This window comes from Perognathus longimembris, chromosome 9, assembly GCF_023159225.1.
Source record: "Perognathus longimembris pacificus isolate PPM17 chromosome 9, ASM2315922v1, whole genome shotgun sequence".
Taxonomy (NCBI): Eukaryota; Metazoa; Chordata; class Mammalia; order Rodentia; family Heteromyidae; genus Perognathus; species Perognathus longimembris.
Genome location: NC_063169.1, coordinates 24,267,013 through 24,411,191, shown reverse-complemented (window position 1 = coordinate 24,411,191; position 144,179 = coordinate 24,267,013).

The following is a 144,179-nucleotide window of genomic DNA, read 5'->3' as shown; positions in this document are numbered from 1 at the left end:
AATTTAATGGAAGTACATGACTTTTGTTTTCCTTTTTGATCCCCTCCCATGTGTTATGGTATCAGGTAATAAAATTGTATAAACTGTGGTCAGGGGACCATATTTAAAATAGTAAATAAACTTATCCAACAAGTTATTTCAAATAAGTGTATGTTGCAGATATCTATGTTTACACAGCAGCTACCAACTGTGAGAATTCCATTGTTTATTGTAGCCCCTCATGTTACTATAGGGATACCATTTGTGAATGAAGAAATTGATAAGACTCCTTAGGTGATGGGACACTGAATTATCTGGCTCACAGATGACACTGAACATAGGAAGGCTTCGGGACCATTAGAACTTACACCACAGACATAGTCTCTACCTTTTATTATCAACTTTATATTTCCCCCAAACTCCACCTCCCATCCACACTATTAATACCCCTCCCCCCCAAAAAAAAACACACTCATGCCAATATATCACTAACACTTCAGATTTGGCTCTTCAAGAAGCTTGTCCCTTCCCTGCTAAACAGCTTCATGCAAATGCTCCTATTCCTTCTTGAGATCCTATGAAGTCTAAGCTCAATCCCTTTATCATTACTCCTGAACTTAAGAGGAACAAATGGTAGGGACCCTCTTCTTCCTGGGACACTAGGGTAAATGTTAAGCATTGTTAGAACTTTAAAACATGGTTACAGGACCATTACAGATAAGATTTTGTTAAAAGGAGCATTTTCCCATTTATTTTTGAAAACAAGATTTCACTCCACATTTCATAGCTGCTATATTCTTCCCTCTCCTGGGTGCCTTGAATGAAGGACTTTCTGCTAAGTAGCTAGACTGCCCTCATGCCAGCACTGATGACTTCGAAAACAAAGTACAACCTTGGCTTCAGAAGGCACAGTCCGGAAAACAGACTATACCCAAACTAAAAGAGGGGCATTCCCTTCCTCTGGTAGCTCATAAGAAGTTCTGTGACTTTGTCAGGGACTGTGGCATTATTGGCACAAACAAATTCCTTAATTTTTCTAAAAGTACTGCTAAAATCAGGGAACACTTCCTTGTTATACCCTCCTAGTGGGTGGATAAACAGGATACCCAAGTCACTTGGTAGGTATCTGGGAGACATTGTCCTGCCTGCTCCCTGCTCCTGATGTCCAAGAGTGGTCTTGCTTTGTCCACCTTTGAGTGATGGTGTTGATAAAGATGAAGAAAAGAAGAAACAACAGATAAAGCAGCTGTGGCTCAATGCTAAGAACAGCAGCAGGTCCCACAGTGGTTCCTGTGCTAGTGGGAGCCATCAGCAAGCATGGTACCCACCCTACTAGTGCCTCACAAGGAAAGAACATCAGTGGGAATCAGGGCTCTGAACAGCAGCAGGAGCAGGGCTAGCTGTGGTGACCAACCAGGGCAGGCACTGTAGCAGTGGAAGTGAAGCTGGGTAAAAATGTTTCAGGAATGAAACTGAATTCTGTGGTCCTTGGGGCAAGTAGCAGTGATAGTGAAAGGGAGATTGACTTCACAGGGAGTGTGAAAGCTGTAATATAACTCGTATAGCACATCCTTTGCCCTTCCTCAGGCCAACCTGTTGACAGATCCTGGGCTCTGCAGTCCTAAAGTCCTAAAACCCAAGAACAGCAACATTTGAAGGCCTAGAGCAGAATCCCTAAGGCGTGTAAGTGTATACTGCCAGCTAGAGGGCAAATCTTGCTACTGTCCACTGCTATCCACCGTTTTTTTTTTTTTTTTTTTTTTTTTTCTCTCTTACAAAGCAACAAGGAACTCCTCTCCACCTACCCATGACTTGTACTAAAGGACAACAGAATTACCCCAGCCAGCTTTGCAACATAAGGAGCCATTCTGGGTTGCCTATATTATAGGTGTTATCCTTCTAACAAGTTGCTAATTTGAGTTATATCATTACAGAAAATAAATCGACACAAGTCAATTTAAATATACAAAATGTGTGATAAATTAATACAAGAATGTATGTAGTCAGTTATACTATAAGATTGTAGATTATGAATTTATGGTGAATTGAAAAGGTCTACACACTAGTTTTCTGATTCTTTTATGGGCATGCAATATTAGTAGTATGTCCAAGGGCTGTTACCCGAATAATAGTTCCACCTCTATCTTTGGATTTTTAACTTTTGAATGTGCTAAACGATACATACACAAACAAATTTTATATTGCTTTTTAAAGTCTTTTATCCCCAGTAGGGGTAAGGATAAGGGTAAAATCGGGATTCCCTGGTTGGAAGTTGTGCCCATTGCATGATCAAGCATGAGACAGTGGCAAGACATAAAATGGAAGGCGGTTATATACTATTCTCAGAAAGAATGCAGAGCTCATGTAGGGAGAGCTTTTTCAATACTAATCTCCAACAGGAGAAACAACAGAGTACTTTTCTTTTTCTCAGAAACAGTAGTCATCATTTCACTTGAAGAGAGTGGGCAGTTATCAGATTCATTTGCCTAGCCCTTTACTCCATGCCAACCAATGGAATTCAAAAAGGGATTAGCTCGTCAAAGCTACATTTCTCACTCATAAAGGCTTCAGGCATCACTTATTCATTTAAGAGAACTTATAGAATCAGTTACATCAAATAGTTTAAGATTCTGAATTAAACACACACCCACCAAAAAGGAGTTTACCAGGAAAATGTGCACATTGTTTGGGACAATCCACAAATACTACTGACTATTCAATAGTGAAAGAAATAATTTATGCTCTGGTTATTCCTTTAATGGCTTAAGGATTTGTAAATTATTTTTAATAAACATTCCTACTGGCTTTTCCAGGTACTTAAAAGATGGCAATTTGTCACAACAGGAAAATGATATTCTATGAATGTGATTTTAGCCTTCTACTAATGTCAAGATGTGATTCAAAACAATTTCTTAGGTGTTGCTTTATTATTACCACAAGGGAGAGTAGAACCATATTAGCAGAGGAAAAAGTGAGAACAGGAGACAGTAAACCTCTGCTGGTTCTGTGTCTTGTGACCACACTGTGTTTGAATTTCTTGTCTTTTCTGGCTGAGAAGACAATTCAGAAGAATAAGAGTCCTTCTAGTTGGGGTTCTGGGCATGATTACAGGACCTATTATTTATTCTAATAGAAATGACTGAAAGAAGAATACTTATTTGGATGTGTTATTATAGTATTCTGATAATTTTTTTCATTGTATTTTAACAACCGATAGTAAATCATTGAAATTGGCTTACAAACAACAGAACTGATACCGGTAAGAATTGCAAAACACTGTGTCAAATTTTCAGTATTTGTATATAGAGATAAATACTTGATTTTTAAGAACATTAGACTGGTAGATTCAAAATACAACAGGAAATGGGGTGCACATATTTGGCAAAGTGACAGATTTCAAAGGCATTTCACTCACTACGAGGGCCTGGTGCTGCAGCTTAGCAGTACCCTGGTTTAGAAGGAAGATATGCGAGCAGATGCTGATACCTGGTCTTCGTGAGATGTATATTACCTAACATCCAGTTCTCCATCCAACTACCCTTTAAAAAATCTTAATGACCCACATTTCATCTTACAACATACACAATCCTTCACTAGTTGTCAAATAATATATGAGGAGATGAGTTTGAGACAAGAGCCGTGTGCCTAATAGTTCTGTGTAACAGTCCCATTAATTTTTGATTTTCAATAATTGAAATCTTTGTAATTGTCCTTGTTTGGGTCATACCCTCAATGAAAATGTCACGAGTCCTCATGATGTCTCCTAATATTTGAAGTACATGTGCATGTGTTTTAAGTCTGTGTCTGAGTTCAATCATTCTAGAACATAAGAAAATCCACCAGAAAAAAAAATGTAATGGGGTGACTTACACAAAATATTCAGACATACTGGTCCCAATCTTTCTAGTTTTAAAGTCACTATCAGAGACTAAAAGAATCCAGCAAAGAATAAATGTGATACCAATTTTTAGTTTCAAGCTTATATGAAATAATTTATAAATTACAATTTTCAGCAAACCATATTAAGTGAATTTGCAATTTTAATTGGTTAATCATGATTGGAGACTCTACATGCATCATAAGATTCAATGAGTGCTGACTTACAGGTGCTAGCTATTATTTGTGACCAATTAAGAGTACTCCAACACACTAGTGAATGAGGTGATTGAATTTAAAAATGAAATACCCTTTATCTTTTCCTTGGGAACATGGGTAGATGATTAGAATGTATGACATTTGTTCAATTTTCCACTGAAAAATTTACTTTGTAAAGTGTATACTTACACACAGGTTTAGTAATTTAAGTAGCTATGAAAAAGAAAAGGAAAATTTTCATTTGTATGCTTGATTTTTGACAAAGAAACAAGTTTATAAAGTGTCATGCCTAATCAACAAAAGATGCAACCATTTCATAAGCCTAGTTAATAGCAATAGAAATGTAAAATTCATATTAATTTTTGGACTTGGCATTACCAATCCTTTTTTATATATGATTCTTTTAAATTATCTTTAGGGGCTGGGAATGTGACCTAGTGGCAAGAGTGCTTGCCTCATATACATGAAGCCCTAGGTTCGATTCCTCAGCACCATATATATGTATACATATATATGTATATATGTGTACATATATGTATATATATATATGTGTGTGTATATATATATATAATAGCCAGAAGTGGCACTGTGGCTGAAGAGGCAGAGTGCAAGCCTTGAGCAAAAAGAAGCCAGGGACAGTGCTCAGGCCCTGAGTCCAAGCCCCAGGACTGGCAAAATAAATAAATAAATAAATAATCTTTAATTAGTGGCACAGAGGACTTTCAATCCAATATGTCAGTTTATTTGTACAGTACGTCTTGACCATTGTCATCTTTCTATCATTCTCCTATCAACATTTTAAGTAGATATAGAGTTGAGATCCTTGTTTTGTAATTTTTGTGATTTCACTTTTTTGTCATCTGAATTTCTTAACTGTTGAAATGCAGATAATTTTTATGTCTACAAAGTTTTGTAAAGAACGTATCTGAGTTATTGGCAAAGCATTTAACATTATACATTGCTCTTGGAATTTAAATGTTGTTACATACACAGAAATGTTTATTACCACATAGTTTATTTATCTGCTTGTTGGATTAAGTTCTATTGCTATCTACTGGGAGCTATAGCAATAATCCTAGCATCAGACACTTTATTTCTAATAATAAAGTGATTGAGAGTAGCAATATAAATGGTGGTTCCCTATAAAAGGATTTCCCAACTTCCCTCAATTGTGATAAATGGGGATAGGAATATGCTACAGTGTAAAAGACACTAATACTATGGCCTTACTGGGTGCAGAGAGATCACTATTTTACACTTGTCAGCCAAAGTGGTAACTGAAACCTGTTGCTGTTGTTTTCTGCCTCTGTATTACTTATATGAAAGTGTTGTGCCCAACACCAGAAGACAACCAAGAAGACCACAGAGAGCCAGAGATTCCGAAATGCAAAAGCAAGGCTTTATTCAGGCGAGCTGCAGCCCGGACCTCGTCCTACACTCCACTCCAACGCAGCGGAGGTTAGGAGGAAGGCCATGAACAGAGTCTTACATGGGTATTTAAAGGAAAAAAACCACAAAGTTACATTAACCAGGTGTGCAAGCAGGGTTGGGGTGGGAGGACAAATCTGATTGGCTTGGGGCTAGGGGTTCTTTGGAAATTGATCAAAGGACATTCCAGATATCTAAAATTGGTCTGGGGACATTCCAGGATGGTCAACACGACCGGAATGCTCCCAAACCCGTTAGGCCATCTGGGAAATGGGTTTTCATGGTCGGTTGGTTTCAGCACAAACATCCACACAAACACCTTTGTTCCTGGAGTCTGTACAATTTCTGGCTCGTTTCACCATAAACAAGCCATTTCCCGGGTTTTATGTATGTGCTGGGTTATTCTTAGCTTAACACAAACAACAAGATGGTTGTAGCCTCAAGATGGAGTCATCCTAGTTCTTTAAAAGGTTATATTAAAGTTGGACCCTGGTAGTGTAGGCAGTATAAGTCACACTGGTGAGTGTCATCCTGGCCACTTGAATTGGAAAAGGATTTTAGCTGCATCATCATTTCAACTTCAGGGTCTTGTCTGTGGGATTCCGGAGATAACTGAGTCTGAATGCTTGTCATTTGATATGGAAACTAAGGAACCTTTAGAGAGCTGTAATATGGCCAAACCTAGACAGCTTGGCTCTTGCTGAATTCATGCCAAGACCACTGAATCATCGCACAACCTGAACACAGGTCTTTTTCTGAAGGGGCTGGTTTAATGACTTTTCACTGAGCATTTTCTTTTTCTATTGGTAAACGCTCATTTTTTATTTTTATCACCAGTTGTGTATGGTAATTCACATGTAGGGTGGTAATACGTGTTCTTTTTCCCCTAAAATAAATGAAAGTTCATCTTCCAACAAATGAGCTCTTTCCTAAGATCTAGAAATAAATGTTTTATTTTTAATAAACTACTGTTAAGAGAGCCAAGTCGGCACTATGGCAGGCCTCAGATGAAACAAGGAGAGGTAGGTCTGAGTGTTGGTTTCCTGGAAACTGTGAAAGGGGGTTGAACAACCAGTCAGAAGGAAACACACATCCTGTCTGGATGCCCTGGTGACCTCATGTTGCTCAGTCTCCCGATTTACTTGCTATGTAGGATTTACCCTATCCCACAACCGCTAAGCTAGAAAGTCCCTGCACTCATGAGAGTACACCCCTAGCCGATGAGTCAGAGACAGAGCTTGCCCGGGAAGTACTGTCCCATCGTGCGCTAGCCCGCAAACTGCTGACCAGTCAAGTGTAAGCCCGCGAACCGCCACCCAATCGCAAAGCCAGTACTATGATTGTCCCTCCCCCCACCCCACCCTATTGTCAATAAAAATCCGGCAGAACAAAGGGACGGGGCTCACAATCTGGGACATGCAGCTCCAGGAAGGGTTGTGAGTTCAGCTGGAGCTGTAATAAAAGACTCATGTTCTTGCATCAGAATCGGCTCCTTGATGGTCTTTGGGGGGGTCAACGGCCTGGCACTTCACTGCCAGAACTTGTGTAATAAATTAAGTAGCTAATCAAAATGAATAAAAAAAAATAACAAACTTCTTAAGAGAGGAAAACTACGTTCTCTCATTCCTTGAACTAATTTGACTAACATACACACACACACACACACACACACACACACACACACACACAAATCAACAACAACAAGAAACAAAGCAAAATCAAACCCCTGTATCTTTCTTCTCAGGATTGAGATTAAGGCAAAAGCTAATATTGGTCACAGTGTGGTGGCTTTGGTATGACACTCTTCTAGGATTATGATAAAAACTAATTTGGGGATATCAATCGAGAGGAAATAATATTAAGGCAGCCAAAAACCAGTGAATAATATTTTTTAAATTTTGAACCAAAGAGAGCTCTGAAAAATCTTTTATGGGACTCACTATGGGGTTTAAGAAAAAAGCAAAGGAAGAGAAAGGGGAAATAGCACTGAGAGAACCAGTGAAGCCTTGCCCTACAATAGGGTGGGGGAGGGGAAAGTGAGACCAGGCCTGGAAAAGACTGCATTTTGAGGCTTGAAGACTGACACAGAAAATGACTTCTGTTGTCACTCTGGGTTACCAGTACCATGACTTTTCTACATTGATCCAGCTTAATCCCCAGAGCTGGCACTCCCTTTTCTTTTTGCTGTGAAAAGCAAAAAAAAAAAAAAAAAAAAAAAAAAAAAAGGGTGGGGTGGGGAAAGGGTTGTGGAATTTTTTTCTAGATTCCATTCTTAGATAAAAGTTAATCTTTAGCTGGATTGAAAAGGAAATTTCAATGTTTCAAATAATGTGCACTCCAAAGTCAGTTCAGAGATTATAGTGAAGATTTGCAGCTGAAACACTGATTAAAAATTCCTTTTGACTTATTTACTTTCTATTGATTTTAAAACTTCAACTAATGAAAAGCTTTAAGTATGCCATCTGTAGTAGGTCCTAAATCTTCCCTACTACAAAACAACAACAAAGCATTTGCCCTGTTTATTTCAAGGTTCTATAGTTTTAATCTCATAGAACTTACTTCTCCCTAACCATTAGGCTTGGTTCATGATGATACTCACAGCTGATTTATACAACTCATAAATAAATAAAAACAGCCAAAGCCTGGCAGCAGCATACATGTTTTCAGTAAAAACAGGCTGAAATTTCTACAATGCAAGTCTCAGTCTTTGGTAGGTATGAATTAAAAAGGAAGACAATCCAGATATTTTTACAAGAAAAAAATAAGTAAATGAAGATAACACAGAGTGGGTGTACAATGAAAACAGTATTAAAAATGAACAAAATCTTTTTGTTTTAGTAAGATGTTGAAAACTGATTGAAAATCTAGAGATTTAGACTCTCCTCTGTTGGGGTTCATTCACCCTTGGCCTTAAGGAGGGGAAGGGCGAGGAGAGGGCTCCCGAGACACCGCCCTTCCCCCAGCCCTGGGGCAGTGTGGAAGTGAGCCATACCTATCTCCTTCTGGGTCCAGAACCAGAAGGGGTAGCTTTGAGACCATCCCCCACCTTGTGCCAGCGAGCACACAGGGCGGTACTATGGGAAGTGACGTTAGCCCATGAGGGAGGTCCTTGGGAGCTGCTCTTGGATGGACAAGCTAGCCAGCCTATCGCAGCTCATGCTCAATCCTCGTCATCACTACTATATTACTGTGAGCCCCTCCCGGAATAAACCGGATTGCTCTCCGAAGCGTCTCTGAGATCCGTCTGCGCCTGGCTTCCTTGGTGGGTAAGGAGGGAGGAAAAAGGGATCTTGTTCAGCCATGTGCACCTTAGGCTAGCCTGTGTCCCTCACTCCACCTTGGCTGCCTGCTGGTCAGGTGCCCAGGGGAGAGGGTGAAAAGGGGAGCACTGATAAGGGAGTAAGCTTAGCATTCCCGCACCAGGGGAGGTAAATCTAGCCAGGCACTCCTCCTTCTCCATCTCCTCTTTTTCTTGCTACTCCTCTTTCTTTTTCTCCTTTAGGTGAGTCTAACTCTGTTCCCACCCACATAGAAAACATCCTCTGGGAAAGTCCCCTGTTAGGTTGTTTGGTTTTGCTCGTTTATAAGATGGTTTTCATTGATTTTTTTTTTCAAAACAAGATCTTCTGTTTGTTGCTCTAAAAGATAAATACCACAGTTGGGGTTATATACACTACTAAATGAATGATTCATGAATACAGATAACTCTATTTTGGTATTAATATTTTTAATTGTCATCCATGGACACTAAGATTTCCCATAGAATATATACAGCCAATATGTAATATCTGAGACAAAGGATAAAGCGCTAACCAATGCAAGAACAATGCAAGACAATGTGTTGGAAATTAACTGTACAACTTGAGGGAAGGATTGGGGGAAGAGAAGGTGGGAGAAAAATGGGGGGGGGGACATGGTTGACAAGAAATATATTCATGACCTTATGTATGTAACTTTAACCCCTCTATAGCACCGTGACAATAAAATTAAACTAAAAAATAAATTAAATAACCATTTCCATATTTAAAAATCTATGAAGTCATTATTTGAATGAATGTTATTCATTTTTGCAGCTGATTTGTTTACATTATAAATGCAGCAAGATTTGAGTCAGACAAAATATATAGACATCTACTTTACAGAATCATAAATGTACTTCCACTCACTGAAGCTGTGGAACAACTGGTGATTTAGTATGGAAAATGAGAGTAAGTGATTAAAACCTGTGTATGCATGTGTGAAATAATATATTCAACTCCCTTTGAACAGTTTACATATGCTATATACACATATGTATATATAATCATAGATAAGTAATTTTAATCAGATATTTATCAAGAATTATTAATTTAGGAGAAAAATATGACATCCTACATGTACAAAATGCACAAAGTGAAAGCCATGTGACTGTGTGAGTTCTGCATCACAGGGACCAGGCAGAGAGAGCAGGTCTAAGGCTAGGGACTTAGGCTTCAACATGCAGAGGAGCATAAAAGGAAGAGCTATGGCCAAGGTAGAGGTCCAGTGAGCTTTGAGGAAGATATTTACAATGGGCTTAGTATGCCAACAAATCAGTTCTTAAATGACAATCCTTCAAGTGGTGGTTAAGTGATAGAATAAATGATAATGTAAAACTCCAGTATTTCAGAAAAATGTGAGTCTAAGGTTCTAGTATATATTTACTGTGTAAACAAAGACAACTAGTTAAAACTCATTGAAAGTTGCTGAGTGATAGGGGTAGTGGGGAAAGGAGAAGAGAGAGACAGGGAATGTGATTAAATTACTGTATATGCATGTGTGAAATGTCAGGATGAAACACCTTTGAACAATTAGCATACCTTTAAAAAAGTGAAGGTAAGAATGCAAAACAGTATTGATCTAGAATTAACCTAATGAGATGGGGAAGGGTGAAAGAAGAGGATAATAAATGAGAAATATGGCTCAAATACAATAAAGCTTGCTGATACTAGTTTAAGAGAAGGAGTCGGAGTAAAATAGTGACAGACAGGGGGAGGCTGATCAAGGTACATTCTATTGCATATACGGTTATATTTCATTGAAATTCCCTTGTGTCAAAAAGGGATGATGATAAGAATGTGAAATTAAGTCAATGTTTATGTACTTAGCTGATTAAAGAACTTATCTCCCTCAATCATCTTAGAGGTCACAGTACCATCACTTCTTTCATTCTTTTTAAATATCAGGCAAGAAATTAGAGTACTCTGCTCTTCTTGGATACATAGCTACATTGCAAGAAGTCCTCTAGGCAATTTGGCATGATACAGTCTTTCTCCTTAAAGCGGATAAGACTGGAGTGATAGAGAAGGAGCAGGTCAAGATGAGGAAGGATTTGAGGAGTGGTGCTCAGACACCTGCACACCTGCCTGCATCCTACTCGGCTCTAGTGGAGAGTGTTATTAATCCTCCACTTTAATGAGCACCAAGCTTCCACAAAAGACTTAAAAATGAATCTCTTACCAGTTTCTCCTCTCAGGCTTTCTGCAATTTCATATATTGGAAAATGAGACATTGTACGGCTATTGGACACAGAAGCAGGACAAATTAGTTCATATGGAGTTTTCCATAATTTTAGCAGAAAATGAAATCATTTATGTGTGTTTGTGTTTATTTCATATTGTCACTAGATCTGTAAATCTACATAAAAATAAAATGTTCTAATGGCTTATTAAGAATATTAGTCTCTTATTATATGATCTTGGTTTTCCTGTTACTCAATCCAAATCAAATTCTCCAATTGTTTGCTCCTAACACATTCACCTGATCTCTAATCAGAGATTATAAATGCTAGAAGATATCATATTTCCAGACCTTTTTACTAAGTATGTGCAGAGTGAAATAAAAACATTCTAAGGAAACGCTCAGATATTTTGCTGTAGTTTCAAATACAGAGCATATATGAAAAAATATTCCTTTACATCACTGTGGTCAAATCATGACAAATATCTCAATAAAGAGATTGAATTCCAAATGAATGGTAAGATATTGCTATTGTGTCATCTATGACATTATTACTAGCAAGTATCTCCGAAGCAGAGAATTTATTCTCCGAAGTTCTTCAGGAAAGTGGCCTCTGTACCTGGCTGAAGATAGCAGGTACCTAGTCTCACTAGGCATGGACTTCTTTTACGAAGTAAAGATTATAGAACCAACATGTACACTGCAATATGCACCTTTTCTTTAGTCAATAGCCTTTCTTGGAAAAGCTGTAAAGAAATTTAAAAGCAGTATTTAAGCAATGGGAAAAATAATAGCAATCTTAACCCATATGTTGTAACTTCCAAAGAGTAAGACAAAGCTTTATGAGTTCATAACTATTATTATGCTCAGTTTCCATGTGTTCATTAGCTCATTCCACTGATGGGCTCTTCACGAAGGATCTGAAAGAAAAATTACAGAACTAAAATTACCCCCTCCTCCATATTTTCTACTTAATAAGAAGAGAAACACTCTCTGAACTGTTTGTCAAAGAGACTTGCTTTACAGCTGCTAGGAGTGGAGGCAATATGCATGAAACGGCAACTCATTCAAGAAGGGGAAAATGTGATTCACAGCTAAAACAACACAAACCCTGGTTTGGTTGTGTTTTCATGAATTTATCCACCTTGAATAATTAAATTCATTTTTATTTATTATTTTACTCTTTAGTATTTTAAAAAAAGGTTGCCATTTAACAAAGTAGTTTATAAATATAATATACCTTGATTATTCTCCCCTATCCCACCCTTACCCACTTCTTCCCTCACTCTTCTTAATTTTCTACCATATATGCTGGATTCTTGACTGCAATCATTCCTTCTTCTCTTAATTTTTCAAATGTTTCCCTCTGAATCTCACCCCACCTTTTTCAAGTATATACTTTTCAAAGTTTTATTTTGCTGAATAATTTAAACCTTATTATTGAAAACATAAAGTTACATATATTAATAGGGTAGCATATATGTTTTGTACATACAAATATATACAATATAATGTTCAAGTAGGATTAAAATGTGCATATCTTTAAATGTTTGTCATGATTTTATGGTGAAAATATTCAGTCCTTTCTTCTAGCTTTTTTAAAAAGCAGTACATTATGACTTCTACTTCCTATCTGTTGTATCTCAGTACACATTGAACAACCATTCCCATAGTGAACTCTACAATAATCTCCCCAGCTTGTTTTCTTATTATACTTTTACTATCTGTAAGTAGTTGTAAAAGGCGTTTTAATTCAACTGATTAGTTTGAGTACATGAATCTCAATCAAGTTTTTTGCTTTCATCCTTCTCCCCCATGTCTCCCAAATCCATCCGTCCCCTCAATCTTTCTAGGTTCATTTTTACATTTATACATGAAATATTATGACTGATTTATCCACCCACTTCCTCTGTTAATTCCTCTATCCTTCCTGCAGCTGATTTCACTGCCCCCAGAAACTTCAGTACCAGGTTCCGGTATTCATACTACTAAAGTAAAAGTGAGTTGTTCAAAGGAATTAAACTGTAGGGATTCTTTCCTGCTTATACCTTACTTTAGTTAATGTATTTGTGTACAGGAGCATATGATCCTGGATATGTATTTATAAATTACATCTAACTTCCACAGATGAGAGAAAACAGGTGTCCTTTGTCTCTCTGGGCCTGACCCCCTTCACTTAACATAATTTTATCCAGATCCATCCATTTCTTTGCAAATGATTTAATATTATTCTTCCTGTTGGATGAGTAAGATTTATATGTGCAAAATGTATTTACATATGTATATATAATATATGCATATTATATTTCCATGAAATATATGTGTATATACAATACACTATAATATATGTATACATATATTGTATTATAATGTTATATGTATATAAAATTATATATGCTATATTAAATATATGTATATAAAATATGCATATTATATAATATTTTATATTTTGACAAATATAAATAATATATATTTTATTATATAATTTGTAAGTATATTTTATACTTATATTATATATAAATTATATATTCTTACGCCTAACTTTAACTTCCAATAGTGAGTAGTTCAATAATGAACATCAGTGAACGTGGTTGTATAACCATCTTTGCTATATACTGATACATATTCATTTGGATAAATTCCCAAGAGTGATATTGTTGGATTATAGGAGTAGTTTTTTAGAGGAATCTCCAAACTACTTTTAGAGTGGTTGCATCAGTTTACATTCCCACCAGCAGTGGAGTAGGGTTCCTCACATCTCCACCAACATATGTTGTTTCTATTATTGATAGTGGCATTTCCAGCCTCTGCTAAGCATCATTCTCTTCTTATTTTCTATAAAATCAATTCTCTTTTTTGCTTTCATATGTAATAGAAGCCCAATCGACTGTTTCCTTCATTTAGTTCTACCTAAGGTAGTAGGCATGGGCTAGTTCATCTTTTATGACTTTGATGACTGAATCATACTCCATATCATATCATATTTTGAGGCACTTATTAGCCAGTGGACACTTAGAATGTTTCTGTTTCATAGATATTGTTAATAGTGCTGCACAGAACATGAAAGTAGAGGTATTTCTGACATACTTTTTCATATCATTTAGATAAATAATCAATCATCGAATTTATGGACAACATGGTAATTCTGTTTTAAATTTTTTTGCTTGAACTCGGGGCCTGAGCACTGTCTCTGGTTTCTTTTTGCACAAGGTTAGCACTCTACCCCTTGGGCCACAGTGCTACTTCCAAATTTTTCTGTTTATGTGGTGAGGAATTGAACCCAAGGCTTTGTACATGCTAGGCAAGCACACTACCACTAAGCCACATTCCCAGTCTTATTTTAACTTCTCAAGGAGTTTTCATACTGTTTTACATAATGGTTGTTAACGATTTATATTCTCACTATTAGGTTTTAGGAGGTCCAATCTCTTCCTGGTTTTCCTTTTTATTTTTGTTCAGGACCTGGGTCTTGAACTCAGGGCCTACCTGAGCCCTACCACTTGAGCCACAGCTTCACTTCTGGCTCTGTGTGTGTGTGTGTGTGTGTGTGTGTGTGTGTGTGTGTGTGTGTGTGTGATAAAAATCTTATGGACTTTCCTGCCCAGGCCGACTTTGAACCACAGTTCTCAGATCTCAGCTTCCTGAGTACTAGGATTAGTGGCATGAGCCAATGGTGCTGGCTCTTGTTTTTCTGTTATGATTCCCTCTACTTCTTGCCTTGGCCTTTTTGCTCTGGCTAGGAGTCCCAGTCCTCTATAGAATAATGTGATAATAGAGAGCATTCTTGTCCTATTCCAGATATTTCTCAAAACTTTGCTTTTCCCCTTTAAGTATAATGTTAGGTGTTGGCTTGTCTATTACATTATTTCTATCTGTTATGTTTGATGTTTTTCTCACACAGTTATGTTAAATTTTATCAATGCTAGTTTGCAGATGTTAAAAAAAAACTGTATCTCTGGCTTTCATCAAACCACTTATCACAGTAATGTTTAACATGAGACATTAGTTTCAGTTTGCCTGTATTTTGCAGAGATTTTATAATCTTTATTCATAAATGATATTGAGTTTTAGTTATCATGTTGTATTATGTCTTTGCATGGTTTTGGTGTCGGGGTAATGCAGGATTCATAGAATGTGTTTGGAAGAACTTTCCCTTGTTCATTTTGTTTGGAATAATTACATAATCATTTATGTCGCACCATTTTTCAAAATGTTAAGTAGATTTTAGCTATGAGTCCAATAGGTCCTGTATATGATATGTCAAGGAATTTGTCTTTCCATCAGTCACCTCAAATTCTAGGGAGAACAGGTTTGACTAATAAACATTTTGCTATAGAATTCAAATCTGCCTTAGAAAATGTGAGGATCATATCAAGCACTTCTGGATCATATCCAGCACTTTACCCTGAGATCACTTAGCACTGAAGTCATGCCCTACACTTCTATGATCTGCCAGTTTCTGAAGAGGATTTGTGACAGAAAGCTGCTATAACCATTCACTGATGATAGTGGCTGGAATACAAGTTGTTAAATTGGTGCTGTCTGTTACTGCTGGCAGAGGAGTTGATTCCTGTAGAACACAGACTGGGAAAGGACTGTCTGATTTTATGCAGTATGGTTTTTTTTCTTTTTCTTCTTTTTAAAGCACTGAGTTCCAAGGTAACGTCTTGTGTCTCAACCCCATCATGCTCTTGGTAAATGAGCTTTACTTCATATTGTGCTGCCCAAATATGGGACGGTGTTAGTTAAGGCAGCCTATTGGCCACTGAGGTTGGCACTAATTCATGTCATTTCTATGTCTCACTGCCACAGAACCCTACATAGATTCAAGAGGCATCGGGCCTGTGCCACAGCTGGCAAAAATTGCAGATAAAAATACCTGGTGACAATGACAGGTCTGTATTTTCCATCTGCAAGCTTCATTCACTGTATAAGGACTTTGGTTTTTGTGTGTTGTTGTATCTTATCATATTGATAAATACTCATCTCCAAGACAAAATCCTGAGTTAGCATTCTCCCTGTTTCCCTACAAGGAGACTTTGTGACTCTGGAGGAAATTTGTAGAGACAATCTTTTTACAACTTGCTTAATACACTTGCAGCAGATCAGTCCAGCAGTACTGGCCCGACAGGGAATCAGGTGAGTGTGTAGCACCTATCTTGTTTTTGACAGACTTTTCTCAAGGTTTCAAGTCTAAAGCTTAGACTTAGTTTCCTATCTTTCTCTTAAATAGATGATTCCCCTTTTAATAGTTTTTGGAATTATAGGAGGGATGGTGCAGGAAAGTAACTTTTTTCTTCCTACCACCTTCTATGTTTCTAGTGAAAGTATAATAAAAGAATTATACTAAGATGAGGTTCTGTGATAGCTTATTTGAGACTTTCATAGCACTTGTGATGGTAGGTTGATGAATAAATAGCTGTTTAAACTGGTATCGCTGTGAGGAGAGATTTGTTAGATTTTAAGTCACTCCCTTGTGTGGCCTCCTCATAGAATTTTCTTGATTTTGAAATTATTTGAGAGGAAACAAAAGGACAACAGGAAGATGTGAACAGCACTAAGTAGTTAACATAAACCTAAGGTACACGCTTAGACAGGGAGGTATTAGTTATTTTGAATCCTCTAATTTTAGTGGATTGAAGGATCATTAAAAAAAAGAATTAAATTTCAATTGAATTGATTGAAGAGTCAAATTTAAATGACCACTGAGAAAAGCAAGAATGTAATGACTAAAATAGTAGGCTAAATTTATGTTCTCTTTTGGTAGACCAAAATTATGTTTTATTCATCTTGATATCTATAAAGCTATTAATTGGGTCAAAACTAAAGAACCTTGTCTGCCAAGTTTTATTTAATGGAATGCCAAACAGTCTTTGTGCTTGATATTTTGTAAGGATGAGCACTTACATCCCTTAAATGGCATGGCCCTGTAACTACTAAACCTACTCCTGGCTCATCTTTCTTATCAGCATCATAACTAAAAACAGACAAAAACATCTTTTATGTGATTTCTCCCCTAAATCACCTTTGTAAACAGGAGCTGTTAACTGTTGCAGAACAGGATATCCAGAGCTCCACCTCTTTGCAATGGCAGGGGAAGGGAAGGGAGAGGAGCAGCTGGTGGTGATCAACAGGTCTTGTATGGTTCTGAATCTTTAAATTCATGTGAAGAATTTCTAGTTAGGAACTTAATAGAGCCCTCTTTCTATTTACTGTACATCATTGTCCTTAATTGAAATTTTTCTCTTGGTTTTGAATTCATGACATAACCTGCATGTGTATGAGCATGTAAGCTACTTGAGGTGATTCTCAACATAGATAGGGTTGTTAATTGCTATTCAGTTTCAGTTTGTTTCAGGTGATTTTGAATGAAAGGGGAAAGCAGAGCATATGAAAATTAGAATTTATTATGATGAGAGCAAATACATGCTTTCCCAAAATCATCCGGTGTTTTATTATTTGAAAATGAAAGCAAAGGTTAGTTTGAGAATTTGCATTTCAATGGACATAGTCTGAAACTCTGTGTTGCCCTTCTGTTTCGGGGATGTTGGATTTTATTTGTTTATATATAGTTTCCTTCATTTAAATAAGACATTTATGTGACATTAGAGCATTTGTGGTTTACTTTTTCATTCTTTGGTGTGTGTGTGTGTGTACGTGTGTGTGTACACCAGTACTTGGGCTTGAACTCAAAGATTGGGTGATTACTTTTAGCTCTATTGTTCAAGGCTGATGCTCTCTCACGTGAATCACATCTACACTTATGGGTTTTTGGTACACTGTAGGTATGAGTCTTATGGACTTTCCCATTTTGGCTGGTTTCAAATCTTTATTATTTTTATTTATTTATTTTTTCTGGTTTCAAATCTTGATCCCCAGATCTCAGCATCCTGAGTAGGGAGAATTACGGGTGTGAGCCACCAGCACCTGACTTCCTTTCTTTTTTCTTTTCCTAAAAACGGTACTGGGATTTGAATTCAGGACCCTGCACTTTCTAGGAAAGCACCCTAACACACTGAGCCATATGCTCAGTCATTTTTGTTCCAGTGTTGGTTTTTTTTCTCAGATAGAATCTGAAGTGTTCGGCCCCAATGACCTCAGATCATGATTCTTCCAGCAATGCTTCCTGTGTAACTAGCATTTGGAGAATGAGCCACATCACACTTGCCTTGTGTGTTGAGACATAGCTCTACTCCCTATTTGCCTGGGCAGGTTTCTAACATTGATCTTCCTGCCACCTACCACCTCCCCCACATATCTGGAGTTACAGGCATGAACCACCATGCTTGGTCTTAGTTATATGTTAAACATACACCCAAGTCCCTAGAGTGAAACATAGTAAACCAGTCAAATAAAGAGACAACTTACACTAATATTTGCTTCCATCCTTATTCTGTAGAAGGTATTAAGCTAATAAGTTTGTTCACACCCTTTTACTTGAGATTAATGACAATAATAATGTATTATGACATATATGCTCTACTTGGCTGGTAAAAGAACTAAGTCTAAGATACTAAGTCAACTGAAGAAATTCATATAGTATCCAAGCCCCTGGACTCTACTTGAGTCCAAGTTATTCAAATCAGAACCCCTCCATTCTTAACTACTGCATTATGCTTCCTAGGGTTTTAGGGCAGGATGAAGCAGCATAATTTACAGGTACAAATCCACAGGTTTTCACACTAAATCACAGCTTGTGGATAATGTTACAAGTTATTTTTTCTTTCACATTGGACATGTTTCAAGGGCAATTTACATAATGTGGGTCACAGTTAATGTGTAAATTGTAATGATAGTATGAAATTGGAAATATAATTACTCATTAGCCAAACCCGCTTGCCAGAATTAAGAGAATCCCTAGAGACAGAGCTCTAGTTGGATTGGATTTGTGATTTTCACATGAACTTTGGTAGTATCTGTTTTTAATCCTCTCTTTGTTTTTGTTGTGTGTGTGTGTATATGTACTGAAGTTCATGCTTTATTCAGATGTTCATAGTTTATTCATTTTTATTAATTTAAATTTTATTGTAATTGTGATATACAGAAGGCTTACAATCACATAAGTAAGGTAGTGATTACATTTCTTTTTAAACAGGGCTACCACTCCATTATTTCTCCCCCTTTTCCTTCCCAACCACCCTCCCGCCAAAGTTGTAAAGTTCATTTCCAACATCATGTCTAGTCAATACCATTGTTGAATTGGTTCAAACTTTGTCCCACTATTTCTGTGATTGCCCTTCCATTCCCCAGGCCAGATAAACTTATGTACAAGACAAAATGTACAGAAATATAAAAAATACAGTGACATCAAGGAACAAAGGGAAAGAAAGGAAAAGGAAGTAAATTCAAGAAGTACAATTAAAAACCAACTCTTGTTTCCATTTTTTGGAATGAACTCCATGTTATGGAAACAACTGTTATATCACTGTTGTAATCACTTTGAACATGCCATGTGAAACCGTAGCTTCTATTGTTGATGATCCTCTTGAATCCCTTTCCTGTGGTTGAACCTGAACTATCACTGTATCTCATCTGAGTATGCTGGATACTGTATATACTGAACTATACTGTATATATAGAACTAGGGAAGTGCAAGGGAATATCAAAATTGAGAGACAAAGGATAAAAAGACAAACGACTCCAAAAGCAATACTTGCAAAACTATTTGGTGTAAACCAACTGAACAACTCATGGGGGAAAAGGGAAAGGGAGAGGAGGGAGCGGGGAATGAGGGAGGAGGTAACAAACAGTACAAGAAATGTACCCAAGGCCTAATGTATGAAACTGTAACCTCTCTGTACATCACTTTGACAATTCATAAGAAAAAAAAAAGAAATGCACTTGCCTTGCATATGAAACTGTAACTCCTCTGTACTTCACTTTGATAAAAAAAATTTAAAAAGAGACTAATTGCTTCATGACATATCAGGTACTGTATTATAATAGCTATTTCTTGTCAGGATTTTACTAGGAACACATAGTTTGTGGTCTCTGAAATCCATATAATACTGTTTTATACAAGTTGTGATTGCTTAAATATAAACTCAGAAATACTCTTTGTGTCTTTGAAAGTTATCTTCTCATAGATTCAATTTTATTTGACTGCAAAGTGCCTTTGCCACATGGTAGCAATTTTAAAGCATTTTTCTCACTAAAAGTTGATACTGTGGTATCAAGTGATAATGTAGAAAATAATTAGTCCTTTTCAAATTTGTCTGCCTTTAAATGAAAAAAATTATACATGTTAGCTATGCCTATCAAAGAAGATGATGTTTCAATGCATGAAATTCACTGTGATTTTTAGAGACATTTTCTTAGCAAGCAGAACAGCCCATTAATCTAGAACCAATTGCTAAGAAAGGGTCTACATCTGTGGGATGAGGGAAGTAATAGCCTAAACATACTTCCAGAGATGAAAATGAAAAATGATCAATTTTATTCCTAGTAACTTGCATTATTTTCTTAAACTCCTCATATCTGTTATTCTGCCCATTGATCAAGTCTTGCCTACAGTGACAAAGTGGAAATAAAAGAGCACCAAGAAAAAATGAGAACAAAACAGTAAATGGTGCAACCTCTTCATCATTTCATCTAAGGCTGTAAGTATTGAGGAGTTATTCTTGTTGTCTGCTAATGTAAGCCCACTTCAATTCAAAATGTAGCTCCTGGGGAAAATCCATAGAGGAAGAGTGATATGATTCACAGCTCTGTATCAAAAGAAAAATCTCTATGAAACAGTTAATTGATCCATTTCACACACTTGTGCAATGCTGGAAGTAAATCTGCTCTTTGGGCAGTACCATCCACAAGTCAACTGAGCTCATTTTATTGAGTGCAACTCATTTGGTGCCCTTGTAGAATCTGTCATCTGTCAGATTTTTATCCAAACCATTAACTACACTGGTAGATAACAATTACATCCCATCAAACATCCTGTGTAACGTAGATGAAGTGCTAAAACTTGGCGCCATTCTTATAGTACAGACATAAATATGTACAGAACAACATTATTTTCCATCTGTGTTCCTCATGGATCAATGGTGTATGCATAAGTTCTTTTGCTGTTGAATATCATGCATAAAAGGCCTTAGTACTAGCAAGTTACCTTTTAAATTATCCCTGATTGAATCTTTGCTGTCTTTGTAGACTTCAGATGTATAAATTAAATAATCCAAAATCACACGTGCATCAGTCTCAGATGACATCTCATCTCATTTTCATATCTTCCAAGATTATATATGAGCCATAAAGGATGAGCTGGTAAGCTATCACCATTTGAGCTCTGAGGTAGAAACCAAAGGCTACATGAAGGAAGAAAGCTACCTATCAACTCATTGGTGGCTCATGCCTGTAATACTAGCTACTTAGGAAGCTGAGATTTGAGAATCCTTATTTGAAATAAGCCTAGGCAGAAAAGTCTCGGAGTTTTTTTTTTTTTTTTTTTTTTTTTTTTTTTTTTTTGGCCATTGGTGGAGCTTGAACTCTGGCCCTGGGCACTGTCCCTAACCTCTTCAGCTCAAGGATAGCATTCTATACTTGAGCTACAGTGCCACTTCCGGTTTACTGGTGGTTAATTTCAGGTAAGATTCTCAGGAATTCTCTTGCCTGGGCTGGCTTAGAACCACGATCCTCGGTTCTCAGTCTCACAAATAGCTAGGATTACAGTCATGGGCCACCTGTGCCTGGCATCCCTGAGTTCTTTGTCTCTAACCACCAGAACATTGGAAATAAAATTATGGTTCAAGTGGTAGAGTGCTCCCTTTAATCAAAAACATTAGGGACAGCACCCAGGCTCCCCAGTTGAAGACCTATTATTATCACCACACATATGCACAAAAGGCTGCCTGACAAGAACTGTGGACAGCTGGCATTTGTGGACAGGAGTAAAATAAATAAAAATTAAGGTCTGCAAAACCGTATGTATAATAATTTAATAGTTATAGATCAAATTAACAGAGAAAAATGTTGTATTATCCTACCACAACTGATATAGCTTTATTTTTTTTTCAAATTTTTATTATCAAACTGATGTACAGAGAGGTTACAGTTTCATACATTAGGCATTGGATACATTTCTTGTACTGTTTGTTACCTTGTCCCTTATACCCCCCTCCCCCTCCCCCTTACCCTTCCCCCTGTGAGGTGTTCAGTTCACTTACACCAAACTGATATAGCTTTAAATTAACTTAGAAAACAAGGTTCCTACTGAGAATATGCAAACACTGTGGAGTTTCTCACTGACACATTGCGGTATGTAATGACTATCCATTGCTCCTGGCCTGCAGCACCTGCTCTTCAAATCAAACCTCTCAGCTATGCAGCTCCACCTCCCAGTGACCTCCAGTGGGTACACTCCTGTGCATGGTACCCATCTGAGCTCTATCCTGATCAATACACTCCTGTGCATGGTACCCATCTGAGCTCCATCCTAATCATGCTGTCCAATTGTGCTGCCTAATTCACAACTTCATCATGCAAGCCAAGAAAGAGGGAGGACCATGTTTCAAGCAAGTATGATGCCATTCTAATAGGTGAAAAGCTAGCATTTATATTTTATCCTCCTTTTATTTATTTATTTATTGTAGAGATCTTGTTTCTCTCCCTGAGGTCAGGATGTGGGAGAAATTTAAACTTTCCTTGTCACTCACATAATTAAAATTCCTTCTAATTAGTTTTAGAGACAGATATTATCTTATTTCAGTATCAGTGGGGTTATTCAAGAGAAATAGAAGCAGCCCTAAACCACCTCAACTGACAAAATCAGACCCACCCAGATTATGAAATACAGTCTTTCCTTAAAATCAACTGATTGTATATTTTAATGACAAAGATGTCTAGATTATATTTTATTTACTGAGGATTATACTCTAGCCAATTTAGTACCATAGATCTCCGAATTATGTAAAGACCAAAAAATACATCAATGATGCACATGTATTATAAGACTCAGCCAGGAACAGAAACTTGTTGCCTACAGTTCCAAAAGGTGAAAATGAAATAATGAAGGTACCATCAGAATCTGCTTCTTGCTTCATCCCCATGTGGTGAAAAAGTGCTAGTTACCTCTCTGGCAATTCCTTTTTTAAGTTCAGTAACCTTATTGAGGATAGAGTTCTTAAGAACAAATCACTGTGTGTGTGTGTGTGTGTGTGTGTGTGTGTGTGTGTGTGTGTGTGTAAGAGAGAGAGAGGGAGACAGAGACAGAGACAGAGAAAGAGACAGAGACAGAGACAAAGACAAAGACAGATAAATAGAAAGATGATAGTGGGCATTGAACTTTTAGGGTCTGGGAGGTGTCCTTTAGTTTTATTGCTCAGACTGGCACTCTACCACTAGAGCCACAGCTCCACTTCTGGCTTCTTACTAGTTAATTAGAGATAAGATTCTCTTAGATTTTTGTGTCCAGGATTGCTTAGAACCATGATGTTCAGATCTACCCCTTGAGTAGCTAGGGTTGTAGGTATAAGACGTTAGTGCCTGGCTGTATAGGTATTTTTAGTGTAAAGTATGTCTTTCTCACTGGACTATGAGGAAGAGACAATGTGTGTCTTACTCATCTCTATCAATTTACTCCATGTAGAATGTAACAATAACCATTCCATAAATGCAGATGAGATAAATAAAGACATTCTTTAACAAATTTGTTGAGTTTATGGGTGAAAAAATACGAATATTGTAAAAAGTATTTAAATTATTTGAAAATCTTAGTGTATAAGCTTTGGTCAAATTTATCTTCCCATCATTAGTATGAGTCACCTCTACACTGTCCCCACTGACATTTTTGTCCATCCTAATATTTCTAAGCATATGAGACTGAGCATATTCTTCAAAGATGGAAACGTACCTGAAAAGGAAGTGTCAGTCATTGATAAAGGTAGGGACAGAAACTATCCAAAAACTCTAACTTGCACAGGATTAATGTGCAATCTGGTCACACAGCAGAATGTCTCTGAATCTGTAGCTTCTATGTTGTTTGTATGGCCTTGTTTAAATTTGCATACACACTATGCTTTTTGCTGCTCATATATCAAGGTATTCTATGACAATATTCACAATACCTTTTGTCTTTTTAAAAAATATTTATTTGTTGTTAAAGTGATGTACAGAGGGGTTACAGTTTCACACTTAAGGCAGTAGGTATATTTTTTGTATAACTTGTTATTTCTTCCCTCATTCCCCCTCCCCACTCCCCATTTCTCTCTCCGCCCATGAGTTGTTCAGGTGGTTTACACAAAACAGTTTTGTAAGAATTGCTTTTGGGGTCCTTCGTCTTTTTATCTTTTGTCTCTCGATTTTGATATTCCTTTTCCCTTCCCTAGTTCTAATACAAGTATATACAATATTCAGGGTACTCAGATGAGATACAGTGATAGTGGGGGCACAACCGCAGGAAGGGGATACAAGAGGAACAACAACAACAACAACAACAAAAGCTATGCTTTCACACGGCATGTTGAAAATTATTACAACAGTGATATAACAGTCGTTTCCAAAACATGGAGTTTTGTCTTCCACTAAGAATTTTTTCTCTTTTTCACCTTACAAATGTGTACCCCACTTACCCAAAAATGTAGTTTCACCCAGACATCTTTGTTTCATACCCGTCATCTTAGCTACTCAGGAGTCTGAGATATGAAGATCATGGTTCAAAGCCAGTCTGGAAAGGAAATTCCATGAGACTCTTATTTCCAATAAACAACTCAGAATAAGCTGGAAGTGATGCTGTGGCTAAAGTGTTACAGTGATAGCCTTGAGCACAAAGAAGACAACATGCAGGTCCTAAGTTCAAGACCTAGGAAGTGCAAAACCTTTAAAAAAAAAAGGCAGTATCATCTATATTTTAACTATGTGCCTTTTTTCATTTTGTTTGCATTGGAAATGATTGAGATATGTTGAGTCTTCTTATCATGCTTTATAACCATCTAAAGACTATATTCTATTTTGTCCATTTTCTGAAGAGACATAGCAGTTTAGTAGTCATTGCAATTGTTTTAATTTTGTGAAATATGTTACCATAAAAGACTAAAACAAATAAAACATTTGTTAGGTAATAATCCATTTAACATGAATAAGTTCACTTGGGTTATTTTATAAATCAAATCCCTGTATAGTGTTTGGGCTGTCTTATTGAAGCTGTACAGTACACTCCGGTGAGAGCTCAACAAATATGAAATAAACATCATAATAATATCACTGCGATCAAAGAGTCAAAGGAAGTAAACCATTGCAAAGACAGTACTTGACGCTGTGGTTTATACACACATCTATGCTCTACAAAAAACTGGAAACAAAACACCTGCTGGATTCAGCTTCCACAATCTAAGAGACAACAAAGATAATAAACCAGGTGTTTTCTTTTTTTTCCCCCTCTCATGAATCTGCAGTTTGGCTTTCCCCCACTAGTAAGAGGATGAGAGAGGCAGGTATTAACTTTCCACTGGAATAGTCAGAAAGTGGGACACACTTTTGTTTGGCATCTATATGAACAATCTGCTCTATTTCTGATAGAACAGAAATGTGTCATGTTAGTCAATCCAGTTCTATCACTTTAAGGGTTATTTTCATGGATGTACTCTTTTGAGACTGTGGCAATGTTTTTACTTTATCTTGTAAACCTGGCATTGTACTTTGTTCCTCTATTCTGATTTTTTTTTTTCAAAACGATTCAGTAGTACCTTTCTCCAAAATATATTGGGAACAAAGAGAAAAAAAATATTCCTAAAAGTTCTAAACATTTTGAGTTAAAGAGAACAATGGAAAGGAAAATCAATAAGTTGGTTTTCATTGTAATTGTGGTTGGTGATGCATCCCTTAGCATACAGTTTAACTTAAGATGTAGGATTTTGCCCCTACCTGACCTCAGGTACTTCTGAAGTGGCAGTGCTCTCTAAGCGGAAGGAAAGTAGGTAGCACCTGCTGCAATCACTCTTTATTTTATTTATTTATTTATTGCCGAGGTTTTCCCTCCAAAGCTCAAAGGCCCTGTCTTTGATGGTTTTGTGAGAGAAGCAGGCAGAGACCTCCTTTGCCTCTATTTTTTTTTTTTTTACCATGCCTTCTAGGCATTCTGTGTTTTGATCCGTATTTCCATCTGGGCTTCCTAATATACCAACTCTGGCATCTAATCCATCCAGTTTATTATCTATTGAAATACCTCCTGCCTGAAGTGAATTTATGTTGGCAGCAGTGACTTCTGATAGAGATGTATTTTGTGGGGTTTTTTTATTCCTGTTTTGGAAGCCAGGTGAGTCTAAAGATTCCAAACCCACTCCCTGATGATAATTTTTGGCTTTTTTTTTTTTTTTTTGGTGGCATACTTTGGAGAAAAGGAGAAAATAACTTCTGTGTAAATATTTGTTTTTATTTGTTATTGTTATTCTTTTCAAAAGCTAGAAGTTTCCGAGGCTAAATGTGTGGAAATAGAAAGATGCATAAAAATAAGTCAGGGTATCATAACACAGTAACTCCCTGGGCACATATTGCCTCTTTCTGAGACTTTTTCTTGGTATTAAGTCCATTTTAACATTTAGAATTTAATTTGTCATATATTACATCTATGGTATACTTTTCAAAAAGTCAGATTCAACAGTGTTTGCGTGTTTTGTATTTTGGTAGATACCTTTCCTTTATACTCACCTGAAGTAAGTATGTGCATATGGGACATATATATTTAATTGTGGAAAAGAAACATGCAAAAGACTAAAATGGCAACATTTATTTCAATATTTTCATAGTACATTTTTCTCCTTAAAACTTTCACTTCTCTGTGACTCAGGCCTGTAATCCTCTATACTCAGAAGAATGAGATCAGAGGATTACGGTTTGAAGACAGAATGGGCAGAAAAGTTCCCGTGATACTCATATTTCAAATTAATCACTCAAAAACTAGAAGTAGTGCTGTCATTCAAGTGGTAAAGTGCTAGCCTTCAGCACAAAGAAGATCAGGGATAGTGCTCAGTCCCTGAGTTCAAGCCCCACAACTGACAAACAACAACAACAACAAAAACAAAACACTACTGCCTTTTTGATTTCCATTACAAAAACACAACTGGGTGTTCTTGTAGTTGTTGTTGTTAAGGTGATGTACAAAGGGTTACAGTTACATATGTAAGGTAATGAGTACATTCCATTTTGAATAGTGTCACCCCCTCCCACATTTTCCCTCAGTTTTTCCCCTCCCAAAACCCATCTACCCCCAAATTCACAAAGAGCAACAAAAGGTGAAAAAAACAAAACAAAACAACAACAACAAAAGAAACAAGGTGTGTAGGGAGGGGAGAACTGCAAACAGTACAAAAACCCCCAAACCTCTTGTTTCCATTTCTTTTTTTTTTTCCTCAAATTTTTATTATCAAACTGATGTACAGAGAGGTTACAGTATTGTTTCCATTTCTTGGAGTTCATTTCAATAAGGGTCATTTTACATAATCATATGCACTTATCTATTGATCGCGTGTGACCCTCACCTAAGAATATCCTCTTGGTCTCACTGTATGGATGTTTAGAGTCCTGTTTACTTTATCATGTCCAAGCTTTGTGACACAACTCACACTTCTTACACTACCATTTTTCTAAACATCTGAACAATTTGTTTATCTTGTGACTGGCTGTTACTGAGCAGAAACAACATATCTTCTAGCCAGTTTTGCTCTGAATATATTTTCCCTTTGACTGTAAATTACACAATACTTTTAGGAAAAACTAGGTTAAACATTTTTCTTTCATATGACAAACTATAAAGGCCAATCCTTGATAATTAAAATTATTTTGTCACTTTTTGTAACATCTGCACATATATTTTAATGATAGGACAGTAATAAAGAATATGCTTTCTGTTGTTGCTGCTGTTGCATAGGTAAATAATATAGTGTCTATAGAAAATGCTTTGTAGTTATTTAAAGTACATTTCAACATTTCAGATATATATATATATATATATATATATACACACATACATATTTGATACAGCTTATCTATAGCACCCCATCATGTCCGACACGTTTCTGAAAGAATAGGGATAGGATATGTTATAGTAGAGTGCAATGCTTCCAATAAATGTATACTCAGCAGTCACCTTGAGATGCCCACTCAGGGCATTCAATATTCCTGGTGCTACCATTACATTGTTATATCTGAGATTAGGCTACTGCAGAACTTCATTCATTTTCACCAATTCTATTTAGATACCACTTAGGATGTACTAACATTCATTAATCTGTTATTCTATTATCATTCATCTATTGCATGTTTGATCCCAGATATAAAATAGAATAACCTGAATCTCCAGGGAGTTTAGCAACTCATGGAAGAGAGAAATTTTAGAATGGCACAATGAAAGAGAATGCTGAAAATGAAAGAGACTTTGCTGAATGGTCAGATATCCAATGTGACTGCTGTGTAGGTGAGAAAGATTGATGACAAGTAATATACAATAGGAAAATTACATATTAAAACTCTTCCCCCAGTACAATCAGGTTCATGGTTTTTATATCACAGATTCATGGCTTTTATATCACAGAAGAGTATACTCCAATGTGTACTGTGTGCATGAAACACAAAAGCAAGTCCACTCAAGGCTCTTTATCTTATGTTCTTCTAGAGCCAAATCATGAGAGAAGCATGTGGGCATAAAGCTTTGGGGTCTGTGCTCCTGGAAAATAATGGCAAGGAAGTTGATCCTGAGAAGGTGTAGAGAAGAAATTGCCGAAAGAATGTTTTCAGGATCAGGTTACTTCTACATGTGCAAATAGTGAAAATTTCACCTGGGAAAATCTGTCAGTCAGTGTTGATCAGACTTCAGAAAGATCAAAACAGAAGCAGCCATGGAGCTGATCATTATACATCAGTGCACCTCAGGAATGTTTAAGGATTTCTGTACTGACACTAATGTCATGGAATGTCTTGATCATGTGGCTGGAAGGCATACAGGTGGTAATGCACAGAGAAAGCTGCAGTAGAGTTGCAGGTGTGTATCATTTGAGATGTGGTGGCAGTGTGCATGAGAATCCTGCTGTCTTGATTTTACATTGGCAAGCTTTAATGATGAATTCTACGTAAGACATAGTCCAGTTCTAATGGCTTGTAATATGGGGTTAAGAAAAATAGGAACTTTCCCAGTGATACAATTAAATATTCTATGATATACATGCTTGCCATACAAATGAACAGGCATCATTAAGTAACTCAGTAGATATCTCACCACTGATTTGCAGTGTGATTTAGCTCATGCCCATGAGAGGAAGAAGTGTTGGATAGGTTTTATTCGATTTTTCATTACTCAGCATCCACACAAGAGGATAAGAGTTCTTTTGTGTGACTGAGATTACTTTGTAAGTCACAACAAAGACTGTAAGATGTACTACTTGAATAGAAAATATGAACACATATAGGAAGGACATGAATGCAAATAGAAAAGTATGACTCTCAATGATAATACACATGTAGCTTGATTTATAGTGAGTAGCACCAACTAACTCTGAAATAGTGTTGAAGAAAGTACTGTTTTGAGCACTGTATATATGATCAAAAACTGTTTGCCTTAAGAATTAGACAAAAATTAGTTGGTTGTGGAGGTATGTGCTTACAATCCTAACTGCTCAAAAGATGGACTCAGAAGATAGGAGGACTGCTGTCCAAGGCTAGCCCAAGCAAAAGTGTGAGAATCTGTCTGAAAAACAAACAAAAAAGAAAAAAAAATTAGGGGCCTAAATAGTGGAAGAACACTTGACACATAAATGCACGATATTGAGTTCAGTATCTAGTACTGCCAAAAAGATAAAAATTCAGATTGCTAAATGCAATATTTCTCATAACTAGCATCTGAAAAACTCTGTAAGTTGAATGAAAACTTGCCCCATACTTCCCAGGTAATATCAGTCTCAAATTTTCAACACTCGGAAATAAAAATGAAATAAAAATGAAATCTCATTGGCATTTCTGCTGAACTCAAAACCAGGATATAACAAAACCACCAGCATAACCATGTTCATTACATCATTATTCACCATAGCCAAGGTTTGCAACTGACCCAGATGTTTCTTCAGTGGAAGAATGGATTAAGAAAATTTGGTATATATACACAATTGAATATTGCTCATTGATAATGAATGATAATGAACTGTTTGTGAATAAATGGGAAGGCATATAAAATATTATGTTAAGTGAAGTATATCAGGCATATAGAGACAAAAGTTACATTTCTCTTCATATGTGAAAGCAAGAATTAGTGTATTAATAAATGTGTTGGGTGGTATGCAATCACATACAAATATATTTATTAAAATATGGTAGATTCAAGTAAGAACTCAAATAGTATAAGACCTTAATGAAGCAAAGTCAAGGGCTGGGAATGTGGCTTAGTGGTAGAGTGCTTGTCTCACGTGTATGAAGCCCTGGGTTCGATTACTCAACACCACATAAACAGAAAAAGCCAGAAGTGGCTCTGTGGCTCAAGAGGTAGAGTGCTAGCCTTGAGCATCAAGAAGCCAAGGACAGTGATCAGGCCTTGTGTCTAAGCCCCAGGACAGGCCAAAAAAACACCAAAAAAAAAACAAAACCCAGAAAACAAAAGAGAGAGAGAGAAGTGAAGTCAAAATTCAACAAAACAAACACCAGGAAATGCACACTCGAAAGGGTCTGGTCTGTGCGTAGTCTGGGACACGTTGAATCTTGACTGAATTCTTCCTCACCTGACGTAGAGCTCATCACAAGGGGACAAAGAAACTGGAGCACCCTCCCCCCCCTTCTAGGCCCCAAGGGAACAAAAGAGCCCCATATCTGTTGGATCAAGGACCCTACAGCGCCTGAGAGCACACAGGAGCTAGCAGTGGGTGGAACAGCCAACAAAGTGGCTGGGAGACACCTTAGGCTAGGGTCTCCCAAAGCCCAGCTGGGAAGCCTGCATCTGCCCTCACCAGCCCCCCAAGCAAGGACCTGGGGACTGGTACACATTTGACATCCACTTGAGGTGCCTTGGTCTGCGAAGACCTTTTGAACAACAGTCACAGGCTTGCTGGTATGCAATACCAGCCCAGCAGGGTCACATTGGCCCGAGCACACACCCCCAACCCACAGCAGAGGCACAGAGAGTTCATGGGCACCAAACCATGCCCAGACACTTGAACTTGCTGGGGACCATGCATACCACCCCCACAGTAGATTCGTGAGAGGGCACAAACACCCTCCAACAATCTGGGGCAGTGCACCCCCAAAAGAAGCACAAGAGCTCACGCACACACGCTCCCCCAGAGGACCCACGTGGGTCAGCGTTCTAACCCTACAGCAGGAGGGTCCCACACCCACTCCCCTGCGGGAGAACACAGGTGGGCAAGCTGCCCCTCAGTGGCAATGCCCGCTCTGACAAGCGCACTCCACACAGGTCTGTGGGCCACCCCTCAACAGCAATACCTGCTCTGACAGGAACACTCCGCACAGGTGGGTGAGCGGCCCCTCAGTGGCAATACTAAATCTGAGAATCAAGCTCTCTTGACTCACAGCAACTAGCAGGGAAAGAATCAAAGACGAGAAGTCTCCAAGTCACGCTGAATCACCAACCCATGAACCCCCAACAAGGGCCCCCATGGGTCAGCAGAGTAAAGCAGCAGAGCAAGCTCCCACAGAGAAAGCCACAGAACCTACCCACCTATAACTGCAGTGAGGGTAAATGCCTTGTCGGTCAACCTCACCCATAGGGCAGTAAGATTCAACAGCCAAATTCAAACCTGGAGCCAGGATACAAAAGAGTCCCCCCTGGTGGACCAGCAGGAACCATCACAAAGCCAATTTATGAAAGGTCAAGCCAACTCACCTGCTCCAAAAAGCAGTATGACCAAAGACGAGATGGAGAATAAAAAAAAAAAACAACTGAGGCTAAAATAACAGAAATGATTGAAAGCCTCAGGAATGAATTTAGAAAACAATTCCAGTAATTTAGAATGGAAGTCTCAAAGGACCTTCAGGAAGTCAAGAAAGAAATGGAAGCAAAAATAGATGCAGTCTACTCCTCCGTTAAAGAAGACCTTAACATTCTGAGAAACAAGATGCATGAAAAAAAATAGATTCAAAACACAACTCATTAAAAGAAGAAATTACCACAATGAGAGCTGATCTGGAAACCATAAACAGCTCACTCGCCTCAATGCAAACCAGACTCAAAGCTACATCACAAAGAATTGATCATCTTGAATCTTGAGTCTCTCTTTTGGATGATTAGTCAGCTGATAAGGATGAGAAGATTACTGCACTTCAAGAAACTGTCAAACTTCAGGTCAGACTAATCCAGGAGATAGTGGACAGAGAGAAGACATATAATCTGTGTATAATCGGAATAGATGAAGGGGACGAGTACCAGAGCAGAGGGATGCAACACATATTCAATAGAATAATTACAGAGAATTTCCCGAATCTAAAAAGGGGAAGCACAGTTCATTTATTTCATTAACAACTCATGGGGAGGGGGGAAGGAAAGAGGGAGGAGGAAAGGGGAATGAGGGATGAGGTAACAGACAGTACAAGAAATGTATCCAATGCCTAATGTATGAAACTGTAACCTCTCTGTAATTCAGTTTGATAATAAAAACTTTAAAAAAAAACCTGAAAAAAAAATAAAATAAAAAGGGAAAGCCTCACCTAAATAACAGAAGCATATAGAACACCTGGCAGACCGGACTCTAGAAAAATCACCCCCAGACAGATTATAATCAAGGCCTCAGATTTTAAAACTAAGGAACATATTCTGAATGCAGTCAAAACAAAGAAAGGACTATATTACAACGTAAAAAAAGATAAGAATCATGGCAGACCTCGCCACACAAAATTACAATGCATGAAGAGCCTGGAAGAACACAATCAGAGTCCTCCAGGCCAACAACTACCAATCCAGAATTAGATACAAAGCAAAATTAGAATTTATTTTCGAGGGGAAAAACAGATCTTTCCATAGCAAAGAGGAACTAAGGGAATATGTGAACAAAAAACCAGCATTACAGCAAATTATAAGAGGGGACCCCCACCAACAGAAAACATACTGGACCTGCAGACAGAACTAGAAAGAAACTACATTAGCCAGAGCCAACAAGAAGAGCAGCTCAATAAAGACAAGAAAGAAGGGAGAGGAAACACAGCCTAACAGGAAAATGGAAGGGAAAAATAACCACATCTATCCATGATCTCTTTGAATATAACTGGCATAAATTCTCCAATAAAGAGAAGACTGACAGAGTGGATACGTAAACAAAAAAATTGCTATCTGTTGTCATCAAGAGACCCATTTTTACAGCAAGCGACAACAACTGGCTCCAAATGAAAGGATGGAACAAGATCTTCCAAGCAAATGCACCTACCAAAATGGCAGGAGTAGCCATCCTGATCTCAGACAAGCTAGACTTCTCATTAAAATCAGTTCAAAAAGATAAAGAAGGGCACTACATTTTAATACAAGGAAAAATCCAGAATCAAGCTATCACGGTGATAAATTTATACTCACCAAACAAAAGAGGCCCTAAATATGTCAAACAAATTCTTTCAGAACTACAGAAAAAGATAGACACAAATACAATCATAGTGGGAGAGTTTAATACTCCAAATACTCCACTCTCTCCAAGAGACTGATCCAACACACAGAGGATTAGCAAGGGAGCCGAAGACTTAAGTAACACCATATACCACATGGATCTAACAGATTTGTACAGGGGTTTTCACCCTACGGAGACCCAATACATATTCTCAGCAGCCCATGGAACATACTCCAAAATAGATCATGTCATAGTCCACACAAAGAACCTCAGCAAATATAAGAGTGTTGACATTATCCCATGTATTCTATCTGACCACAGTGGAATCGAGGTAACCCTCAATAACAAAGGATACCAGAGAAACTACACAAATACTTGGAGGATAAAACCCTCACTGTTATCTAACACTAGGGTCACAGACCAAATTAAGGAGGAAATTAATGAATTCATAAGCCACAACAAAAATGAAAATACATCACAAAGAAACCCATGGGATACAGCAAAGGCAGTGCTGAGGGGCAAGATCATTGCCCTCAGAGCACACATTAAAAGAATGGAATCAGAACAGGTAAATAACCTCATGATGCAGCTAAAACAACTGGAGAAACAAGAAAACATTGAATCTAAAACAACTAGAAGGAGAAAGATCACAAAGATTAAAGAAGAGATAAATCTGGTTGAGAATAGAAAGACCATTCAGCAAATAAATAAAACTGAAAGCTGGTTCATTGAGAAAATAAATAAAATTGACAGACCCCTTGCAAGACTTACAAAAAAAAAGAAGAGAAGAGACTCATATCCATTAGATCAGGGACTCCACCAGAAAAATTGCAACAAATACACGGGATATTCAAACAATCATAAGGAACTATTTCCAGAACCTTTACGCACTAACGAACAAAAATTTTTTGGGGCTGGGGATATGGTCTAGTGGCAAGAGTGCTTGCCTTGTATACATGAGGCCCTGGGTTCAATTCCCCAGCACCACATATACAGAAAATGGCCAGAAGTGGTGCTGTGGCTCAAGTGGTAGAGTGCTAGCCTTCAGCAAAAAGAAGCCAGGACAGTGCTCAGGCCCTGAGTCCAAGCCCCAGGACTGGCCAAAAAAAAAAAAAAAAAAAAGAACGAAAATTTTACAGAAATCGATCAATTCTTAGAGAAGTATAAACTGCCCAAACTGAATCAAGAAGAAATAAATCGACTAAATAAACCAACAACTTACAGCGAGATATAGGAGGTAATCAAGAGCCCCCCAACAAAGAAAAACCCAGGTCTGGATGCATTCCCCAATGAATTCTATAAAACTTTCAGTGAGGAGCTAATACCAACACTCCTCAAACTCTTCCGCGAAATAGAAACAGAGGGAGAAATCCCAAACTCATTCTATGAAGCTAATATTATACTCATCCCCAAACCAGGCAAAGACCTCCTCAAAAAAATAGAATTACAGACCAATATCACTAATGAATGCAGATGCAAAGCTCCTCAACAAAGTATTAGCTAACAGGATCCAGAAACTAATCAAGAAAATTATAAATCATGATTAAGTAGGTTTCATCCCACAGAGACAAGGGTGGTTCAACTTCCGCAAATCGATAAACTTAATTCACCACATCAACAGAGCTAAGACCAAGAATCACATCATCATCTAAGCCGATGCCCCAAAAGCCTTTGACAAAATACAACACCCATACATGTTAAAAGCTGCAGAGAAAACAGGAATAGAGGGAACAGTCTTTAAAACAAGCCACATAAAACAGACCAACTGCTAATATCATATTAAATGGGCAGAAACTAAAGCCATTTCCCCTAAATTCAGGAACAAGACAAGGATGCCCACTTTCCCCGCTTCTATTCAACATAGTGCTGGAATCCCTAGCCATAGCAATAAGGCAAGAGGAGGACATCAAAGGGATCCACATTGGTAAAGAAGAAATCAAACTATCCCTATTCACAGATGACATGATCTTATATATGAAGGACCCAAAAAACTCAGTCCACAAACTCCTAGACCTAATAAACCATTTTGGCAAAGTAGCAGGATACAAAATCAACCCACAAAAATCAGCAGCTTTTCTGTACACCAGCAATGTACACACAGAAAAGGAAATTATGGAAATAATGCCATTTGCAAAAGCTAAAAAATGAATAAATTACATAGGGATTAACCTAACTAAAGATGTGAATGACCTATTTAATGAGAACTATAAAAATCTAAAAAGGGAAATCAAAGAGGACCCAAGGAGATGGAAAGACCCCCATGCTCATGGGTAGGCAGAATCAATATAGTGAAAATGGCTATATTGCCGAAAATGTTATACAAATTCAATGCAATTCCCACAAAGGTCCCAGCTACATTCTTCACTGAAATAGAGAAAACAACCCATAAATTCATATGGAACAGCAAAAGACCTAGAATAGCCAAAGCAATTCTAGGCAAAGTAGCAGCTCAGGAGGAATCACAATACCAGACTTCAAGCTCTATTATAGAGCCATCATAACAAAAACAGCCTGGTACTGACATAAAAACAGACCTGAAGACCAATGGAATACAATAGAAGACCCAGAAATAAAGCTGAATTCTTACAGTCAGCTGGTATTTGACAAAGGAGCTAAAGACATACAATGGAAAAAAACATAGCCTCTTCAACTACTCGTGCTGGGAAAACTGGGCAGCCACATGTAGAAAACTCAAAGTAGACCCTAGCCTATCACCATGCACCAAGATCAACTTAAAATGGATTAAGTACCTCGACATCAGACCTTAATCCTTGAAACTACTGAAGGACAGCATAGGAGAGATGCTAGAACTTATAGGCACAGGAAGGAATGTCTTGAATATAGTCTCAGGGCCACAACAGATAGGGGAGACTCTCGACAAATGGGACTACTACAAAATAAAAAGTTTCTGCACAGCTAAAGACATAGCCACCAAACTAGAAAGACAGCCAACCATATGGGAAAGGATCTTCACCAGCACAGCAACAAACAAAGGCCTAATATCCGTCATCTACAGAGAACTAAAAAAACTAAACCCCTCCAAGACCAGTAAACCAATTATTAAATGGGCAAAGGAGCTAAAGAGAGACTTCACAGGAGAAGAGATAAAAATGACAAAGAAACATATGAGGAAATGTTCAACATCTCTGGCAGTAAAGTAAATGCAAATAAAAACAAGCCTAAATACCACCTCATTCCAGTTACAATGGCCTATACTCTGAACTCAGCCAACAACAAATGCTGAAGGGGATTCTGGGAAAGAGAAACCTTCTCCACTGTTGGTGGGAGTGCAAATTAGTACAACCACTTTGGAGAACAGGTGGAGGTTCCTCAAAAAGCTCAGCATAGACATACCCTATGACCCAGCCATACCACTCCTTGGTATCTATCCTGAACAGGTCTCAGGATATCATAAAGACATCTGCATATCCATGTTTATTGCTGCACAATTCACAATAGCCAAAATATGGAAACAACCCAGATGCCCTTCTATAGATGAATGGATCAATACACAATGGAATACTACATAGCGATTAGGAATGATAAAATATTGGTATTCCCAGGGAAATGGTCAGAACTTGAACAAATAATGTTGAGTGAGACAAGCCTAAAACACAGAGAACAAAGGGGCATGGTCTCCTTGATATATGACTGTTAGGGTGGGGGGAATGGGACAGTAGAGACCAGGTCGGTGAACCATAAAACTACTTTTCAAGTGGTATTTTCACAGGTTTGCGTCAGCGACCTTACATTATGTATCTAAAATGAAACAACTACTAAACATAAAAAGGTCTAGAATAGACTTATAAGTGGATCACAATACCTCAATAGCCATGCACATATGATCATATAAGACGAGGATAAGCAAAAACAACTCCAAGAGAAGGACACAGGAGTATTCTATTGTTGACGTTACACTTAAAGTTCTAGGTGAATTTCCTTTGACGTATGCTCCGTGGTTACTGTATATGATTTTGGTACACTGGGTATATTGTACATATGCCTACCTGATCTAGGGAAGGGAAAGAAAAACGAGGGTGTAAGATATCACAAGGAATGTACTCACTTCCTTATTATGTAACTGTACCCCTTTTGCACAACACCTTGTCAAAAAATTTAATTAATAAAAAAAGAAATAACAAAAAAGAGTTCAATGTGTATCATACAAATTTCAGGCAAGTGAGGAGAGGGATGGGCTTGGAGGGAAGGGTGATTATGTTGAAAGGAGCGACATTGATCAAGCTATATTGTATTCATAAACTGGTTTCTTAAATGGAAACTCTTATGTATAAATAATCAGATAATAAACAGCAAAAAGTATGATACAGATTTTCTAACTTGGAAGAAGTATAAAGTAAAAAGTAAAACACAAAATGTACACATACATATACATTTTGTACACATATTTACATGTAAATTATATATACATAAATGCATATATACATATGTGTGCATGTATGTGTTTCATGAACTAATTTTGGAGTATGATCTATAATTTAAATTATTTTCCTTTATTTTCTTAACATTTACATTTTGTTTTTTTACTCACACTTGTTTAAAGTAATTGCTACATGTGACATCACATATGTCAATATTGATGACAAAAGTGATTCTGACTAAGGCACGTTGCATGTATACCGATGTTAACATCGTACCTTTAGTAAGGGATGTTGAAAAGTATACTTCTTGTTAATAACACCTCAGTTCACTTAGAACGGAGAGCTGGCATATGCATTTTCTCTCTTTTTTTTTTTGCCAGTCCTGGGCCTTGGACTCAGGGCCTGAGCACTGTCCCTGGCTTCTCTTTGCTCAAGTCTAACACTCTGCCACTTGAGCCAGCCACAGTGCCATTTCTGGCTGTTTTTTATATATGTGGTGCTAGGGAATCAAACCCAGGGCTTCATGTATATGAAGCAAGCACTCTTGCCACTAGGCCATATTCCCAGCCCTGGCATATGCATTCAAAGAGGTCAGCTTTCTCTTTTTCCTTGATTGATCTAACTGACTTGAGATGTGTAAATAAATGCACATGGAAGCAGCATTAGAACCAAGATAAATCAATGTGGCAAATGCTCATGAAGTTACCATGGGAAGTAGCCATACAATTTAAAATATATTAATCAGTTTCATGTTTTAATCTATCTGGAATACACAGGATACAAGAGATTTTTTGCTTCCAGAATTGAAATTTGCATGAATATTCTCATTTTATAAGCATTTCCTAGTATTTTTTTAAATCATCTATGAGACAGAGGCAAGATTTTTTTTTTAATGTTTGTGCCAAAATAAGGGTGGAACTCAGGGCCTGGGCACTGAAATTTTTGAGCTTTTGTGCTCAAAGCTAGTGTTCTACCACATGAACCAGAGATCCATTTCTGGCTTTTGGGTAGTTAATTGAAGATAAGTGTATCACACACTTCTTTCCAGGTTATGATCCTCATCTTTGAGCCTCCTTCGTAGCTAGGATTACCAGAGTGAGCCAATAGCACTCAGCCTGGCAAGTTAGGGTTTTTTCTCCTACTGTTTGTTTTATTTTATAACATTACACTTTGTCTTGTTTATTTTCTCTATTTCTTGCCAGATTGTCTTGTTTTCATATATTTCTGGTCATTTCATGATTCTGTGTGATCAGTAAGTTATCAAAATAAAGACCTGAAAAATAAAAATAAAAACAAAAATCAGCAACACATGTTAAAAGATGGCTAAGTAACATCATAAAAACAGTGTCTCAGTCCTGGGCAGTGTGCTCCTCCCAGGTGAGGCAAGAGGAACACACAGGCTTTTGAGAAAGAACAAGTGTTGTTTCCATTGATGTTCATAATAAATCATCATTCAAGAGATTCTGTCAATAACACACTGGCCCCAATAGCCTCATGCCTGCAGCATTACGCTCATGCTACTGCAACTAGATGAGCTATCAAAGCTTCATGCAGTCAAAGAAAGAAGTTTAAAGAGATACAATAACAGCCGATTTGCAAACAGCCCAAACCTTTAGCTTCTTTCCCCTTTCCAAAAGTGTGCAGTGAATTTACATTAACACCTGCTCCTGGAGATGAAAGAATGGATTTTGCACTGCAAGGAGAATGCCAAATCCTCCTTTAAGAGTTACTCATTCCCCTAAATTGCAGTACATTATGCTGAACTGGAGGCAACATTGTGGAAGCAGTATATTGGGTCAAAGTTGGATTTTTTTTCAAAAATAAAATTGTCAGTCTATAATTTAAAATATAGAACTCAGAGTTCTTTCTAAATATTTGTGACATAATCACCAGGTTAAATTCATTCTGTAAGCAGGTGATTTTTTATTGTCCAAGAATAATTTGTATCTATAGACGTTTTTACCATATACTCATTCAGATTACTATGACATCTATGATTTTTATGCTGTTAACTTCAAATTATTATGGAGCATAAGGACAATTAAGGGTAATAAGAGATGCCATGATATTACATCAAAGTGAACTACAGGAGAAAGAGGAGTACAACACTGGAAATTTGTTATCTATAAGCAAATTTTGAGTATTTTCCCCATGGTAAAGTGACAGATACTGTTTTTTAACCTGTCAAATATTTTATGGAGCATTTGGGTACTATGTAATGCAAATGAATTATTGATAGAATATTGGAAGGAATAAAACCATACCAGAACTTAAAACATGAAAATTCACAAGAAACATCCCCAAATCCATAAAAAAAAATCAATCACAATCTTGAAATACCTGCATACCTGGTTATATAAGACACACTTCATATATTTTTTTTCTCAATTTCTGTATTAGTTTTTTGTTCCTGAACAACAAATTACTAAATTTTTGCTAGTTTCAATAAAGCTCCATTTACAATTTAAAGTTTTCCCTACATCAGAAATCTGGGTATGCACTTGTTGGATTCTTTGAGTCAGGAGCTTTTATGTGGCTACCACTGAAGTGCCAGGCAGGGTTGAGGTTTCATCTGCAGCTATCAGTGAGGAAGTGTGTACTTCTAAGCTCACATGGGTATTGATGGAATTCCAGTCTTAAACGCTGCAGAATTGACATCCTAAATTCCTTAACTATCAAAACAAAGACAGAGATCATGTCATTATTAACATTTTAGGTCAGTTTTGGCTAGTTTTTTTTAATGACATTCCAAGTTGCGAAGATATCTTGGAGCATAAGGAATTAATTTACTCAAGGAAGTGTATCAGGCTAACTGATAATAGCTTACTTATTTTGTCCCTAAATTTGGAATCTTTAGAGTTGTACTGACTGGAACTGAGTTTTCTCCTACACACACAGGTATGATATTGTGAACTTGATGTTTAGACAAAAAAGTGCTAGCATGTATATTTTTTGAATGTCTTTTGTGGAATGTCAGAATAGCTTCCCTCTCGAGTGTCTGCACATACAACAGAACCCATCGACCAATTTTCTTTCTGAGCTTCATTTTTCTAAAGTTCTAAAATGATTCATTTTTATATTCAAGATCCTACTTTTCTTAATTAATTACATTGCAAGCATCTTATGGGTAAGATGTCTTAATTATATGAGATTCCTTAAATAGAAAATATTTGAAATATAATACACCATATTTATTATCTTTTACTATAACACATACATATAGAAAAAGTGTATGGAGGCATCTCAGCTCTTTGTATGGGAAGAGAGGGTAAAAAATAAAAAGATAACCTGTAGGGAACTTTTATAGTTCCCATAATGTTTTATTTCATTACATTAAATAATTAGTGAAAATTTTAGTATTTTTAGCATTAATTTTAGAATACAGAGTTCATATGTATTTTCTCTATAAAATTTAAGTTCCATAATATAGTAAGTCTAAGAAAACACATAAGTGTATACACAGTAGACCTGTTTGTAGGTGCCACCCCAGTTCTGCCCTGAACTCAGGCAGGGTATTAGTAAAGAGGAGAGAGCTGGAGTGGATCAGAAAGGTGTGGGGAGCATCTGGCACTGTGACTGAGCACTGCCTACTGCAGTCAATTCAGGGGTCTAAATTCAAGCTCCGTTCATCCCCCCTGTCAAATGTAGTTTTTCTAATTAAGGATACATCCTGAAAATAAAGTGGTGATCACAAAAAAGGGAGGCAAGGACTTTCAAAGAGACTTCTTATGGAGGCCACTTGAGAATCTACAAAGAATATAATAATGCTTTCCTAGAATGTGATGATCCACACATTATAGCTGGTGCTAAGATGCAAGCATAAAATCCAGAGGGAAAAATAAGGCAAGAATTTTGCTATGGATATTCCTATTTTTTGAGGAAATGTGATTGACAGTTAGGTTGAAGAACAATATCAAGGAGCTGAAGTTATGCACAAGGGCAAGTGAAGAGAGGGAAATATATACTTTAAAAGCAATGAAACAAAAAGGATATTACTGGTTTGGCATGCCAAGATTGATCACAAACTCATGATGAAAAGAATATGGCAATGAATTGAAATAAAAATAATATTATTCATTTTAAAATGAAGCAAAATAAGACTGCTAAGATAAACTTGAGGAAATGTCATTATATAATATACACAGCAACACAGAAAATGTATTATTATTATTATTATTATTATCAGCATCATTATGTCACTATTAAGAACAATGGTACATGCCTATAACCTCCACACTGTAGAAGTGAAGGTAATATGATGGTTAGTTATAATCTATCTTATGCTACACAGCAAGTGCAAGCTTATCCTGAACCATGTAGTGAGACCTTGTCTGAAAAACTCAATAGCTGGGGATGCAGCTCCATGGTGGAGAATTTGGCTAGCTTGTAGAAGGTCTTAGATTCCATTTGCATCAATGGGGGTTGCAGAAAGTAAAAAGACTATGGTCAGTCACCATTTTTCCTCTGGTTATTTGAATTTTTGTATTGTTTCAGGATGGATGGTATCTACTATAGTTAGAAGGTATTTGTGTCGCTTACACAGAAGCATGTGAGTGGAATATATCTGCCAGTCTCTCCCTGAAATATGTCCCAGGGCTTGGTGTGTGGGAATGAAGCCGGTTGGAGACCACCTTGTGGGGAGGCAAGGGAACAGTGGGCACGCCTGTTAATAGATTCCAGTCAGGAAATTAGTAGAGAAAAATGGAGTAAAGATGAATAAGGTGGGAGAAGGGCTTGTATCTGATTTTCAGGGCCTGGTGCACCTGGGAAAGAAAGCTGTCTGCGTGTGTTTAAGGAAGAACAAGCCATCTTTCTAGGGATCGCCATCCCTGTGCTTTCTGGGAGTCTCTCCAGTGGGTATGTTCCTCCAGTTCCTGGGGGGTGTAAGACTGGATAGGAGGCACTACCAGGAGTTGTCTCTGGACTGCTAGCTTTGCCTCCTGGTCTGCTTTTGGGTTACCAAATGTGATAGCATCCAGCCCTATCTGATGTCCGCGGCAGTGAACGACAGCTACCGGATAAGGGAGGGAAGCTGTTTCAAGGAGCTTAAGAGTAAGTGAAGCATGCATAATGGGGGTAGGGGGATGTCCTTTTTGTAGACAGGAAGCCACGCTCCTTCCAGATGCCTGCATGTGAATGGAGAAATGACAGACATATTTTGAGTCTGTATAAATATTAATCTTCTGACTCCTCACTAGAGTTAAGCCCCTAGTTAAGGCTATACCTTCTGTATTTTGTGAGATACTACAAGGGGAAGAGGGCTGCTTTCAGTAACGCTGCAGTTATTAATGATGGCATAGCCCGCGATTCAACTTCCTGAGGAGGAAGGTGTGGAAATGCCATCCGTGTACCAGGTGTCTTGTGGGTCAGGAAAAGGGGAGTCTGAGTTACCTGTAAAGAAGGGTGTGAATTCCTCAAAGTTCTCAGAAGCAGAGAAGTGGTGGCCTGCAATAGTAAAGTCAGGAAGTCTGGTGTGGAGTTCCTATTGCAGTTCGTCTGGGGGGGCGGACGGTAAAGGATGGTCAGATTGCTAATTAGCCTTCAGAAAAAGAAAAGCAGATGAAATTCTGCTGACTCAAATTCTGCTGAGTCATTCCTGACTCAAAGCGCCTCCTGGGTTTTCAGCGCCATTATGGAAGATTTAACCGATAAGAAACTAACTACCACGCAGTCTTCAGGTGCAAAAAGAAAAGTTTATTCCAAACTTCAGGCCCTCATGCAATGGAGATGGACACAGAAGCTCAAATAAAATCATAAAATGTGTATTTTCAACTTTTCACCCCATTTTTGCCTATAAATTGCTTCAAGACTAAGGAACCCTTGTCTAAGGAAGGCACTTTATCATAACTTATTAGACTCTCTGAGATATCCACATAGACTAGTGCTTGGAATAAGAGACTGTTGTTTGGGTTTCTCAGGTTTCACTAGTGGATCATGGAAAATGAAAGTAATATTAAGGCGTAGAAACATGGAAGGAGCATGGATGGCTTGACCATGTCTATCTAGTTATGTCTATATAGCTCTTCTTTGTATTATAGTAAACAAAATATTAAGAAAGCTCGTTGGACTTAGATTTTGTCAAACAGCTCATGACTACATTGTCTTATTATTTGTGTGCCAGGAGTATGAAAATTTCCAAAAGCAAGCCATTAAGTGGTAGATTAGAAAGGTAAAGAACTTTCAGAAGTGAGTGTTTCAGTTCATATTAGGGAATTCTAGTGATCATTTGTCAGAAAGTTTCTTCCAAGTTTGCCATTAAAGGGTTTACAATAGTTTTCAAAGTAAAAAGCAAAAGTGAAATAAATGATAATGTTTCTGAGCCATTAAGGAAAAAAAACTCAGGAAATTGAAAGTTGAAAAAAATGCACCAAAAAGGGGGCAATTGAAAGAAAATGATGGATTTTATTACCTGGTATATTTTTATCCCTATAGACTGCTGAAAGACTTTAAGTAGTTATTCAGTTGGGAAATATGCCTAGAAATACTTTGTCAAAGAAGAACTGCTTCTAGAAATACTAAATGATGGAAAATAGCAGCAGTCCTTAAGAAAAATCACTTTCTCAAGTTGCTAGCTTTACATAAAATATTGGAGCTTCGCATGACTTCAAGAGATAATGAAAGGACAGGAAGTTAGAAAAGATGGAAAGGAATTTTTGGAGAAAACAGGATTTGTTGATTTTCCATTGGAACATGACTTAGGAAAATAGCATGTGAAGCATAGGTCTCCTGGGTAAGAACTTGTCTGCCTCTACAACTGATAGAACAGAGAGTGGATCACTGGCTTTCAATCAATGCCTTTGAATATGGACAATGAAAATATTGTCACCTATAGTGTAATGTACAAACTGGATACAAGAGTGAATTTTCATTTTCACCAAAGGTAAAAATGGTAAGCACGGATGATCATCTGATACATGATTTAATAAATCATTCCATCCTGTCCTTTTAATTCCTCACAAAGCTTTAGCTTTTTATTTTCTTTTTAACAAACCACTTTTTCTTTCCCAGAGGGATATTTGAAAACAGTTATTAGAGAAAAATAAAATCTTGTCTTTAGGACATCACCTGGAAATTACCCCTAGTGTTTGTAGTCTGAAATACAAAGCTGGAGTCTTCAAGGAATAACTTAACTCACAACCACTTCAAAGCTGGATGCAGCTGAATAGATGCCACAACAATAGGTATTAACTGCTCTAATCAAGGTTGTTTCACAGGGCCAGCAAATACTGTTTTGTTTTCCCTGCCAATCATCAGAACAATGGAATTGCCAGTCATGTTAATTTAGACAATCTTTTCAAGGGGAATAAGTGGAGCAAATACAGGCAAACAATGTTATTAGCACCCTTTTTCACAAAACCACCAGAGACTGTAAAGATGCAATTAAGGAAACTATTAAAGTACCTTGGCCCTTCGAATTCCATCAGGTGGAAAATCTTCCAGGGCAGAGGCTAGGCATGGCTTCAGTTAAACTAAATCTGTGCTGTGCTAAGAAGGGTAATTTAGAAAGCACCCATGTTGTTATAGCTTTGGAAACTATATCAGTAAGAAGATAACCCTCTTTACCTTTTGTGGCAGGTTTTAACTCTGGTGTTCAATTTTGGTATTGTTAGTTTTAAATTCATTTTTTATTTAGTTAATTCCTCTTCTCTTTCTTTAGACAATATAGCTGGTATAACTAGACTCTATTTCAAGAGTGTAACTCATTTTTTTCACTCTCACAGGCATCTGTTTGCTCACCTTCAACTCTACCATGCTATCACATTAGCTCTTAGCAGACTCCACATTCTGGACTTGATCATGTTAGGAATCTCACAGGAATTATAAAGTTCAGTCCCCCAGAAAGTCCTAAGAGAGGGTAACATGTTAGCTTAAAGGCTTACCATTGCATTTCCCACCTGAGGAAGAAATACTGCTTTCCTTGATATCATAGGAATGCATGTCTAAGCATAAATGAGTGGGCCAAATTCTCAAAATGTTTGCCTTCTTGGCTAGAATGTGTTCTGGGATTTTTAGTGCACTGGTGCTACAGAATTTAAATGAAAATTGATCCCTCATAGGTATGTTCCTCCACACTTAGATTTGAGTCTATAAACCTTCTGCATTTTTTACCTCATTCAAAAGCACTTCCTTATAGGAAATGAGAATGGCCAAGAAATACATGAAGAAGTGCTCCACATCACTGGCCATAAAAAAATGCAAATCAAAACAACATTGAGATTCCTCCTCACTCCAGTAAGAATGTCCATTATCAAGAAAACTAATAACGACAAACACTCGAGGGGATGCAGCCAAAGGGGAACCCTACTACATTGTTGATAGGAATGAAAACTTCTTCAACCACTCTGGAAAGCAGTCTGGACTTCCTCAGAAGGCTAAACATAGAGCTCCCCCGTGACTCAGCAATCCACTTTGGGCATCTACCCAAAAGATTACCAGCAAGCCCACACCAAAACCACCACAACCATGTTCATGGCAGCACAATTTGTCATTGCTAAAATATGAAACCAACCCAGATGCCCCTCAGCATGAGTGGATCAAGAAAATGTGGTACATATACACAATGGAATTCTATGCCTCTATCAGAAATTCATTCTGATATTACCCCATTCATAAGGAAATGCAAGGACTTGGAAAAAATCAGTATATACTAAGTGAAGTGAGCCAGAAGCAAAGAAAATAAACTCTATGGTTTCCCTCATAGGGAACAATTAGTACATCTATAAGATAGATATAGCAGAAGAGCACAACAGCTCAATAGCTATGCCTGTATGAACACATAGATCATGCTAAGTGAATTGAACTCCATGTTTTGGAAATAAGTGGTATATCATTTCTGTAGTTAACTTCAACATACCATGTGAAATTGTACCTTTTGTTCTCTCATATTCGCTTCCTGTGGTTTTTACTCCTGCTTTTACTGTAACTGATCTTAATTCCACAGATATTGTAGAGACGTGTATTAGAACTAGGGAACGGAAAGGGAATACAAAAAATGAGAGACAAAGGATAAGAGGACAAACCATTGTAATAACAATACTTACAAGCCCAAATGGTGTAAACCAACCGTACAACACATGGGGGAGAGGGAACTGGGAAGAGGGGAGATGAGGGAAATGAGGGAGGAGGTCACAAGTTGGATAAGTAATGTACTGTAACCCTTCTGTACTTAATTTTGACAATAAAGAAGAAGAAAAAAAACACTTCCTTGTATTGTGATTTTATATAATTAGAGGCACTTAGTCATCGAGATAATTATTCAAGGGAGGAATAAAACCCTAAATTTTATACAGGGTCAGTTAAGAAATGGGTGCCATGGTTCACCTTTTCAAACCATTCTCTCCAGACACCTTCTGCTCAATTTAAACAAATTTTACTCTTTCTCACATATAATGCACATATTTTACTTCTCCTGCAGCAACAAACCTTGGATCTGATCTTTAATCAGCTGTGAAGCCCTCATTTATTGCAGACTTAGTTTTCATAGGACCATTAGCTTGTCAGTGAAAACCTTGGGGTATTTTCTAGTTAAGTATTTGTCACCAGTTTAAGAATAATTCTTATTTTATTTGTAAATTTAAATTCTTATTTTTATAAACAACACCATACTGATTGATGTGGGATAGTTCTTAGTATAGTTTTGAATTTTATTTCCTTGCTGGATAGATATATTAAACATCTTTGTCAAATAATTTTTGGCCATTTCCACTTCACCATTTGAAGTTTCTGTTCAGTTCAAATGTCCATTTATATATTGTTTTAGTTGTCTTTATTCTTGTTAAGTGAGATAAGACATTCCCACAAAGACAGGTATAACAGCATCTTTCTCATATGTGGAATCTGGCAGGTGTTGAAATGTGGCACATAACTGGAATCCCAACTACTTGGGACACAGAGATATGAGGATAACACATTTCAAGCCAATTTGATAGCATCAACATGCTACCAAAAGTAAAAATAAAGATTTAAATGCATAGCCCATGAGGTAGAACAATTTAGTGACATCTGCAATTCCCTGGGTTTGGTCTGATATTTGTCTTACAAAACAAAACATATGATGACATGAAAGTAAGAGAAGGACTATTAGAGTTGCAAAACAGAGAAAAGAGATAGGCACAGGACTAGAAAGAGTAAGGGAAGAGTGGACGAAATCAAAGTATAATATATGCAAATGATGAAAAGTCATAGTAAAACCCCTTATTTACACAATTAAAAAGCTCTAATAATGGGAGATAGTAATCATTTATAGCTTTACTGCTTTTATATTATGTTACTTCAGGGAAACACAAATTCACTAATATAAAAAGCTATGCTATTTTTTTTCAATTATGCTAGATTTGGGGGAGGGGGGCAGGAGGCTGGTGCCTACTTGGGTTGTGCAGAACCTCTTAGCCTTAAAGGTATTTTTAGTAGAGTATATGTTAGAACTTTCTTTACACAGTTAAAGTGATCATTCTGTGTCCCATTTCTTTAGGGTTTTTCTGTGGTGAAATATTTGGTATTTAAATATGTGCCCTCTTGAAAATTTAGTTAAATCTTTTCCTCTCCAAAGAAACTCATAAGCTTAATCCAAATTGAGTGGTCCTTCTAGGTGGTACAAAGACAATGCTTGCATTTGGAAATAAAATTCCTCTTAAGATATCCTATTACCAGTTTTTGGGCAATATACCATATAATTTTTAATTTATTAACTCAGAAAGAGATAGTTTTCTGGCTATCATTTATTATCCTTTACAAGGACTCATTTATACAAAACAAGCAAACAAATTAACATTCACACAACAAAAAAATAAAAAACACAAAAGCATATATATGCTCAACCAAATACCAGAGGGCCTGAAAATTCTGAATTCACTCATTTGTCGAAGTACCTATAGGAATTGTATGACCCATCTGATCTGGCTTACATGGTGACTGAGAGGGTTCCATGATCCCATAGTAATGAGAACTATCTTATTTAGCACTACACAGCCATTTTTTATTAGAAATTTGCTGAAATCCCTCCACCTCTAGGTACTCAGATCGTTAGCTATCATTTCAAGATTTTGTGCCTTGGATCTTGAATGATAACCACAGTGTTTCTACTATAATGATTATTAGTCAATGCCAATAGAACTTCATCACAGTCAAACAGAGCTCTCTTATGAATGAAATACCTATCTGTAGATCATATGGCTCTATAATATTAATTCTGAATGTTTAACCTTTGTCAGTTATCTTTGGTTAATTTTTCTCAATCTGTGTCATTTTTGTCAATCACTTATGAAAAAGTGAACTACAATTACAAAAGAATCTAAATGTTGTCTTTGGTTATGAATAGCTTCTCTGTGAGTAACAAAATTATTTACTATTAATTAGAATTCATTGTGCAAGGATTTGTTCATGAAGGGAAAAGAAACAAGTGCCTTTGGAGTGCTCAGTCTCTAGTATATGTCATTGCCCATTAGAACACTACCATACCTATTGCTGAAAAGGCCCCCAAAGGGAAGCCATTTTGAAAACAGATCCATGTAACCCTGCCATTGTGAGCTCTCTTATAGGCAGTTCCAAATTCCCACATCCTTAAGAAGCAAATAAAATTGTTTGTAAATGTCACAAACATTTCTCACATAACATTTACCATTGTACCACCAAACCTTAAATCTTTATCCTCATTCCTTCAGTAATCCCTCAGTACCCACCTTGAGTCAACTCTTGATCTAAGAGCTTTAAATGGAAATAATACACAAGATACAACTTCTTGCTCTAAATGAAAGTCATACCCAAACTTTATTCTACAAACAGGAACTAGAATTTGATAGCACATGATAATGTCTATGTGTTTCAAAAAATATGACTGACTATATAAACAAAAAACATTGCTATGATTAACTAGTTGAGTTATGGAGAAATTTTCACTCAGAGTAGAATAAAAGAGCCTTGTCAGGGGAAACAAAACCAGAAGTTATAATAACACTTATTGCAATACCTGCTAGTCAAGTTTAGCCTTAGATGTACTTAAGATTAAAAAGCCCTTGAAATACTTAAATTTGGAGTACAAGGAAATTCAGGCTAAACTGATAAGTCTGGTCTGATTAATTACTATGAAAGTAAACCCAGAAATCAATCATTTTGTTAAAAATAAATCAACTCCATTTAGAAAAGTTTTATTGGCAGTCTCAGCTACAAACCACTTTACTTTTAAGTGATGTTTACTGACAAATTACTTTCTTACCTAACTTTAAGCTTTTAAAAAGAGGAAAGACTCTATTACACCTCCATTCAGCGTGATTTAGGAGTCTGTGTTTCTTACTATAAGTAATCACTTCGTTTTTATTTTTTTTACTGGTTGGCTTTCTTTTCAGTATGAATTTAAATTCAAACGCTGCTTGTATTTATTATTATTCTATACTTGTTCACAGAAATCAGCCACAGAAGCACTTGTTATCCAGATGCGTGGAGAATGTGCAATGCTCTTGGGATTCCTAAACACTGCTTAGGTACAGCATTTGCTTCTGCCTGTGGGGAAGACTGCACTTTAGGTTACTTCCTAATACCGCATCAGGGTGACCATTAACCTGCATGGCGGATTCAAACCACATGGAGAGTTACCTTGGAGACGATAGTTCCTTCATGCATCCTATCATCCTGGGTTAATTCTTTTAATAGCTTGGAAGTTCTAATAAGCCTAAAATGCCTGTCATCAAGTGGGCTCAAACACAGCCTGACAATGACATTGGAATGCTCTCTAAGAAAGCCTCCTCAAAAAGGTGGGTCTGGTTTTCTTGTACAGTCATCTTTACACTCTTTTTAGCATGCAGCTTCTGTGGAATCACTGATCATGTCATTACAGATACTGCATCCTTATTGGTTCTTTGCATCACCTAAGAGCCAGCCACACAAAGCCAGCTTCTACTGCTTGTTTTCCTGCCATAAGGAATTCTCAACCATAGACCCAGACTGCCCCAGTTCACTGAGCACTTCTGTTTATTATTTTTATCTAGATGTATATATTCTTTGGAACATTTGACTGTAGCTAGCCATTACTTTCAACAACAAGTGTTTTGCTTAGCTATTTCAGCTCTGAATCCAGTGCTGTAAATACTCCTATAAATGAATCAAACATATCACCTAGAATATTTAAAAAGTCCATTTGAAATGCAGTAGCTGGATGCTGGTGTACAATCACAAGTGAGGTAGCTTTAGAAATGCAGTTTAATTTTTAAGGTATAGATTATAAATGAGATCTGTCTTCCAGTGTAGGTTCCAGTGTACTCATGACAGTGTCTTTTAAACACAGTTCAGAACAATACAGAACAAGAACAAGTATAGACACTCCTCTAAACATTATTCATGAGGACAGGTAGCTCAGATGGGAAAACACAAGTGAAAACCATAAAAGCAAAGTGAACATAACATCCGTAAAGTCTGACTTAGTACACAAACACACAAAAATTACACTATTCCATTCAGAGCTCCACACAGTACTACTTGTTAAAACATTTTCAAGTCATAGGCTTATACTATTGTCAGCATGAACCTAATACAACAATCAAATAAATCTATTATTTTATAAAGTCAATACAAAGGAAATATTAGTTTAGACTGGTAAAAGCAGCCTTAAGATAGAGACTGGGAGAACTAATGAAGAGAGTTCAAAAACAATAGAGCTGAATAATATACAACATGCCATTTATATGTGAGACTAAAACAAAAGAAATGAGCTTGGAGTTAACAAAGCGAGGATATTTCCCTTTGCCATGAAACAATTTAAATGTAAGATAGTGGTCCTAGAATTGTCCTTGGTTGTGGTTAATGGTCTTTACTGGTAATTTCATTTACAATTCTCATGTTTGGTAGATGTGAGGCAGAGCAAAGGACTGCCTAAAACTAAACAATGGTGAAAATGTTAACATTTGGCAATCTTTGTGCAACCAGACAAAGAAGGAAATAAATTCAATACGGAGAAGATCTGTTAAAAAATTGTCCCCAATTTTTCAGATTAAGATGAATGTGTAGAAAAATGGTGCATAGCTAAACTGCAGATTAGGTACTTCATGAAATGTATGATAAAGTAGCAGTGTGGTTTTAGCAGCCATGAACTCAGAACCTTTATAAGGAAATAACTTTGTCTCTATTATTAGTTATGATAACATTTATAATATTCTGTAGCATTGTACTTCAAATTCTTAGGAGGGGAAGAATGGGCTAAAATGACAAAAAGGTGATAGTGATCAAGATTCATTGTATTCAAATACTAATTTGTTGAATGACAGCTCCTTTGTACAACTACTTAAAGATAAAAAATATTTAAAAATTACAAAAATATTATTCATCTTTCTCTGCCTCAAAAAGGTATTTGGAACACTTGTTGTATTGGTGTGAATGTATCTGTAAATTGCTTATTAGTGCATGCACTACAGATTCAAGATTCCTTGTCTTTTGCAAAAGATAGCTCAATATTTGCAATTACTTTTCTGATGTCTATGACATGATATAGATACAATTAAAAATGGTAAAAAACAAAACACAATGAAACAAAAAAAAAACAGGCTACCGTCAAGGTAGTATACTCTATAAGCATTTTGTTGCCTGAATATATTTTTGTGTTTGATATTTCTGAGAAGTCTGATACCCTAGGAAGCCCTTTGCTCCCACAGACAATGGGATGTAGGTGAAAATAATAGCAACGGTGAAATGAACTCGGAGGCTGGGTTAATTTTGACACAACTCCATGGTATATTGGTATTTCAATAACAGAATTGCTGAGTTTACATTTTTCTCAGATGAATTCTGGTGTTGGGTTGTTACGATCAATTCTCCAAGAAGAGGGAAAAAAGTACTTTTATAGAGGTTTAATGCCAATTGACACATAGAACACAGAAATAGATCTTCACACAGTAACTCCAACTCTCTGAGTTGCTAAAACCAAGAAGTGAACATCTCCAGTTGCAAAAATAAAACAAAATGTAAATTCATCATCAGCACAGTAGTTTTATATACAAATCAAGCTGATTTTAAGCAACAACATCTGTGCAAACAAGATTCTAAAAGGTAATTTCAAGGTTACAAAGAGTGGAAATATGTTGATTGGATTTTAAAACAGATGTTTTAAAAGTGCACACCTAATGTGAGTTAGGTAACCTTATTTAAAAAGCTTATTTAACAAAGATTTACAGAAAAGTCTAACCAGAAAGAAAATATTTTTGTTGTGTTTTCTAATTCTGGTGTTAAAATACTTGACAAAAAAGAAGTAAAAATACATTATGAAAAGTCCCTTTTCAATGTTCATATGTTCTCAACAATCCACTGTATATATTAAACTGACTTAGAAAAGATATATTTTACCATCACCTGACTCTTGCCCCCTGGAATATAATAATCCAGTAAAGAGATATACAAATCACTTATTGTATTTGAGGAAAACAATTGTCATGGGATAAAGAAAAGGCACATCTAAATCATCTTATCCAACTCTGGAACTATCTTATACTCACATATCTGAGATGTTAAATTTTGAAAAATAAGTCAAATTCCATTATAGGAAGAAGACAGAGTAGCTCATTAGGATGAAGTTTGTGTAAAAAATGCACAGGTACAAACCAGTATAAATGTATGACAGAAAATACAAGTGGCTAGGCTATTCTACATACCCTTATTTCAAATGGTACACAGTGCTCAGAGTTAAAATATAAACTGAAATATAGGAAATGTGTGATCTATTCCAGGCAATAGTGATAGCTTATGGGAAAGCCCAAATGAAGATCAGGAAGCCAAAGGAGAAGGATGGCTAGAATATTAGGGAGATAGGAGGGAGAAAGTGGTGTTTCACAAAGAAAGTATAGATTAAAATTCTGCACAGATGAAGTGCTTCATAGGGTCACATGCTACCAAAGCCCAAGACAGGTAAGGCTATAAATCAATTTAATGCTAGAGATTAGTACTGGTCTTGAAAGAAGATGCCTCATGAAGTATTAATAGACAGTGTTGAAACTTGAGGATGCTAACAGTGAAGTAGAGGAAGGTTAGAGACATGAATTTGTGAGGTAATGGGTTAGGTCAGCAGCTGTTCTAGAAAGGAAGGATTTGGGCATGAATCAATGATGTGGAGAATTCTCAGGGAGAGAAAATCTTATAACACACAGCAGGATTGTAGTGTGATAAATTAAGACCAGTTTCTCATAGATAAAGAAACGGTTGTTAGGCAAAGTACAGTTGAAGGGTTAGTAATGGCTATGGAAAAGGTTCATTTCTTTTACTTTAATACTTGGGACAAGATGAATACTGAAATTAAAATATATGAACAGAAGAAATACTTGTTTTTCCAAACTAAATTCAGCATATAGAAGCAAACACATACAAACATATACACACAGGCATGCATCTATAAATAAATGATATATAACAAACCACAGATTATATTAGTTTCCTATTAATTCTTTTCATATGTGTGACTGTTTTCTCCCTTGAATAAATAAATGATACTAGCAGCAGGAGTTACTTGGAATTTGTATCTTCTAAACAAAAGTTCATTTTCATTTTGTCTTTGAAATTTTGATCTTTTGTTGGATGGCTCCTAGCTTTTCATGTTTTAATCTAGATTCATGTTTTCAACTGAAGAATTAGTATCTTACTCTTGACTGATTGAACAAAAAAGCACTCATTAAATTTTACCCTTTTTGTATGAAAATTAAATTCATACTAAATCTTCTAGGAATCTATATGCTATTTGAGTATCTGACCAGATACTCCACAATGCATCTGCTATCCTTGCTCTATCTTTGCTTACAGTTTTCATGGCTGGTTACTTTCTACAAGAGAGGATCAAAACATCTAAAATACACAGATGAATGTAACTCAACATTTATTTTAAATACATTTATATTTCATGTATATCCATAAACAGCTTTAGATTAAACCATTAATTTACAAAGTCTAGTACTGTATATACATCAATTTATAAAAGGATAGAAAATATATTTAAATACTAAGGAATCATTTTGAGTAGAATTAGCAAATTGACATTCATAGCGTACTATTACATTGAAAAAATTGAGAAATCAGAAGGAAAAATGGAGAAATCAGTTAGAAGAAAAGTATCCTAAGTGAAAAAGAGAAAGGCAAGATCATAAAAACTTAAAAATTACCAAATGTCACCATGGCGAACAGAAATAATAAACCATTTATTATATTTTTATGACGATTGAGGCCTACAAACGTAAAGAATTAAATATAGAAAGTACCCAAAGGACCAAACTTTGGTCTGGGGATATAGTTTTTTCTGATGATTGTGATGACAAAGAAATGAAGCAAACATTTAAAGGTCGCTACATGGGAATTCCCCCAATTCCTTAGATTCACGAATAACATAGCAAGAGATAGATTATCCCAGCTAGGCATGACTAGGGTTTTTCATTACTTATTCCTTCCAAACTTGAATAAGGACAAGAGATTTGCTTTGTTCAGTTGCTTCCCAAGGAAATGGGGGATAAAATCTAGATGTGTAGGTGAGTTATTTTCTTCAAAACAAATTTTGGCTGAAAGGAAATTCTTGCACATAAAATTGTTCCCTTCTTTCATCCAACCTTGTGTTTCAAGTCAAAGTTTGATGAACTTGTAAAGCTGGAGTCTATGTGTCTTTATTTGATGCAAACTTAATTTCTGTTCTCCTTGTATCATTCATAGAGATTGGATTTGCATTTTCTTATGAGACTTGCCTTGAGCTCTCTTTTCTGGGAACTCTTTTCTAAGACACAAAATACTAATCAAGTGTGACACCAAGAATTTTATATAAGAAATCACCCAATGTTTTATATTTTGCACTTCTATTTTTAGAATAATTATCTTGGGAAAAGAAATCATACCAAGACATTATTGGCAACACAAGTCAAAGGAAAAAAATCCCCCAAATTTGGGGCAGAATGAAAATAACTAAAAATATAAATAAATATGGGTTAGTTGTATTATTTGAGTACAGCATAGTTAAATTTTTGTAGAAAGGAAATTCCACAAAAATTCATCTAGAAGAAAGTATTTTGAAATAAATAAATACTATAACAATCTGTATGATTGTAGAAAAGAAAATAAAGGTAGGAGGCTGGGAAAATGGCCTAGTGGAAAGAGTCTTGCTTCTATTCATGAAGCCCTAGGTTTGATTCCCCAGCACCACATATGTATAAAACAGCCAGAAGTGGCGCTGTGGTGCAAGTGGCAGAGTGCTAGCCTTGAGCAAAAAGAAGCCAGGGACAGTGCTCAGGCCCTGAGTCCAAGGCCCAGGATTGGCCAAAAAAAATTTAAAAAAAAAAACAAAAAGAAAAGAAAGGTAGTTTAAAATTTGAAGCATAACAAAAATCTACACATGATTCCCCAAATCTGCAACATAACAATGCAATAATGGATGACTAATGGGTGGGGTACATTATACTATATGAGATGCGTGCATATACCAAAACATTACACAGAACCATGAAAGGGAAGATCTTTATATTTTTTATATCAACTAGGATAATTTAAGTAAGACACTAAAGAAAATATTGAACTTGATCTTCATTCTTTCAAGTAACAATTTTATGGCTATGTATTTCATCTGTATCCTTTCGTGTCCAAATATCACTTGACGTTGTATGGGTGGTGTGATATTATACCTTGTTTTTAAAAAAATGACGAGGGGCTGGGGATATGGCCTAGTGGCGAGAGAGCTTGCCTCGTATACATGAGGCCCTGGGTTCGATTCCCCAGCACCACATATACAGAAAACGGCCAGAAGTGGCGCTGTGGCTCAAGTGGCAGAGTGCTAGCCTTGAGCAAAAAGGAAGCCAGGGACAGTGCTCAGGCCCTGAGTCCAAGGCCCAGGACTGGCCAAAAAAAAAAAAAAAAAATTAAAAAAATGACGAGAAAATTCATAAGAACAAATGGTAGTCATAAAGAAGTCAAATGTAAAGATCTCTGAAATGTCAAAAATACTTAAAATTTACAATCATAAATACTTTAGTTTTCTTTACTATAAATTTTTCTAACGATTATTTTCAGAAAGTTTAGGGGACTAAAGAAACTAAGGCTGGAGCATGATTGTTGTTATGACCCCAGTGCAACTTTTATGCAGAGTTGCAAGTTTTTGTAACTATAATGAGCTTAAATAATTAGTAAGTTAAGATATATATATCTGATGTGCACTTTTAGAAGAATATGAAGTAGCATAATACAGCATAAAATTGAGGAACTCCAAGTGGGAAGACAAATTAAAAAGTAAAAATAAATTTTCACTTTTAGAAATGAAGAACAAAAATATTGTTTCTTGAAAAGATAAATTGATAAACAGAATATATTTTATTTAGGTTATAGTAATAATAATTAAGATACAGAACTGAAATTATTTAAAGAATTATTTCTGAATTGTATGTCTTGGAATAAAGAGGAAGGAGATTTAAACTCCCCAAAATATACTATTTTGCATTGTTTGAAGCTATTTTAGCTATATATACAGTACTTTCCTGAGAGTAATTTTATTTGAAAAAAATAAAAAATATTATCTCTGCATCCTATTGAGTATAGATTTGGGGAAAGTTTAGTGACAAAAGTTCTATTTTTATTGCAATGTTAAGTTTGGAAATGTTAAGAACCTGAAAGATGAAAGGGGTGATATTGATTAAGAGGCTTTATATTCACAAATTTACAGGGTGAATTCAAACTCCTTTGTGCAGTTACTTAAAGATAATAAAAATAAAAATTATTTACTAACTCCAGAAAAATGAGCCATCACTGTAGCCCAAATTGTCTGTACTCCCAGTTACTTTGAAGTCTGAGAAAGAAGGACCACTGGAATCTATGAGTTTGAGACCATTTCTGACCACATAATTGGACTCTACCTCAAGAATATAACTAATCCAAACATTCCAGTAAAAAATGGCTTCTTGATGATAGCAACAATGAAGAAGCAGTCCTGAGAATGGTGTGATGATGAGCTGTGCTATATCTGAAAATGAAGGGATTTTGAGATGGACTTTTTGGCTGAAAGCTCTAAAGATTGAAATCAAAATATATGCAAAAAAATTGTATCAGTATAAAGAATTTGGAGATACAAAGCAAATGCTTTCTTAAATACACTAAAATATTTTCAAGTACTAAACTGTCACAAATATTGTTGTAATTTGCAGAAATACACAAGTTTCCCAGTAGTCAAGCAATTGCCATTTGGAAACAGACATATTGAAACATCACAGTAGACATCTGTATTTTCCCTTTTAAAGTAGAATTTAAGAAAATTCCCAGAATTGATTGGAGGAAAATGATATGTCCCAAATTAATATCTTCTCAACTTCTCCAAAATTGTATACTTTAAGTGAACATTAATCATTTGAAATCACTTTCTACTTTTGCCCTGAAGTCAGTAGATTTGGGTTCAAGAAACAGTGACGTTACCATCATCTTACTGTATACTCTCAACAAAATTCAATATAGCCTTGCCAGTTTTTTTCTTTTATACCAAACATATTCTAGGAAAATTATACAAATACTCAAAATAAATGCATAGATTTTATGAACTCAAAGGAAATATCATATTCCAGCACACAATTTCTACATTTGTATGTCGTTTCTACATATCTCACATCCATTTGTAAAATGTGTGTTACATTCTAATAATCATTCTGGACCTTTCCCAGTCAGAGGAGTATAATATTAAAATTAAAAGTTATATTACAAATTACCACATGTACAGCCATAAAACTTTAATGTATTTTTTATTCAAGCTTGTAATGATTTGTCTTTTACCATTTATAATCACTATTGAGGAAATGGAGTGGAAGATTAAAAATATCAGATACATTCATACTGCTTAAACAACAAACAATTCATGGGATTCACAAGAAAATTATACCTGTCTCCTCAGTACCAGACTGTGGCCATGAATTATTCAGATGGTAGTTTGATGCTGTCATATAACAGCCAGAGCCTACATGCTAAGTTTTCACACAGATTCTTAGGAATTAAGGGTTCATATTGGATGAACATAGTTTTATTAACAATGTGACATCCATCCCTAAATTTCTTCCATTCCTTTACTCCTTGCTTTGACAAACAAATTAGCTGCACCTTCCTTTATTGGTTACGTTGTGAGAATTTCAGTCCCAAGGACAATTTTTCAAATGTTATCAGTGATTGAAAACAAGTGGTTATAATGAAAGTAGATTAGCAATCTCCATTCTAGGATTCACGGTGTTGAATGCTGTAATTATGAAACCATCCATGTGCGTGCTTTCATAACATATTATGACAGAAAATTGTATTCCAAGCAAAGACTATTCCCCCTGCATAATCGCTTAAAATATGACTTTTCTACATTTTTTCTCCCTAGTATTCAACTTAAAGTTTGCCTAAAATTTTTTTTTTTTTTTTTTTATTTTTTTTTCCTCAAATTTTTATTTTCAAACTGACGTACAGAGAGGTTATAGTATCATACGTTGGGCGTTGGATACATTTCTTGTACTGTTTGTTGCCTTGTCCCTCATGCCCCCCTCCCTCCCCCCCTTCCCTCCCCCCGCCCAGTTGTTCAGTTCACTTACACCAAACAGTTTTGCAAGTATTGCTTTTGTAGTTATTTCTCTTTTTTTACCCCGTGTCTCTCGAATTTGGTATTCCCTTTGAATTTCCTACTTCCAATACCAGTAAACACGGTTTCCAATATACTCAGATAAGATTACAGAGATAGTGTAGGTACAAACATAGGAAGGTGATACAAAACATCATCAATAATAGAAACTACACATTCACATAGGACGTTGAAAGTAGTTATAACTGTGATATATCACTTGTTTCCATATCATGGAGTTCATTTCACTTAGCATCATCTTATGTGTTCCTAAGGGTATAGCTATTGGGCCTTGTGATGCTCTGCTATGGCTTGCCTAAACCTGTACTAATTATTCCCAATAAGGGAGGCCATAGAGTCCATGTTTCTTTGGGTCTGGCTCACTTCACTTAGTATAACTTTTTCCAAGTCCTTCCATTTCCTTACAAATGGAACAATGTCATTCTTTCTGATAGAGGCATAAAATTCCATTGTGTAAATGTACCACATTTTCCTGATCCATTCATCTATGGAGGGGCATCTGGGTTGGTTCCAGCTTCTCGCTATGACAAATTGTGCTGCGATGAACATTGTTGTGCTGGTGGCATTACTGTGATTTTGTTTGTGGGCTTTTGGATAGATACCCAACAGTGGGGCTGCTGGGTCATAGGGGAGTTCTATATTGAGCCTTCTGAGGAATCTCCATACTGCTTGCCAGAGTGGCTGAACCAGTTTACATTCCCACCAACAATGAAGTAGGGTTCCCTTTTGGCCACATCCCCTCCAACAATTGTTATTATTAGTTTTCTTGATATATGACATTCTTGCTGGGGTGAGATGGAATCTCAATGTTGTTTTGATTTGCATTTCCTTTATGGCCAGTGATGTAGAGCATTTTTTCATATGTCTATTGGCCATTCTCATTTCCTCATCAGAGAAGTTTCTTTGTAAGTCTTTAGCCCACTTGATGAGGGGGCTGTTGGTTCTTTGCAGTTTTGTTTTGGAAGAAGGTAATTTTTTTAGTTCTGCATATATTTTAGAGATGAGGCCTTTGTCTGTTGAATGTCCGGTAAAGATTTTCTCCCAGTCTGTGGGCTTTCTGTTTATCTTGAGAGCTATGTCCTTTGCCGTGCAGAAGCTCTGGAGTTTGATGCAATCCCATTTGTCCAACCTTTCTTTGATTTGTAGCCTTTCAGGGTCTTTGTTAAGGAAGTTCTGTCCTGTGCCAAGGAGCCCAAGTGTTTCTCCTACTCCTTCCTTTAGTGTCTTCAGGGTGCCTGTTTTGATTTCAAGGTCTTTAATCCATTTGGAATTGATTTTGGTGCAGGGTGATATATAAGGATCTAGTTTTAGTTTGTTGCATGTGTTGAGCCAGTTTTGCCAGCACCATTTGTTAAAGAGGCTATCTTTCTTCCATACTATTGTTTTAGCTCCTTTATCAAAGATTAAGTAGGCATAGTTCTGTGGGTTTAATTCTGGGTCTTCAATTCTGTTCCATTGGTCTTCAGGCCTGTTCCGGTGCCAATACCAAGCTGTTTTTATTACTATAGCTTTATAATACAGCTTGAAGTTGGGTATTGTAATTCCTCCAGCACTGTTCTTTCTGCTTAGGAGTGTTTTTGCTATTCTAGGTCTTTTATTGTTCCATATGAATTTCTGGATTGCTTCCTCTATTTCATTAAATAATGGTGTTGGGATATTAATGGGTATTGCATTGAATTTGTAGATAGCCTTTGGCAATATTGCCATTTTGATTATATTAATCCTCCCAATCCAGGAGCATGGGAGGTTTTTCCATTTTCTTAGTTCTGACTTAATTTCATTTTTCAAGCTTTTAAAGTTCTCTTCAAAGAGGTCTTTCACTTCTTTGGTTAAGGTTATTCCTAGGTATTTTATGTTTTTGGGGGCTATTGCAAAAGGAGTTGCTTTCCTGATTTCAGCCTCGGTCTTCGGGTTGTTAGCATAGAGAAAGGCCGTTGATTTTTGAAGGTTTATTTTATATCCTGCGACTTTGCCAAAGTTTTGTATCAGCTCTAGTAGCTTGGGGGTAGAGTCTATGGGATTCTTTAGGTATAGGATCATGTCATCTGCGAAGAGAGAAAGTTTAACTTCATCTTTTCCTATTTGGATCCCCTTTATATTCTCTTCTTGCCTAATTGCTCTGGCTAGGAATTCTAGTACTATGTTGAAGAGCAGGGGAGAGAGTGGACATCCCTGCCTTGTTCCTGATTTTAAAGGGAATGGCTTTAGTTTTTCACCATTTAGAGTTATGCTTGCTGTTGGTTTGTCATAAACTGCCTTGAATATATTCAGGAATGTTCCCTGGAATCCCAGTTTTTCCAGGGCTTTTAGCATAAATGGGTGCTGGATTTTATCGAACGCTTTTTCCGCATCCAGCGATAAAACCATGTGGTTCTTTACCTTGCTCCGGTTGATGTGGTGGATTACATTAATTGACTTGCGTATATTAAACCAGCTTTGCATCCCTGGGATGAATCCAGTTTGATCGTGGTGTATGATTTTTTTGATGACTTGTTGAAGTCGATTGGCCAGAATTTTGTTGAGAATTTTTGCATCTATGTTCATCAGGGAGATTGGTCTGTAGTCCTCTTTCCGTGATGAGTCCCTGCCTGGTTTTGGGATGAGGGTTATACTGGCTTCATAAAATGAGTCTGGCAGTGAACGTTCTCTTTCAATTTCATTGAAGAGTTTGAGAAATATTGGAGTGAGTTCTGTTTTGAAGGCCTTGTAGAATTCTGCTGTGAATCCATCTGGACCTGGACTTTTCTTGGATGGGAGATCATTTATTGCTGTTTCTATTTCAATACTGGATATGGGTCTGTTTAGAAGGTTTAAGTCTTCATAGTTGAGTTTGGGGGTATCAATTTTTTCTAGGAAATCATCCATTTCTTCCAAGTTCTCGAATTTGTTGGCATAAAGGTTTGCAAAATAGTCCCTTATTATTTTCTGAATTTCGGTTATTTCTGTGGTGATGCTACCTGTTTCATCTCTTATCTTGTTTATTTGAGTGTGCTGCCTTCGTTCTTTGGTCAGGTTTGCCAGGGGTCTGTCTATCTTGTTGATTTTTTCAAAGAACCAACTCTTTGTTTTGTTGATTCTTTCGATGGTTTTTTTCGTCTCTAATTGATTTAATTCTGATTTGATTTTAATTATTTGCTTCCGTCTATTGACTTGGGGTTTGGCTTGCTGTTCTCTCTCCAGAAAATTAAGGTGCTTCCTTAAATTACTGAGTTGCTGTTTCTCCAGTTTGTTGATGTATGTACTCAGAGATATAAATTTTCCTCTAAGTACTGCCTTTGCTGTGTCCCAAAGGAGCTGGTACTTTGTGCCCTCAACTTGGTTGAAGTCCATAAACATTTGAATTTCTGTTCTAATTTCTTCAATGATCCACTGATGGTTCAACAGTGTGTTCTTTAGTCTCCATGAATTGTGGGATTTTCTGTGGTGGCTGAATGAGTTGAGCTCTAATTTTATTCCATTGTGGTCTGAAAGAATGCAGGGAATGATTTTGATACTTCTGAATTTGTACAGATTTTCTTTGTGCCCTAAGATGTGATCTATTTTGGAGAATGTTCCGTGTGCTGCCGAAAAGAATGTGTATTCTGTCCTTGCTGGGTGGAATATTCTGTAGATGTCGATTAAGTCTAGTTGGTCTATGCAATTGTTTAGTTCTGTGGTTTCTTTGTTCAGTTTTTGGCGTGTTGATCTGTCCAGAGGTGATAGTGGAGTGTTAAAGTCCCCCACTATCATTGTGTTTGGGTCTATGAATGTTTTTAGAGCCAGTAGTGTTTGTTTGATGAAGTTGGGTGCTCCTGCATTTGGCGTGTAGATATTTAGGATGGTTATTTCTTCCTGTTGGAGAGATCCTTTTACTAGTATGTAGTAACCTTCTTTGTCTCTTCTTACCTTTTTTAATTTGAAGTCAATTTTGTCTGATACTAGGATTGCAACTCCAGCCTGCTTATGGGGGCCATTTGCTTGATAGATTTGTTTCCAGCCTTTCACTTTTAGAAGATGTTTACTTTTGCTGGATAGATGTGTCTCTTGGAGGCAGCAGAAAGATGGATCTTGATTTTTGATCCAAGTTATGAGCCTATGTCGTTTGATTGGAGAATTAAGTCCATTAATGTTGACAGTTAGGATTGAGAGGTGATCGTTTGTTCCTTTCATTATCACTGTCTTGTTTGAAGCTGTGTCTTCCCATTTCTTGATCTAGTGTTTACTAATTAGGGTTCATTTCTCTGTCTGTGTTGGGATCCTGATTATTTTCCCTGTATAGTACATCTTTAAGGATTTTGTGTAAAGCTGGTTTGGTGGAGATATATTGTTTCAGTTTTTCCTTATTGTGGAAGACTTTTATTTGACCTTCGGCTATGAAGGAGAGTTTGGCGGGGTACAGAATTCTTGGTTGGTAGTTATTTTTATTTAGAGTTTGGTATACTTCATTCCAGGCTCTCCTTGCTTTCATGGTCTCTGCTGAGAAGTCTGGGGTAATTCTGATTGCTTTTCCTTTATATGTGATTGTTTTCTTTGCCCTAACAGCTTTGAGTATTTTTTCCTTGCACTCTGCAGAAGCTGTTTTGATCACAATGTGTCGATGGGAAGTCCTATTCTGGTCTGGTCGATTTGGGGTTCTAAATGCTTCTTGTATCTGTATAGGCCTTTCCTTCTGGATATTTGGGAAGTTCTCAGCTAATATTCTGTTAAATAGGTTGCCTATCCCATTAACCTCTTTCTCCAAGTTTTCCTCAATACCTATTATCCTTAAATTGGGCTTCCTGATTGTGTCTTGAATCTCCTGTAGCGATCTGTTTTGTTGCTTGGACTGGATTTGTATTGATTTTTGATCTTTCTCCATAGAATCTAAGGAATCTTCAGCTCCTGAGATTCGATCCTCTGCTTCAGTTAGTCGGGACTGTAGGCTAACTACTTGATTTCGAATCTCTTTTCCTTCTGACTGGTCTTTCCTGATGTTTTCCATGTCATTTCTTAGGTCCTGTATGGACTTCTTTACTTCATTAACTTCATTACTTTGGTTTTGAGTGTTGTCTCTCAAATCTTTAAGTTGGGTAGCTATCTTTTCATTTGACTCTTGAAGCTCACTTATCTTTCTATTTGTGGATGCCATGAAATTCTCCATTAATTTTTGCTTTGCCTCCTCACGCTCTAACATAATTGACTGAAGAGATTCAAACTTTTCATTTATCATGTTTATCAGTAAACTTTGTAGAGCATTTTGGGGGTTTTCTTCTATGTTTTTTATTGACTGCTCTGCTTCCTGCTTGTTTTGGGTGGGGGATAAGACTTCATTATTTGCCATCTTTCTTGTGTTTCTTCTGCCCATTTGAATTGGGAATGCCAACCTACCAGCACCTGTGAGCACTGTTTAAGACCCAAAGCAGCCCTTACCAAGCACTGTTGTGTTAATCTTACAATTTCACAATTATAAACAGATAACTTGTATACCTGTCTATAAAGTTAGATTTGGTGTTCTAAAGAATACAATTTCAATATAACATCTGATCCTGGGCCCTGTATTCAGTAGTTACTTATTTACTGTTACAACCTTATACGCAATTCTTGTTTTTATATTAAGTTCTTTTAGGACTGGCTTTCTCTGTGAACCCCTTTGATTCACTCGTATTAAGCTGTGATATCCTCTATCCAATAACCAGAAGTCAGTGGAACCTGGAGGTCCAGGCAGTAAGTCCGGAGGGTAAGTTGGAGGTAGTAAAGAGAATAGAGTAAACTGTATTGGGGGGGTGGTGGTGGTGATTTTGGTTTAGTTTCAGTGACGTGGAAATGTGGAGAAGAGTAGAATCAGTAGAAAGAACATTCATAAAATGACAGACACTGGAGAGTTAGCAGAAAAGGGTGTAGGTGTTATTTATAGGAAAGTAATTTTTATAGGAAGAGGACGCAATGAGAGAAATGAAGTAAAAATACTGGAAGACAGATACACAAAACAGAGAAAAATTATTTAACAAGGAAGTATAAGTAAATAAAAAGGAAAATAACCGAAAAGGAACAAACCTAGCAAATAAACAAACACACAAAAAAACTTGATACAACAAACCAGTAAAAATGGAAAACAAACAAACAAACCAAAAAAAAAAAAAAAACAAAAGAAAAAACAGCCAATGATGTTTCAGGTGTGAAAAAATTAAAAAGAAAATTTAAAAGAAAAGTTAAAAAAAAATGTTTGAAAAGAAAAAGAAACCAGTCTCTCGTTTCCCTGCAATGGACTGCAGTCTATTTTCCTGATTGGCTGATTTGACTTGATTTCAGTTGGCAAGGGGTGGTTCTGTTCTGACTTTCTCCCCTGTTGGTGCAATCGTGGGTCTCTGAGGTTCGCACAGCTTGCAGGCAGGCCTTGGGCGTCCTCTGTCGATGGGGACGTGGGCAGTCATAGGAACTGTGGCTCCTCTGTCTGCTGTTGGGCCGCTGCCTTTGATGCCTGGTCTTGACTAGACTGTGAACTCAGCAGAGCATGGCGCCTCTAGCCTGTTTTGCTCCACTAAGAGTTGCTTGCCTGAGGGAGGCGGCCTCCTTGGCATAGGTAGCTATGGAATGCAGCTCCGTTTTGGGCTGGGAATTAGTTTCCTCTGTGACGGGACCGTTTAGCTGTCCCCGGAACTGTTTGTTCCTCCTTCTGTTGTTTCCGTGCCCCTGGTAGCTGCTCCCAGCTTTTGCTTTAAGTTTAGAAGTTCCGGCGGGCAGGGCGGGGCTTCTCTGGCTAGGCCCCGGACTCGCCTCCCACCAGGGCAGGGGGCGTTCTTCTGGGCGGAGCTGGTTCTCACTGATTCCGCCCCTCCTGCCCTTTTCAAAGATGGCTTTTTTGACCTCGCTTTCCCCAGGCCCGCTTCAGTTTCAGTCTGGTCTGACCCTATGCCAGTGGCAAAGATGGCGCTTTGCTCTGGCGGTGGGGACAGGGATGCCTTCCAGAAGCTGGACTGTGGGCACAAGCGAAAATAATTTTTTTTTTTTTTTTGCGGGGTACTCACGCGGTCTCTGCGATGTCAGGTCCTCCGTGCTCGGCTGCCGTCTGGAGTATTTCTCGCTTTAGCTGCGTGGAGTGCTGGGGGCTGTGCCCGGCACTGTGCTGGAGCCGGCGCTGGCGCCGCGGCGGGATGCCGCCTGGAGCTCAAAACTGTGTTTTCAGACCAGCAAAGTCGATTTTTCCTTCCATATCAGAGGGAGCTCTGCAGGGCACAGCCGCTCCTCCGCCGTCTTCTCCTCGAAAGTGTGCCTAAAAATTTTTAAAAGAAGCTAATGATGGCTTTAAAAATTTCTCCATTCACTGAGAGTAGCCTTTTGCAAATATGTTGGTACTGATGTATTACTGCGCTTGGCTTTCTGTTCATAAAATGCTTTCTGTGGGGGTATTGTAGGGGTTATTGTACTAAGGTAATGGCTCAAATACATAAGCACATGCAGACAGTACATTTTTGTTTAGGGACAAGCTGAGGTTTGGGCCCCTTTATAGATACTAACACTTGAAACCATGACAATTTTCCTTCAAAAGTTTAATGTAGTAACAAGCACTGCAAAATGGAGTGACCTATGACTATCTTTAGCTTAATACAGAACTCTGATTTCTCTAAATGATGTCATGGAGAAAATGGTTGGGTGAATGTTGAACTTCTTTCCCATTAAATTTCCATAGGCACTGGGCACTGATGGTTCTTGCCTGTAATGCCAGCTACTCAGGAGGCCGAGATCTGAGAATCGTAATTTGAAGCCAGCCTGGGCAGGAAAACATAAAATACATAGGAATAACCTTAACCAAAGAAGTGAAAGACCTCTATGATGAAAACTTTAAAGAGATGAAAAAAGAAATTAAAGCAAAACTAAGGAAATGGAAAAAAAATCCTATGCTCCTGGAGAGGGAGGATTAACATCATGAAAACAGCAATACTACTGAAGGCTATCTACAAATTCAATTCTACGTCCATCAACATCCCAACACCTCTCTTTAATGAAATAGAGGAACCAATCCAAAAATTCACATGGAACAATAAAAGGCCATGAATGGCAAAAACAATCCTAAGCAGGAAAAACATTGCTGGAGGAATATCAATACCAAACTTCAAACTTTTTTACAAAACTATAAGAAAAACAGCTTGGTTTTGGCACAATAACAGGCATGAGGACCAATGGAATAGAAATGAAGACCCAGAAATAAACCCTCAGACCTATGACTACTTAATCTTTGATAAAGGAGTTAAAAAATAGGATTGAAGAAAAACAGCACTTCAACAAATGGTGCTGGCATAATTGGTTAAACACTTGTAACCAACTAAAGCTAGATCCTTATATTTCAACCCTGCACCAGAATCAATTCCAAATGGATCAAAGACCTTGAGGTAAAAGCAGATATCCTGAAAACTTTGCAGGAAGGAATAGGAAAAACACTTGGGCTCATTGGTACAGGTTGAAACTTTCTTAATAAAGTGTCAGAAACACAATATATCAAAGAAAGGTTGGACAAATGGGATTGCATCAAACTTCAGAGTTTCTGCATGGCAAAGGACATCGCTTGGAAGATAAATAGAAAACCCTCATACTGGGAGAAGATCTTCACTGGCCATACAACAGACAAAGACCCCGTATATAAAGTATATGTAGAACTCAAAACATTAACCCTCCCCCCAAAAAATCCTCAAAGAACCACCTGCCTCCTTAATAACTGGGCTAAAAACTAAAAAAGAGACTTCTCTGAAGAAGAAAGGAATGTTGACTTTTAAGGTTCTTCACATTTGTCTACAGTATTTTCACCTTGAGGATTTTCCAGTTTTGTTCCAGAAGATGGATGTGCAGTCCCTGTCTGTCTGCTTCTGTTTTGCAGTGGTTCGTTCTCCTTGCATTAGTAAACATTTTAATTGTTCTCTAACTCACATTAATAAATCCATGAACCATGTGATATAGTTAAAAGGACTCCAAAAGCCAAGAACGGAAATGCAAACAGGGGTTAGAATTCCATCTCTACCAATGGTAAAAAGCCATCTTCCACTAAGCACTCTCTCCTGCTTCTCTTCAGAGCTCTCTAACTTCTCTCTTTGCCCGACGTTCCTCTTAAGGTCATAACACGTGCGAGCCCAGCATCCTGAGTATCTCGGGTAGGCTGTGCCATCTGGTGTCATTAAGAACAAGGAAGCAGTGTTCATCCGGGAGTGCAATCAGACACTTTATGTTGCCGCAGCTGTCATCGCAGCACCATGGCTTCCTGCCATCATGGCTGCAGGGGCTAACTTTGGCTCAGAGAGGACTGGCACCCCTGGAAGAGGCCCGTGTTTCACACACATAGCAACCTCCTTCCCATTACTCCCACCTCTTGCTCTGGACAGCTGGCTTCAATACTTGCCAGATGGATATGGATCACAATGAAGTATAGGCAATCAGCACTGTTCCTCAATTTCAGGAACTACAAATCTTTAAGTTTGAATATTTTTAACCCCCCCTCCCAATAACCCGATTTTCTTTCTCCTACTGCAGCTCAGCCATTGGTAGATCGTGGAGCTCCCTAGGCTCACTCTGTGTCTTATCCATTCTCAAGTCAGAACTACAGGTTTCTTCCATCCTTCTAGATTTGGGCTCGTGCACTGAAGTGACCTTATTGTCTCTCTATATAAGGAGTGCTAACAATCTTGTTTCCAAGGTTTTCTCGGATGTGTAGAGAAAAACAAGAGCAAAAAGACATAAGGTGATGCTGAGAGAGAACTGAGTTAAACCTCTCATCACCCTGGCAGCCATAGATGTGCAAAACTGTATTTTTTTAAGTACAGAGTAAGAACTTCTACAGCCCACACTCTTAAGATCTAGTGGTGAAATGTGTAGACTATCAGAAAGTTGTTTTACCAAATCTATTTTCTACAATTAATACTTGCCCAGAAGATGTACAACTGTGACCATACTTGAAAAACACACACACAAATATCAAGCAAACAAAAAACCCATAACTTCACAGAGCCTTTGACTTACTCAAAATTTAAACTTTCCAGTTTCTTTGTGACTTCCCTTTAAAAATAATACACAAATTGTGAAAACATCAAATTCTCATGATCCCAAGGAGAAATAATACTTGTCTAAAGGTTCTCAAGTTTTAGATGACTAATGCATATAATCATTAAGTACTTTGATTTTTGTACATGAATTCAGCATCATTCTCCACTTCATGAACATAGCATCATCACAGACTCTCTGGGAAGATGTCATTGGAAATGAGGCCATGGAGTCAAATGGTATTAACCCAGAAGCACTGCAGGACTTTTCAGGGACTGTGCCCATGGTAGAACTAGAGATTAGTGCTAAGAAGAAGTGAGAATTGCTCCCTGAATCTGGGTACCTGTGTATAATAATGATGCCTTATGTTTTTTTAGTTTTTCATTACTAAATAGACTTGTCAGTAACATGTTGTCTGATTAGGGTAAAACTATGAAATGGATTTGTTTCTCAAATACAAGGCTTTAATCATTTAATATGTAATAAAGTAGATAATTTTCCTTCTAGAATCTACATAAATATTTTTCTATATGTTCAGGTAAAACTGCTCAATACATATTTAATCACTTAAAATTAAGAAGCACTTCTTATTCACATTTCTGGCTATGGAATCTATGGAGGTACCAAAAGAACTAAAAATGGAATTTAAAGTGTTTACTATAAATGCCAAGTACCTGTGGATTAGGCCTGTAATCCTTTGTATGCAGAAGACTAAAAATCAGAATTTGAGGTTACTCTGGGTAGAAAAGTCCTAGAGGCTCCATCTCCAATTAACCACCAAAGGCCAAACTGGAGAGTTTGCAAGTTGGAGAGTGTCAGCTGAGAAAGCAAGTTGTTCAATTTTGAGGCTAAAGGAATGGGCCTGCCCCTCACAAATTCCCCATTTCTTAAAAGCCAAATTCCCTTCTCTAGGTGGAGTTCCTTTGGACAGATAGAAGGCTAACTAAACCCTGATCAGATCCATCTGTCAGTTACACATGAACACACCAATTTTAGCGCACTTTTTTTTTTCCTGTATGAGTTGTACCATGGCAAGTGAAATCTAAAGAGATGGAAGGGATCTTCAGGTTAAAGCTCCTTTCTGTGAAACACATGGAGCCAAGAAAGGAAACTTTACTGCACTTACCATTTCACTATGGTGTGTCTTTAACTAAGACATCAGTCTCATTTGGGTTTAGTTTAGTTGATCTTTGATTAACACTGGTTTGTTTTATTGTTCTATAAAAAGACTTGTTTTGTAAAATGCCTCTTCTTAAAAGTGAAGTTAGCTTTCCTTAGTTCCTCCATCCTGATGTCTCAGGCTTTAAACTCCAGTGGTGTTAGGATCAGATTGGGAGTACAGAATGGAGCTCAAATGCAACTAGTAGGGTGTGGGGCAGATTAAAGCCATAGTTCCTGCTCAGTTTCAACCAAATACTGTCCTTAGAAAATGAAGGTGAGAGTGACCAAGATATTTATAAATTGATTTATTAAAATGAAAAGAAAATATAATAATGAAAAATAAAAACAAAATCAGATACTGAGGTGTGGAGGATACCTAATTCAAAGCCAGACCAGCCAGAAAAGATTCCAGACTCTAATTTCAATTAAGCAGCAAATACCTGGGCTAGAGGTGTGGCTCCAGTGGTTGAAGACTAGCTGAGCAAGCCAAGTGTGTGTGAAGCCTTAAGTTCAAGCCTAGTTCTAGTAAGAAATGATTGGTTCTTCAGGTCTATGCAGGTGATTAAATAATTGTTTTCTCTCACCTGTCTAACACTAACTCTGTCTTTATAGGGCTGTCTTTATAGAATTATGTTTTATCATACTAATCTGTTTTGACCAGTTTTGAAATTTATATAGCAAAAGTATATCGTATGTGTTAGTATAACTTTCCTTTTACTTAATGTTTGTTTTGGAGATTTACCATGATGGTATACATGGTTGAGTTATTAGGGAGACACAAACCGTCAGCTCCCACAAGATGGAGGGTATAGACAGGGAACTAAGGATGGAGAGAGATTATATAGGAAGAGAGTGGGTAGGTGGTATGGCAACAGTGGATGGGGAAGTGACCTCAGCATCTGGGAACCTCTCATGGTTCAAAGAGGGCATGACCTGGGCAGATTAGCACATGACCGTAGATGAAGAGGAAGTGACCTCAGAGCCTGGGGGACCTCCCATGTCCACCAGGTGCTCCAGTTACTTTGGTGCTTAGCAGGGACATCTACAGAAGGCCACGCGTGCATGAAGGGAGAACAAAGAGGAAAAGATCATTTTTCCCAGGTAGACTTACTTTCAAGCCTTTTGATAGTTATACAGGGGTGCTGATTCTCTCTGAGGGGTGTCCACATTAAGGATAGAAGGTGGAGTGTGTTGCCTGGTCAGGGAGAAGGCAGTGGTGAACATGATGAAGTCTTATGATGAGTAGGTGACTGACAAACCAAGTGAGAGTCATGAGAATCATTGCAAAGAGATCCTTGTTTATCTCCAATGGAAGCAACAAAGATACCAGTAGGAACAGTTTTTAAGCAGGGCTTCCTTGGAACTTGCTAAGAATAGAAGTTAAGTTTGACCAATAAATACTTGTAAGGGTTATTTATCCCTCTGTCATCTGACTAAATTCTGCAGAGGATAAAATCTGTAAGGGCAGAACTCAATAGCAGACATGATGTGTTTTGAAATAACAACTGTCCAAAAGATCTAGTTAATTTTTTAACTGAATATAAACTTCAGAATACTAATTAAAATCGGAACCACTGTCATCTCTGTATCCAAGGTGGTTTATATACTTGGGAAAGACATACACATTTGTTTGCACCAAAATCTGATGAGTTTCTCTTCAGGTAAAGTTCAAAACTTTTTTTTTTTTTTTTTTTTTTTTTTTGTCAGTGGAGCCAGTTAAGTCTTGATTACCTGAGAATTTCATGTGGTTTGAATTTAACACTGCCCCCCCCCCACCTTTTTTTTTTTCTTTTGGCCTATGGAGTAAGTTATGTCTTATTTACCAGAAAACCTTTAAAACAATTTTGGTAAAGAGACACATTAACAAACAAATTGAACTTTGAACATTTGCTAGAAAGGTGTGGGTCACATGAAAACCCACCACATGGCCAAGGTGGTGAGTTTTTGAACAGGTCAGCCTAGTAAGGAAACTTGGTGCAGCTTTATTAAGTAAGCAAGCAGACAATCAGACAAAAAGCAGACAAACAGATGGACAGAAAGAAAGGAATACCTAACCTTTAAGAGGAACCTAGAGGGGGGTCCCTGAGTCCCAGCCTACATCTCACTCTCAAGAGCACAAGCCAAAGGGCTGTTGGTTGGAATGGGGGTGATCTGATGACAAACAATCTCCCATCTGGAGGTGTTCAGTGAGAGAGAGAGAGAGAGAGAGAGAGAGAGAGAGAGAGAGAGAGAGAGAGAGACAGACAGACAGAGAGACAGAGAGACAGACAGACAGAGAGAGAGAGAGAGAAATTGAACTGCTAAAAGATAAGGAAAGTTATCTTTCTATAGAAGGTGTCTGAGAAACTTGTACCCAAGGGTCAGCCACACAGGCCTGGAAAGAAGGGAGGGGGGGGGTGAAGATGAACAGAAGAAAGAGACAGAGAGAAGGATGAGTGAGGAAAGCAAAGAAAGGCTGTACATATCCTCTGATCATTTACCATTGCATTGGCAGAAATTGTTGCAATAAATATAAGGCATTTTGTGTTTTTTGATTCCTTGAGTGAAAGGATGTTTAGAGAGAGTAGAAGACTCTAGGGACTCTGAAGAAAGTGTTCCAGCTTGGGAGGGACATATGTTACCCCAACTATAATAAGAAACATGAGGGTGGGAGTCTGGTGAGTGCATGGAAAGAGGCCAGGAGTAGAAGCCATCCTTATCCACCCGAAGTCTCTCCCTCTGAGAGTCAAATTCTCCATTCAGCCTACTGCAAAAAAGTGACTGGCCAAAAGGCATAAGGGGTCCCTCTGGTGTGCCAATACAGAGAGAGAGAGAGAGAGAGAGAGAGAGAGAGAGAGAGAGAGAGAGAGAGAGAGAGAGAGAGAGGAGGGAGGGAGGAAGGGAGGGAGGGAGGGAGGGAGGGAGGGAGAGAGGGAGAGAGGGAGGGAGAGAGGGAGAGAGGGAGAGAGAGAATAGAAAACCATTCACCAGACTTAGAAGGTGGAGGGAGTGGTGTGGTAAGAATGCAGTGCCAGCAATGGTAAAGGCAAGAAATCTAGTGTAGGGCTCCTTTGGCAGTTCAGGAGTGGGGGGAGGGGGGGATGATGCAGGAGGCATATTGACCTTCATGGGGGGTGGAGTGAGATGAGAGGGTTGAATCTATTCCCCCCACCACCAATTTTTTGCGCCATATGGGAGGATTGAGAATGGAGAACTCTACATGGTTGTTCAGGCAGAAGTGTTTATTAGGGAGAAGCAAACTGCTGGCACACACAAGATTCAGAGTGAACTAATCAGGGAGACTGATTACATAGGGAAAGAGGGGAGGTGGTGTGGCTACAGTGGATAAACAAGTGATCTCAGAGTCTGGGATCTGGGAGGATGAGAATGTGACCTTAGAGGAGGAGGAAGTGACCTCAGAGGAAGAGAAAGTGACATTGAAGCCTAGGGGTCTTCACACTGCCCCTAGTTGTCCCAATTGCCTGGGTTACAGGTGCTGGGTGGGGACTTATCGGGAAGAGTATCTGTGCACTGAAGGAGGACAAAGAGGCCATTTTTCCTGGGAAGACCTAACAACTAATGATTTGTATTTCCTGTGATTTTTGAAGCTTGTTCTCTTTTATGTTATGTATTTTTATTACGTTATGTGCAGCAAGCATTAATTTTGTTTATGTTGATCAATTTTTTGAACTTTCTGTATATAAATATATTGCCAAAATTTCTGAAATTTCCTTACCTGTTAATTTTTAAATCTTCTCACTATGGTTCATTTTTTAAAAAAATTAATCTATTCCTGCATTAAAATTTAGTAATCTATTAATCTGCTCCCATGTTTCCTAAGATCCATTTTACTAACGTTTTACATTTTATCTCTTCTCCTTTACAGTATGAGGAATTTCATTTTATCTGTGCTTTCATGAACTGGGTTATCTATTAGTTTGTGAATTCATTCTCTTTTAACTCCAATTTCAGTTAAAAATTTTTGAAGCTTTGATTTAGTTATTTTTCATTTTAGTTTGTTTTCAATCCATTTTATTTGATCCTAGCTCATGGTTTTCTCTTTCTTTCATTTTTCTTTTTTTTTTTTTTTTGGCCAGTCCTGGGCCTTGGACTCAGGGCCTGAGCACTGTCCCTGGCTTCTTCCCGCTCAAGGCTAGCACTCTGCCACGTGAGCCACAGCGCCGCTTCTGGCCGTTTTCTGTATATGTGGTGCTGGGGAATCGAACCTAGGGCCTCGTGTATCCGAGGCAGGCACTCTTGCCACTAGGCTATATCCCCAGCCCCATTTTTCTTTTTGATACTAATCCTGAATGCCATCCCTGAGCATTTTTCTTGCTTTTAATATATATTTTTTATTTCCTTAGGTAGTTGTGTAAAGGAGCAATTTATGACACAGTGCCTCTCGATCACTGTCACCCCTTTTAACATTCTCATCAACCCTCCCACCTCACTCCTTCCTTAACTTTTCTTAATTTGAGGTTATGTGTTGAAGCTTTTTCTATTTAACAAAGTAACTTGTGTACACACCTTGATCCATGTCATCCCATCAAACATCTTCACATACACTCCCTTCCCACTGCTGCCCTTATTTTTTCTTGGTTATGTGGCATATGCAATGGTTTCTTGCCAGCATGCTACTCATTTTGCAGGTTCATTATTTTTCTTTTTTTTTCTTTATTGTCAAAGTGAAGTACAGAGGGGTTACAGTTTCAAATGTAAGGCAGTGAGGACATTTCTTACCAATTTGTTACCACCTCCCTCATTTCCCCCCTCCTCCTTCCCCCGTTCCTCTCCCCCGCATGAGTTGTACACCAAATGGTTTTGTAAGTATTGCTTTTGGAATGGTTTGTCTTTTTATCCTTTGTCTCTGGATTCTGGTATTCCCTTTCCCTTCCCTAGTTTCAATACATGTACAGAAGTAATACATGTACAGGAGTAATAAAATCAGTTACAGTAATAGCAGGAGTAAAACAACAGGAAGGGTATATGAGAGAAAAGTAAAAAAAAAAAAAGTACGGTTTCACATGGCATGTTGGGATTAACTACAACAATGATAAGCCACTTATTTCCATAACATGGAGATCATTTTACTTAGCAATATCTTATGTGGTCATACATGCATAGCTATTGAGCTATTGTGATCTACTGCTATGTCTATCCTAGAGATGTACTAATTATTCCCTATGAGGGAATCCATAGAATCCATGTTTCTTTGGGTCTGACTCACTTCACTTAGTATAATTTTTTTCCAAGTCCTTGCATTTCCTTATGAATGGGGCTGAGTCGTTCTTTCTGATAGAGGTATAGAATTCCATTGTGTATATGTAGCATATTTTCCTGATCCACTCGTCTTCTGAGAGGCATCTGGGTTGTTTCCATATTTTAGCAATGACAAATTGTGCTGCGGTGAACATAGTTATAAAAGTGGCTTTAGTGTGGATTTGCTTGTAATCTTTTGGGTAGATGCCCAAACCCAGGTTCATTCTTGTACCCCTCTCTCCCTGACCCCCACCTCCTTTCAAGTTCCCATTTCGCAGTCCATATTTAGTTTGTTTTTGACTTAAGTTTTCTAAACAATTATATTATTTACATTCTCCTAGATTCTATTACACTAAAGTTAATTCATTTATAACCATTTGGGTGTCACCCAGTGTGCTTACTTCTAGATTTCTAGGCATATTCTAGTTCTCATTAATGAGGGAAACCATGCAACCTGTGTTTCTTTGGGTCTGTCTTACTTCACTTAATATAATTCTCTCTGTCCTTGAGCTATTTTACTCTAGGATAGGGCTCTACCAATTGAGCCACAGCATTACTTTCTGCTTGAGACAAGAGTCTCTGACTTTGGGCTGGGTTGGCTTCTTACTGTGGTCCTCAGTTCTCAGCATGCTGAGTACTTAGGATTACAGGGCTGAACTACAGGTGCCAGGGCAAGTTTTCAGATTTTTAAAAATTTAATTCAATCACATATATTTCTATTTCTGTTAATGGTAGTATCTGTAGAATGTAAGAGTCTGCATTTGTTGTTGTTGTTGTTGTTGTTGTTGTTGTTTTGCCAGTCCTGGGGCTTGAACTCAGAGCCTGAGTACTCTCCCTGGCTTCTTTTTGCTCAAGTCTAGCACTCTACCACTTGAGCCACAGCACCATGTCCAGCTTTTTTTTTTTCTATATATGTGATGCTGAGGAATCGAACACAGGGCTTCATGTATACGAGGCGAGCACTTTACCACTAGGCCATATTCCCAGCCCTTGTTGGTTAATTTAAATTTTCCAACTGTGATGAATTGTTGCCTTGCAATTTTTGTGATCTTTGGTTGAAAGTTGCTCATTTGTTTTCTTTGGAGATCTACAGTGATACTGAGCTTCACGAGAGAAGGTTTGAATTTGTTTATACAAACACTTATGAGCACTGCCTATCTGGGGACATTTTACATTCAAATGTAGGCTTGAAATCCTTCAGATTTCACAGTTGATGTGAATGTACCATGTAAATCCATATTTTATCATGCTTGCTATTCTCTAAGGGAATAGTTTTCCTGTAACAAACAACAAACTCAGGGCCAGAACAATAAGGTAAGACACTGCAGGTGAAGCATTTAAGAATACACAGAGGATTCTGAGGCTTGGAGCTCTTTAAGGGACCAGCACTTTGCTTGGCTAGTCCTAACTATAATCCCATTGGTGCAAACACCCTAATGTCCCTTACAAGTAACCTTAGGGGGATTTAGGATTTATCTTCCACTCCCTCTGCCCTCATGCACTAGCAAAACTAACTTCAGGTTACAGATTTATAGATTCTTTTCTTCATGACAATTTAGAATTTCTTGAAATACTATTTTAACCGGGCCTCTAGTTGTTCCACTTGGAATTTTCTTTAAGCCTACTATGTCATATGTGCAAAAATAAAGATCACATCTTTTTCTCTGTAAAATGTTTTTCTAAATATATAATTATGTTCCTGAAGTCATTCTTTAAGCATTGAAAACAAATATTACTATGTATTTGTCATATGAATAGAAAAATGTGAATTTCTTACAAGAGCAGAAAGACTCAGCACTTAATCTTTTTCAGAATAACCTAACAAAATCATAGTATATATGGATAGGACTTATTAACTGATTTCATAAAGGAGACTTAAAATTAATAGAGGAAATATATGAGACAAATCCTACAATTAACAAAATAGTTCTTCCATTTATTCCCAAAAGGAGCATTTAAATACATTTTAAATGTTTATGTTAACCCAAAATCAATATTTCCTTGGGATAAAAATATGTGGAGGGTTATTTATGAGTCTGGACCAACTCCAGATGCTCTACATTTGGAGGCTACAACATTTACATCATCATATTTGTTTTAATTTTGAATTGAACTCATCTTACTAAGTTGCCTGAATGCAACATTCATAAAGCAAATACTCTTCTCCATTATTTGTGTGCATCTTGTTACCAGTGAGAAGCTGGTGTACCAACAGAGTAACTATGCACTAACAAACCTTATTTGATAATACAGTCTTAAATTATTGATGTGGTGATATTTAAGAGAAGCTAACATTTCATACATGGAATAGTACTAACTTTGGCTGCTAATTCAAAAGATGTATAGTACACCAAACAATTGTTAATTTTACAGGATCACCACAATGACTGTACATTGGACTTAAGTTGTTTCCTAGAAACACAAAAGTATTGCTGTAGTTTCAGAAGTTTACTAAACCATCCTAAAACATTGACAGTAGGAAAGTATTTTAACATTAGTCTAAATACAAAAGATGTTAGCATTTTTGCTTGTAACTTCTTTCCACATAATTATGCTTCTGTGTGTGTATGTGTGTTTGTTTTTGAGTATATATTTGTTTAATTTACTTGGAAACAAACTTCTCTGACTCTTCTAAAGAAATAAGCATAAGCTTTAAGGTAATATATGAGGCAAAAATCTTGCAAAAGGCCTGTGATCTCCAGATTAGAAACCTACTTCCAAGGAAAAATCCACAACACCCATCCTTTTGCCTGTTTAAGTGGGGCACAAAAACAGGTGCAAGGCCCACATTTCTTACTGCTTGGTGCCTTGTTATTTTTTTATGAATAGTCATTGCATCAGGAACTCTACAGGGATCCACAGCTTTCCTTGAGCTCAATCAAAGGATTAGTGTGATTCAGACAGAGATTGAATCTTCTTGGAAAATTGTCCATGCTGAGTTCCATTAGAAGGTGCTGCTGAGTAGGATTGGTTACTAATCACAAAGCAAAATTAAAATATCTAGAAATGAGAAACCAGTAAACAAAACAATAAAAGCCACTTTAATTATTAAATGACAGTGTTATAAATTATATGCCATTCAACAGTGTCACAATGATAGACTGAAACAACAACAAAAAAATCATCCATATGGTCCATTTGCTATAACTTAATTTTGCATAATAGATTATTGTAATGATATTTGAAATATGACCAATTATCAAATTGCTAATTCCCTCAAGTCACCAGAATCTATCTTTTAACACATATATGCCATTTTATTAACTAATATTTTGTGGTGACTGAAAAAAAATCCTGAACAATCTGAAAGATTTTCTTTATACAATCCAAGCTCTCAGTGTCTAATGATGTTAAGTGATGAATTGCTCCTATTTTAATAGAACAATCAGAGCTTGGCATTTCCATTATTCTCCTCTGCACACTTTGCATCCATGCTATTGTTGTCCTGATTAGCCAGCTTTATTTGTGTAGACTTAGTAAATTGCAAGTCAGATATAACAGGTGATTCTTCCCTGTTATTTGAAAACCAAACATGTTGGATAATTCTTCAAGCTTGCAGAAACTGTGGAAATGTCAATATCATTTTGCTAAAAGAATGATGAGCTGCTTATATCTGTGAAATTGGATGCAAAAATCATGGCCTCTTTCTTAATATTTTTGAGAAAGAGCCACGCTATAGTTTTTCCTTATAGTTTTGGCCTTGTAATAACTCTTCAAGGTTAAGTTTGTGTTTGTAAAGTTCTATCTATCTATCTATCTACCTATCTATCTATCCATCTATCTATCTACTTATGTACCAATCACATTTATCACCTATTAGTCTTACTAAGCTCCTGAAATAAAACTTTTACCTTGTCTATTAGTTTTCAGGCAACAGAGTATAATGTTTAGTATAAATTTGTCTAATAATATTCAATACTTAATATCTTTCCCATGCATATAAGATGGTCATTATGTATGGAAGGGCTTAATAACTACTCAAAGCATTTTTTAAGATCAATATGACCTATTCTGTCAATTATCTAGCTAACATATGTTCACTGTGTACTCCATTGCATGTCATGCTCATTTCAACAGAAATAAAATAAACAGTAGCTACTCCAAGGTTTACTCCAAACATGTCTTTTTTTTTTTTTACTAGTGGATAATTCATTGTTTGAGACAAAATAATTTTGGTACCAAATTACTTGACATCATAGAGTTTAATTACATCATTTAGGAGATGTTTTTATTACCTTCCCATTGTAAAGAAGTTTAGGACAAAGATACAATAAATAGTGTCCAGTAGCAGCTCTTTATATAGTTAAACCCTAAAATATTACACAGCAGTGCCAATCAAAGACACCTACTCTTATTGGAAATACTGCTGATGCTATTTCTTAGTATTAACACAGGCTGACAAGTGTATTTTCCCCTTTGTGTTTCTGTATCTTAAAGGATATGTTATGTCATTATTTAGAATGTCCAAAGTTGTATCAAAAATATTAACATTATAAATTCACCAAATCAGATGTATCATATTTTCATTCACACAGAAGGGACAAACAATATAATCAAGAATAGCAGTGCTTAAAACAATATTTAAAGAAAATATACCCTTCCATGGAAAAAATATGATGCTAAACATTTAAATGGAAAGTAGGAAAGAGGAGGGAAGATGGCTATTGTACTTGTTATGAATTAAAATTTAGCACTAAAAATCTGTGATGCTGAGTAATAAGAACAGATATCTTAGTAAAACACTGGCCACGAAAATCTGACAATACCACAAAGTCTGGTTTTCATTAGACAGTAATAAGAAAATTCATAGATTGCTTTTATATTCACCTCAAACCTATTTATTTTTTACTTATATTTAAGTAGTTGTGCAAAGTGGGTACTACTCAATGTGTCAGTTTAGGTGTACCAGCGAATCTTGATCAATATCACCACTTACACACTTTCATCTTTTCCTTCTTACATAATACCTCATTGTTCCCCTCAGTTTTCCTTCTTTCATAGGATATGCATTGAATTGAAATGGTTCATATTTCTCTATGACTCTGTAACATTTTTTCCTTGGTTTTCTTTTGTTTATTGTGTGTCTTGAGCTCACTATGTGGACATTGTCCCTGAGCTCTTTGCTCAAGGCTAATGTTCCACCACTTTGAGCCATGGCTTCACTTCTAAGCTTTGAGTGGTTAACTGAAGGTAAGTGCTTCACAAGGACCTTTTTGCCTGGGCTGGATGCGATCCTCTCAGATTCCTGTGTAACTAGGATTACAGGAGTGATCCACTGGTGCCAAGCATGATTCTCTATCTTTTACAAAATTTATTTACATTCATTGTGTAACACCCCAAAAAGTAATTGATAGGCAATGTGCTATTATAATTTCTTTTTTTTTTTTTTTTTTTGGCCAGTCCTGGGCCTTGGACTCAGGGCCTGAGCACTGTCCCTGGCTTCTTCCCGCTCAAGGCTAACACTCTGCCACTTGAGCCACAGCGCCGCTTCTGGCCGTTTTCTGTATATGTGGTGCTGGGGAATTGAACCTAGGGCCTCGTGTATCCGAGGCAGGCACTCTTGCCACTAGGCTATATCCCCAGCCCCTTATAATTTCTTAAGCAACTTATAACACAACTAATCTTAGCCTACACTCAGGTGATCCTTGTTTTAAGCTACAAGACTCTGAGTAGTGGATATAATTTGCCTCCAAAAGTAATTTGTTTATATCTCCTAGTTCATAAACACTGAGATGCTAGAGAGTTGTCCAGGATCATGTTATAAATAACCAGGAGAACCTGAATTCTAATCAGAGAAATCTGCTTTCAAAGAAGGTATAGTGTTGTTGCTTTATTTTAAGTTAATTTAACAATCAAATGTATTGAAGAATAACTGGCACTTATTAACTGAACACATGGAAAAAATTCCATTTGAGAAATTTCAGTGTTTCCAGTGTGACATTATCACAATCAGTAAAATAGAGGTGTTCAACTCTCCCATATGTCTAAGTACCTGACATTTTTGTTGATGTTTGTTCTGTTTTTGTTTCTCATAAAACTCCCCTCATCTTATGCCCAGGTAATCTCGTCTACTTGTGATATTTGTCTTTTAGGGATTTTTTATACTGATTTCGTGTGGGCACAATAGATTTCCCCCTAAGCATTTCATATTCCTTCATTCATTCATTCCTTTCTTCCTTTACTTCCTTCCTTCTTTGTATTCCCTTCTTCCTCTGTCTCTGTCTCTATCTCTATCCCCATCTCTGACTCTAACTCTCTTTCTCTCTTTCTGTCTCCACTTTAATTCTGTTTAGTACTTCTAGTAAGATGTTGAATAGAAATGCTGAGAGAAAACATGACTTTTATATTTCTTATTTTGGTAGTTTGAGGTATTCAGTCTTTCATCATTAAATGCATTTTTTCTTTTTATTATTTTCTTTAAGTAGTTGTGCACATGAGTTGTGATTTATATAGTTTCTGAATACACTGCAGCCTTTCCCTTCACACAGTACCTCTTAAATTTGTAGGCTATATATTGGATTTTCCACTGCATTCTTCCCTCTTCTCTTCATTTGTACATTCCTTTCTCCTTGACCCAACCCGCCCCTTTCTAGTACCTACTTCCACGTGTTTCATTTTGCTAAATTTTTATTTTGCCTTTCTAAGGAATTAAAATCTCTGCTATCTCCCTTGAATCTGCCATTTTTCAATTAACATATTTGTGAAATATACCATTAAATAGATTAACATAGATTTTCTTAGAATTGCTTTATCAGTTGCCCCAATTATCATCTTCTCATACTTTTCTGAGTATTTCTTATATAGAATGGGTTTAAGATTTTTGTCTACATGATTTTCCTCTATTGAAGTGATTAAAGAAATTTTGTCTTCCAAACTGGCCAATTACATTAATCGATTTTTCTAATTGTAAACAAATTTCACTATCTGGATAAGTATAAACTCAGATTATGCCCTGCCTAGTCCAAGGTTTCATTTCTTGAGCCACATTTCAAGCTCCCAATTTAAATTTGCACATTTTTATGTACAATTTCTACATCACGATCAAGAAATATATTGTAGAACAGAGGAAGATGGCAGAGGTACAGCTGGGACTGAATTGAGCTCTCACCAAGAAACCAGTTTTAATGGCCCCATGAAAAGCCTAGGGCTAGAGAGTCACACCAAGTGAGCCATAATAGTACAGAGCTTTTGGCCGAGGGAAAATTTAGGCTGCCTGCTTAAGAAGGCAGATGTGAGTACACACGGGAGGTAGCAGCAGTGGTGGCTGCCACCACAGCAGCAAACAAAACCGGCACTAAGGCACTGGAAACAGAGTGCCAAGTGGCTTATCACTCACCTCCAGCACGAATTGGATGAGTAAGAGCAGAAATCTTCATCTTGCTGGTCACAGACAGACATAGATCGATCCGGGATAGCCTGAAAAAAAAGGTGGAGGGGGGGAGGGTAAGTGTAGGTATCCCACAGAAGACATTCTTGCTCTTTCTTACAGAACAGTATTTGGAAGTTAGCCCTTCCCCCACCACCTGAGAAGAATGCCATTTTTGGTAGTGGCACCAACTCTGCCAGAATAGCTGGTAGATAACTTGGGACTGAGAAGCAGCAAATGCAGCACCGTTTTTCAATAGGGCAAAAGAATCTAACCAGTGGGAGACAGTTCCACCCAAAGGAAGGTTTCCCCACCCAGAAGAAGGTTGCTCCTCTCAGGGAGGCACAACTTTTTTCATCAGGTAAACACAGCCATAGATGGCCCCACCCCTCTGCAGCACTGCATCTTAGCCAGATACAGGAGTTAAAAATAAAAAATAAAAAGCTAGATAGGCTGTGAAAGCTGAGAGTGAACACAGATCCAAGCTGGGCCAAAAGACTGTCTCAGGAACTAGTCCCTCTAAGAAAAGCCACTGATTACACACAGGCCACAGCTTTACCCACACTCAATCTTCCAGGCAGTGACTTCAAGCTACAGAAAACAGTTCCATTCCTCTTGAATGACGAACAAAGCAGATCATCCTCCTACTAAACAATATGGGAGGATGGTAACAATGACCACACCTCTGTTAGGCAGAACTTTTTCCTACTGCTCAAACTGATTTGAGAAACCAACTAAGCCACAGGAAAACTGACCGCCACAAGGAAATCAGAAGCTCCATCAAGAGACCAGATAGAGAACACAAGGGAGACAAATGACACCCCAAATAACTTAAAGAATTATTTTTGCTAATTATATATACTTTTAATTTTTTCTAATTGTTTTGTTATTTTTATATTTTCCTTTTTTCCCTTTTCTCCTTTTTTCTTTCCTTTCTACCTCATTGCTGCTCTGTTCATTCCTAGATACATAGCTCACAGTGATTTTTAGGCCTCCTCCTTTATTATGTGCTTACTTAATTCAGACTTTGATGATTCAATACTAATTTTCTCAATCTCAGTACCTTTAATTTTATTATTATTTCTTTATACTTCTATATCTTTCATTTTTCAAGGAATCACAAATTTTATTTCAAAATGTAAATGTCACTAAGCATGCATACATGTTAAAACAATAAAATTTACTATTTCATTTTTTTTCTTTTTGCATAGAACATCATTGCAATATAGAATCTATGCCTTACAAAATACATACAGAGTTTTATCTGAGCAAGCCGAGGCCAGATTGGGACCTGTACAACGGTAATACTTCACTGTAGTGATCAGGCAGTGGACGACTGCCTTCAGAGGCATGGGGGTGCAGGGGAACTGGCGAACAAAAAGTTCCTACAGTAAAGGAAGACCGAGAACTCGAAGGAAATTGTCTTGGACCCTTACATTCTGCCATGATTTTTGTGGATTTTTTTTTTTGGCAAACAATTCCAACAAAGTTCCACAATGATTTAAGGGTGGGAAGGGGTCACCTGGAGCCCCACACGAGCAATTCCTGGTCAACCAAGGCGCTAGTGAGCTGGATCCCCCAATAATGCAGAGCTGCTGGGTACCCCAAACTTCTCAGGAGTTAGGCCAGCACCCTGACCTGGAGACAGACACAGGGGGTCATGACTGCCCACCAACCCTGGGTGCCTCTTCTCAGCTCTGTACCCTAGTGGGCAGGAAGAACTCACAGAAGACCCCTAAAGGCTGCTCGTGCACACACACACACACCCATCTCCCAGAATGTACAGAGCAGGGTAGGGGAGGTCTCGATCCCATCCTGTTGGTGTTTTATGTAGAAGTAGCAGTTTTAAAGCTGTAGAAGGGGAGGCTGGGCCCTGCAAGAGGGCTGCAGGGCAAGCTCAGCGGTGGGGAGAGCTCAACAGACAGCAAGCTGCCCCCCACCCTTTCCCTCTTGGACAAAGGGGCTCCCGCCTGCTTTCAGGCCCAGTCTTCTGGAGACTGGCAAGGGTGGGCCGGCCAACAGCAGGAAGAGCCACTTCGGTGAAGGTACCCCGGCTACCAGTAGTAAGCATCCCACCAACCAAGTTCGGGTACAGAACTCTCTGGAATGTGTCCAGGACAAACCTTCGAGCAGCTTCTGATTCAGAAAAATTACTCACAGGACCTGGGGGCCCTCCAGATGTCAAAACCGCTAGCCCACATCTGGAGTTTCATTTGGGAAGATAGGCTCACCAGGAAATGCACATGGAAACTTCGGAGAACAAAAGTGGGTGACCTACAAAGCATTTCCTACCAGTCATGTCGTGGCACACCAAGACTTCCAGCGCTGCTTTTCACTTCATGACCTTTCAGAAATAGGTTTGAAAGGAAAAAAAATCTGTGACGTGTCAGGTAGCTTTGTCATCCCTTGGACCAGCAAAGGCGCCATGGCCCATGCCGTCCACCGTAGCACCTGCTCCTGGCAAGAAGGGGGCGACGTCTTTCCAATGCACTGGGCTGGGAGGCAGACCACCCCAACAGAGACCCCCCCTTAGTTCTGCCACCCCCTAGGTGGGGACCACAGAAGGCCACGGTGCCTCTGCACCAGCCCCTCAACCCTCCTTCAAATCACCATTGCTGGCATGAACGGCTGCCCAGGGCATGGCAGGGCGGCGCAGCGCTCCGGGGTGAAGCTCGCACCTGTGCCCAGAGCTGGGTGGGGTAGAGGTGGGGTGGAAGGATGCCGGTGGGGCACTTCTGAGGCCACCCCCCCCCCCTCCAGCCAGGTCATGGCCTCCCAGCCCTGTATAGCACCTGCCACGAGAGGCCCCTCCCGAGGACCCTAGTGGCAAGGACTGTGTCTTGCTTTTCAGTATGGCTGTAGGATTCAGTAGACATCAGGGAGCAGAAGGCCATTCCCCTAATATGGCTGAGACGTGAACAGGTGCTTTCGGGTTTGGGCTGCGAGCTGAACACCAGCAGCCCCTGGCAGCTGAGTTCAGAGTCACTGAAGGAGGCTTTCCTTTCCACTGGAGATGGTGGACCCTGCTAGAGCTGGAGTTGGCACCCCGAAGGAGGCGTGACCTGTTACTACTTCTAGAAGTCCTCTGGGCCCTTGAGGTGCCCCGAAACCAGCACGCATGGCCTGGATTTATAAAAAGGAAAGGACTCAACATCTCCCCATACTGGGAAGACACTCCCTACCTCGGAAGGGGTCCCTCGCCACATGCTGAGGTGGAAACCTGCTGGTGACAATGCCTCCCCCCCCCCCATTCATGGATCCCACCCCCACCCACTTTGATGAGATGAACGTAAGCCCCCCTGCATGATTCGGGAAGGTCTGGCCCAGGGTGCACAGGCCCCGTTTCCCAGGCCAGGCCCAATGGCTTAGACAGCACCCGGCCATGAAAGGAAAACTGCTTCGGGAGTGAAGACAGGTTCCTTTGCCAGAAATAGCCAATGCCTGCATATTTCTGTTTTAAGGCAATGTTACCCTTCCATCTATCAGACGGAACAGCCCTGGGTCATTTAAGAGGAAAAATTAAATTAAGTGCTTTCTTTGGAAACAGCCTACGCTCACTTTCCCTCCCCCACCACACCCCCACCCCCACTCCAAAACAAACCAGCTCTTTCTTTTATTCCAAGATGACTGGGTTTAGAGTCCTTCTTTTCTCCTTTCCTGTGTGATAGGTGTGGAGTTAGCGCTGTGGGCAGGATCCCTCTCACGGGCCTGCCCAGCTCTCCTAAGGGAGACTTGCTGCTCCCTCTCTGCCTTCAAGACCATGCATGTGGTGCACCAAAGGACTTTGGAATAAAATTCCTGAACCTGGAATGTGAATTCCTGAGACACGAAATGTGTTCAGAGTGTGGCCTCTCCCCCCTCCCTGCCTCACCAAGAAGAACTTTGGGAAGATACCTCACTTTGGAACTGGGCATGAAGACTACCATGCCCCAAGCACCCAGGGCTCTCTTCTCCCTACCACATAAGTCATTCTCTCTCCAGGACTGGACGCAAGCACGAGGCTGGGACAATGGGGTCCAGAGGCCACAGGGCCATGGCCATCCCCACCCACGGCAGGAGCAACACTGCGACCTGACTCAGCACCTACCACATGCATTAGCCTCTCAAAACAGACAGTACCAGGAGGGAGCGCCCCAAGGGTGGCCGAGACGGCCCAGCACCACCTGAGCTGCTGCTGCAGGTGGGCCCCCATCTATTTTGTAGCCACGCGGCACAGCAGCCAAAGGCTGCAGACCCTTGCAGGGCCTGGTAGCGGGTTTCTCTGTGCCACATCCTCAGAAGGAAGCCTTAAATTGTGCCAGGCCATGGGAGCAGACCCTCTTAGGTTGGGGGGGAGTGGGGAGGGCTGTAAGAGAGCTGGATCTACCCTTCACAAGCCGGACCTCCCTGCCTACAGGAACACTGGAAGCTAAGATGCGAGCCCAGGGCAGGGGCGCTATTACATTACACAGACCTCCAAGGAGACCTCCTTGGGGACCCCTTGCTCTTATGCCATGTTGTCTGACAGGAAACTGGAGCCTGGGAATTCTGTTCTACAGTGATTTCAGCAAGTGATGTTGGTGCTGCGTGCAGTTCCAGAACTCTCCTGCCCAGGGAGGCTGGAGAGGTGCCTTGGTTTGCAGCAATGGACTGAGAGCCATCTTTTTTTTTTTTTTTTTTTTTTTTTTTTTGGCCAGTCCCGGGCCTTGGTCTCAGGGCCTGAGCACTGTCCCTGGCTTCTTCCCGCTCAAGGCTAGCACTCTGCCACTTGAGCCACAGCGCCGCTTCTGGCCGTTTTCTGTATATGTGGTGCTGGGGAATCGAACCTAGGGCCTCGTGTATACGAGGCAGGCACTCTTGCCACTAGGCTATATCCCCAGCCCAAGAGAGCCATCTTGGCGCGTGCAAGCGTGTGCACTCCTCACCAGAACGCGGTGACTCAGGACTTTGTCAGGAGTCATGCGGTGGATGGGACAGGACACTGGACATTCGGTTTCCTCTCCCAGGGGAGCACCAGACTGGACATTGTGGGAAATGCTTTTTTCAGACCTTCGTGTCCCCTCGGGTGCAGGCTTAGCCCCCACTTCTCCCTTTTTCCTTCTGCTTCTGCCTGGCCTGCCTGGGAGGCCACACTCGGCCTACAGTGCTCTGACACGAGCCTGGTAGGCCAGTGGGAGTCAAGTGGGCTGGTTCCCTCTGGTTTAGCGAGCTCCATTGCAGACCCAGGGTGTCCATCCCATCTTACGAAACCCAGACACCACCTCCCCTCCTTGGCAAGACGAGGGGTCTACAGATGCCGGGCTCCAGGACTGAGTATATCTTTCATTTTATATATTTTTCTATTTATTTATTTTTCTTTTTCAATTTCCTTTCTCTGAATTTAGATCTTAGCTATCATCCTTGTGTTTCTTTCTTTTCCTACATTCTGTTACTCTTATTTTCTCCTCCTACTTTTCCTTAATCTCTTAATTTAAGGTCATCTGCTCCTTTTATTTTCTGAGTCCAGTGATCCATAGTTATTTGTTGTTGAGACAGACTGTATCTGTACTCATTTTGATTCTGTGAAAGTCACTCCTCGAGTTATCCTTTCAGTCCAGATTGATTTAAACCTCATGACTGATTTGTTCACTGTTTACAACTATATATAATCTCAACTCCTGAAACACAATTCCCCTTTCCTAACAAGAAAAGTGGAAATAGATAGGGGAATATATAATTATGATTTTGATTCCATAAAATGGATGCATTTACATGACTCATTGTTAGTTTTCATCTTAAAGCTGTATTCTGTGGGGTTATTGGATCTGGTTTTATATCCAAAAAAGGAGAGAGTGAAAATACCTGGCTATGATTGTGAGCAGCTAACGTCTGTGCAACTACAAGAGTCTGGGCTGGTTTTGTCTGTGTCTCAAAATTGTGTTCTCATGTGCTATTGTATTTGCTTTCATTTCCAAATGGACAGAGTAAGCCACAGCACACAAGAAAAAAATGGAAAGTCAAGGAACCTCAACTGCCATTCCAAATAAAAAGGCAATGGAGCAGTCAATGAAAAAACTAGAGGATAGTTTTCAAATGCTCTACAAACACCACTGGTAAACAAGATGAATGAAGATTGAAAGCCTGCTTATGACTATATGTGAGCGTGATGAGGCTAACGAAAGATTACTAGAAGAAATTATGTAATCCACAAACAGAAAGGTGAATGAATTCCAACAGAAGAAAAAGTTGTCCAATTAAATTATAGACACTCCACTAAAGGATTTGTGAGAGAGCACTAAAAACAAATAAAGGAGGTAGAAATGTCCATACAAGTTCTAAAACAAAACTTAAATAGAGAGATGAGATGGGAGCCATGAAAAAAGACCAACTACAAAGAAAGGAGATAACAAAGTAGAAAGACTTGATAGAAGATTAAATGATTCAGAAGTGATTAAATGATTCAGAATCTCCAGAACTGAAGATAGTCCAGATTTTATGGAGAAATAACAGAAAAGTGTTCAAGACAAATCCAAAAAAATAAGACAGATTGCTTTATGAGCTCCAAGATGTAATCAGAAAGCCTAAATTAAGGATATGAGGATGACCTAGAAAAGGATGCTACTGGAATAGAAAATATATCTCACAGAATCCTAGCAGAGAACTTCCCAAATAGCTAGGCCCATCCAGATACAAGAAGTTTTTAGAACTCAAAACAGATAAACCCAGCACAGGACATCCCATTGACACATTATAATCTGTACAGGATCAATAAAGACTGAGGAGAGGATCCATCCGAGAATAGAACAGTCACCTATAAAGGTAAACCAATCAGAATAATTCACACATTACTCAGCAGGGACCAAGAAAACAAGGAGAGCCTGGAATAAGGTATGCCACACCCTAAAGACAAATAATAACTAATCAAGGATAATGTATCCAGATAAGCTCTCATTCATAGCCAAGGGACTTATAAAAACTTTCCACAGAGGGCTTGGGGATATGGCCTAGTGGCAAGAGTGCCTGCTTCATATACATGAGGCCCTGGGTTTGATTCCCCAGCACCACACATACAGAAAATGGCCAGAAGTGGCGCTGTGGCTCAAGTGGCAGAGTGCTAGCCTTGAGCAAAAAGAAGCCAGGGACAGTGCTCAGGCCCTGAGTCTAAGCCCCAGGACTGGCCAAAAAAAAAAAAAAAAAAACTTTCCACAGCAAGGAAAAATTGAAATAATATATCTCCACCCAACTAGCATTACAGAAAATTCTCAAAGATATTCTACACATTGAAAACCATCAAGAACACAATTCAGGCAGAGAAATGGCCCCTAATCTGAAAACCAGGCAATTATACCAAAAATTGATGAGGCACAGCTCCTAAAAGATAGATGAAATGACAAGAACTAATAAACATTTCTCAATCCTAACTCTAAATATTAATGGACTTAACTCTTCAATTAAACAACATAGACTGACAAATTAGATCAAAAAGCAAGACTCATCTTTCTGCTGCTGGAATTAAGAAACACATCTTGCCCACAATCACAAACATAACCTGAAAGTGAAAACCTGGAATAAAACCTACCAAGGAAACAGCCCCCATAAGGAGATTGGAGTTGCAATCAATATCAGATAAAATAGATGTCAAATTAAAATTAATGAGAAGAGACAAAGAAAGTTATTACATACTAATAAAGGAGTATCTCCTGCAGAAGGATATTACCAGCCTAAATACCTATATTCCAAATGCTGGAGCACCGAACTTTCTCAAACAAACACAACTAACACTAAAAACACATGTAGATTCAAACACCTTGATCATTGGTGACTTTAACGCACCACTGTCACCTCTGGATAGATCAACATGGTAAAATCTCAACAGAGAAACCTCAGAACTGAATAATTGCATAGACCTCCAAGATTTACCTGACATCTCTACAGAATATTCCACCCAACAACACCAGAATATACTTTCTTCTCACAGCACATGCAACTTTCTCCAAAATAGACCACATGCTGGGCACAATGCTAATCTGTGCAAATTCAGAAATATTATAATAATTTCCCACATTCTCTTAGACAACAATGGTATCAAATTATACCTTAACACCAAAAGCCACCATAGAAAATCCTGTAACTCATGGAGACTGAAAACCCCATTGTTGGATTACCAGTGGGTCATTGAAGAGATCAGAATGGAGAATTGAACCTTTATGGCATTTAACTTAAAGGAACACACAAAATATCATCCTATCAGGGACACAGAAAAGGCAGTACTGAGACTAAAATTTATAGCTCTCAGGGCCTACATCAACAAACTGGAGAATCTTAAAACAACAATTTAATGGTGTACCTTAAGCTATTTGAAAAAAGAGCAACAAACCAAACACTAATTCAGTAGATTAAAACAAATAATTAAAACTAAATTGGAATTAAATGAGTTATTGTCCAAAAAAAGAGAATCACAAAAACAAACAGTTGGTTCTTTGAAAAAAATAACAAAATTGATAGACCCTTAGCAAATATTAGCAAAAGCAAGGATAGCACATGCAAACAAATGAAACCAGAGATGAGGATGGAAACATCACATCAGAAACAACCAAGATTCAGATCATTACCAGGGAATACTTTTCAAACCTTTATGCTAACAAAAAGAAAAGCTCATGACTAGATGGATTCACAGTTGAATTCTATAAGGCCTTTAAAGTGTAAATAACACCAATATTCCTCTAACTCTTCAAAATAATTTAATGTGAAAGTTCACTACCAAGCTCATTCTACGAAGCCAGCATAAGCCTCATCCCAAAACCAGACAGGAACTCCTCAAAGAAAGAGAACTATAGACCCATTTCTTTGATGAATATCTATTCAAAACTTCTCAACAAAATTCTGGGCAATTGACTTCAACAACTCATCAAAAAATATATACACTATGATCAAACAGTCTTCATTCCAGGGATGCAAAGCTGGTTCAATATACATAAATCACTTAATGTAATTCATCACATAAATAGCAACATGGACAAGAACCATATGGTCATCTCAACAGATATGGAAAAAAAGCATATGACAAGGCCCAAGACCCATTTTTGATGAAAGCTCTAAAGAAACTAGGAATCCATGGAACACTCCTGAATATAAAAAAGGTGTATGACAAACCTACAGCTAGCATCATTCTTTTTTTTTTTTTTTTTGGCCAGTCCTGGGCCTTGGACTCAGGGCCTGAGCACTGTCCCTGGCTTCTTCCCGCTCAAGGCTAGCACTCTGCCACTTGAGCCACAGCGCCGCTTCTGGCCGTTTTCTGTGTATATGGTGCTGGGGAATCGAACCTAGGGCCTCGTGTATCCGAGGCAGGCACTCTTGCCACTAGGCTATATCCCCAGCCCTCTAGCATCATTCTTAATGGCAAAAAGTTAAGGCCATTTTCTCTATAATCAGGAACAAGACAAGGATGTCCACTATCTCCACTGATCTTCAATATAGTATTAGAATTCCTAGCTAGAACAATAAGGCAAAATGCAAACATAAAGGAGATCCAAAAAGGGACAGATGGAATAAAACTCTGTCTTTGCAGATGACATAATCCCATATTTAAAGAACACCATATACTCTACTCCCAAGTTACTTGTGCCTATCCAAAACATGGGCAAAAAAACAAAGTATAAAATTAACCCTCAAATTTTGATGGCTTTTCAGTATGCCAACAATGAGAAGTGGGAGGTTGCAAACAGGAAAGTAACTCCTTTTGTAAAAGTCTAAAAAAAATAGCTAGGAATTAACTTAACCAAAGAAATGAAGGACTTCTGTGATGAAAACTTTGAAAACTGGAGAAAGGAAATAAAAACCAGAGCTAAGGAAGTGAAAACCTCCCATGCTCCTGGATTGGGAGGATTAACATCATGAAAGTTACAATAGCAAAACAACAAGTAGCAAAAACAATCCTTTGTAGAAAGCACAATGCTGAAGGAATATCAATACCAAATTTCAAACTCTATTATAAAATTATAGTAATAAAAACCGCTTGGTATTGGCACAACAACAAGCCTGAGGACCAAGGGAATAGAATTGAAGACCAGAGATGAACTGCAGATCTATGGCCACCTAATATTTGATAAAGGAGCTAAAAGAAATAGGATGAAAAAACAACAGCCTATTCAACAAATGGTGCTGGAAAAATTGGTTAAATAGCTGTAGCATACTAAATTTCAATACTATATATCACCCTGAATCAGAATCAAATCCAAACGGACCAAAGACCTCGAGGTAAAAGCAGATAGCTTGAAAACATTACAGGAATCAATAGGAATATACTAGGGCTCCTTGGAACAGGTAGGAACTTTCTTAACAAAGGCCCAGAAATACAACAAATCAAAGAATGGTTGGATAAATGGGATTGCATTAAGCTGCAAATCTTCTGCATAACAAAGGACATAGCTAGCAATATAAATAAGAAGCCTATATTTTAAGAGAAGATCTTCACTAGCCACACAACAGCAAGGGCCTCATATTAAAAAAAAAATACTTAGAACTCAAAAACTTAAGTGCCCCCAAAAGTCCTCAAAGAAAAACTGCTTCATTTATAAGTGGGCTAAAGACTTATAGAGAGATTTCTCTGAAGAGGAAATAGTAACGGCCAATAGACATATGAAGAAATGCAAACCTAAACAACATCAAAATTCCACATCATTCCAGTTAGAATGTCCATTGTCAAGAAATCTAACAACAAATGCTGGCCTAGGGTGTGGCCAAAAGGGAACATTAGTACACTGTTGATTGGTGTTCAACCACTCTGGAAAGTAGTATGGAGGGTCCTCAAGAGAGTAAACATAGAGCTCCCCTATGACCCAGCAATCTCACTTCTGGGCATTTACCCAAATGACCACAAACAAGACCATACTAAAGCTATCAGCACAACCATGTTCATCACAGCATTATTTGCCATACCAAAAGTATGGAACCAACCCAGATGTCCCTCAGTGGATGAATGGATCAAGGAAATGTGGTACATACACACATACACAATGGAATTGTATGCCTCTATCAGAAAGAATGACATTGCCCCATAGTAAGGAAATGAAAAGACTTATGAATAATCATATTAAGTGAAGTAAGTCAGATCCAAAGAAACATAGATTTCATCATTTCCCTTATTTGTCATAATTAGTATATATCTAAGATTGTTCTAGCAGCAGATCACAATGGCTCAATAGCTATGTCGGTGTGACTATATGAGATGATGCTAAGCAAAATGAATTGAATGATAAGGAAACTAGGTTTTTCTTTATTGCTGTGGTTTTTAATGTACTATGTGAAGTTATTTCTTTTTTTCTTTAGTTTTACCTTTCCTATAGTTTATAATTTTGTCACTATATTTGGTTTTGGAACACTGAGTATTATATATATGCTTATCAGTATTAAAGAAGAGAAGGGGAACAACAACTGGTGAGACAAGGACAAAATGTGAACCAATCCAACAATGATACTCACAAGACAATATTTTGGGAATGGTCTGTACAACTTGCCGGTGGGGGGTGGCTCAGGGGAGGGGTGGTGGGAGAAAAATGAGGGAAGGGTAACATTTGACAAGAAATGTACTCACTACATTATGTATGTAATTGTAAACCCTCTGTACATCAATTTAGCAATAAAATTAAAATTAATAGAAGAGATATATTGTTCCTTTCTTATTCTCTCTGTTACCTTTGTTTTGGTAGCAGAATTTCTCACAATGTTGTCCTTTTCCTTTAGAAATAAGTATGTACATTTTATGAATGTTTTCTATTAGACATATATATATATATATACTATATGTTGATATTGTACATTAATATATTACTACTTAGCTCCAGATATAATATATGTATAATTATATTTTATATACTTATATACAGGTAGATACTAAGGGTATTTTATATATTATCAATAATATCTGTATACAGATATATGTTGATAGTCTATAGTATTTATTATCTCTATCTACCCATCAATCCATCCATCCACCTATCTACCTATCATCAATCTATCATCATCTTCTACTTTTCTGTTTTAGGAAATTTTAACCCAGGTTTTTATATGTGCTAGTCAGCTATGCTACCATTAAACTACATCCCAGCCCTTTAAAAATATGTATTTATTGGTTTTGTAACCAGAGAAAGCCTAGATAACTTGTCTAGCCTGCTTTTGATCACTTCCTAGGCAAGTAAGGCCTCAAAATTTGACATCTGTTTTCTTTAGCTTCCTCAGAAATTAAGTATTTTGTGATTTGTCTTTCTAGAAAATTGATGTTACATATTCATTAAATATTTGATATACTTCAGTTGCAAACTCACTTGAAATGAATGTTCTTAATAAAAACTATTTGTACTAATGGAATTCCTTTTGTAGATATGTGTTTATTTAGGCTATTGATTTCTTCTCAAATAATAATTCGTGTTTTCCAAATAATTGGGACCACTACATCTAAATTGTTAAAATTATTGAATTACCGCTTTTTATAATAATGTAAATATATAAAATTGTTATATCATCATACTATATATGCATATATATGAAAATATGCATAATATATGATGATATGGTCTTATTTCAGATATTGATTCTTCCTTTATTCTTGGTAAGTATAGCTAGAGTTTAATTGATAATTTTGATACTGTTAAGGATCTTTGTATTGAGTTCGCTGATTTTCTCTATTACATTACTGTTTTCTACTACTTTTCTTTATGCAATATTTCTTTTCTTTCTTTTATTTGGAGTTTAATTCTTAACGTTCCCCTAATTTCTTTAGGTATAAACTCCTCATAGATTTAAGAGCTGCTTTTTCCTTTTCTAATAGAGATGTCTAGTGGTACATATTTACTTCTAAGTTCTGTTTTCATAATACCCTACACATTTTAACATACTATGTTTTAACTTTCATTCAGTTCCAAATGATTTCTAATAAAGTTCTCTATTTTTTGTGTCCTATGTTTAGAGGTATGTTATTTTATTTCTTATTTTTCATACTTCCCAATACCCTCCAGTGATATCTTTCTAATTTAATTCTACTATGACCAGAGAATATATTTTTTATGACTTGAATTATTTTACAATTGCTTTGCATGTTTTATGCCTGAAAATATTAGTTATCTTGACAAATGCTACATGCAATTTTTAAAAGGACCTTCATTTTTCTAGTGTATACAGTTTTCTATAAATATAAATTAGCTTAAATTGGATGGTAGTGTTTTCAAATATCTTTTCTATTATTGCCTGGATTCTATTTTATTCTATCACACAAGGTATTAAAATCTTCAAATATGAATGTGAATCTAATTTTTAACTTAAATTCTATTATTTTTTTCATCACATGGTTTTGATGGTACTCTCTTTTAGGTCCATTCAATATCAGGATTTTATGTCCTCTCAAAAATTGATGATGTTTTCATTTTAATTAATTTTCAATTTTATCCCAAATGTCCTTAATTTTGACATCCATTGTTAATTTCAACACACTCATTCCATCATTTCTTTCATTAGCATTAATTGTAGCATATATCTTTCAATTTTTATCCTTTTAACTTGCTACTCACCTATTTTTATATGTAATTTTTTTTCTGAGCAGAGCAGATAGTACACCATTAGATCACTATCCAAACTAGCAATTTCTGTTATTTAAAAGATGTGCTTATATTTCTTTCATTTGCTGTGATGGTTCACTTTTTATCTGCATTCCTGTTTTTCATTTATCTTTTTCATTCATTCTTCCACATTTTTCCTAATCTGACTTCTTTTGAGTGAAGATGCTTAAATTATTCTTTCGTTGGTTCATTTGTTGTATATTTATGTCATTTCTCAGATTACTTTGTGGCTTTTATCACACGTACTTTGCTCACCAAATTCTTTTGTCCAGTAATCTAGCACTTTTCATATAGTATTGATTTTTACAGTTGGCTCTTTCTGTGTCTTCTATTAGTTTAGTCATATATATATTTTGATCAGAATTCTGTCCAATACTTAGGAGCACTATTTGCACATATCTGTGTCCTTTGTTCACTTCTTTTCTGTGGCATGTTCTCAGCTGAATACTCCAGACTCCCATTTCTCCCATTTCTTCCCAACTATATCTGTCACTACATTCCACCAGTGCCTCTTTCCTCAAGGCTGTAAGGTCAGGGATGCCCTGGTTGTTCAACTGATTTGTCTTTTCACTTTTCAGTTCTTGGCCAATGGAAGGGAAAAACACAGTCTCATTTTGTTGATCATGAGAGAGAAAATTATCTTTTAATTGGGAAAACATCAGCCTCCTGTTCTGTGCAGCCCTTCATGGCTGATTGAATGAGGCCCAACCAAAATGCAGAAAAAGGAAATTTAATCAGACTACTGAATTAAGTTTTACTTTCATTCAGAAGACCTCCACATATACACCCAGACTAAAATTTATCCAACTATCAGGGCATGCTATGACTCTGACAAGATGTCTCATAAAATTAACCATCAGAATCTCCTGGTATCAAAGCTGTCTTTTCCTTTTCTCATGAAAATGAAACTCCTGCTATGTGAGTAAGTGATAAAATAAAACAATTTTTGAGCTCCAACCAAGATGATCTGGATTTTAGTTTTATTGTATAATTGACTATTTCTTTGACTTTAGTAGAATTCAACATTAGCTCAAAGTCAAAGTTTTTATGCTTACTAAGGTGATAGCACACTTGGAAATCATCTTAGAATCAAAGAAAAGTTAGGTTTTAAAGTAAATTTCCTTTACTCACACTAAATAGTAAAATTTCAGTTTGTTATAAATAAGCACAACTGAGTAAGCATCACAAATAACAAAAATTCTATAAGTAATCAAAATATTAACACTCATTTTCATTTTATGAAACATAATACTCATTTTGGGAATTGAAAATAACATTTTATTGCCAAATCATATATTGACTACCAATATTTCTAAGTAACAAATGGGTACTGACATTACATGTTTAAAGAAATAAGTATGGAAATATGGGTAGAATCATTGAGAACATTTATGTATTAGCACGTGCTTGATCTTCTACATTTAAAAACTATGGCCTATAGATGAACTGCAGGTAGTCTGTCTTTGTCTAGCTCAGCCCCTTACACGGATTGTAATATATTCATTATCTTACCTGAATTGTGTGTTTTGTAACTGAAAACCCCATAGGATATGGATAATAAATATTCTTCATTTTTTCTTATGGACAGTCTTTCTGCAAAAATGAAATGCTAATTGAAGTATTTTTGAAGAGAACACTGATGAACTCAAGCTTTATAAGTGGTCAGTGGGAACTTTAATGCCTCTGTCTTTACAAATATAAACTCTTCTATTTACAGAGAGTCATATTATTGGCTATTGGTTCAAAACATTTAAGTACAGCTTTTAAAATTATATGAAATCATTTATATAGTCTTGAACCATCTCAAAATATTTTGATCTTTCCAATCTCTTTATTACCCATAATTCAAACTTCTTTTTACTACCAGACAGAAATCAAATAGAATGAAGGCATAAAAAATACAATTGATATATTTATTTTCCCTCTGATAGTCACTCAATGATGCGATGTGGTAATTCACAAGTAAAAAACTCTCATCATCCTATTAGTAAGAATTAGCTTTTTTTTTAACAGCACAGACATAGTAACCTCTTGAAGAATAAAGATTTTTTTCCCCGAAAGGCTTGCAGATATACATTGTCCTATTCCACTGTGTTTGATTGATTATAGGCTGGATCCACATGTGATAGTCCTTGGACTGTGTTCACTGAAACCCCAGCAGTTTCTCAGAATTCTCAGTCAGTTTATTCTTACAGTTCTGGGTATACTTGAATGCCTTCCTTTCTTGTGTATTGCTTCCTTCCTCCTTTCCTTCTTCCCATCTCTTCCTTGTTTCCTTTATCCCTCTCTCCCTTTTTTATTCTTCTCCTTCCTTCCTTCCTTCCTTCCTTCCTTCCTTCCTTCCTTCCTTCCTTCCTTCCTTCTTCCTTCTTTCCTTCCTTCCTTCCTTCCTTCCTTCCTTCCTTCCTTCCTTCCTTCCTTCCTTCCTTCCTTCCTTCTTCTCTTCCTTCTTTTTTTCCTTCTTATCTGAGGCAGGGAACCACTTTTCTGTGACGTATGGTCCCTACCACCTTATCTCAAGTTGCCCACCCACATCAATCTCTCAGTAGTGGACACTATAGGTACATAACACCAAATAGAACTATGAATTCTTTATTAAAGTTAACCCTAAAGTAAAAGCAAAGCTAGCACAGATCTCCTCATAGACTCTGCTTTCCCATGCAACACACACACGTTCACAAAACTCTTGCTATGATCCATGGTGCCCACATTGTTCTGCCCACCTATTATCTTTTTTAACTTGCATTTTGTCTTCCCAGGATTGATACTATCAAATTTTAACTGACTTGTTTTATTTTCTAAATAGGGTTCTTTAATTTAGAAACATCTCAGGTAGCATTATTAGAAAGGTAGTATTTAAATAACTTTTAGACCAGAAATTAAAATAACACAAATGAGGGTATGGCTCGATCGAACACATTCCTAAGGGAGAAATAAATGTGGAAACCTCTGCACTCAATTTCTTCCCACTGAGGATCTAAATTCACAGTGAGCAGGCTTGCTGGCCTTTTTCATTCCTAAATCATCCTTAAAGAAACCCACAAATGGAGTCATAGCATCTTCACAGAAGTCCAGCAGAGCCAGCATGCTGTCTGAAGTGATGTTCTCACCTCTAGAGGAGATAGTGGGCTTTTTGAAATTAGCAAGGATGGCTTTGATATATTCTCCTGCCTGCCATGAAAGACTTCACTTCATCTGGCTTGTGTTCTTCCTGTCGGCCTCTGATTGATTCCATGTAATCCTGATCTTTGTCGTTGCCTTTCATGAAGCCAATTTCCTGCAGGTGGTAGTTCATTGCTTTATCATAATACAATGATATCTTGTGCTATCTTTCTTCTCCAGTCAAGCTGAGGTATTATCTACAGAGATAATAAAAATATTTTCCCTTAGATAACATTTTAGATATGTCACCTCATTAAGCCACTCTAAGCTCTTTTGATAGGTTGCAAATGTAACCTGGTTCACTTAAAAATCTGGGAAATTGAGACTTTGCCATTTCTACCACTTACTTTTAAATTGCAGAAAATCTAACAGGGATTGAACTGTTATCCTGGGATCAAATTCCAACTTCATTTATCTTTCCACTAAATCTAGACCTGACACTTTTGTTCAGAAAATTAGTCATTTCTAGATGACGAAAGATGGTGGGTATCTAGCTGACAATTTTCCTTATCTTTTACTGATATGACAATATTACAAAATTGGGACAATCTACACAGCTTGATTCTAACCAAACTATGACACCAAGATTCCCTTTTACATAGCAGCTCACTTAGTACTCCTGTTTAGTGGAAATGCAGATCAGTCTGTGACTTGCTTATATTTACATAAGTTACCATTTACCTCACATGATCAGCATAGACTTCTAAGGCTAAATAAAAATAATACACTATCAAATTTCTTATCAGTCTAATGCATTTGAATATTTGTCTGATATGGAAATTCTTCCAGTGATAAGAAATTCTGTCTCTTGAAAAATCACCCCAAATCTCTACTTCAAGCTGGGAATATGGCCTAGTGGTGGAGAGTGTTTGTACTGTATACATGAAGCCCTGAGTTTGATTCCTCAGCACCAAATACACAGAAAAAGCCAGAAGGGGCGCTGTAGCTCAGTGGTAGAGTGCTAGCCTTGAGCAAAAAGAAGCCAAGGACAGTACTCAGGCCTTGAGTTCAAGCCCAAGGATTGGCAAAAAACAAAACAAACAAACAAACAAAAAACTCTACTTCTAAAAGAGGAGCACATGGAACATGTTAAACTAGCATAGTCTTTCTGGGAATGCTAATTTTACTTTGAGGTACACTATTAGAAATTTTTTCCTTTTTCTTCCTTATTCAATTGACCAAGGCAAGACTAAGAAAAGGAATACTTTATTATTTGCTTCAACAGTAGTTTATTTGTTCTGCTAACTGGAATTCCTAGTAATTAGTGATTTAATTTCAATTCATTTGGTTAATTTCCCATAGAGTTCTACATTTTGTAAATATAACACTATTAATTAAATAATAAACATTTGGAAGCAACTTGTAATTTTATCTAATCTTTGTGTTGTGGTGTGTGTGTGTGTGTGTGTGTGTGTGTGTGTGTGTGTGTGTGTTAACTGGAGATAAGAGTTTCATAGACTTTCAGCTGCCAGGGCTGGCCTTGAACCATGATCCAAAGATTTCAGCCTCCTGAGTAGCTAGGATTACAGGCATAAGTGACCAGTGTCAAGATAAATACTATTTTTAACATAAATATAAAGCATGAACTTTGTGGGTGACATATTTGGCTTGTTTCAATCTATGTAAAGCCTGAACTCATCCTCCAAGTTCTATTTCATGCACATCTTCAATGTTTTTAAATTATATTTTTAATTATCTTTACGTGCTTATACAAAATGGTTACAGTTCAACATGTCAGTTCATGTGTACAATGCATCTTGATTAATAATATCCTTTTCATCATTATTTTTCATTGTTTTCCAAACCCAACACTTTCCTCAATTTTCCCTGTTTCATAGAATGCACAGTGAATAATATGACTGCTTTGTCGCAACTTTCTCTCTTCATTCATTTCTTCCCTCTAATGCCTGTGAATATCTTTTCTCTTGTACTGTTCTGACATCTCATTTGTAAATCCCAATGCTCATTCTCCCTTTCTTTCTCCAGAATATATTTTTTCTTAGTTATAAAAAGATTTCTATTTTGTCAATTTGTATTATTTATTGGAAATTTTGGGGAAAATATCTAATCGGCCATCTTCTCTCTCTCCCTTCTGTGATGTAATCTTCATAACTAGTTAAAGGCTACAGAAATTATACAAGGCTATCCTCTTATTCTATATATTTCTTTGGTCTATTAGTTTCCATTGAGTAAATGAAAAACTCTTTAATTGTATATATATATATATATATATATATATATATATATATATATATATATACTAGTTTGAGGTGAAGGTTTTGCTATGTCCCCTAGTGTGGGTTTGAACTCAAACCCTGAACTCATCATCTTCACCAGGATCCGAAGCTGGGACTGCTGGTGAGCACCATGGGGCAAAACTCAATTATGTACATTCTAAAGAAAAATATTCAATTTTCATGCAAAATAAGTATTAATGGAAAATGAATGTAGCATGTTGTCTCCAAAACACATTACATATCAATAAGTGCAAAGAAAAAGCACATTAAAAGTGTTAATTATCTATTTTTATGTGCTCTGTATTTTCTGCTGGATTTTACTTTAACATTTTCTACAATTATGAATTCTTTTGCATATTCCCAAAGCCAGTTAAGCAATCAGACAATAAAATATCTCTTGATATACTAATGGCTTATAAAGGAAAAAACCAATTTCATTATGCATTTATGATATAATTTAAAAAATCTTATAAAGTTAATCATTTATAATTTCATGTTAAATTTTATTTAGTTTACTACATTTATTGTACTTTATTAAAATATATTTACTTATATATTTTTGGTTCCAGTCTGGGGGCTTGAACGCAGGGCCTGGGTGTCATTTCTGAGCCTTTTTGCTCAGTGATAGCTGTGTCCCTTGAGAAGGAAGATATAAGTTGAGCAAAAGTGTAGGCAGAGGAGCTGTCTCTTTCCAGGGAGAAGTAATTTATAAGGAGAAGCAGCAGCAATTAACAGAAAGGCCTGTGAGACTGAGACAGTCTGAAACAGATGTGTATTGCTGTTCTTGAATGAACAAAAGAATATCCAAGGTCTTTTAAGAATTAGGAACAAATGATTATCTTAACAAGAAAGAGAAAGAATTTCATTTCCCACATTTGGGATAACTTGAAGGAGAGAGAACAGAGGAGTGGATGGGGAACACAAGAGTTGAAAAGGTCAAAAAGAATAAATGAACTTTGCATTGCCATTAGTAATAACAATTATGACCTTGATTCTCTGTAGTTTGATTTTATAGTAGGGATGGGTGAAATGTCCATTGTTTACTTCAGGTGTCAAGATAATATGGGCTCTGACAAAAGAAATACTGGTAGAGAAAAAAATTAAGGTATTTCTGCTTTATTTGATTGAAATATTTATAACTTAATTGCTGCTCATAAAATCATCAGCTGATATCCATTTTTCAACATCCTTTCTGGTGTCTTCTAGGAAGTAGACCTGGAGATGAAGTGGAAGCAAGACAGCAGACAAGAAACATTCCAAGTGGATAACTCATCTCCATTTCTTCCAATCCAAGGTCTATAAATTTACAAACACAGGGATTGATTGCCCTTGATCTTCAGGCAATAAAATATCACATTGAATTTCAAAGTTTCGCAAAACATGCGGAGCCACACTATTCTCTTTCCTACTATTACAATGACTTATATTTTGAAGATGTATTATCAAACAAAAGCATGTCTTTAGATAAGCACAGGGAAAGGGGACCCAATTGACCAGGCAATTCCATGGTTTTCACTTTGATTGTGTCATGTGAGCTCCAAGCTTGGGGAAACTGCCATGATCTTTGAGACAACAATGTAAGGCATGCAGTTTCATTTATTTTCTATTCTCTTCTATGGAAGCTCAATAACTTGATGTTGTAAAAGGAAAATAAACAACCTAAAACTTCAGGTTTAAAATCTTTCATAGAAAATCTAAAATTTACAGATTTACAATGGTGTACTGTGTACTGAAATTTTGTTTTTGCATGAATATTTCAGTCAGTAGATATTCGTGTCAGGGGCTACATTTGTTCTTGCTCCTTGAGGAAGCAATAATTTGGAAAGAACAGGATTCAGAGCAACATCCAGGGCTGTACATCACTTAATCCATTGGGCCACCAACAGCTAAACATGAGTAGTAACTTCAAATTATCTCCAATATATTTGTTGTAGTAAGGACTCATTATAAACTCTTATAGTCTTATTTTTGATCTTCTCATATTTTTAAACTACACAACTTCTTGGAGAATTGAATTCTGTCACCTTTCTACAGAAAATTATTTTATTTTTATTATTCTTTAAATTGTTCCTTTCTCATCTAAGTTTTGTTGTTGCTGACTTTTTTTAGCTTTACATTTCTTTCTAGATTAAAGATACATAATAAAACTAAAAATTGAGATTGGGCAGCTATGGTGATATTTAGCTGTTCATTTCCATTCATATTTATGCGTAGCTATACAAAAGAGATTCAATTCAGCATACCCATATATGAGTACAATGCATCTTGATCATGTGATTTTATTCTTCTGCCAGAAAGAGAAATATTATGTTATTTGGCAGGAAATACTTAGTTACTTTACTCAACATAATAAATATTTACTTTTTGCTGTTTTTTATGGCATAGTGATTCAACAACATCCTAGTTTTGCCTTTGTTACCTGTCTGTCTATAATTATCCCTCAATCAACACAGTATTTTCTTTAACACTGTGCTTATTTTAATTTTTAGTATGATATTCTGAAGGAAAAATTGGGATACTTATACATGGAATTTCTCAGATATCAATTTTATGTATAAGGGTAGAATAATATAACATATCAATCCAAACATAACATCTAAAGAATGCAGAAGTGACTTACTGTGATTGGGAAATCCAATAGCAAGTGGACCTATCTACAGGGAGTCCTCTGGTTTAGCTGGCAGATTTGAAACACAAGAACTTGCCTATGCCTTTAAGAATCATTCCTTTAGTTCCAAGTTTCCTTTCTCACATCTTCACATGGCTCTTCATTTGCAATAAACATTTATTTTATTACATCCATATTTGCCTCAAAAAAATCACAGATGTTTTCAATACCATTATTGGATAAATTTTGGCTAAACACAGACAAAACATACCCTACCCCTGATCTCTTTCTGAACTTCTGGGCAAGGGTCATGGTACTCTGGGACTCTTTCTGGTGTAAGCTCATGATTCAGAAAATATTCCTGCCTTAGAGACACAGAAGACCATATGGCGTGCAGAGGGAATGCCCAAGGAGCCACACATAGCGAGTCATGTTTTTCAACCATGAGAAACATGTCTAGTTTTAGGAGTCACTAGGGGAAACTTAAAAGCATAGATTCATAGGTCTCCCTCAACTACCAAACCACTATCTCCAGGGGATGCATCCACAAATCTTTCTTGTTTAAAGCTCTTCAGCTTTTGATCAGGAATGCTCATGAAACATTGTACTATAAAAATGATAAATACTTCTGGGGAAAGTGTGCAGTTTATAAATACAACTTTTAAATCCTGTTACAGTTGATATATTTCAGATTTGAAGGATCCAAGAAAACTAATCTTACTAAAAACTTACCAGTGTGAAACTGAAATAAAGTCTGTATCACTATTTCCCTTATAGTACAGGTAAATACAATTGCTGAACCTTTACAGCAATCAGGTATAGGACCATCTTGTTTGCCATGACCAATAAGAGAGAATAATTACCCTGTTTTATAGGATACATAGAATATCTTTGGCAATTCCTTCCTATTATTGATAAAGTTAGTAACATTTAGAGGTGACTGAAGTTTTGTTTCCACTCCATATACATCAGCAATGTTTTTTAAATAAATAATGGAATCATATAGATTTCATTTGTGGTTAATGGCCATAGGTACTTTTGTGGAAGCCATTTAACTCTCAGGCAAAATATTTCTCCTTGGTAATCACTGTAATTATAAGTCAAATGTTAAAATATATACAGGTCTACTAGTATGTATATATATATACATATATATATGGCACTATCATAATTGGTGTGTGCATAGAGGATTTCTGAAAATTTGCTATTAACTCACTACCCATAAAATTGGTTGATTAGATTATCATTCTTTTCAATTCACATTATTATAATTAACTTGCAGTTGTAAGTACAATTGTAGTAATGTAAGAATATCAGAAGCCTCTTTCAATTATAAGCTTCATATTGTAGTTAAATAGGCTGGAAGTTTACCATTAAATTGAAAGCAGATCTTATTAGGAACATTTAATTCTGGGGAAGAAAATGGCAATGTGCCATATATGTCAGTTGTATGGAGGTCCAGATGTTACAGGAAAAAAAAAAGATGCCTGTTTTTGTTTTTGTTTTCAGATTTTTTTGTAAAACATTAATTACCATGCACCTCAGAGTCACTATCTTATTGTCTTATCTTGGACTTGCTTTAGATAATACAGCTTAGCAGGTGCTGAATCTTGAATTTTGTGTAAGCCTTAACAACGTTGCCTACTACTGTACTTCAAGCAAAATGAAGTCAGCAGAGATCCATACAAACTTTCCTTTTAAATTGCTCCAAAGGCTGAGCCAAGTGATTTCCTCATGTAAGATCTGCCATTCCATCCCACCAGAATAATCCACCATCCTTTTGTCTGTCTTTGTTTTTGTTACCTTATCTCTGGTAATAATGTGGTTTGGTTTGACATTAAAAGTATTGTTTTACTATAGGTACATTTGTACACACAATTATATTGAAAATTTATTTTACATGTTCTTTAGTGTTCATAGTGGTTTGTTTCAGTGTAATATCTTCTAAATGGAAAGGACTGATAAATAATTCTTGATTGATTGAGTAGTATGCATGATACCATAGTATGAGAGCTGCTGATTAACCAAAGAATAAATAGCATTAAGCATAAATATTTTAAAATGTGGACTGCAATAGTAACTTGTTCAGATTTTATTTGTACCCCAAATTCAAGAATCAGTACAATCATCTCTAATTTTTACTGGTGTACACAGAGGACAGATTAAGTTTGTTACAATAGAGATTTAAGATCAGAGGACCTCAGATAAAACCTTAATTATGCTCTTTTCTATCTATAGGGTCAAGAGAAAAATCATGAAATATTTTAATTTATTTCTTATACAAAATAAGATACTAATAATGTACTCTTATTTTGCAAATTTATAAGCAATGGAGTTTTACTATTAAAACAAATTTACCTCTATTAGTCTTAAAAAACAGAGGAGAAGGCTATAGAGTAAAATATTTCATGTCTGCTGAAGAGAAAAATACAAAGATCATTACATTTTTAAAGGTCACTTCTCAGGTGAACTTCAGAAGACACAGATCATTTTCTTTAGAGGCGATTTAGCATATGGCCAAACATCATTCTCAAGAATATATACAATTATAGAGTCCATGTTTCTTTGGGTCTGGCTCACTTCACTTAGTATAATTTTTTCCAAGTCCTTCCATTTCCTTACAAATGGGGCAATTTCATTCTTTTTGATAGAGGCATAAAATTCCATTGTGTATATGGACCACATTTTCCTGATCCATTCATCTACTGGGTTGGTTCCATATTTTAGCTATGGCAAGTTGTGCTGCAATGAACATTGTTGTGCTGGTGGCTTTAGTGTGTTCTTGTTTGGGGTCTTTTGGGTAGATGCCCAAAAGTGGAACTTTTGGGTCATATGGGAGCTCTATGTTTAGCCTTCTGAGGAATCTCCATACAGCTTGCCAGAGTAGCTGAACCAGTTTACATTCCCACCAACAATGAAGTAGGGTTCCTTTTTGGCCACATCCCCTCCAACATTTATTATTGTTAGTTTTCTTAATAAAGGACATTCTTACTGGGGTGAGGTGGCATCTCAATGTTGTTTTGATTTGCATTTCTTTTATGGCGAGTGATGTAGAGCACTTTTTCATATGTCTCTTGGCCATTCTCATTTCCTCATCAGAGAAGTGAATAATGAGCACAGGTTTAGGCTAGTCACAGCAGAGGATCACAAGAGGCTAATACCTATACCCTTATGAATGCATAAGATAATCCTAAGTGAAATGAACTCCATGTTTTGGAAGCAACTGTTATATTACTGTTGTAATTACTTTCAACATGCCATGTGAAACAGTAGCTTCTATTGTTGATAATTCTCTTGTATCCCTTTCCTGTGGTTTACCCGCATTATCACTGTATCTTATCTGAGTACACTGGAAACTGTATATAATGATATTAGAACTAGGAAAGTGAAAGGGAATATCAAAATCGAGAGACAAAGGATAAAAAGACAAACAACTACAAAGCAAAACTTGCAGAACCATTTGGTGTAAACCAACTGAACAACTCATAGGGTGAGAGGGAAAGGGGAAGCGGGGAGGAGGGAATGAGGGAGGAGGTAACAAACAGTACAAGAAATGTACCCAAGGCCTAAGGTATGAAACTGTAACCTCTCTGTACATCACTTTGACAATAAATAAGAAAACAACAACAACAAAAAAGAATATATACAGTTGAATAAATGCCTTTATTTCTAGTGACTTGTATAAAATCAATTAGTCCCTTTGTAACAAAAAGCCACAAAGTCACATAATTCCATTAATCAAAATACTTTCTGTGTATAGAGCTTCATTAAAAATTTGGGCAACACACTGATAGGTAACACATCAATGTTCTAACAGAGGCAATTAGGGATCTACAACATTCCATGAGGAAAAACTCCAGTCAATTTTTCTATTTCCCAGAATATTACCATCCTTTGGTATCTGAGGTATAATGTTGGTATTTCATAAAATAGTAGCCAGTTGAGGTTCTGGAGTAAAGTGCTAGTAGAGAAATGGATGCTTTTTATTGGATGCATTCATTACTACCAAGTACCATAATGGACACTAGAATGTTCAGATGTCATTAGCTTGAGACACTGATGTAGTGTTACCTCTCCCTTATATGTTTCCTTCCAATTGTCCATTTTGGCTACTTTTCTCCTTCTATTGACACCTACTTGGTCTTTATCAGTTCCCACACTTGTATGGAATATTCTCACTACTTAGGCATATATATATATATATATATATATATATATATATATATATATATATAGAGAGAGAAAATAACCATATATATATATATTATGTGAGGGAAAACAAGATGTTTCATCTACATTTCTCAGGCTGTTTGCTACACTTGGATCTTTCTTGGATTCTAGGTGGCTCCATTTGGAACAACCTAATAAGGTTCTGGACGTTCATTAAATGCTTTTCCAAAATTGGCAATAAATGATTAATTGCTTAATTTCTTCAAACATTTTCCCCTGTTTCTAGATCTACTACCCAGGAAGGTAACATATGGTGAAATAGGTTAAGGGGCTAGTAGAAACAAAATGGTCTGGGAAAGCCAGAGATGTGATGATAGAGTTGTATTGATTTTGTAGTTCTATAACCTGTTATTGACACAAGAGATTCTATTCATGACAGTCTACCTTTCTTCATTTGTGCCAAAATAAACACAAACTTAAGAGAATGAATCAAGTTACACCTCACTACAGGATATAAGAAACATTTAGTTCTTGATCATGTTCTCCATCTGATATTAGTAATAAAATTTTAAATGTTGTGTATAGTTATTATACATCATTTCCCCATGATTTCTTTATGGTGTACTTGCTTTAGGCCTATTCCCAAGTGATAATGACATTCAATAATGTGGCATGCTTCATAAATGTATGAAGGTTTTCTTACTTTGACTATAACAAATTTATATCAAACTAGTATATAACATTTTAACACTCTGGAAAATATTTAATGTAAAGTAATTGCCAGCTGTAATTCCTTTTTATCATTTTTGTCACTGTACTAATAAATCTTGATAAATGGATCAAGAAAATGTGGTATGTGTTCATAATGGAATTCTACACATCCATCAGAAAGAATGATACTCTATCATTGATGAGGAAATGGAAAGACTTGGAAAAAAAATCTATTTAGTGAAGTAAGATAGAACCAAAGAAACACAGGTTGCATGGTTTCCTTCATTTGTGGTAACTAGAATGTGCCTACAAATATAAAAGAATAGCTTGGAGCCAGTAGCTCATGCCTATAATCTCACCTACTCAGGAGGCTGAGATCTGAGGAACTTGGTTCCATGCTTCCTATGCAGAAAATCTCTCTGTTACTCTTATCTTCAATTGCCTTTGAAAAACCAGAACTGATTTTGTAGCTTAAGTGGTAGAGCCATACCTTTGAGTACAAAGAGGCTCAAGGACAGCTCCATGGCCCTGAGTGCAAACCACACAGCAGAATAAATAAATAAAAATATACAAGGAAACACACTGAATGGTAAACAAAGAAACACAAAACAATATATGTATATGGAATATATATATACATACATATATGTGGAATATATATGTGGAATATATATGTGGGATATGTATGTATATGTGGAATAAATATATATGGAATAAATATATGTGATATGTGTGTGTGTGTGTGTGTGTGTGTGTGTGTGTGCGCGCGCTTCTGTGTATTCACACTGAGACCAAAAGTGGCTATTTATTCTTAGGAGAGTATGACATAGTTATGTGCATCTTACCACATAAAATAATATTTATCAAAATGAACTCCAGGAAATGAGAACAAGTAGTTTAGTTTTCTCTTTGTTGCTCTTTTGTTTTTATTTCCGTTTGTCTTTTTGCTTATTTGGCTGTTTGGGGGAGGGTTAAAGGGGCACAGAAACTGTGGGGGAAAGTGAACAAATGCAGCAGTGATACTCACTAGACATTATGTTAAAAATGAACTATACAACTTGTGGATGGTGACCAGAAGGAAAATCTGGGAGAGAGTTAAGGAAGGTGTGACATTGTTCAAAAGAAATGTTTTCGTTATTTGACCTTTTAAACTGTAACCTCTTTATAGGTCAGCTTTACAGCAAACAGTAAATAAATTTAAAAAATAAATGAATGAATCTTGGATAATTGTATGCATTTACTTCTGATAATATGTTACAATGGCATTTCATATGGGTAAAATAATCACCATATGAGGCAAATTCATTATATTTATTTAAATAGTGAGTAAATTACTGAATTTTCCACAAAAATCATAAGGTTAAGATTCCACTTAAAATTTATGACTAGGCATATCACACACACACACACACACACACACACACACACACACACACACACACAAATCCATTCAACATTATTCACTTTATATTCACACAATCACCAAATAACCTACCAAAGATTTTACTTGAACCCAGAAGGAATTAATCCAAGTTTTTGGAAGCAAAGAAGCTTGTGATGAACTCTATTACAAAAGTCATATTATTCTGACATAAAATAGAACTTGACATTTGGCCTAATTATACTTTTCAAGTCTTTAATAATCTGCTTATCATTATGGATATTTAAATAACGAAAACTCTTCTGATACCTTTTGCCCTTTTTCAGATACATAGTCTTTTTAGTATTAAAAAGGAAATTAAAGTTTTAACTATAAGTTTTAATAGATAAATGAATATTATATGAAGTAGTAAAACTTTGTTTCTACTATTTTAAGGCAAAGCTATATTTTATGTACTAAAAGAAAAAATAACAACACCAAAATCCACTCATCTACTATATTCCCTCAACTTATCTCCTAAAGAGAGTAAGACAGAAATAAGTTATTAGGAGTCTATTCAACTTTGAACTTTGACTTACTCTATTTGTCATTTAGAAAAATGACAGGATTTTCTCCATCTTTTTGCTATATATGGTTGAATGTTACTTTAATGGACTTACACAAATCAAAGAGTAGAGTGTCATTCAATGATTCATCTCATTGTACTTGGTTAAGTGCACAGAGCTTTTTTGAATGTCAGAAAATCAGCTTGCTTTATCTGAGAGAACAGACGTACTTGCTTGTGTATTAGGTTAGGTAGACAGCTAATATGGATCAGTAATTCAGTCATTGTAGAATTCGACAATAATTTTAAATCCATATAATTTGTTTCAGAGTTTTTGAAATAAAATTTAGCTTTAATTCTTCTTTCTGAGAGTTCAGTTTCTAATTTTTAGAAGTGTGGCTTTATTAAATACCATGGCAGCATTCTATCATATTTTAATACACTGTAAAAATTAACAATTCATATGTACTAAGATTAATTGACTGTCTTAGGTAAATAAATCACAACAAGTAATTTTTAAGCACAAGGAAATTATTAAGGTATATGAAAAGTTGTTAAACATTGATTGGGTCAACTAAAGAACAAGAAGTAATTTTATTTTAGGAGCATAAACTAAATAAAATTATTTTGACTACAATCTCTATAATTAAACATTCATTAGCTTTAATAAAAAGACACAACAAATTAGATTTGGCTTTTTTTGTTTTGTTTTGCTTTAAGGTGAGAATTTGTTTTTGCCCTAGAAAACTTATCTATTCTCATGGTTTAATTATTTAATATCCTGTTTCATGTGGCAACAATAATGGTTAATTATTGGCTATATTTTGATAGCTTGCAATTTAGCCATTCTTATGAAACCAGAACATGAAATTCAACACATCCTAAATCATATTCACCATCCCTGCCTACATTTGAATCAATATCTCCTATTTTAGTATTTGTCCAATTAATCCTGGTGTGCCTCTCACTTACCTCTAAAAAGCAGATTTTCCAAATTTATTTCTTATTCATCTACTCAGTCATTTCCATTTCAGTGCTAATTCTTGTTTTAGCTTCATTTTCATTTTGCTTCCACAGTGGCATCCTAAATTTTTTTTCTGGCCAGTATCAATCTTTTATTCTTGTGTCAGATTATTACTGTAATTAGCAGATGCTTAATTCATTTTTATCTTTCTGAACACTCCTAAATTCACATATTTTCCCCCCATTATTGTCAAAGTAAAGTATAGAGGAGTTACAGTTTCACATGTAAGGCAGTGAGTAAATTTCTTTTCAACTTGTTACCTACTCCCTCATTTTCCCCAGCCCCTAGACTCTTTTCCCTCCCCCCATGAGTTGTACAGTTGATTTACACCAAATGATTTTGTAATTATTGCTTTATGAATCATTTGTTTTTTTTATCCTTTGTCCTTTGATTCTGATATTCCCTTTCACTTCCCTAGTTCTACTACACTTATATACAGCATCCAGGGTACTCAGATGAGATACAGTGATGGCGTGGGTACAACCACAGGAAGAGAATACTAGAGAAACAAACAGAAAAAGGTACATTTTCACATGGCATGTTGAAAATAATTGCAACAATGATATAACACTTGTTTCCATAATGTGGAATTCATTTCACTGAGCATCCTCTTATGTGTTCATAAGGGCATAGCTATTGGGCTATTGTGATCTTCTGCTATGACTAGCTTAAACATGTTTCTTTGGGTCTGGCTCACTTCACTTAGTATAATTTTTTCCAATTACTTCTATTTCCTTAGGAATGGGGCAATGCCATTCTTTCTGATAGAGGCATAGAATTCCATTGTGTATATGTACCACATTTTCCTGATCCACTCTTCTCCTGAGGGGCATCTAGGTTGGTTCCATATTTTAGCAATGACAAATTGTGCTGCAATGAACATAGTTATGTTGGTGGCTTTAGCATGGTCTTCCTTGTAACCTTTTGGGTGGATACTCAAAATTGAGGCTGCTGGGTCCTAGGGGAGCTCTATGTTTTGCCTTCGAGGAACTTCATATATCTTTATGACTCTTTTCTGACATTCACTGACCCTACACCGAGTAGGTTAGTCAAAAGATATGAATAAATTGATACATGAATGAAGGAATGATGGCATGTAATTTTTTTCTACCTTAAATATCTCTACCATATAATAGGTATGAATATATTACAGATTGCATGTACCAATAGCAACCCTATTCAATTCCTACTTTCTTAGGTTTTTGTCTTTTGTTATTTCAAACACTTATTAAATATTTCATATTCAGCAGAGCTTAGGTGAAATGTTACCTCTTTTTCAAGGCTTCTTGTTTCTGTAGGCAAACTAAAACTTGGTATTCTTTTGTTCCTTCCTTGTTATCACACTCTTCCTATATAATTGGAATGTTCTACTTATACTACATCAATATCTATTGATGCTGAAAATACATAATACACTATATGATTGTATGAAAATAAAGTAATATAATTCTTTAAAATTGAAAAATGGTAAGTAGTTAAGAAAGCATAATAGAGGAGGTGAATTTCATCAAAGCACATTATTTGCATACTATATACATATTTGAAATTCCTTGTGTACAGTTAACAGACACTTATTACAAAACAATAATTCCTAGATTCCTTTTTTCATAATCACCCAACTGTCATACAATTGGAAATTAACTGAAAAAGCACTCTTTTTTCAGCTCTATTTCTGTATGTTTCCACAGAAGTGTACCTCAGATTTCCTTAGACTAGCGCATTCCCATTGGCAGAAAATATTTTTGGTCATCATCCTCTTCTGTAGCTTCTATCAGCTTTCTGAAACTTGAAGAAGCCCCCCAGTCTAAGGTTACTTTGGAAAGGTTGCTAATTTTTGGTTATGGATGCCTGCATATCTTGAGGCTCTCATACTTCATGTCCTCAAGGAGCACCCTAATAGAAGACCTGGAGCAAAAGTAAATGAAAATTATAATTTCCGATTAGCTCTAATTCTTGTTTGCCCCTGATCTCTAGTGAACAATTCTGAACATGTAAAAACCCTTTAGAAAACAAATAAAAGAAAAACAACTGTTTCTTCTGTCTTTAACATACCCAAGCTAATAGAAGGCTAATACCATAAAAATGAGATCAGCTATGCTGATCACATGATTTATAACTTGTTACCAACATGCAGCATCCTTCAGAGAAGCCGAGTCTCCTGAAGTCTAATCTCTGAATTACAGAAATGTGGCTAGCCCCTATTTTCATTTCAGAAGTTAAGCCCTCATCATTTGCTTCCTCACTGTCAGTTTTCTTTAAGATAATTCTCAAATCTTATTTTCATTTAATTGAGGAGTTCTTAGTTTACTACTCTGCCTTTGTTTTTTGTTTACCTCAATGTTTGCTTGTTTTTAGTAAAAGCTGTGTGTTAATGCATGGCTAGGACTAATAAAAGTAATTTCATTTTTTACTTCCTTTACTTTCCGTCTGCCACTTCAACAAAGACCATTTGTCTATCATTATTCCCTAATATATAGCCTTTACCCAGAGTAATCTCCTTATTGCTCATTACTTCAGTGGTTCACATCTGACTCTCCTCTCACCAACTCTCCAGAACTTTTGTAAATACTTTCTCTAGCTATATAAACCTTGCCTACTTCCACTACCAACAGAATCTTAACTAGTCCGTGGTCTTCATTAAGTCCTGTATTCTCTTTGTTGACTTTGGGAAAAAATTCTAGATGACTGATTTATTCCATTCATAGCTATGATTTAAAAAAAAAAAAAAACTATGGCAAAGTTTACATCCCATGAATCTTTCTTTCTCCTTTTCCTTTCTTTCTTTCTTTCTTTCTTTCTTTCTTTCTTTCTTTCTTTCTTTCTTTCTTTCTTTCTTTCTTTCTTTCTTTCTTTCTTTCTTTCTTTTTTTTGCAGTTGTTGAGCTTCAGGAAAGGGCCTGCTCTGAACTGTGTGAGCCTCTAGTAATGCTGTAGATTGGGCCAGAATGCTATCTGCATGCATCTTTTATATTGGCCACAAGCAACAAAGTGGTAATAAATGTTCTTTAATTCAAATCTGCTCAACCCATCATAAACTGGCACATAAAGTAGGAACAAGCCAATTCCTAATCATTTTTAAATGCAACAAATCTATTTTCAAATAAAGTTTTATTCTGAGTTCTTAACAATTAGGATTTCAACATGCCTTCTTTTGAAGGACATAATTCAATTAATTACAAGTATTAAAAAATGAGAAAAACTTTCCTATATAATTCAGAGTTCTAAAGTGATTACCACTGGAGAAGTGTGTAAAATATAAAGTCCTTCCAGCAGCAAATATGAAGGCCATTCTCCTGCCAGAGACCATAGTCAGAATCTTGAGATGATTTAGAGTAAATATATTTCCTTTTTAAGGAGGTTTTAGAGGATAGGAATTCTGCTCTATACTAACTCCATGCTTTAGTAAATAACTATTAAATATTATTTCAAATTCTTTTTGAAAAATTTTCCAAATTCTTTCCATAGTATGCAAAATGAGAAAAGATAGTCAACCTGGAAAGTTTTCTACCAGAAATAACTTCATGAAAACTCTATAAGACACTATACAAGAGACTACTGTGGGGAGCATGCTAATACAGCCCTCCTGCAAAGAATAAATGAATAAAATCTATGCTGCTTTCATTCCTTTTGTTCCCTGTCACAAAGATAAAGTTAATTATTCAGAGATAGCAAAGAAGTCTGTTTATTGAATGTGACATACTAGATGCATTTCTGGATTGCAGAATATTGTAATATTAAAGATCAAGGAACTTTTAATTGGCATCAAATAAAATTTTTAATTGAGTCCATTTATTACACACGTGAGTTGTATTAGAAATTCTTTAAATCAAAAGCTCAGTAAACATCATAGCAATTAAAAAGGGAATCTAATAAGCTGATATTTCTTTTTTCACTTAGATTCTCATCAAGTAAGTTATGCTTTAAATCAAATAATTATAAATTATATTTGTTAAAGACAAAAAGTGGATTTGCTCACTATATGCCTTTTTCACATATTTAATCTCTTTCCTTTTGACCTCTAGCAGATTTCACATACACAGTCTTGACTATAAACCCTTTATTGATAAACTGTGTCTATATGGTACCGTGTGACATCTGAAGGAAAGATTTGAAATGTGCTATCCAGATGCGCCCCCTTCTTGAATCCATCTGGATATTTGGCCTTGCACTTGCAAGCCATCTGGGTCTGTTGCTATACTTTCCACTTTCCATCCAGATGTTTTGGCATTGTGTGGACAAGGCATGTGGAATTGTCTATAAAATGCAATTACATAAAAATAAATAGCACAGCAGAGGCAATTAAAAGAGCAACACTTTTCCTTCTACAGATCTCAATAATTTTTCTAGTTACACAGTCATAGCAGGATAGATCTTTACTAATACTCTAAAACTTCACATTTTATATTTTGACAACAATCAAAAAGTGTAATGTGTCCCATCAGTTTGAAAGGAAATCTCTAAATATTTAATTCTATTTTAAGAAAACTCTGCAATTTGTGATTCATTTTATCATAACATACGTACATAAATTGCAGTTTAAAATTAACAAATGTATTTTTAAATTAGCTGTTTATATAAAGAAAATTACCTTAAATAATATTCTCAACCAAACTATACTGTAAAATTAATGACATCCAGATATATATTTGTAATAATCATTAGCTCAGAACTAAAATTTAGATATTCATTTCCACAATTTTAGAACTTCTGTATTTGCATTGCTGATATCAGTTTTCTGCAGAAAAATAAAGCAGAAACCAAGATACTACTACTGATCACTATGAAGATTAATAGCTCTAAGCAGATTTGTTTTAAAATCCCATTAGTATTTATCATGTGTACATGATGTATGATAACAAAAAAATCCCAACATTTCCACTGAGAAGAAAAGAAAAATTGCATTTGGTCAAATGAGATAATTCTTCTCAGTTGGTCCTTCTTCCTTTTCAAATTCTATGTAAGATTAGTGACTGTAAAAAATGCTATGTGTCAGTTTTAGATTTTAGCCAAAACTTGTCAAATATCTTAGAGATTCTTTTTTTTTTTTTTGCCAGTCCTGGGGCTTGGACTCTGGGCCTGAGCACTGTCCCTGGCTTCTTTTTGCTCAAGGCTAGCACTCTGCCACTTGAGCCACAGCGCCACTTCTGCCATTTTCTGTATATGTGGTGCTGGGGAATCGAACCCAGGGCCTCATGTATATGAGGCAGGCACTCTTGCCACTAGGCCATATCCCCAGACCTCTTAGAGATTCTTGGACTGGCTCAGTTCCTTCTGGAAGAACAGACAGAATTCTGGGTCAAGAATTTAAGAACATACGTGTTATGAAACTGTAAAGGAATCATTGGTCAGATGGGAATTGCCTGGAAATACTAATATAGGAGCTATCCCTGAAAGAAGAAGCTGGACATGGGAAAGAAAACATTTTTAAGTTAAAGTGAAATTCGTTTTTAAAAGGAAAGGGAAAATAGTAAACTTTTTCAAGTACTTAAGTAGTTGGTATTAGAAGATAATTAATAATGATGTTTCTAAAGACAGAATTATAACTCAAAATACTTTACTTTCCTCCCATAAAAGAATTGTGTACTACATGATTACTACATGACTCATCAGTGAATTCCAGCATCAGCTTGGAGTTCAATTAAATGCTTTCTAGGTTTTTTAAAAAAGTATTTAATATCTTCAGTGTTCTGAACACTGCCACACACACGCATGCACACACACACAAACATACACACAGACACACACAGATTGTTGATGCCTACAATGATTCGTATAATTGCATTTTAGTTGTCATTCTCATCAGGGGTCTATGCATTCATCTTCAGTTATGTGCATCGTTCTCTCCCTGTGTTACATTGGACAAAATTTAAAATTTACCTTCTGGAATTCTACAGGTGGAACCTGTGAGAACCTAGTTACCTAACGAAGTTCAAGTGACATGATTTATGCCATGGGAGCATATTAAAAGAACTGTGTCAACTACAATTAAGGACATTCACCCTTGGCTAAGAAAATCTCCCAGATTAAAAATCAAAGCATGCCAGATCTAGTGGAGTACGCCTCTATTTACGGCATTTGGAAGACTAAGGCAAGAGAGCCATGAATTTGAGGTGAGCCTGGGCTCTATAGCAAGATTCTCTGTCTCTGAAAGTTCAATGAGAGAATTTCTCACTGACACAAGTTGATGTTGGTACGTAGTTTCTATTGAGCCAAACACTTTCCTTACATGTGAATTGCTATTTCTCTCTCCATTGGTCTCTGGAGCATATATAGCTCATTTTATACATGATAAAATTCAACTCAACTTGACTAACTTTCAAAAAATACAAATACCTCAGTTACCTCAACAGCTCCTCATCTCCCATAGTCCTATTACTGCCTGAAGTCTCCAGATTTTCACAGCAAAGATAGGATAGCCTTTTGTGTCAAATATTATTAGATCCTATTGAATCTTGATCCATCCCATAATCAAGGAGAAAAGCTCTCTAGTTCTCACTCATAGAAATTGACTTTTCCTAAGGATTATATTTCTAAAGACTCCCATTCAAATGTTCCTTCTCCATACAAACCTACACCATAGTTACATGAACCTACCTTACTATTATAGCAATAGGCCCATTCTGGAATGACATGCACAGGTGAGATTACCTATTTATTGCTAAGGTCCCATTCAATATGCTTCTTTTCCTTCTTTGCTTTCTTTTTCCTTTCTTTCTTTTTATATTCAACAGTCTCCAATCACTCATCAAAAAACCCTTTTCTGGAATAGCACTACTTCTATCTTACTCCATTGTATATTCCTCAGACCTGGTTGAGTACTTCATATGGCATCAATACATCAAAGAACAAAAGAGGGTGAGGAGTAAACTTGCAATGCACAAAAAAGGCAAAGATTTTAGTTCTTGAGAACTGCTTTCCAATTTCAAGCTATAAAATGTTGTGAGATGAAGAGAAATGTATTGGCCATTCCTATAAGAGAAAAGGCTGTGTGCCCAGGGGCATATGATCTTATTTCCAGAGTAATATAGTCAACTCACAAAGCAGAAGTACAATTTCTGCTGCATAGGTTTTCTCTTATAAAACAAGGAAGTAGACAGTAAAATACCTTGTTGTTTTCTGAGTGCTCAATTATGAAACATTAATCTTTTATTTGACTGGTATTTATGACATCTTTGCTATTTTTCAGGTAGCAAGCAAGCACTGAAAACACAAAAGTGAGTAAGACAGGTTTGGTCTTAATTTGAAACGAGCATGAATGCTTTCAAGACCTGATGGGATAAGTGCACTGGACCAGCAAACAAAAATCTACATCCTGCTTTAGCCACAGGATTCAATGCTTCAGGAAATACAACAGCTGTTGTTTTTAGCCAAGCACTTAACTTGACTGTATAGAACTCTCTAAAGAAATGGAGATAAGAGAACTTGAACCTATACTTATAGGTTTGAGTGTAGGCTCGAGTTATCTTATAAATATGGCTTCAAGTGGAAGATGTCATGCAAATTGTGCTTGAGTCCATAAAGCAACTGAATGCCACTGCTTCCCCAGCACATTCTGTTTGACTTTAACTCTCACATCCCAGTTTCTAACATATGTGAAGAGAATATTTACAAGTATTTTAAATCACTGTGTATTAATCCCAATTTCAACTGAAAATTGCTTGCTTTTTTGATTTAGGAATTAAAATGACTCTATCGATTCTATTACCTATGTAAAAGACAGACCAGTTAAAAGGGGGATGTTTAGTGGCTCATGCCTTAAGTCTTAGTTTCTTGGAAGACTGAGATCCAAGAATCACTATTTGAAGACAGTCAGGAAAAATATCCATAAGACTCATAAGACTCATTAATCATCAATAACTGAAACTTATAAACATAAAAGTAAATGTATTGCATGTACAAATGTATACAAATGTATTAAGTGAAATATGGTAGATTCAGGGGAGAACCCAAATAATGTAATTCCTTAGAAAGGCAAAGTCAAAGTTCAACAACATAAACCCAGGAAATGGGTGTTTGCTTTATTTTATTCTGAATGATATCAAGGAGAGAGGGCTAAGGGAAAAGTAGAGGGGGAAAAAGAATAATGAAGGGAGAGAGAATGCAGTCAAGGATTTAATGTATATCTTACAAATTAAGAAAAGTGATGGAAGGGCTGCATTGGGAGAGATGAGTGAGAATGTTAAAATGAGTGACATTGACAAGATGCATTATATTCATGAACTGTTTTGTTAAATGGCAATTTCTTTGCGCAACTATATAAAAAAGAGAGACTCAGTTTAGAAGTACAATCTATCATGACTGGTGTCATCCCTTTCAGTTTTCTAAATCTCAAAGCATACCCATTAAATATGATGACTGCATTCTCCCCCATTAATCTCTTCATTCCTTTACCCCCACCATTCACTTTGCCTCTCCCCCATACGTTTCAAATGACAGTTTTCCCATATTCATTTTGTGAATTAATTTTTCTATGGAATTTTCTCCTGCAAATACTATATTTAGGTTAATATACCTATGTGCACTTTCATACAACCTCTATATGTGTGTTTTCATGTATACTAGCTCTCACTTATGAGAGAAAATATGGATCTTTGTTTCCTGGGTCAGACTAACTTCACCTAACATAATTTTTTCAGGTCCTTCTATTTCTTTTGTGTATACATACCACATTTTCTTGATCCATATGTCCATTGAGGGGCTCTTTTATATCTTGGCTATGATGAATAGTACAGTAATGAACATGGTTGTACAAGTGACTTTACTGTCTGATACAGCCTTTTGAGAGAAGTGTTGACATTCTCATGTGGAGAAACTCTGGCATAATCAATGCTAAAGCAATAATGGGAAACAGAGAACGTGCTTAGATATAGTACCCAAAATAAGACTGCATCACCATATTGAAAAAATCAAAACCTCCGTTACATTCATAATTATGAAAAGTGTAACCTAATGGCAATACAAATACCATGAGAAAGCAAAGTGAAGAGAACACTCAGAGGCCTCAATAGTCATTATTGTGTGGGTTTCCTGGTTTTAGAAGGAGCACATTTATGGAAAAAAGATAACATGAGTTTCAATAAAGAGTACCTACCACTAGAAGTTAGCTCCCACCTTTCTAAATCTCCTTCTCTCCACACTTCTTTAAACATTTCCCCACTTCTGAATGGTGTCTGCATGTCCTATGTAATTCCTTTCATTTATTTATGTAGCATATATGCACATGAATATGTGAAGGGAGCATATGTACATATACATACCTATAGCTACATATATATTATTTTGCTTGTGAATGGTATCAAGGAAAGAGGGAAGGGGAAGAGAGAGGAGAAAAGGGGTGAAGAAGAAAGGAGAGAGAAAGCATTCAAGAATTCAATGTATATCTTACAAAATTTGTCAAAATGAGTGGATGCCTCAAAAAATTAGGGAATCCTATTCCAATTTTCTTCTACTCAAAGAAAAAATTCTCACCAAAGGCATTGTTTCAAGGCCATGCACAATGTTGTTGTGTAATGAGATTTACATTAACTGAGTAGAGAAATTAATAGGTATAGTGCAATAAGGGGTCATCCAGTGCTGGAAATATTTCAATTTCTGCTTTAATGAAAAGCATTTAAGACAAATTTTAAGTCTACCTATAACTATCTCTCTTAATAATAAGAGAGTTACATGTTTATGTTTTTGGTATTAAATCACTGAAACTCTTCTTATTCTTAGAGAGAATGCTATGAGCTTTTCCCCTACCCATGATTTTAGCTATTGTCTCACTGTAAACAGCCATTATTATCTTGAGACAACTTCCTTCTATTTGTAAGTTGTTCGGTATTACTATCTGAACTCTCTATTCTGTATTTCTTGAGATAATTATATAGTTTTATTTCCTTTCATTCTGTTGCTGTGCTGCATGCTATTTTTGATGTATATAAGCTGAAAAATATTACATCCTAGGATAATCATAGTGAATACTGTTTTTAATGTGATATTGGATCCTTTGTTGGTATTAGGTTGGGAATTTTTGCATCTGTATTCATTACAAGCACTAACTTGTAGGTTTGGTTACCCTTGTACTTCTATGCGGTTTGGGTCTCAGGGCAAAGCTGGATGCCCTCATACTGAGTCTTTTGATAGAACGTCCTATTCTGAGTGTAGGCCAAGTTGATCAAAGTGGTCTACTTTCTTCCTGTTTAGCATAGAGTTATATAAGAGTATTTTCAGGTAAACATAGAACTGCTTAATTCATGTGTTGCCACTTTCAACACAGACAAAAACAAGGTAGAATAATCATCAGTGCTTTTCAGGAATACCTGTCATTAACATGCAGAAAAATCATAATGCTATCATATTTTTAAGTTTTCTACCCAATATTTGTAACGGAATCAGTAAATCTATTTTTTCACTAGTATTTATTTAGGCAAAAATGTAACTATACAAAGAGATCTCTATCAATCTAAAGTACTTCAGACTTTAGAGTTTATAATATAAAAATGTAAACAAATAATAAATTTTCAATATTATTGGAGAAAGCAATACTTGTGTCTATTTGTTAAAATAAAATATATCAATATTAGTTATAAAACAATACCAGAATCTTCCTCTGTAGACCTCAGATTTATGATTCAGAACCTCAAATTTCCAAATGTTGGGATTATAGGTATGTGCTACTGTGCTCAGTTTTTCTATGATTTTTAGAATAATCATATACTGCAAAATGCTTAAGTAAATAGTAGCATATATAGTAGTATTCTCATAAAATTATAGTGGAGTTGAAATATTTACTATTGCTCAGTGATGTTATAGAAAAAGATGTTATAGGGCATGTCATCTGAAGATTACATTCATATACTATATTGTACCATGACTCATGCAAGGTAACTAATGTCATCACAGATGTTATACTCATTATGAAAATTTCATTAGGGTCCTTCTCAGTTAGAACCTTTAATCCCCTCTTCTTCATTCCTCTCTCCTTCACTCTTCTCCTCTTCCCCTCTTCTTTTCTATTATTATTATCTCCTTCCTTTATCCTCTCCTCTCCTTCCTTTCATTCCTTTTAATGTGTCTTCTTTCACTCTCTTCTTTCCTTCTTTTCTTATCTCTTTTTCCCTTCAGTCTCTTTTTATCTTCTGCCCAGCCTTGAATACTGCCACTACTAACAATACTATTTACCATTTTCAAGTTCTTAGATATGACTAACAGTTTGAGGTAAAGCTATGAATTATTTCCATGAGGGGGAGAAGATAGTGCTCATAAGCACATCTTTGCATGATATTTAGTGGAGTTATGAACTTCTGAAATACATTCATATGTTAAACATAATGAGAACTCTTATTAGAGAATAATCTCTACCAATTATTGTTCTAAATGTTTACTTATATTAAAGAATTTTCATAATAAAGGTAAGTACTAACATTATACAATACATTATAAGAGAAAATAAAGGCATAGAAATGTTAAATAACTTGGTAAATAACATCATGTAAATTCTACAAAGGGATTCAAATCAGACATTTGAGATTAGTGACTCACATCTTTAGATGTGATATACTGTTTCAGTATGGCAGATACTGCTGCGAATCCTTAAATGATCAGGCTCAAGGACAGACTACATGAAAAGTTAAGTAAAAGAAAAATATAATTTTCGAAGCTTATGTGGGTGAACAGGGAGGCAATGGGGACTTCCATCGATAATGAGACAAGTTCAGTGTTTAAAGAGTTCTTTTGTGCTCCCTAATGTACTGGTTCAACAATAACCACTTGAAAACTATAGAAAATTGAACCAATTCCTTAAAGAATGGCTTTATCAAGAGCTCAGTAAATATAGGGAAGGTACTTTAGGAATAAAGAAATGATAACTAAGATAGCCAAGGGAGGAAGGCTGTGTAGACCTTGAAGTAGTGCTTGGTTAACAAAGAGGCATCTTCTAGCATCCCTCAAGGTATTGGGACTCATTACCTTCTTTCTGAAGGGGCAAGAAGGTTTACTTGCTGACTCTAAGAATCTGAATATAAAGGTTTATTGTGTTACTTTAATAAATAATTTAATAGAAGTAAATTACATGTGTTAATAGTTAAATATTGGTAAGAATATAGAGAAAACTGACATATTTATTGTCAGAGGTTAACAGCTTAAAGAGATTTAAAAAATACATGAACTGAGTTCTTCATATTTTGTTACATTAAAAGAAGAAATTAACGACATGCCAATTCATTAATACTATAACTTCTGTGGTTGCTGTTATAATTGTTAAGGAGGAAGGACTTAACAGGAAACAAAATTGCTTAAAGGGAACATACTCTTGGTAACAAGAAACATTATGGCACATTCTATGATTAAATTATTTAATATTTTCTACCTAATTTAAAAATTCTGTGGGGGCCTTGGAACACATATTTAAAAGGTGTGCAAGGGACAACATTCATTAAAACCCAGGAAAACCTAGTTGGAACTTTATTAAAAATTTACTAATAGACACTCTAGGTAATTGAAATGACAGCTTGTTTTGACAGGTGTGAAAAACAAAATGAACTTGTTCAAAATAGTGAGTGTAAATCTTTCTCATTTGCAGGAAAAAAAATCAGATGTACAGGTTTAACATAATTCAGCCAGCTTATAAAGAGTAACAAAAAGTAACTCTTCCCTTGACTAGTAAAACTGGTCATTTGTAGTCGTGTCAATCACTGAACATTAGGGCTTGTGTGAGGCCTTTGAAAGGAAGAGCTGATTTCCTTCAGGGTTGTTCTGGAAATGGAAATCAACAGTGGAATGACCAATAAACAAGGAATAACCTTAATACTACGTAGTGTCACATTTGGAGATCATGAATCACTTCCGAAGTATTTTGTCACACAAATCCCCTTACAAGGAGAATGAGGTGGGAGCACATTCATCATCCACCTGCCTCATCCCTAGAGTATTTTGTAATGATATTGTAAATGCTAAGGAGTGAGATTTGAAAAAAATAGCAGAGGCAAATTTCCTAAGCAAGAAAAGAAGTCAAATCCCAGGTCAAGTCAAATCTGAGTCGTATTAAAGTAGAGCCGTTTTCCCTTGTTAAGAGATGGCTGCTCAATTTTATTACCTTTACTTCCATAAAGGAAATCAAAAGGGCAAACAAAAGCAGATGATGGCACAAATCATGTCTTTTCAAGTTGACTTTATATCGCATTAGGAAAGAGACTGAAATCTACATGCAAACTTTAGGATGTACACTTCATGCTCTCTTGATATTACTTATTTTATCTTATTTTATTTTACTTTATTTTATTTTGTGTCTGACTGGTTATTTTATTGGAGATACAGCATGCTGCAAATTTAAATTTCACCCTTATCAGTTTTGACTAGCCATTTGCTAAGTGAATACATCAATTGAATCCACAAAAAGTTAAATCTGTCAGTGAACTGAATGTGATTATATTTTCTGAGATTTATCTACACTCAGTATGGAAGAGTTTTGTATAAACTTCATTTGTTTAAAATGCTATAGAGCATAGAATTGCCAGAAACAATTTAAGCTTCATAAATGTTTCTTCTAAATTAAATCAAAAAGGACTGAGAATCATATAAAACACTATGTGAGAACCCAATGTTTACTTTTGCAATGAAACAATTTCTAAAATTGGAGCAGTGCCACTGTAGATATCAGTCAGGATCATTGTCATGCTACAGGGCCTTTATGTCTCTTCATTCCTAGCTGAACCAGGCTGAAAATTTCCCTTGTAAACCACTTAGTAGCATAGAAAGTTGAAAATGTGTTTTAGGTCATCTGAGTGAATGGTCCTTTCTACTTGCAGATCAATCTCTTCCACTTAAACCATAACCTTGACCTTGAAGGTGAAACTTTTCCATTAGTTGGATTCCTCAGGTCTGTTTTAATCACAAGATATTAATTTCTTTGTTTATAGCTAAAGATTTACATTGCATATGTTTAATATCTTATATGTAAACAAGAGCCATATATTATTGACTGGTTAATGTAGTGCCTGAATGAATGCATTGTTCTCAGAGTAGACAGATTTCATTTCAAAGGAAAAGAAAGTTAGTCTAAGCCTTAATGTGAGTGAGGTGTTTTACAGCGAAAAAAAGCTTTAACATTTTAATAATAACAAATGGGAATGTGTATTTGATTTTCCCAGTGAAAGTGATTTTCATTAACATTTGTCATATAACAAAGAATTATGCTCATATATTAAACTATATTGACATGCATAAATACATGTATTAAAATACATATTTAGCATTATTCTGTATAGCAGTATAATAACTATGAAAAATTAAAAAAAATAATATTTGTTGCAAAATACAATAATGAAAAACAATAATTGAGACCAGTGAAAATGATTTAGATCATGATATAAATCTATATAAATATGATATATAAAGATAAGCTAAGGAATTTGAGAGAGAAGCCATTCTAAAAAATCCAAAATGAAGGAAATAACTTGGAGCATCTTGATATTGTACATGGCAATACAAATAGCTAAAATTTTCAGAAATAATAAATTTGTAGAAATAAACCAAAACCTCTTATTCAGTATGTGAGATAAGGAAAGGAGATAGATTCACATTGATTTGGGAATCTAGAAGGGGACTGAAGAATAAGTGGAAGGCATCTTTCTAACGAAAAACTCAATTTCAAATTCCATGTCCAGAGAAAATGGAAAGAATTTATTACGATGTTTTGGGTATTCATAATTAAAATTATTAAAAGACAAATCTAGGTAAGTAAACCCTATACTTGCTCTCCCTCATCCCATTTTCCAAAATCATCAAGCAGAGAAAAACTACTGAGCTAATTGCAAACAAAATGAACAGATTTAGCCAGCACCAGTGGCTCATGACTGTAATCCTAGACACTCAGGAGGCTGAGGTCTGAGACTTGCAGTTGAAAGCCAGCATAAGAATGAAAGTCAGTTAGACACTTTTCTTCACAAAACCATTCAGAAAAAGCTAGATGTGGTGTTGTGTTGTGGCTCAAGTGGTAGAGAGCTAGCCTTGAGCACCATGAGGCTCAGGGACAGCACCCAAGGCCTGAGTTCAAGCCCCAGGACTGGGGGGAAAAATCTAACAAATGACTTATAAAAAAAATAATTATTGTTAAATATGGGGAAAAGAAAGAGAGAAGGCAGAATGTGGGAGAAGGAAAAAAGAGAAAATAAGAAAGAGAGGAAGGGGAAGAGTCTATCTGCCTTACAAGAAAAATTCAAGAGAATATTTTGTTTATATTATATATGTATGTATATATATATATATATATAGAGAGAGAGAGAGATACTACTGTGGGAAGTGAATAAATGAATACATTCAATATTGATAGAAATTAAGAACATGATAAATTTAATGCCTAAACAATGACAAAAATTAAAGTTGACATTTCAGAATGGAAGATAAAAATGTAGATATTTCTCAACATAAAGATAATACATAATAATTACCTAAACTATTAAAAATAAGAAAAGCTACAGTGCTATTTACAAACAAAAAAAGGAGCAGATGCAGCTGGGCACTGTGGCTCATGGCTGTTATTCCCACTATTCAGTAGGCTGAAGTCTGAGGTCACAGTTCAAATACAGCCAAGGAAGGAAAGGCCCTTCAGACTCATTAATTCCAATTTGTGAGGTCTATTCCTGGAAGGCTCCATATAGATGTCCCCCACCTCATTAAGTCTCCACCCAGTTACCTGGGTAACCAGCAGACCTGGAGGCAGTTACCTCCCCTTTCTTTCCCTGAGGTCACATCCTAATCCACCTGGCCACACCCCCTGCCCCTGCCCTAGATAAGGGAGGGCTGGGTGGGGGTCTCCCCTTCTCTCCTTTCTCTCAGGCATATGATCATCTCAGCCACAGGCCAGCAGTTCAGTAATAAACTTTTCTTTCCTGCCTGAATACCACGTGGCATTCTCCTTTACTGGCTACCTACTTTAAAAACCTAACACAATTAGGGATGGGGATATGGCCTAGTGGCAAGAGTGCTTGCCTCGTATACATGAGGCCCTGGGTTCAATTCCCCAGCACCACATATAGACAAAATGGCCAGAAGTGGCCATTGCTCAAGTGGCAGAGCAAAAAGAAGCCAGGGACAGTGCTCAGGCCCTGAGTCCAAGCCCCAGAACTGGCCAAACAAACAAAGAAACCCTAACACAATTAATCTACCTAAAGCTGGAAATGGAGCTTTAGCTCACATGTAGAACACCAAACTTGAGTGAAAAAGCCAAGAAAGAATTGGAAGACATGAGGTTAAGCTTCTGTACCTGCACCAAATTAAAACGAGAATAATAAATAAATAAAAGAAATCATAGTAACAAGTTGGAATGTATCAGGAATAGTATCTGTAATGAGAAAGTAAAGCTAATATTACATAAAGAGACCAGATCTCTTTGATCTTTCCATCCACAACAAAAAAAGGTAGAATGGCAAATTATAAATAAGATAATAAGGCTCCAAGAAAATATTAATGACTACAATAGTAAAGAAAAAAAAAGATTACAATTCTGAACAATGGACAAGAATGCATCTTATTTTGATGCTTTGAAATTTTTCCTCTGAATAGCAAAGGTCAGGGACATAGTTCTATCTGTACATATCTAATTATGCTAATTATGATATGAAGAAAAAAGTATACTTAAAAGTGGCTTTTAAAATTTAATCAACCTATGTGCAAACAGCACTGAGTGTAGATGTAGCAAATCTAGAAACTGGAAGTGTAATGATAGAGATGAAAGAAATAGAAATTGAAATGTGACGGCAAATGTACAAATGCTGACTTCCTTTTCTGGTATGTTGTGTGGTCATAGAAAACTTTAAGAATGATGCATTTTCAAGCAGAAACTTGAAGAGATCATTTAAGGTTTTAAATTTGCTGCTAAGTGCTTAAATTCTAATAAATACTGAGATTCTACATTTGCCAGTATTGATAAATCAAAACAGTCTTACAGAGAACATTCAATAGAAATTATACAATAGTAGACAGAACTTATGTAGAATTTATAAAGATAAGCATGGTAGTTTGTCCAGGTTTGAGTCTTCCCATCTTAAACTGATAAATTGTTTAATTTGAAACTATGAGAATATACACAAAAGAGTGTTATGAGGAATCTGATATATTTCTATAACTAATTACCTGGGTCATCTTCAAACACTGAATGCTAGTAAGTATATTGGATCAAAAAAAGTCATAAAAATCAAGTAGTTAGAAGATTGAAATAGATTCTAACATGAAACAGTTTATTTTTTTATTGAGACAATTTTAATACAAAGTAAGTATATCCATCATCAAATAACAAAATGGGTTTTGAAGTGACTTTTGTTGGGGAAATTTAGGAGAATGGAAAAGGAATAGGCTGGACTCGATCATCAACAGGCAAGACTGTTTATTGAGGAACAGCAAGGGGCACAGACCTTTCCATGAGATTGGAGGTTGTGCAAGGGGGTAAATTTGGGACCAGGCTTATATGGGGTCTGAGCAAGGAGGCAGGTTAATGAAAGTGCCACTAGGTCTAGGAAGTTTGGGCTTTTCCATTTGGCCCACAAAGGGTTGTTTACAGCTGGGCCTGGGTGAGATGTCCTGCCTGCATATCAAAGCAGGTTCCCATAGAGGTTTTGCCTGGTGCCTGCATATCAAAGCAAGTTTGCACATTGAGGTTCCTGCCTGGTGTCTGTATGGGCCTGAAGCAATAGGATGTGGGTGGGGGGGGGGGTCAATCCTTCATATTCCATCTTTGGATACATAGAAAGAATGGGCCTAGAGGAGTGAGGCAAGTCCTTCATATAGGGCTGTGCAGGGAGCAACAAGGAGAACAAGGCAGATTCCCATCATTTGAAACCCTGAAGGAGTATAAAAGTTCAGGGACCGTCGTGGTCTTTTCTGGCTACTTCTTGCTGACCTGGGGGTGTTGAGGAGCCACTGGGGCTGGAGTCTTCAGGGTGCAAGTCTGTGATGGGCAGGGAAGGGCAGTGTCTGGTTTCTTGCAGTGCCTTGACATGTTCCCAGGTAGTGTCCTGAGTGAGGGCTGTTATCCTGTTAAAGACAAACTTGAGAAAGGTGAGATCAGGCAAAAGGCTGACAAGGTGGCAGAACTAGCTGGTAAGAATGAAATATGAAAACAAACCCAGGGAAAAAGGAGCAAAAAAGAAGAGCCAAAAACCTACACAGAGCTGGAGAATCTACAGGACACCCTCCCCCCACCAGCCGACCCTGGCCCGAACAGGGCCAGGCTGGGAAAGGGGACCCAGCTATCGGCAGACCAACTGCCGGGAGCTCAGAGTCCAGACAGCGAGACTCCACGGATACCAGGGAGAGTGCGGACCAAGACGGCGGTGACGGAAAGTTCGGGTCCACACCGGGAAGGGACATAAGTGGTTGGGGAACCCAGCGGTGCAGAAGAGGAGAGCCGGGGATGCCACCATGACCTTTCGCCACACCTGAAGGATCAACGGCGGCGCAGGACACACACACAATACAGGACCAGTGAGTCCCCCATTACCCCCTCCCCCAATGGGAGACCAGCTATCAGAGACCCAAACCCTACAAAGAAGCTAGATCTCCCTCCCTCCCCCTCCCCACCCCGAGGGAACAAAGAATCCCCAAATCAGGTGGGAAGCTCCAATCAGGCGCTGGGAAGTCACAGGAGTTTAGCAGTGGAAGGGCGGAGCAGCCCCAAGGCCACCCAGGAGCCGGAACTGGCCGAACCAGCCCTGCCCCCTTCCCAACAGGGGCCAGGGCACAGCCCGAAGTGCAAGCCCCACCTGAGGTGCCTGGACCTCGCAGACCTTTACAACTAAAATCACAGGCACAGGTGGGCAATACCAGCACAGCAGGGACACCTGGGCCTGATCACGCCTCCCCCCTCACAGCGGAGGCACAGTCTGATGGCGCTAACCCGCACCTAGACAGTTGATCCCACTGGGCCCCACACATACCGTCCCCCACAGCGGACTCTCGGGAGGGCGCAAGCACAACCCAACAACCTGGGGCTTGCTCTGGTAGGCATACCCTGCTCAGGTGGGTGGAGCCACAGCGGCAGCGCCCACTCTGGTAGGCACGCCTACACAGGAGCACAGAGCTCCCCACCGGCCCATGCCCACTCAGTTTTGCACATTTCGCACTAGTGGGTGGGCTGCACCTCAACAACACCAGCCCTGGAGCAGTCCACACAGGAAGATGAACTGCCTGAGAGGTGAGCTCCTCTGACCAAGATACAGAGTGGAAAAAAGAACCAAAGAAGAGATAATCCTCCACGCCATGCTGAATTAGCGACCAACAAACCCCCAACATGGGCACGCTAGGGTCAGCACAGCACAGCACAGCACAGCACAGCAGCAGGACAATGTCCCACAGAGAAAGACACAGAACCTACCAGCCCCCAAGTGCAGGGAGAGTGACCACCTCAGCAACAACCGAGAAGGTCACGCTAACCCACTGGGAAGCAAGGTCCAACAGCCAAACCCAAACCCAGAGCCAGGACACAAGGACACAAGGCTCCCACTGATGGACCAGCAGGAACCAGCACAAAACCAAACCAGGGAAGCCACCCACAGATCTCCAGATACGCAAATCACAAAGAAATATAACAAAGTTCATCAAAGGGCAAGCCAACTTGCCAGCTCCAAAAAGCAGCACGACTGAAGAGGAGATGGAGAATAAGAAAGTAAATGAGGCCATGTTAACAGAAATGATGGAAAACATCAGAAACGAAATCAGAAAACAATTCCAGGATTTTAGAGTGGAAGTCTTGAAGGACATCCAGGAAGCCAAGAAAGAAATGGAAGCAAAAATGGATACAATGCAAACTTCCGATAAAGAAGACCTTAACATCCTGAGAAATGAAATGCATGAAAAAATAGATTTAAAATACAACTCTTTAAAGGAAGAAATTTCCACAATCAGAGCTGATCTGACAACAATAAACAGCTCTCTGACATCCATAAACTCCTCAATTGAATCCACAGCACAAAGAATTGTCCATATGGAATCCAGAATCTCTCGCTTGCACGATGAAGCAGCTGACAACAACCAGAAAATTACCACACTCCAAGAAATGGTGAAGCTTCAGGGCAGACTAATCCAGGAACTAGTGGACAAAGACAAGAGATATAATCTGCACATAATTGGAATAGAAGAAGGAGCCAAATACCAGAGCAGAGGGCTTCATCATATTTTCAATAAAGTTATTTCAGAAAACTTCCCCAATCTCACAAGGGACCCCATCCAGGTAATCGAAACCTATAGGACACCTGGCAGGCCAGACCCCAGAAAAGCCACCCCAAGGCACATAATATTCAAGACTTCAGATACCAAGAATAAAGAGCAAATTCTAAATGCAGCCAAAACAAAGAAATTTTCTACAATGGGAAGAGGATCCGAATAACAGCAGACCTCTCCACACAAACCTATCAAGCCAGTGGAAGAACACCATCCAAGTTCTACAGGCCAACAATAAGCAAGCTAGAATTAAATATCCAGTGAAATTGGAGTTCACATTCGAAGGGAAAACCAGATCTTTCCATAGCAAAGAGGATCTAAAGTAGTATGTGAATAAAAACCAACCCTACAGCGAATTCTAAGAGGGGATTCCCAAGCAACAGAGATCATACAGGACACACATACAGAAACAGAAACAGAAAGAGAAGCTCACTAAAGACAAGGGAAAAAAAAGAGGAAAAAACAGCCCAACAAGAAAATGGAAGGAGAAAAAACACTCTTATCCTTGATCTCTTTGAATATAAATGGTATAAACTCTCCGATAAAGAGGAGCAGACTGGCAGAATGGATCCACAAACAAAAAGTTGGCATCTGTTATCTACAAGAGACCCACCTTACAGTAAGGGACAAAAACAGGCTCCGAATGGAAGGATGGAGCAAGATCTTTCAAGCAAACACACCTACCAAAATGGTAGGTGTAGCCATCCTGATCTCAGACAAGCTGGACTTTTCATTAAAATCAACTCAAATAGACAAAGAAGGACACTACATTTTAATACAAGGAAAAATCCAGAATCAAGACATCATGGTGATAAATGTATACTCACCGAACAAAAGAGGCCCTACATATGTCAAGCACATTCTCACAGAATTACAGAACAAGATAGACGCAAACACAGTCATAGTGGGAGACCTAAATACCCCACTCTCCCCAAGAGACAGATCCAACACCCAGAGGATCAGCAAGGGAGCTGAGGACCTAAGTAACACCATATAAAAAATGGATCTGAAAGATCTATACAGAATCTTCCACACTACAGAGACCCAATACACCTTCTCAGCAGCACATGGATCATACTCCAAAATAGACCATGTCATGGCCCACACAAAGAACCTCAGCAAATATAAAAGTATTGACGTCATCCCATGTATTATATCTGATCACAGTGGATTAAAGGTAACCCTCAATAACAATGGTTACCACAGAAGCTATACACATTCTTGGAGGCTAAACCCAACACTGTTATCCAACACATGGGCCACAGACCAAATTAAAGATGAAATCAACGAATTCATAAGCCACAATGACAATGAAAATACATCAAAAAGAAACCTATGGTACACAGCTAAGGCAGTACTGAGGGGCAAGATCATTGCCCTCAGCACTCACATTAAAAGAATGGAAGCAGAGCAGGTGAATAACCTCATGATGAAACTGAAACAATAGGAGAAACAAGAAATGACCTAATCTAAAATGACTAGGAGGAGAGAGATCACAAAGATTAAAGAAGAGATAAATCTGATTGAAAATAGAAAGGCCATTCAACAAATAAGTAAGACTAAAAGCTGGTTCTTTGAGAAAATAAATAAAATTGCCAGACCCCTCGCAAGACTTACAAAAAAAAAAGAAGAGAAGAGATTCATATACGTAAAATAAGGAACTCCACCAGAAAAATTACAAGTACACACTATATTCAAACAATCATAAGGAGCTATTTCCAGAACCTCTATTCAGTAAAACACAATAATTTTACAGAAATGGATCAATTCTTAGAGAAGTATTAACTGCCCAAACTGAACCAAGAAGAAATAAATCAACTAAATAAACCAATAACTTACAGTGAGATACAGGAGGTAATCAAGAACCTCCCAACAAAGAAAAGCCCAGGCCCAGATGGATTCACCAACGAATTCTACAAAACCTTTAGTGAGGAGCTAATACCAATACTCCTCAAACTCTTCCGCGAAATAGAAACAGAGGGAGAAATCCCAAATTCATTCTATGAAGCTAATATCATACTCATTCCCAAACCAGGCAAAGACCCAACAAAAAAAGAGAACTACAGACCAATATCACTAATGAACACAGACGCAAAGCTCCTCAATAAAATATTAGCTAACAGGATCCAGAAACTGATCAAGAAAATTATACATCATGACCAAGTAGGTTTCATCCCACAGTCACAAGGATGGTTCAACATCCGTAAATCAATCAATGTAATTCACCACATAAACAGAACTAAAATCAAGAATCACATTATCTCAGTCGATACCAAAAAAGCCTTTGACAAAATACAACATCCATACTTATTAAAAGCTTTGAAGAGAACAGGAATAGATGGAACATTCCTCAAAACAATAAAAGCCATATACAACAGACCAACTGCTAATATCATATTAAATGGAGAGAAACTTAAATCATTCCCCCTAAACTCAGGAACAAGACAAGGATGCCCACTCTCCCCACTTCTTTTCAACATAGTGTTGGAATCCCTAGCCATAGCAATAAGGCAAGAGGAGGACATCAAAGGGATCCACATAGGCAAGGAAGAAATCAAGTTATCCCTGTTTGCAGAAGACATGATCTTATATCTGAAGGACCCAAAAAACTCAGTCCCCAAACTCCTACACCTAATAAACCATTTTGGCAAAGTAGCAGGATACAAAATCAATCCACAAAAGTCAGCAGCTTTTCTGTACACCAGCAATATACAAACAGAAAAGGAAATTATGGAAACAATTCCACTTACAGTAGCCAAAAAAAGAATAAAGTACCTAGGGATCAACTTAACCAAGGACATGACGGACCTATTTAATGAAAAGTATAAAAATCTAATAAGGGAAATCAAAGAAGACACAAGGAGATGGAAAGACCTCCCATGCTCATGGGTAGGCAGAATCAATATAGTGAAAATGGCCATATTGCCCAAATTGTTATACAAATTCAATGCAATCCCTATCAAAATCCCAGTCACATTCTTCACTGAAATAGAAACAGCAATCCATAAATTCATATGGAACAGCAAAAGACCTAGAATAGCCAAAGCAATTCTAGGCAAAAAAAAAAGCAGTGCAGGAGGTATCACAATACCAGACTTCAAGCTCTACTACAGGGCCATCATAACAAAAACAGCCTGGTATTGGTATAAAAACAGATCGGAAGACCAAAGGATTAGAATTGAAGATCCAGAAATAAAACCGCACTCTTACAGTCAGCTGATATATGACAAAGGAGCTAAAGACATACAATGGAATAAACATAGCCTCTTCAACTACTGGTGCTGGGAGAACTGGGCAGCTATATGCAGAAAACTCAAAGTAGACCCCAGCCTATCACCATGCACCAAGATCAACTCAAAATGGATCAAGGACCTCAATATCAGACCTGAATCCTTGAAACTACTGAAGGACAGAGTAGGAAAGACGCTAGAACTTAATAGGCACAGGAAGAAACTTCCTGAATATAGTCCCAGGGGAACAACAAATAGGGGAGAGACTGGACAAATGGGACTACTACAAATTAAAAAGTTTCTGCACAGCTAAGGATATAGCCACCACAACAGAAAGACAGCCAACCATATGGGAAAGGATCTTTACCAGCACAGCAACAGACAAAGGCCTAATATCTGTCATCTACAGAGAACTCAAAAAACTAAGCCCCTCCAAGCCCAATAAAACAATTAGGAAATGGGCAAAGGAGCTAAAGAGAGACTTCACAAGAGAAGAGATAAACATGGCAAATAAACATATGAGGAAATGTTCAACATCCCTGGTAGTAAAGGAAATGCAAATAAAAATAACCCTGAGATACCACCTCACTCCAGTTAGAGTGGCCTATACTCTGAAATCAGGCAACAACAAATGCTGGAGTGGATGCAGGGAACGAGGAACCCTTCTCCATTGTGGGAGTGCAAATTAGTACAACCACTTTGGAGAACAGTATGGAGGTTTCTCAAAAAGCTCAATATAGACCTACCCTATGACCCAGCCATACCACTCCTAGGCATCTATCCTAAACAGCAAGTCCCAAAATATCAAAAAGACATTTGTACTTCCATGTTTATCGCGGCGCAATTCACAATAGCCAAAATATGGAAACAACCCAGATGCCCCTCTATAGATGAATGGATCCAAAAAATATGGTACCTATACACAATGGAATACTACATAGCAATTATGAATGGTGAAATATTGTTATTCGCAGGGAAATGGTCAGAACTCGAACAAATAATGTTGAGCGAGACAAGCCTAGAACACAGAAAACAAAGGGGCATGATCTCCCTGATATATGACTGTTAAGATGGGGTGACAGAGAGACAGTAGAGACCAGGTCTGTGAAACCAAAAACTGCTTGTCAAATGGTATTTCCCACAGGATTGGGGCAGTGACCCAACAGTATGTAACTAAAACCAAACAACTAATCAACATATAAAGGTAAAAAATCGACCTCTCAGTGGAATACAATAGCTCAAAAGCTATGTATCTACATTCATAGGAGTCTACTGTTGACATATTGTCTAATATCGACATTACATTTAAAGCCCTAGGCGAATTTTCTTGGGCTTGGCCATGTGGCTACTGTATATGTTCTTGATAAATTGTATATTGTATATATGTCTACCTGACCTAGGGAAGGGAAAGAAAAACAGGGTGTAAGATATCACAAGAAATGTACACACTGCCCTACTATGTAACTGTACCCTTTTTGCACAACACCTTGTGAAAAAAAATTGTGTTCAATTAATAAATAAATTAAATTAAAAAAAAAAAGAAAACAAACCCAGGACATATTTGGAGCATAATTCCAGTTTGGCCTATTACTGAGAAGGAGGAATTTCTGTATAACTGGAGATATAGTATGGATAGAAAACAGGAATAACAGGTAGCAAAGGCAAGAATGTACATTTTTGTCCAGTTAAAAGGTAGACAGGCATGAACATCAGATGGGCAAGTCTCTTCATTTATTTCACTTGATCTCCCAGCTCTGGTTGCTTTTGAAAGGGCAAACACAGAGTGGCTCCATTTAGGATGTGACACCAGGAAGTGACCCTCTCACTCCTCTCCATAGTTCCTGGTTATCTGGACTGGCATAAAGGTCCAGGTGCTTGTTGCTGGGCTGTCTCAATAGGCATATCTTTGAACTCAAGGCCTGGACACTGTCCCTAAGCACTTCTGCTCAAGGCTAGCACTCTACCACTTTGAGTCACAATGCTACTTCTAACATTTGGCTGGTTAATTCTCTTGAGCCAAGCTTCCAGCCTGGCTCTTTGCTGTTTAGGTGGGAGATGAAGCTCTAGAGGGATTTTTTTCTGCCACGGCTGGCTTTGACCTGCAGTCTTTGCCAAAAAAAAAAGAAAAAAAATAGGAAAGAAAAGAAAACAACAGCAACAACAAAAAAACCCACACCTTTTTATTCCCAATTAAAGCAACAAGGAGATCAAATAGAAATACAGTTATTCTTAATTGCATATGATATTTCTAGGATACTAATTGAGGTTAAGATATTGTGGGTATAACTAAACCTTTGTGATTATAATGAAGAATGCCGAAGCTGGTGTCCTTCTAGCTCTGTATTTAAGATAGCTTACAGATTGAACAGGAAAAATGGCATTTGAGTTAAAATGTATTCATTTGAAGGACCTTGACATAAACAAACATTTAAGTGAACTGAGGTTTACACAAACAATTACTTTCATAGATGGGACATAGAGAATGTGATAGTAGTTTTTTCTGTAAATCATAGTCAACTTAATTACATACCAACTTTACTCAAGCTCTGTCTTTTAAGACATACTCATACCATCTGCAACATACTCAAACTTTTTGGAACATACCTTTAAGACAATTGTTACTTTCCAATTCTTTCTTATCCAGAGGAAATCATTTCTTTTTTCCTCAATTTCCCTTTCCAAGGCTTTCTTTACTCACTGTTTTATTTTTAATTTACATTTCTCCTTCTGGTTCTTTTTATTACTGCTGTCTAGAAGAAGAGCTGGGCCTTATCCTGCTGTAGGACAGTGGCTGCTTTGTGGGCAAGTGATTCTGCAAGGTGTTAAGGAGGGAAATGTAATCCCTTTTGGTGTCCTGACAATGAATGATGGCTGCCTGCTCTGGGAGCAGTGCAGAATCCAGGAGGTCCTGGATAAAGGTGGCATTGATATGGGATCCTTTTAGAGTTAAAATCCTCTCTCCCTCCAAATTAGGATGTTGAAGTGAATGATGTTATATGCATATTTTGAGTTGTTTCTGGACCTAGATGTTAACTTTTTGACTGGCAGCGTGTTGGAGGGTGCCTGTTAGCTTCACCTGCTGTGAGGTGGTCGGGGGGGGGGGGGGATTTCACTTCTGTGTGTACAGGATGGCTGGGTTTGTCCCAATTACCTCCTGCCATATATAGGAGGAGCACCTAAGATAGCTGCTATCAACAAACCAGTCAGGAACCCCAGGGATAGGCAGATCTGAGATGTGAGAGAATGGGTTTAGAGAGAGATCTAGGATTTTAGGGAAGGAATGTATGAGAGGTTCTGGTTCTTGGGCTGAGGTGGACAAGAGGGTAGCTGGGTTTTAGAGGGGGAGTTTGTTCAAAGAATAGGGTAAAGTTACGGAGAAAGGTATGAAGAATATGGATTCGGGAGGGAGACAAGGAGAGAGAAAGGCTTTGTGGTTGAGGAAATCCTTAAGGGAGTGAGAGGTTAGAATGTGGAGTGGGCTGTGGAGGGAAATTTTTGGGGCCATGTATGAGTGCCATAGCTGCAGGTGCAGGAGACAATGAACACTCCCCCCGCCCCCTCCCCCCCCCCCGTCACCTTATCCAGTTGTTTGGATAGGTACACTATGCAAGAATCTGTCCCAGCAGCATCAGGGGACAATGCAGAGATAGGAGGTAGTCATGGACAGGAGAAGAGTAATGGACAGGAGTTTTATAAGGAGGTTTATCAGTGGGACCAAATCTCCTATGACATCTGCGTCTTAATCTAGGTGGTAGTTTATATAACTCTAGGGCTAGAGGGGGTAGGTCTGAGTGGCGAGTGGGAGTGGCCAATTATAGCTGTAGGGGCTGTAGGGCAGGGAGTTCATCAAAGCATAGAGCTAGGGGCTAGTGGGAGGGGCTGAGCACCTGATGTGGGGGAAATAACACTCTAGGGGGTGAAAGTTGTCTTCTTGCTTTTGACAGAGAATAGAAAAGGAAAAAGGGTTTGTTAAGGTCTAGGAGGGAGAGGTTAGAGGCCTTGGACAGAGAAAGCTTAAGTAGGTCGATTAGAGTTGGGGCCCCATAGCAGCTGGGGGCAGATAGGAGCTGGGGTGGAGCTGAGGAGGATAAGAGCTGAGGATAGGAGGAATTGGAGGGGCTGGTCGAAGGGCCTTTTACTAGCAGAGTACAGAGGTTGGGCTAAAGAGAAAAGTTGGGGATCCAGATACAGAAGTTAAAGAAGTCCAGGAGGGCCAAGAGGTCTCGCTTGGTTTGAGGCGGTGGGGGCGGGGGAGGGTAGTTGAGGAGCTCCTGAACCCTATTGGGAGTTATGGCTTGTCCTTCTTGGGAAATGGTTAATCCCAAATATATTACTGACCTTTGGCATATCTTTGCTTTGTCTTTAGAGGCCCTATAACCCCAGGAAGCAAGGGCATTAAGAAGGGGAGTAGAGTGTTTGAGGTTTAGGTCAGCAGAAGAGCTGCAAAGGTCATTTACATATAGAAGGAGGAGGCTGGGGAAGAGATCTAATGTGGCTAAATCCTTTTGCAGGGATTGGGCAAAGTGATGGGGCCTGTCATGAAACCTTTGGGGAAGCACAGTCCAGGTTAGCTGCTGGGCCTGGAGGGTGTCTGGGTCTTCCCAGGTAAAGATAAAATGGGGCCTAGAGGGATTCTCCAGGGAAGACGGCGGAGGAGCAGCTGAGCCCTGCAGAGCTCCCTCCGATATCATAGTTTCTCACCTCATAGAAACTGTTTCTCCGAGAAAGACAGCCAAAGTAAGTTCTAACAGTACAGGGATTGTGAACAGGAAGGAAAAATTGACTTTGCTGGTCTGAAAACACAGTTTTGAGCTCCGGGCGGCATCCCGCCGCGGTTCCAGCGCCGGCTCCGGCACAGTGCCAGGCACAGCCCCCCGCACTCCGCGCAGCTAAAGCGAGAAATACTCCAGACGGCAGCCGAGCACGGAGGACCTGACATCGCAGAGACAGCGTGAGTACCCCAAAAGTTATCCTCACTTGTGCCCACAGTCCAGCTTCTGGAAGGCATCCCTGTCCCCACCGCCAGAGCAAAGCGCCATCTTTGCCACTGGCATAGGGTCAGACCAGACTGGAACTGAAGCGGGCCTGGGGAAAGCGAGGTCAAAAAAGCCATCTTTGAAAAGGGCAGGAGGGGCGGAATCAGTGAGAACCAGCTCCGCCCAGAAGAACGCCCCCTGCCCTGGTGGGAGGCGTGTCCGGGGATTATACAGAGATGCCCCGCCCTCCCCGCCGGAACTTCTAAACTTAAAGCAAAAGCTGCGAGCAGCTACCAGGGGCACGGAAACAACAGAAGGAGGAACAAACAGTTCCGGGGACAGCTAAACGGTCCCGTCACAGAGGAAGCTAATTCCCAGCCCAAAACGGAGCTGCATTCCATAGCTACCTATGCCAAAGAGGCCGCCTCCCTCAGGCAAGCAACTCTTAGTGGAGCAAAACAGGCCAGAGGAGCCACGCTCTGCTGAGTTCACAGTCTAGTCAAGTCCAGGCATCAAAGGCAACGGCCCCACAGCAGACAGAGGAGCCACAGTTCCTGTGACTGCCCACGTCCCCATCGACAGAGGACGCCCAAGGCCTGCCTGCAAGCTGTGCGAACCTCAGAGACCCACGATTGCACCAACAGGAGAGAAGGTCAGAACAGATCCACCCCTTGCCAACTGAAATCAAGTCAAACCAGCCAATCAGGAAAATAGACTGCAGTCCATTGCAGAGAAACCAGAGACTGGTTTCTTTTTCTTTTCAAACATTTTTTTTTAACTTTTAAATTTTCTTTTTAATTTTTTCACACCTGAAACATCATTGGCTGGTTTTTTTTGGTTTTTTTTTTTGTTTGTTTTCCATTTTTACTGGTTTGTTTTATCAAGTTTTTTTTTTGTTTGTTTATTTGCTTGGGTTGTCCCTTTTCTGTTATTTTCCTTTTTATTTACTTATGCTTCCTTGTTAAATAATTTTTCTCTGTTTTGTGCATCTGTCTTCCAGTATTTTTACTTCATTTCTCTCGTTGCGTCACCTTCCTTTAAAAATTACTTTCCTATAAATAACACCTACACCCTTTTCTGCTAACTCTCCAGTGTCTGTCATTTTATCAATGTGCTTTCTACTGATTCTACTCTTCTCCAAATTTCCACGTCACTGAAACTAAACCAAAATCACCACCACCCCCCCAATACACTTTACTCTATTCTCTTTACTACCTCCAACTTACCCCCCTGACTTACTGCCTGGACCTCCAGGCTCCATTGACTCCTGGTTATTGGATAGAGGATATCCCAGCTTAATAAGAGTGAATCAAAGGGGTTCATAGAGAAAGCCAGTCCTAAAAGAACTTAATATAAAAACAAGAATTGCGTATAAGGTTGTAACAGTAAATAAGTAACTACTGAATACAGGGCCCAGGATCAGATGTTATATTGAAACTGTATTCTTTAGGAACACCAAATCTAACTTTATGGACAGGTATACAAGTTATCTGTATATAATTGTGAAATTGTAAGATTTACACAACAGTGCTTGGTAAGGGCTGCTTTGGGTCTTAAACAGTGCTCACAGGTGCTGGTAGACTGGCATTCCCAATTCAAATGGGCAGAAGAAACACAAGAAAGATGGCAAATAATGAAGTCTTATCCCCCACCCAAAACAAGCAGGAAGCAGAGCAGTCAATCAAAAACACAGAAGAAAACCCCCAAAATGCTCTACAAAGTTTACTGATAAACATGATAAATGAAAAGTTTGAATCACTTCAGTCAATTATGTTAGAGCGTGAGGAGGCAAAGCAAAAATTAATGGAGAATTTCATGGCATCCACAAATAGAAAGATAAGTGAGCTTCAAGAGTCAAATGAAAAGATAGCTACCCAACTTAAAGATTTGAGAGACAACACTCAAAACCAAAGTAATGAAGTTAATGAAGTAAAGAAGTCCATACAGGACCTAAGAAATGACATGGAAATCATCAGGAAAGACGAGTCAGAAGGAAAAGAGATTCGAAATCAAGTAGCTAGCCTACAGTCCCGACTAACTGAAGCAGAGGATCGAATCTCAGGAGCTGAAGATTCCTTAGATTCTATGGAGAAAGATCAAAAATCAATACAAATCCAGTCCAAGCAACAAAACAGATCGCTACAGGAGATTCAAGACACAATCAGGAAGCCCAATTTAAGGATAATAGGTATTGAGGAAAACTTGGAGAAAGAGGTTAATGGGATAGGCAACCTATTTAACAGAATATTAGCTGAGAACTTCCCAAACATCCAGAAGGAAAGGCCTATACAGATACAAGAAGCATTTAGAACCCCAAATCGACCAGACCAGAATAGGACTTCCCACCGACACATTGTGATCAAAACAGCTTCAGCAGAGGGCAAGGAAAAAATACTCAAAGCTGTTAGGGCAAAGAAAACAATCACATATAAAGGAAAAGCAATCAGAATTACCCCAGACTTCTCAGCAGAGACCATGAAAGCAAGGAGAGCCTGGAATGAAGTATACCAAACTCTAAATAAAAATAACTACCAACCAAGAATTCTGTACCCAGCCAAACTCTCCTTCATAGCCGAAGGTCAAATAAAAGTCTTCCACAGTAAACAAAAACTGATACAATATATCTCCACCAAACCAGCTTTACACAAAATCCTTAAAGATGTACTATACAGGGAAAATAATCAAGATCCCAACACAGACAGAGAAATGAACCCTAATTAGTAAACACTAGATCAAGAAATGGGAAGACACAGTTTTAAACAAGACAGTGATAATGAAAGGAACAAACGATCACCTCTCAATCCTAACTGTCAACATTAATGGACTTAATTCTCCAATCAAACGACATAGGCTCATAACTTGGATCAAAAATCAAGATCCATCTTTCTGCTGCCTCCAAGAGACACATCTATCCAGCAAAAGCAAACATCTTCTAAAAGTGAAAGGCTGGAAACAAATCTATCAAGCAAATGGCCCCCATAAGCAGGCTGGAGTTGCAATCCTAGTATCAGACAAAATTGACTTCAAATTAAAAAAGGTAAGAAGAGACAAAGAAGGTTACTACATACTAGTAAAAGGATCTCTCCAACAAGAAGAAATAACCATCCTAAATATCTACATGCCAAATGCAGGAGCACCCAACTTCATCAAACAAACACTACTGGCTCTAAAATCATT